This window comes from Vanacampus margaritifer, chromosome 7 (genome assembly GCF_051991255.1).
Source record: "Vanacampus margaritifer isolate UIUO_Vmar chromosome 7, RoL_Vmar_1.0, whole genome shotgun sequence".
NCBI classification, from domain to species: Eukaryota; Metazoa; Chordata; class Actinopteri; order Syngnathiformes; family Syngnathidae; genus Vanacampus; species Vanacampus margaritifer.
In genome coordinates, this window is record NC_135438.1 from 16336913 (window position 1) to 16457923 (window position 121011).

Consider the following 121011-nt stretch of genomic DNA (forward strand, 5'->3'; position numbering starts at 1 on the left):
GAATCCCACATATGAATCGCTCTCTGTTTGTAGTCGTGGTCACAAAAGACATATAGCTAATATTAGATTTGAAATCCTCAAAATTAACCTTTACTTTGTCTGAAACCAATGAATGAGCCAAGGCATCCAGATGATGCTTTCAGGTGCTTCTGACAAAGCGACTGCTCCATGTGAAAAGAAAAGATGATGCTTTTAGATATTTCACTATGGCCTGAAGAGCCATGAAGTTATGAAGAACAACTCAGAAAGTTGCTTCATCTTGAACATATCTTTATCATGATATAAGCTATACGTATTCCCCTATTTGATTTATTTATGCGTAGAAATGACATTATGGAGTTTTGGATGTGTTTGATGGGAATTTCCCAAGTAAAATGTTGAAAGTGGGCCATTTATAGAGAATTGCTTCCATGCACTGTATTCGCCATGTGGGGTTTGTTTATATGGGAGAGAAAACAAATGACGAATATTAAACATAACTCATGACATGCCTGCAGTCATGTTCATGCAAACCTCATGTGGGCCTTCAGTGTGATGAAATACAGAATAAAACAAGCGTGTAAGGATACAATTATCAAACAAAATAAGTATTTGAATCGCTTATGGCTTTTTCGAACATTCTGTTTCGACACTGGTTAATGGGACATTTTTTCCAAAAGGATTTCTTGAGAGCTACAGAACTCAGACCCACCCATTCGATGCCTGTGCAACTTCCTGTTATTGAAATTGTATTTGTGGAATGCAATCCACTGTCATGTCATTATAGCTGCTCTCTGCTTTGCTTCACGGTTACTGTAAGGATTCAAGCTAGGGAGTAGTAGACCTTAAATAATTTCATCGCACTTTTTCTTCGTTGAACATGCTTTATGACTTGAAAACCTTCCCTTCTTCTACAACAGTTTACGTGATGTGAAGTGATTGTAATTTATAGACATGAATCCTATTATGTCAGTTCAAAGAAAAGTTGAACAAGCTTTTCCTGTAACTGATGTTGGCCTGTATCTTTGTTTACGTTCACATTTTGTCATGTGACCACCTTTCACGAAGTCTATGACAACTTAACTGCTCTTAAATTCGATGTCTGGCTGCATTTTTTGTGACCACTTTTTATTCATGTATTGCTTTGTGTTTTCTGGCACCTGTTGAATGTAAGATTTTGGCGATTGACTATGATGTATATAAACTTATTTTTCTACTTTGTTGTTTTGGTACTGTTGTCTAAAAAAAAGAAAGAATACACACCAGATATTTTATTAAAATTTCTACTCCATCAAGATTGTACATTGTTGCAACTGGACTTTACTCTTCCACTTCAGACTAACTGCAGGATATTATATCTATATCTATCCTGGTCAAATATTTAATGACACTTCTGTAGACTTGATGAGATGATTTGAGGAAATATATATTAGACAACATACCACAGAAATACAAAACACAAGTTAGAGGATTGTTTTGAGTTGATCACCACTGCTTTTTAGGAGGTTCAATACCAGTAGGTGTACTCAACTTTTGAGAAATGGCCGATACCAAGTACCGATACCACTAGTACTTGTGATACATTCAATTTCTCCCCCAAAAACCAAAGTCATTACTTAAAGGAAACACCTATATATATTATATATATATATATTCTGAAGTGTTTGGTTTAGGTGAACGGTATGGGATTTTTAAATAGGTTTTAGGTACACTAATGAATACACGCACGCACACACGCACACACACACACACACACATACAAAAAAAAAAAAAAGGAGAGCAATGATGATGACATGTCAAATGACCAATACTGAGCTCTCCAGAAAAAAATTATAATAAAAAAGAAACACCTATATAGGCTACCTCAATATAGCATTTTGCCACCCTTAAAATAATTGCCTAAGTAATTTCTTTTGCAATTGTTTTAATGCCTAAATCATCTCCTAATGATGCAAATGGTTACATTTTTGGTGCTTCCTGAAAAATCTGAAAAAAATGACTTGGGTTATTATTTTAAGAAGGCGTCAATTTTCCTTCAAATCGCACAAAATGAATGGCAATTTTATATTATTCTAATTTGTAGTTCCTGACCGTAAAACGGTCATGAGGGCAGCTGTCGTGAGTATGATACCTTGAAATAAGGGTTGCATTGGCACCGATAGTTATTGGTTTAGCAATCCAATTACGTCCATTTTTTTTAAAACCAGAATTATTTATCAGTATTTTTAAAATCAAAATACACCAAAAAATCTGAATAATCTTTATCTCTGTTTGGACTACACTTTAATACTAAATATACATTATATACTTCAAGAACCAAGACAATTTGCCCACATTTTGGAATTCTTTTGCGAAAGTGTGTCAAATTGTAAAGCTTGTAAAACACATTCTGTTTGAGAGAATAAATTGAGAGGAGAGGAGCCAAAAGACATTCTTCTCCTTTTGCAAAATAAATGTTCTTAGTCAGTCTGTGCCTTTTCATTTGTCCTAAGAGCAGATTTTGCTTTAACCCTGACAGTAAGAAATGACAAATAGGAATGACTGACATGGTTGTGCCCTGAAGGCAATAAATCGCAGTCAGCCAGAGCTGCTGTGACGTCGGGCTCATTGCTCCAACCTGCTCTTCTGTCAGCGTGCTCATCAGACATTTTGCTTCACACAAGTGAGCTGCAAACATCGGACGGTAAAACTCCTTCAGAGTCGTTTTACTTGAACGGGTGGGCATCTTTTTCACCACGGAATTACAAGATACGTGCTGTGTAAGTGACTGACATCTGATTGTGTCTTAGCAGTTACCACCATGCATCCTCTAAGTGCTGTCATTGGCTGCCTCACTGTGTTGGGGGCTTTTGTGTTGCTCCCCTTGACATGTCTCAGCACAATGTTGGCTGCGTTCGGAATCTTCATAGCATGGAGGTTCCATTGGAAGTTCGTGCAAGTGGCTCTACACACCTTCAAAAGAGACGTCTTGTAATATACTCTTAACTCTCATCTGAACTATGCTTCTTGTATTCCAATGTTCTCACATTCCTCCATCATTTTCTGGTAGATGTCTGATTGTGATACTGCGAGTGAAGTTTGCGATGTACCGAAATGCCAGAGAAAGGAAAACGATACCTGCCTTGTTTGCCAAGACGGTTGCAAAGCACCCAGACAAACCAGCACTCATCTATGAGCCCACTGGAGAGGTGATTACATTTCAAATGATTTTTCTTTACTACATCAACAAAAGTGCATCTTCATCAGCAGCACATGAGCCATCAGGCCTAATTTGATGATAACTTGCTTTCGTATCATGAATTTCTGATTTTGTTGTTTCCAGGTCTGGACTTTCAGGGAACTGCAGGAACAGTGTCATGCTGTGGCTCACTGGGCGCTGGCACGAGGCTGGGCGGAGGGGGACGTGGTGGCATTGTACATGGAAAGCCGTCTTTTGTTGGTGGCCCTGTGGTTGGGCCTCGCCATGGTGGGAGTGGAAGCCGCTTTCATCAACTGCAACCTGCGCTTGAAATCACTGCAGCACTGTGTTAGTGTGTGCGGGGCTCGTGCTCTGGTGTTTGGGAGCGAACTAACTGAAGGTGGGAAAGTAGAGCATACACTCACAGGTCATTTCATTAGGTACATGCACGATCGAATGAGAACCAACACAAGAGGTGTATGAATAATTCTTAAATACTGACACTGCATTAGAGAAATTAATTTAAAAGGGCAGTTTTGCAGTTTAAAAATAAAAAATAAAAAATACATTTTGCCATATCAAGCATAAGCAACTTAAATGCTGGAGGGGGCCCACAATTTTTCCTCAGTGCTAATCAGGGGCCACATAGGACCGTGCTTTTCCCAACCACGTATAACAAAAATGCTATTTTAAATATCGACAAAATCTGTGTATATGTCCAACCCAACAACAAATGGTTTGAAGCAAACAGCTAAATAATCACATACAGTTTTTTTTTTTTGCTGTCCCCCCCCCCCTTTTTTTTACTGGGATTTTGTGTGTGTGTGTGTGTGTGTGTGTGTTTACACATTTACCTTCATTTCCCATGACAAAAAAATATTATGAATATAGACTATTTTAAATGTTAATCAGCATTTTCTGGATACTTGTTTTTAGGGTTTCTAAACAAAAAAATTGTAAAAAAAACAAAAAAACAAACACAAAAACCTTTTGTGTGTGTGTGTGTGTGTCTCTGTGTGTTTGTGTGTGTGTGGGGAGGGTTATATTACATCATGGGGACCATTTTCTGTGTTTGTACTATTATTGTGGGTACCACATGTCTTTGTGGGGACATTTTGGTGGTCCCCATGAGTCCAAACCTCTTTTTGAGGGTCAAAACGTTGTTTTAGAGTTTAGGTAGAAATTGGGTTATGTTTGAGGTTAGGGTAAGGAATGGGGGTAGGCAATCATTTTTGATGGTTATGGTTAGGGAAAGGGGTTATGCATTATGTCAATGAGATGGCCCCACTGGACATTTAAACCCACCATGTGCGTGTTTGTGTGTGCTTGTGTATTATTTATATTTGTACATACTACATTGTGAGGACCAAAATACATCTTTAACCAACAGATTGAGGACATTTTTGTGAAGTGAGGACATTCTGGCCAGTCCTCACAACTCAAGACCTCTTTTTGAGGGTCAAGACTTGGTTTTAGAGTTTAGGTTTGAATTGGGTTATGGTTGAGGTCAGGGTAAGGAATGGGGGTAGGCAATCATTTTTGATTGGAAGGGGCTAGGAAATGCATTATGTCTATGGATGTCCTCACAATTGTATAAGTACAAGTGTGTGTGTGTGTGTGTGAAAATGAATCAAGGGGCCAGTCAGAGTGTGGTCGGGGGCCACATGTGGCTCACAGGCTGCCAGTTGCCCATTCCTATCATACACTGGCTGCATGACTTGATAATATAATATCTTTTAAACGATCTTTTGAAAAGTTATCCTTCTACTGCCCCATGTTATGCTGCTATTTTTTATTTTAATTATTAATTCCATGCATTATCTGAACTGCATATATATATTTTTAAACCGACTCAGTCGAACCATCCTATGTAATGTATCCATTGATTGCAGCAGGATGCCTGTCAAAATGGCACTTAATGGGAAGATGGGTTGGGGGGGTTAAAATAATACAATATAAAACAATGCTTCCACAGGTTTGATGCCCACTGCTCACATATTTATAAATGAAATACATTAAGACATAAAGTCAATGACATTTCATAGCCTGAGAAGTCATACGGTTTAATTCGACTTCCTGCCGCCAAATTGTCAATCGGCTGGACACTCTCCTTGTGCCCGCCCAGTTTGCGCAGACCGGTTTGCCAAATTAGAAAACGTGTGAGGCATTTCCTATTGATACGAAAATTAGAATCCGCCGGCATTTGCGCCATGGCACAAACAACACAAACAAACTTTGTCATCCAGTTCTTGAACTGGATTTCATTAGTTTGCACATAAAGTGAGGATCATAATGAGTCAACAATAATGACTTTGTTTTTTGTTTTTTGCTTCAGCTGTGTTTGCAGTGGGAGGCTCCCTGCCCTGCGACATGGTTACATTTTGCAGTGGTGAACAGGCAGATGAGGAGAAGCTCCGTTGTCTCAAAGCTGCGAATCTGGATAACATGCTAGCACAGTCACAGAAGCATCCGCCAAATTACACACTAAACAAGTCATTCAACGGTGAGTCTTTAGCCATGTGCGTGAGTGTGAATCAAGTTGATGGTCTGATTGCGGTGCCATATCCTAATATTGTTACATATTATACATGTCACAATGTTGGGATTGCAAAATCTCTATTTTGTTAAGCAAGTTTTTGCAGGCAGAGCAAACATGCACACAGACATTCATGGATGCACGTACGCACACTCACTTTAAACTTTTTTTTTTTTTACTTTACAAAAGATCTTGAAGGTAGTTTTCTCGTTTCTTGTTTACGTTGAAATTCATTGACAAGTTGATTCCTGTTTGCTTTCTACATGTTCATATCGATAATGTTTGCCTTTAATTTTGACCTTTCACCCCCACACAACATTCCAAACGTAATGCTTGTCGAGTCTTTGCCTGCAAAGCCTGTCAGAAACATTGACAGAGAAACAATTCCTTCAAGGAATGATGGGGGAGGTCTGCTAGCAGTACCACACAAATGTCTTCTTGTGAGAATATCTGGAAGAAGCTAGAAAATGCCCGTGGCAATTTCTGCCCATAAAAATATCTAAAATGTTTCGGTGAGATAAAAAATTGGGTTTAGAACTCTGAACAAACTGATTGATTGATTTACGGATGAAAAGATTTGCATTTGAAACCCTTTTCATTTGAAAGGTTTATGATGGGTTCACTTATATTCCTCTATCTTCCCTTTCACTGCATGTAGACAGACTTTTCTACATTTACACCTCTGGTACAACAGGAATGCCAAAAGCAGCTGTGGTGGTGCACAGTCGGTGAGTTGGCGTGAGTGTTCACAGAAACGTGCCCTGGAGGGTTTTAGTGGAATGTTGAGGACCAAAATGGTAGAGGTTACCACGTTTTTACAGTATCACAGTGTTATATTTTCTATAAGATGCCTAATAAACCCAAATTACAATACCAAAAAAATACAGGCATTTGTGGTTTAATTATTTGATGCTAGGAAAAGTGAATGTGATGAAGGTTCTAATCAGATTTGTCAGTGATCTCAAACAACATTTTCCCTCTTACGTTAGGTATTACCGTATTGCTGCATCAGGTTTTTATTGTTTTGGTTTACAACGTGATGACATCATCTACAACTGCCTTCCTCTATATCACTCTGCAGGTAAGTCCATTTTGCACATTCATTTGTCAAACAATGAATCGTTGGATTTCAATTGAACCATGTTTTTTATTTTTATTTTTTTTTAAAAAGATAAAAAAAGAAAAGAAAACTATAGTAGTATGAAATAATTATCATTCACAACATGAAACTTTTATAGTCCAATGTGTGTACTTGCAGGGACTATCATGGGCGCAGGTCAATGTTTGCTCTTTGGTCTGACGGTTGTCATCAGAAGAAAGTTCTCAGCCAGCAGGTTCTGGGAGGATTGTGTTAAACACAGCTGCACTGTGAGTATATTATGTCATTTTTAATGATAATTGTTTGATAATTGCAAAAAATCTTTGATTTTTGATAGATTTGCTACTCTTGTACTTTATGCGCAGGTAATTCAATACATAGGAGAGATTTGCCGTTACCTTTTAGCCCAGCCGGTTCACCCATCTGAAGGACATCACCGGGTCCGTGTCGCCCTTGGTAACGGCCTCCGTGCATCCGTGTGGGAGGAGTTTGTTCGGAGATTCCGAATAAAACATGTCGGGGAATTTTATGGTGCCACAGAGTGCAACTGCGGCCTCATCAACATTGATGGAAAGGTGCATTTCTTTGCATTTCACTCTCACAGCAAAATGTGTTTTTTTGGGGAGAAAGTAAAAAACAACAACACTTGTTTCTGAAAAAAAAAATCAAAAATGTTTTTCCCCAAGAAAAATAATCTTGAAAAATAATTTTTGCATTAGAAAATTGCTCTCAAATTAAGGAAAAATACCTAACATTTCTTAATAGTACATGACAGCTAATATTAAGAAAACAATTACTCAGAACAAGCTCAAATGATGGTTTACATGAAATGACCAGCGGAAGAGCAATACTTTTTTTTTCTTATTTTAAGAGGAAATCAATTGCACAATTTCTGAATTGAGAAATTAAGGAATAACATGGCAATTAAAGTTTGAGCCGTTTTTGTTTTCAAGCACATTTTAAATACACTACTGCTACAGCCATGCACTACACGTTTCATGAAAATATGTCCTAATTTAAGCTTTATTTGCTATGTGAAATTTCCAAGTAAATTGTCAATTCTCAAATTAAGAGAAAAAAATCTGTACTCATGAAAAGATACCACTTATTTTAAGTAGACTTTTCTTACATAACAGAAATTCTTGCTTGCAATAATCAAATTCTACTCAATCTTTTGTCAAGATTTTCTAATTTTAAGACTTGTTACTGTTTTACAGGTGCTAGATTTATATACAAATTTTAAGAATTCTTGCCAAGCTAATTTTGCTTACCCCACTGGCAGATTTTTTTTTGCTTAAAATAAGAACATTTATAAATTTGAGGAAATCTTGCTTATTTTTAGCATGGCTTTTTTGCAGTGGCTTGGGCTTTATCTTCAGTCATATGCCACATTATTTATGTTGTTTCTTGTTCAGGTGGGCGCATGTGGTTTCAGCAGTCGCATCCTGCCGAGCTTTTATCCCATCAGACTGGTCAGGCTGCAGGAAGAGAGCAGAGAATTGCTCAGAGATGCACAGGGACTCTGCATAACCTGTCAGCCTGGTAGCCTTGAATACGTGTACTCACTATTTGCATGCACAACAAGCTTTGACGAGGTTTAAAATGGACTCCTTTCATTCGCAACAGTAAAAATACTGAAACATCAATTAACTTATCTCAACCTATGTTGACTCCCAGGTGAACCAGGGATGTTGGTGGGCTGCATCAATGACAAAGATCCACTCAGGAGATTCGATGGCTATGCTGATCAGGATTCCAGCAGTCAGAAAATTGCACACAATGTCTTCAAGATGGGGGACTCGGTCTATGTCTCAGGCATGATGCACTTTGTCATTTTTGTCCATCAACTATCCAATATGGCTCCAGCCAAGCCCTAATAGGTTATTGAATTAGTGAAGCGGTTTGTCACAGTGATTTAGATTTTATAGTGTGCATCAAGACATGGCCGCAAGGCTTGTCTGTGTTTATGAGTGCATGGCACCTGGAGGATTCAACCTGACATGACATGCTAACAACTAATTTAATTGGCACTTCAATATATTGTTTGGCGATGAATCCACACCCCCCAAAAAAGTCCATAGGCCTACTTGCTTTTATTTTTGTGTCTGAAAAAAAATATTTCCCTTTTGGAATAACAATTTGTAAAAAATAAATAAATAAATAAATAAATAAATAAATCTAATAAATAGTGTCCCCTTGTTTTCTCAGGTGACGTACTGGTGATGGATGATTACGGCTACATGTATTTCAAGGACCGCTGCGGTGACACCTTTCGCTGGCGAGGGGAGAATGTTTCCACCACAGAGGTGGAAGGAGTCCTCAGTGGCCTGCTGGGACACACCGATGTCGCCGTCTATGGAGTTTGTGTGCCAGGTGGAGTGGCGTGGCTTTATGTTCACAATGCAATGACAAAATGCGATGATATGTTGGAAGAAATCAACCAAATGATATGTCAAAAATATTTATGCAACTGAAGAAGGGATAACTGAACAATAACTGCTGACTCTGCTTGACTGTAAAACCATAAATTTCTACAGACTTTAAGTACGTTCTCACTCTTACAATGCTAGGTGGCTAAATGTTAATAATAGTATTATTATGTTAACATTAATAACCCTTTATTTATTTATTGTTTTGTTCAAAACAACTCAACAAGTTGGGTCAAGTAGTGGAATGCTCCCTACTAATTAATTAACAATTTTATTTTTAACCTAAATTAGGTTATTTTTGACCCAACTTATACAATAGCTACATGACTTTACCAATTTTATTTATAAAGGGGAAGTCAACCTCAATTTTTATTTTTATTTTTTACAATACTGTAATATACTCTATGCAGCCCCCACTAGTCTAAACACGCTATTGTGATTAATATTGCATTTGTGGAATATGAGTTAAGCAGCAAAATGCTTCTCTTGGGGCAGCCATTTTGCCACTTATTGTTGACTAATAATGGTGCACATTTGCTCAGGGCTCAGCTAACAACCAATCATGGTTGAGCTGTTTTCTAAAGCTTATTGTAAAGAACATTTTTGGGTTGACTTCCACTTTAAGATAATAAATTAAGCGCTTTTTGTCACAACCTGTGAATGTGTGTTTACAGGTGTGGAGGGAAGAGCATGTATGGCAGCAATAGCACATGCAGGAGGCCTCTTTGATTTTGATGCATTCTTGTCCTTTGTCCAAGAAGCCCTTGCCCCTTACGCTCGTCCGGTCTTCCTGCGGCTCATGCCAGCTGTTGACACGACAGGTGAGACACCAGTGGATACTTAAACAGTAAAACCACACTCATACACGGGGGGGAAAACACTCACAACATTGTTTTTCTGCTTCACTATTAGGCACTTTTAAGATTCAGAAGATGCAGCTCCAGAAGGAAGGTTACAAGTCACAAAACCCCAGAGAAAAGATCTATTTTCTTAACAGCGCTGCTGGATGTTATGAGGCTGTCACTGATGAACTATATGACTCCATCACGGAGGGACGTGCGCGACTATGAGAATGAAGAGACATACATTGTTAACCATGGCAAATGGGTTTTTGTATCCTCACATGAGAGCAATAAAAATGGAGGGGAAAAAAGGATTGTGCATGAGTGTAACTGCAGAGAGGCACCTACCAGAATTCAGTGATTATAAAAGAGATTTAACCACCCTTACACATTTTAAGGTGAAATTGGGAATAAAAGATAAACCATACAATAAACAACCGTTTTTGTTTTATTTGTAGCAATGTAGCTGAGCACTGTTTCACAGTTCTGTGGACGTCACTGTGCAGTGCCTGATTCATTGTTTTATCCTGCTTATTTAGCACCATCTAGCGGGCAAAAATGATGGCGAGGTATGACACAATATGGACAAAAGCATGGACAGTTCCAAACGTACGTTACATTTACGTCACAAGTCAAAATGGTGGTCTTTCTTGGTGAAAACAAGATCTCCACTCATTAAAAAGCATTGGACTTTGAATCGTTGCAATTTTATTTGTCGGGATTATTTTGATTTCAAAATGTGATGAAATGTCATTTGACTGCTATAATGATCTGCCTGCAGAGGCAAAGATGAATATAAATGCAAACAGCAACGGCACTGTTTTATGTTATAATATTATTCCCTAGGCGTTATTGTGACCATTTTTTGGCTTTTTGTTGATTCTGACCAAGCCATTTCAAAATAAAATACTACCCACGGGTTAAAAAATAAAAAATTAAAACGTATGTCATCTGAATATTGTACAGTACGAAATGCTATAAACTGTTTTCTGTTTGAAAATAAAATGTTCGCTGTGCGAGGTGTTAGATGTGGTTAAAGTAAGGTTTATTAGGTTTAGGGTTCCTTTCATCACCAAGCTCACCAAATCATGAGCTCAATCGATGGACTTTGCTTAGTACACCGGTCACACTTATCACGCTAAAACAAAAAAGAGCTTCCCCCAATCTGTTCCCAAAAAGCAGAAAGAATCCAGTCCAATAATGATTTACATTTGTGAGGAGGAGCACTCACACCATGTGTGTGTTGTGTGTGTTAGCCCCTCCTTAAGACTGTATGAATTGATTTATGCAAAGGCATCTGTTCGCAATAGTTATGCACAGGGTGAGAAAATGGCCACGCTGTGGTCATGTGGAGAGATTTCTGATGCAATGGCATGCAACAGCCATGAGAGGGCTCCTTCTGTGTGCTCCTCGGAGACGTTTGTTCTCACTTGATGACTTTGTACAACTGTATGGCTTCGTGACAATTTTGTAACCCGAAGAAACGGCTACAGTCAGGCTCATTGTGTACACTGGCTCTCATAGAGCGGCTTTGCACACTACTATTTATGGGACAATTGTTTTTCTTGGGAAATAATTCAGTTTTTATGTATGATGTGGACATGTTCGATGGTAGATTGTTTGTAAGTATTTGAAGAAAGAGCCAAAAAAGGGTCGTGATTGAGTGTAGTAAGTAGAGTAATTTTGTTTTGCAGTGAAAGACACATTTCCTGACAATATCCGCAAAAGTTGATTTGACGGAACATTGGTTCTCCTCGACGACCGTGAAGATTCCAGTTATCTCAATTCAACTTTTGCGGATATTGTCCGTTATGAAAACACAAACTCGCATTACCGTGACCTGGATGCCAGAGAATATACGAAGCTATAACAGGCCAAACATAACACAAGGATAACTGATTTCTTGTTGCATTCAGCTGCGGCCGCCGAAGTAAACTAAGTCCTGCGTGTCTACATATTGTTTACGTGAAGGCTTCTCACTTGACTTGGATGCTGAAGGGGACCAAGCAGGCTGTGATTCATCATCAGGAAATTGCACAGGGAGCATTGGAGGAGCAGGTGGTGGGTGATACACATATGGAGCCACTTTGGCTTGGTTCAGCTGGAATGTACTAAATGAAAGCAGGGAACAGTGGGGTGTGTAGTTGGCGGAACTGCTGTTACATTTAGGCTCTATTAGTCTTAATAGGAGGCCAACTGAAAGTGGTCGTCACTAATGGCAAGATGAAAAGTTCGATGTTCAGACAATTTGTGTGTGCACGGTGCAATTCACCCTGCAAAAGCGGGTTGACTTTTATGACCTAGGATTTATGAGGCTGTGCTGAGGATAATTTGATGTCCCTGTCAGTTTTACAGCCTTACTTGACTTTCAACATTGGCAAGCACGATTGCATTCATTTCTATAATCAGATCCAAATGAACTGTTAAACAAAGCAAACAAAAAATAAATGATCCTTCTTGATTTTGACCACATTGCGCTTGAAAAGCAATGCTGTCGAATAGTAGGTCAGTATTTATCTAATATCTAATAACTTGACAAAATATATTTAAAAAAAAAGATCAATTACATTATTCTTATGCACTACGGTATATGGAAAACCTACTAGTTTATTAACATAGGCTAAATGACAATTCCACAGTAAAAAAAAAAAAGACAGTAGAAAATTTAAGAAAAATGCAATGAAATAAGAAAATAATTACTTCAAATAAGAAAAAATATCTGCCAACAGAACCAGAAAACTTTACTTAAATTTTCCTGTAAGATTTTGAAAAATAAGAAAATAATACTGGGCCCATATCAACCACAGGCACATCAAATTCATGGGAGGGGATTTTTATTTTTTAGTTAACTCACTGCAAAAAGAGAGTTGCTTTGTTTTAAGTGTGCCTCAGGCAACATTAATTATTTGACTGACAGAAATAATCTCAAGGAATGTGAGGTTAAATGCCTAACTGCTGTACACACTTTTAATAGCTCATGCAATTTCTAAATTCAAATTAATTGATGCATTCTTCCCAGCTCTTGTGCTTATAACTATATGCATGAGAATGAAACAAGCTGAGTGGTCACAGTACATTAAATTCAAGGATGATTGAATGATTTCCAATGACAACTCACCCGATGACACCTCTCCCACCTCTGGGCCTACTTGGATTTGTTTTTTTTAATGTTCCTATCTGTCCATCATGTCTTCCCTCTCTGCTGTCAGTAGGCTGACATAAGCCGATTTGTTCTTCAGGCTGGTGTCAAGATTTGTGACTCTCTTTTGACACTCGGCAGATTGTGTATGGACAAGCATAAAGTGGATGAGGCTTGCATAAACTCAAATTGCAGTTCATTTTCTGTTATTATAATCACTGCCAGCATTTAGATACCGTATATTTGAGTGTATATGTATGCATGATTATCATTCATTTTGTTTTAAGAAGCTACTGTATTCTATCTGTTTCGATTTGACCATCCTGACTTAATCTTTAACTCTCAACAAGACTTTGACCTTTTTCACTGATACAGCAAGACCCATGCGAGGCAAAAAGCAGTGTCCATGAAGCCCTGAGTTGTTCATGGAAGAAATTGCACAGGTCTCAACCCCATTAACTCATAAACAATGAATAGAGCAGATCTTGTAAGCCATCAAGTCCTATTTCAGTTTCAAGTTGAACATCTGATGGAGTTCTGTCAGAAGACACTGCAGCATCTTGTAGACAGTCTTTTCTCATGCCAGCCTGTTAACTACCAGCTTCTCTATCATTTTTTTAAATGCACATACAAATAATGTGTATTTATTTGTTTTCAGTTGTCATCCTAAACTATAGGAACATGTTATTTTGATAGCATAAAAGTTGAGTGAGGCGGGCACGCGACTTAATAGGCAACTAACTTACCTCTTTCAACAACGTTGAATCAGAGTGCTGAAACGGCTAACAATAAAACATTTTCAACCAGTGGTACAATTGTTCATCTAAATGTGAAAAAAAGCTTCTTGAGAAAATTACTATGGGACGATGCCGTCCAAAGTCACAACAGTGTGGGTTGACTCGCTCGCTTCTGCCATCGCTTTTGGGTCCTGTCCTCGACCCGCTCAATTCTCAAACACTATGAAGTCGTGTTAAACTAAGACGGGTTTACCAGTTAGCTTTATGGATTGCAAGGCGTGCCTTTTGAGAATGTACATTATGTACTAATGCCAATAAAGACTCCAATCACGTCATTATATATGTAACAATACCGGTTTGAACCAGAATATCGAATCGTTCCACTTTTAAATTTATTGAGTTACATATTGAATAGTCTTTTATTTAAATATATGTTCCAAAGAAATGGCACATTTACAGTCCTGCCAAGTTCATTCCAATTTATGACAACCAAAAAGTAATTGCATCATCCTCTCTCTCACTAAGCATGTGGATTGAATCATGATTCCACCGAGTCTAATCGAATCATTCTACTTTTAAATCAGACCGTCCTTGAAATGTTTTGCACCCCATGTAGGCTATCAAAAACTGTATTGAATTGTCTTCTGTGGAGAGATGCGCACTCCAACCATTAAACTTCACAAAAACATCCGTGCCTGCTTTTTGAAGTATTTAAAACCAAATGTCATATCACCATTGATTCTTGAAATATTGATATCATTCAAACACCATTTCCTTCTTTTACTCAAGTTTTTTCCCCCCCGGATAAAATAATTATTAATTTATTTATCGATTTGGCTAAGCTGAAAAAGTTTATACTTCTTCCTACTCTTTTTCTGAACATGTATAAATGCTTTGTGTCGTTGATTTTTAAAAAAATAATAATTTATTTTATTTTTTTACTCTTGTATGTACATGTTCAAAATAAATAAATAAATAAATAAATAAACTAATTAATTAATTCAATGTAGTATTTTTTTATTCAAATTAAGGGCAATTTTCTATTAAATTTTCTAAGATGATGCAACAAGCAGCAGTCCCTGGGCTCCAGTAATGTAAAGTAAAGAAAACAGTTTTTTAAAGTAATGTAAAGAAAACGGTAACCGTGTGGATGAGCATCAGGGCACGCCCACAATAAGTTCTCTCTATTTCCTGCCAGACACCCGTTGGCTATGCTTAAAGGGAAAGGTACATATAGGCGTCTCAGCAAAGAATGAGCCATGGCCATCTACGGCACAGACAGAAATGTTTGCTAAAATATTGTTATCAATATAATAGTGAAAGTCTCATGTGGGTTCTGTTGTGTTACCAAAAGCAGAAAGACAACTTCTTCGGAAGGCGGAGCACTAGTGGGACAACTTGAATCGTCCCCTTTAACTCAGCCCACCCCTCCGCCATGTCGATACTATCGGCATAACACAACAGCAGGACGCACCTAACCTCTTTGCTCGAGCCATACGTGTCTCCTCATCTGTCGGCCGCACCACCAAAACGCGTCTTTCCCTGCCATGCCCCGCATCGCCTCGCTGCTATCCGCCCTGCTGTTCGTCCACTTTTCGGGCCTGAGCTGGGGCTACTTCCCCGAGGAGCGCTGGAGCCCCGAGTCCCCTCTCCTCGCCCCACGGGTGGTTGTCGCTCTTATCTGCCGCAACTCTGCGCACTCTTTGCCGCTCTTCCTTGGAGCCTTGGAGCGCTTCCGCTACCCGAAGGATCGCATAGCTTTGTGGTGAGTGTCGCTGCTGTAAAGTCACAATTATTATAACATTATAACAGACTTATCTTGATAGAAATTGAAAGTGAAATCTGATGAAGAGTTTATCAAATCGCCTGTGTTCTTAACCAGCGTTCTGTTAGTAGACATCCTTCTTTTAGTCTAAATCTTTCCAGTATATCACATCTGTTAATCTTTTGGGTGCATTATATTATGCATGTATTTTCTAAACCGAAGAGAGAATCATCTTGGAGAGATGCACGGGAAAGGAGTAGTCAGGGCCCGTTGCACTACTCGAGTTATGTCTGTGAAAAGTTCCATTCAGTTTGGGATCTTCTCTCATTCCCCCCCTTATGTCCCTGCCCCTCTTTTCCTGCCACATCTTTAGACTCGATTGGAAACACCGCCTTACTCTTCTGCACTCCACAGCCCTAGCACAAAAGCTTGACAAGATTTATTTCCTTGTATTCCAGTCACAGGTGGTAGAAGTTCTCACACTCTGTACTCAAGTAAAAGCCCAGATCCAGATACTTGTTTAATATGAACGTCCTTGGTAAAAGTTGTATTGATTGAACTCCTGTATGCAAGTAAAGAAATAATAAAAAAAACTGTAGAAAACTAAATTACAGTACAGTACTCTCAAAGGTACTTAAAAAAAAGTTTAAAAAATAAGCTTTTTACGGTCAATTATCTACAAAAACAAAAATTTTCTTTATTTTATTAACTTAAATAGTGCTCATGCTAAGAAGAAGAAAAAAAAATGTTGCGTAAGTCGCTTGTTGTTGAAAAGCTTGCTAACGTCGATAATATGAGTTCCTATTGACAATTTTGAACATCTGGCCATTTGGGGGGCGTATTTGTATTGCTTTTGCCTGCGACTAGCATACACAGCAGGCAGATTGCAATAGTAGTCAAACAAAATTTCACCGCATTATTTAAATAAAAGATAATGCTCACAAATCAAATTACAACCACCCAAATCCTATGCTTTTCAACAAATGGAGAGCTTCCTTTCATTGACTTGATGCTGCATTCGAGGAATGTGTGAAATCAGGTTGATCCCACTTGGATTGTCTCACTAACGACCTCAAAGCGTTCGAGGCAAACAACAAAGATGGCTGATTAAGATCAGTTGTTTGTTGTTCTGGTTAATGTAGTCAGTCCAAATCATGTTGGGTTACGTGAAGTTACTTACTTTGAAAAACTGAATTAATGTCATAATTTGTTATAATAATAATTATGTAAATTATGTTTTGCCATTTCCAGTCTGTGTCCCTATTGTCGAATGATGTCAGATTGAAGCTGGAGATCGGGCTACTTTTTTTTTTTTACTGACTTTGCAACTCGGCTCTTCAAGTTCAATGTGGCGTTCCCAATGATCTGATGCTGCCTTCATGTGGTATTGAAATTATGGTAAATACCACATGTCGAGTAGAAAATTGCACGTGACCGCCCCCTCATGTCGTAATTAGGAGTGTCCAAGTAGCACGTGAAGGCAGGGTGAATATATGACTTGATAGCCGACACGCCAAGACGCCATATTGCTCCTCCCAAAAAAACGTTTCTCGGCATACGATCCTATACATTTACAGTATCAAAATTGGAGAACATTTGAGACGGTACGTAATAGAAACAGCATGATTTATGATGTTTTAATTAGTTAAACATAAACAAGAGGACTTCAGACATTTTACAAATTGCCTTAAGTACATGTATAAATTAAATGCTTAATGATGTTTACAGGAGGAAACTTGTACATATATATATATATATATATATATATATATATATATATATATAAAGAATTATATTCAACAAAAGATGTCTCTGCCAAATCTAATATTGGGGTCTAAGGGACTGAGTGATAAGAAAAAAAAGGGGGTCTTCAAAGCAGCACATACCTGCCACTTGTTAATTTTTATTTTTTATTTTTACTTGTCAGTGGCCGTTCCTGTGCACACTTCCTGGTTTGAAGTCAGAAAAGTCCGAATTCCCATCTTCCTCTTGTCCTCGAATGCAGCATTAGACCTCCATTTTGACTTGTGGTGTAAGCTCGGAATTGCAATTAGCTTTGCTGACAATATAAACTGCTAACAAAGGATGCTAAACTAGCTAATAATGTCAATTGGAGAAAAAAAACATTACTTAAGTAGTTCAGTTTTTTTTTTCCGGGTTAGCTAGAGATTTTTTGAGAATGCCAGCTGGTGGTTTTTAGGCTGTCACATTGTTTCACAAGATACAATTCACATTCACCACAAAGTACGATTGTAGTTGACTACATTTACATTTACTCATTTCATATCTGGTAAGTTATGGTGGCCATTTGGTTCAACTTTATCCCTGAGTCTTGAAATGCTGAGTAAGCATTTATCTGCCGTTTCTGACATTATCATCACAACAATTTGATCCGATTCTTAGTTCCCTTTTATATGACAAGCAACAGAACAAACTAGCTGGCTAGCTGGCTACGTTACTTATCCTACGTTACATTCCTGTTTCGTGTCCTCCTTGTCTTGGCAAAACTTCCGCTCGTAAAATACATGAATCTAAATAACGATGCTGTATGGTCTCTACATGGCCAGTGACCACACACCATATATTTGTAAGCATCTAAACACATGTAGGCTTGCAGTTCCATCTTGAGTGTAAACACTAGGTTTCTACACTAAATAAAGATAAATATCGGGACACTTTGTAACATCTTCCTTCCACTCTGTAATGTTGTTGCTTTCCATCCAACAACGTTTTTTTTAAGTAATTTTCAGGATCGTTTATAGTCAGTTTGTGTACATGTTAACGAACCTTGCTGTCCTTTCTGCTCCAACAATGCACACACACACATCCTGATTATGTCATCTTTATTAATAAACAGGAAAAGGGTCTATAAACCCCCAATATCTCAATCAGATAAGATCCCAACCTTGTTAACTTTACCTCTCTATATTTACTTTTTGACCCATGTCGTTATCCTAAGATTTTGAAGTAATGAGCCTTTCTTGGCAACGTAAGGACTAGAAAGTACAGATATCTGTTTTCAAATGTAGGGAGTAAAATGAGTCTTATTGAGTCTTAAAGTTAACTCATTCATTGCCATTGACGGCTATAGACGTAAAAAATTTAATTTGAACTATATTAGTTTCAATTTTTTTTCTACTTTTCTTAACAAGAGTATGAAAACCTAGATTTTTTTTTAATTGTGCATTTATAACAAAAATAAAATTGGTGATTAATTACAATTAAAAAAATAAATCGTCTGACGCCCCTAATTTTTTTATAATAATTTATTTTTCTTTTTTTTATTAGGGGCATCAGGCGGTTACAATTATTAATTGTAATTAATCACATGACTTCACTAGTTAACTCCAAGATTAATCACAAATTTTATATCTGTTCTAAATGTACAATACATTTTTTTTCTAGGTTTTCATACTCTTGTTAACAAAAGTGGTGAAAAATGTGGAACTAATAGTTCAAATTCATTTTTGACGTCTATAGCTGTCAATGGCAGTGAATGAGTTAAGTAGCAGAGTAGGTTGGAATTTTGAATGGAAGATGGGGGTGGGATTAAATACATTTTCTTCTTCGCGCTCCCTTTCAGGCAGAATTGGACTTTATCTTTTTGTTGTTGTTGCTTCTCTCTCTCTCTCTCTCTCTCTCTCTCTCATCTTGTTGTTTTTTTCTTTCCTTGTGGAACCTGCAACTGACTGTGCTTGTTATTGCCTGAAACAAAAATAAAAAATTAAAATGAATGGAAAAAAAGTACTGAAGTTAAGTATAGATACTTCCTCCGTACTTGGTTACTTCTTACCACTGATCCCAGTATGCCCCCCCCCCCCCATTTTATCCAGTCCCAGCCTTCCAGACTTGTATTATCTTACTTCCTCTTGTTTTGATCATATGCCAGTAGACCTGCATTTTTGGAGATTAAACTAATCTTTTCTTCTGCATATATTTGACAGGTAAGATTATATTTTGGCACCCCAAGTGTTTTAGCAAAGCAATGGCGCATCAACAGTGTCAAGCAGACTTAAGTTTGGTGAGAATAATTGAGAACCTTCGAGCTAAATATAGACATAAGTAAACATATTGTTCAATCTCGTGGGAGGGCTGTCTCCTTTTGAATGTTGAATTTAGTATAAAAGCAGCATGTGTTCATTCTGTTTCCTTGGATTTTAGCCAAAAATTTCGGATTCGTTTATCCATGTGGCAGCTTGAGCACAGCTCTTTTTCTGCGTCCTCCGTTAGAATACCTAGAAAGTTTCAAAACATAAACTCAGTGGCCCCAGCCACCTGTCGATACCTGCAGCGCAAGCTGACAATGTAAGACGAAGCACCCTGGCACGCCGCTTCATATAAACACATGCATGTTGATTTTTATGGTGGAGGCGTGTGCTGCATGGACTTGCAGGATAGAGAATAACCTTCCTTAAGGTTTATGTTCTCCCCCACCTCAGATCTTTCCAATTATTTAGGTCTGTTTTTGTTGCTATTTAAACAGTTTATATATTAGCGACAAACTTCATTTTGACATGCAATAACATTATTCCTCTCTTTCCAAAGATTTTAATGTCCCTAAAGAAGTACAAATTCTGAATTCAGTCTACATTTTTGGGAAAAAAAAACTTCCTCTAAACAACTTTTGACTTTAGTTTTGCACTTTCTAGCGCTTTTTGTAGCTTTTTTGTTCACACTTTTTCCAAAAGGAAGACAGTCACATTCTACAGCATTTTTGTAACAATATAACTTATTCGCTACCAGTCCAGTTAAAATCTATCTTTGACGTCTATAGCCGTCGATGGCAGTGAATGAGTTAAGAATGTTAAATTGGGACACTTAAGGCACTGATGCTTCGTGACTCACATTTATTTTTTCTGGGGGAAACCCTGCAACAATGCAACATCTATAGATTCTTTGACAGACACTAGCTTACTAATATCTGAAATGAGCTCTCACGAGTTACCATGTTGCTCAGTGCACTAAAAACACAGTTTGTTTAAGGTGTTGTCGCATAACATTGTTGTGCTGGCTAGCTTCTGAGCATGAGCAGTGAGTACGAGTAGCACAAAACCAAAGCTCTAATTCAGTCTATCTTTGTTTTTCCTCCAAATAATGATGAATGATTTTTTTTTTGCCACTGAATCCGTTGAATTGTGTCCTGTACGCTTCTTAACTTTCTGCCTAAATTCCCTGTGTGTGTCTCACTACTTGCTCCCGCACTTGGCAGTTTGTCATTGGCTGGCTTTAGTTGACATACTACCAACATACAATCAGTATTGTGAATGTTTATATCGCTAGCGTAGAACTGAAACCTCAAAATTAGATAAATTTAGAATTATTTCACAAATCTATACTATTGGTCAGTCCATACGTGTGGGTGTTATTTTGACAATTTATTGACCAATATAGAGCGTTGCAGTGGCTTGCTTTGTTTGATGATGCAATGTTTTTGGTTGAACAAACATGCCGTTTTTGGGGTCCCCTAAAAAATTTGGATTTTTGGAGGTACAAGGATTCTGCCAAAAGATGATGCTACAATAACGTTAAATCGTTCAGCTCTACATAAAATATGACCGGCTATAACGGGTGCAGTGTGAGGGATGAACAGAGGGATTGCTAACTGGCAAGCATACAAGCATACTTCAAACTAAAGGTGGGAATCTTTGAATGTCTCACGATTCGATTCGATTCCGATTTTTGGTTGTGCAATTCGATTCGGAATCAATTTTTGATTAAGAAAGATTTTTGATTCAAAATTATTTGATTGACAATGATTTTTGCTTCAATTTATAGATGTTCAAGGAATTGTAATGATCTACTCCAGTCTGACTCGCTAATGCTAATTAGTGCGCTACTCGCGGCACTTTTATCACTCAAAGGAACGGCTCTACGCTGCAAAAAAACAATTTTTATTGGAATAACTTGATTGTGACTTTTTCCTTCTACTCTCTAATGTGGCTACAACTTAATAGTGTAACAGACTGCATGAAACCACACTGCCCCTAAGTGGCCAAATCGGGTACAACATGAACAGCGCTCCCAATAAGGGCACACACAAACAAAGGGAAGACAGTATAAAATAATTTAAATAAAATCGATTTTGGGACATTTAAAATGGATTCTGAGTCGTACTAAATGAGTATCGCGATTCTTATGAGAATCGATTTTTTTGGCACACCCCTACTTCAAACATACTTTGTGGCGTGATAGGTTGTGCAGATTAGATTCCCATCAATGGGGGAAAAAAATCAGGCCATAGTTTGTTTACATTTATCATGTCTGAGTGATAAACAACCCAACACTAGCATTTCTTAACACTATAATAATAGATAGGATGATAACATAAATTAAAATTTTTGATAAATAAATTAAAAAAAATTGTTAGTTTTTAGCAATCAAGTAACTTGATGGGTGGGTACTTATTGTGCTGCTGTTGTTTCATATATGTGGCGGCCATGTTGGCAGGGGCAACTTTCCCATCAAAGGTAATGGAAAACATGGACATTAGCTTAGCATCCAATAGACACGTAGGATAAGATTAAAAAAAAAAAAAGCATATTTATTTACAATAATTTAGTATTGCACTTGGTATTTTTAGGCCATGAAAAAACGGTTGACCCCCTATCCCCAATTAGTCGTTAAGTTGAGTTTTCACTGGACATTATAATTAAAGTAGTGCATCTAGAGTTTGTTTTTTTGTAAGTGGAAAATCAGGCTGACATTTGCATTTGCTCAATTGAATGCCAAATCTAGTGTAACAAAAAGAAAAATGTTTTTGCAGCCCTGGTTGGATCTCATTAGATTGTGCAGATGTGCTATACTTGATCTGTTCCATTGCTGTTTGGATGGTACAAGGAAAGGGATGTACACATTAGAGAGAGCATGAGAACACGAATGGCTGTGCTGTGATGTTCTCACATTCAAGCGCCGAAACGGCACTTGAATGTGAGAACATCGCACAGATGTTAAAATAAGCACCTGCGGCACGTCGTCCGTCAACGGCTACATGATGCCGGAGGGTGTGAAACCATTTTCCCCTCATACCTACACATTCCATGTGTCACCCCTTTGCCCCTGCCCATTAATCTGAAAAGATTTGTTTCGTAGCCGCGTGGACCCTCAGTCTTTGTCTGTGTGCTACAGCTCACATTGATGGTACAGAGCTATCCTGTAGAAAAAAAAAAGAAGAAGCTTCAGAGCCCGAAAAACTATCATCCTGTTATTATGATACAAATCAATAATTCCCTTTTAAATTGGTGCCATTGTTTTAGTATTGAGTCATTTTGTCTTTTTAAAAGCCTACATTCCACTATCAAACTAATATGTACAGATATACACTAGAATAGATGGAGCAGGACAGAAAACAATAGTGGCGCTCCGGGCTTTTGCTTGCCTGACTAATGAGGTGATTATATTACACTCCTGTGATTGATACGGTGCTCCAGATTCAGTCATTGAACCAGTGCAGCCAAATTATATCACCGTAGAATCCTTTTTATGAAGTCCATATTTTATAAGGAGACATTTTAATTAGGCATCAGCACCTCTGCTGTTCCAATATATTTAATCAGTGCATCCCTTTGGAGTGTTTTGTGTGCCCGTCACTGAAAAAGTGTGTCTATCCCTCCTCTCGCCACAGGGTGGCGACAGATCACAACATAGATAACACTACGGCCGTCCTGCGAGAGTGGCTCATCAAGGTGCAGAATGACTATCACTATGTGGAGTGGAGACCAGATGATGGATCCAGGTAATTTTGTGCGTGTGAATGAGGGTGAGTGAGGGGCCGACCCAAGCACTGTGTTTAAGGTTCTAACACCGCTGTCAACCGTGCCCACCTTAGTGCTTTTGAGGACGAGGTGGGGCCCAAACACTGGAATAATCTTCGTTATGAACACGTGATGAAGCTTCGCCAGGGGGCGTTGGACACAGCCCGTGAGGTCTGGGCTGACTACCTCCTGGTATGTTGTCAGTCAAACAACATCTTGATATAGCTGATTTTGTTATCTTGCATTGAGGATAAACAGATGGACTGATATGAAATTGTATGAAAAATAATTGAAGCAGTTCACATTTTAATGTAGAAATACTAAATGTGTTGCTTTCTGTTATTTGCAAAAATCGATCGAAATGGTCAGACACCCACGGCTTGTCCCTGTGAAACATGAGTCGCATTGTATTTAGACATGTTTTATTCACCCGCTTTGTTTTTGACATTTTAATGGAGATGTTTGGCAGAGGATGATAAAGCTTACATCCTGTTGCTATGGTTGCCTGTGTTGAAATGCACATTATTTTTCTGGAAGAGCTCCTTGCATATTGGACATGGTTCCCCGCCAGACGCGTTTGCTGCCAGTTCAATTGTTGTTTAAGGAGTCACAGAAGATCCAGTAGCAAGCAGAATAGCGTCTTTTCACCAAAGCTCTTTTCTTTGCTGACAGCTGGCCGACTGTGACAACCTCCTCACCAACCCAGATGTGTTGTGGAAACTGATGAGAGAAAATAAGACCATTGTTGCCCCAATGATGGAGTCCAGAGCTGCATATTCCAACTTCTGGTGCGGCATGACTTCGCAGGTATTGTTGATGGCCATTTGTCAGCCAGTACATTACATTACACCCACTTTACATGTCCTTCACATATGAACGACGTTAATATTCGCTGGGTACAGTGAAATAACATTCAAATTAGAGGTGTCAGGTGATATATATTTTTTTTAACTGTAATTAATCACATGAATTCAATAGTTAACTCACGATTAATTAAAATTTTGTATATCTGTTCTAAATGTACAATCAAATGTATAATAAAATATTTTTTTTGTTTTCACACTCTTGTTAACATGAAGTGAAAAAAATGCTAATAAAAATATAGCTGCATCTTTTAGTCATTGATACAGTAATTTCGTAATAATTCATAAAATTTAGTTAAAATTAAAAAAGATGTACTGTAAATAACAAACACAATTTTTCTGCCACTAGATGGCATAATTGCATTCGTAAGACGTTAGTGACAGCTCAGTGCATTTTTTCTTTTCATATTAAGATCTCTCTAATCTTTAACATGAAGTAACTTGAGAAATTTTGCACATATTTAAAATTGTAAAATACAACTTCACTCCATTCTCCACAAAACTATGCATTATTATTAAATTTATTACTGCTAAATTTTGACGTGGACGTGTCTGCTTCGTTGTGATTTGCATTCCCCCAGCAAGGCTTTCCAAGTAAGGGGCGGTCATTAATCGCGCGTTAAAACAATTAGTGGCGTTAAAGGAACTTTAAATTAACTCAAAATGAACGCACTAATTTTGACACACCTAATTTAAATACATTATTAAATTATGTATTAAAGAATCCAAGTATTGAAAGTTCCATACCACTTAGGTCGCTATTGGCAATCATTTTTCTTATTTGATAATCAACAAGCTAATAATGTAGCATATTTACAGTGGATTTAATTTTGTATGCCTTCTGTGTAATCTAGGTTTGCATCAGTTACTTAAAAATTGAATGAGCAAGTACTGATACCAGGTATCGCTGTTTCAAATTATCGATACTTGTGACGGTGTCCAACAACACCGGTATTGATTACCCTCTTGTGGCCATTTTACAATCAAGGTCTAAAAATGACAAATTAGGTGAATAGAAAATTGCCATTCATTTCATGCAGTTTAAAGTTAAAATGCTGTATTGGTATATATGTCTTCTTTTTCTTCTTCTTCTTTTTTTTAAAATTATCTATCTTTTTTGGGAGGGTGGAATAGGGGGGATTTTATTTATCAAAAGTACTAGTGTTATTTCAGTTTAAATTCAGCATTAATGACAGTATCTACAGTGGATATAACAAGTCTACACACCCCTATTCAAATGTCAAATTTGTGATATATAAAAATGATACATAAAAACACATTTTCCTACGTGTGTTTGAGAGATTTTCTGTGGCCCAGTGAAAGCAAGTTTAAAAGTTTTGGCCATAATTCCATAAGGTACCTTTGCAAAAACACAACACTGCTCATCACCAAAAAATAAATACATAAAGAAATAAAACACCATAACTATATACGTCAAGTGACGTAGTACCTATCGTCTCATGTAATGAGAGGACAAACAGCCAAATTGTGTTTATCTCAGTGTTTAACCTTAAGATGACACCAAACAGGTTTTTTTTCCCCAAATTCAAGCTTTAAACAAACATGCACTAAAATGTAAAAAATAATGACCAGGACGTGTAGACAGCATTTGTAGACACCAGTATGGGTTGACTCCATTTAACATGAATTTAAAGCTACTGAACGTAGAATATTCCATTTCGAATCGCTACTGCCACCTGCTGACAAAAAATGAAACTGCACATACCGTTCTTCACATACACGCCACGCAAATTACTTCACATGCGGAGACAGGGCGCGGGAAATTCTAACCCAATTCCAGTCTGAAAACTATTGGCCAGAGGCTTGCAGGACTCCCCATTGTGAACAGCCAAGGTGTGAATCTACTAATTAGAAGGCATTTCAGTCATAAATGGTCAAATAAAAAGCTTATTTAAAGTTATTTTTTGAAAAAAAGTTCCATATTGCAACTTTAAAAAAAAAAAAAAAAGCCACATGCCAGTTATAAGAGGATGTGTACACTTTTGCAACTGCATTATCTCAATTTATTTTTCCTTCTCTTTATAGGATTTAAAAAATTAATTGAGTTGATCCAGTTATGTTTTTTTAATGGTGGAAATTTTTTTAAATTATTTTTCTCATTCTCATTTTTTAACATTACCAAAACATGGCTTTTAATATTTTAACATTACAAAAACATAACTTTTGCACTCCACCGTAAGAACTGTTCCTCTTGGTTCAAGCAATACTTTGTGGGGGAAAGCGGAAATAAGATTTTTTGGGGGGATTTTCTATGTGTATCAAAATGTATCAGACACAGCATGCAAATGCTGTATGTGCAGTATATTGCCATTTCCTTTTGAGGTGATTTCACACACTACTAGCCAGCCTTTTTTTTTACAGTATAAATGTGACTTAAGACAGACACATCTGCACATAAATAAGTCATGCAGTCCGGAAGGAGAAATGCTTCGACACTGGCCGTGAGTCTGAATTCCAAACACAGGAATCTCCTCGGTAGTTCCGAAGCAGATGTTCAGCTGCAGCAGAGGAAATTATGTTGGCCATCGACAAAAATGTAGGAATTGTAATTCTGATCGTGCCTCTCAGCATTCAAACCAATAACAGAATCTTTAATATTTAAACTCATTCACTGCCATTGACAGCAATAGACGTCAAAATTTAATTTCCATAAAGTTTCTATACCATTTAAAAAAATTATTAAAAATGCAATTGATTAGATATTTTATTCAAATTTGTTCTATTGTATTCAGTGTTTATTAAAGTTTTTTATCACCCTCAAGAGAAGGCGCAATGTGTCTCATGGTTTATTGAAACAAAATCGGATAGGCAGACTCAGCAAAACTACAGAACTAAGTATGGAAGAAATGATTGATGTGCTTCGTGCAACTAATGGTGCCCATGTAGAAGTGTATTAAAATAGGTAAAAAAAACTTTAATAAACGCTAAATACAATAGAACAAATCTGAATAAAATATCTAATCAATTGGATTTTTAATAAATTTTTGAAATGGTAAAGAGACTTTATGGACACCCTGTATTTCTATTATTTTTTTCCCCATTTTTGTTAACAAGAGCATGAAAGCCTAAAATTGTTTTTTGTACATGTAAAACAGATATAAAATTTGTGATTAATCCTGAGTTAACTAGTGAAGTCATGCGATTAATTACGCTAACACATTTTAATCGCCTGATGCCCTTAATTTTTAATAAATTTTTTTTTAATAATCTTTTTTTTTTTTTTGAAAAGATTATTAAAAATAATAAATATTTTTTTAAATAGGTTTTCATACTCTTGTTAACAAAAGTGGGAAAAAATGTCAAGCTAATAGAAATAGTTCTAATGAATTTTTGACGTCTATAGCCGTCAATGGCAGAGAATGAGTTAATCCGTGTAATCAAATGTGCTTTTAGAAACCATTTCTTTGCATTGTTGGCAACCATCTTGGCAGGGCTACTACAAGCGCACGCCAGCCTACATACCAATCAGGAAGCAGGAGCGTCTTGGCTGTTTTGCCGTCCCGATGGTGCACTCCACGTACTTGGTGGACTTACGGAAGGAAGCCTCTCGGCAGTTGGCTTTTTACCCGCCACACCCGGAGTACAGCTGGCCCCTTGACGATGTCATCGCCTTTGCCTACTCTGCTCGCATGGCAGGTGTGTTGGATGAAATCGTTTTGAAATGTTACACGTGTGATTTTTTTGCATTGCCTGTCATCTTGTGACGTCAGATGTTCAGATGTACGTGTGCAACAAAGAAACCTACGGATACTTTCCGGTGCCCGTGCGTTCCCACGCTAGTTTGTTGGATGAAGCGGAGAGCTTCTTGCACACTCATCTTGAGATCATGGGTGAGTTTGGTTTCAAAGTGTAAAACAAGATTGCGCATAAATGAAGGCAACGCAATATATTGTATAGCGCAATAAAGCGGGTTTTATTTCACTGCTTTTACTACTACTAAAATAGTTCTATAGTCAGCCTTTTTCTCCACATTCAAACCTTGGCAGACAGTTATAGAAAATACTAAATTATGCATTATGCACAACAAAAAGCATGTCTGCTCTGTCGCTATGGAGGTCATCAGAGCACCCAGTGAGTGTTTTTGATTCAGTTGTTACTCCTACTGAAAAATATTTTGGTAACCAAAGTGGTCTGTAGTCATTATCTTTTGTATGCCACATGACATGTAATCATCCACAGAGGAAGGAACACAAACAAGCTGTGAAAAATGATAAAACATATCCTTGCATGAAGCCTTTGGCTCCATTTTTGGTAGCCTGTGATTCATTGCGCATTCTCTTTGTAACCGTATGCCATCTTCTTTCAAAGTGAAAAATCCTCCGCTGGAATATTCCCGCTTCCTCACGCTTCCTCCCAAACAGCCAAACAAGATTGGCTTTGATGAGGTGCAGTCTTGTCCTTCTCACTCGCTCATATAAACACACCCGGCACATTTTCTGAGCTTATGTGTTTGTGTGCACGCAGGTGTTCATGATCAATCTGGTGCGGAGAGCTGACCGGCGCGAGCGCATGCTGACAACCTTACACGAGATGGAGCTCAGCTGTAAAGTTATTGCTGCTGTGGATGGCAAGTACGTTTCGTCGCCTGTAGAATGCATATGGTATTGTGTCAAGGGGGCGGGGCTTAGCATGTGCCAGAATCAACCCCTTCAGACCAGCATTTTTATTGCTGGATATTCTTTCCCCCAACTCTTTTCCCACATAAGAACAACATAAAAAAAAATTTTTCCGGAGGTTATCTCATGTTTTTAATTTTAATCATGGACGTCAAGATAGTATGGCTGTAACGTGTAACCAAGCTAATATGTAACATTTTTAACATTAACATCATGCAAATCTAATTGTGATTATGATTGGTTAGCTAGGATCCAGTCATGAACCAGAAGTGTTGACATCCAAATGATGCGTTTGTATTGGTTTAGACACGCAAATATGTCATGTCCGCTGCAATCATCTGAAGGGGTTAAATTATGATTACATGAATTTGGAATGTAAGATCTTTATTTACAGTAAGTCCGGTTATTGTCAACAACCTCACGATACAATGAGTATCATAATACCGGGGTCATTATACGAAACATATCGCGATACATAACCATTATTTTACATACATTTTTATGAAAAAAAGTCATATGTAAATAATAGGGGTGTCAGGCGATTACAGTTTTTAATCATAGTTAATCGCATGACTTCAATAGTTAACTCACGATTGATGGCAAATTTCATATCGGTTCTAAATGTAAAATAAAATTCATAGTCTTGTTAACATGGAAGTTGGAAACAAATGTAAAACTACTAGAAATAAGGCTGCATCTTTTTAGTCATTGATAAAGTAATTTCATAATAATTCATAAAATTGAGTTTTAAAATTAAAAAGATGTACTGTACTGTAAAGAACAAGTGTGATATTGATTTGTGTTGAGTTCATTTTTGCTGCCACTAGATGGCATAATTACGTTTGTAAGACATTAGTGACATTTTTCTTTTTATAATAAAAGCTATCTAATCTTTAACTTGTGAAATTCTGCACATTTTTAAAATTGTAAAATACAACTTGACCCTAGTCTCCACAAATATATGCATTATTATTCAATTTATTACTGCAAAATATTGACATGGACGTGTCTGCTGCATTGCGACTGGAATTCCTCCAGTACAGGCTTTCCAAGAAAGTTGTGGTCATTAATTGCGCATTAAAAAAATTAGTGTCATTAAGGGAACTTTAAATTAACTCAATATTAACGCACTCATTTTGACACTCCTAGTAAATAATACTTTTACTATGATGGATGGCAAAAAAAAATTCTTCTTCTAACGTTAGCAGCGCTTCCAGTTTTCCGCTAGCGCCATGCCTGGTCGAAATGTGTTACTGCATAGCAAGGAGGAGCTTTCAGAGACACGCCGGGAAACGTTCAATGATATATTCCTGTATCAATAAAAAAAAAGAAAAGAAAAGTAGCACACCCCTAACGTACAATATTAGTCTGTGTATGAATGCAAGTTATGCAAAGATAATAATATAACAATATAAGATAGATATTATTTACCATATGGCTTATTATTGTCGTACTTAAGTCATACATATATATATATATATATATATATATATATATATATATATATATATATATATATAATTTTTTTTAAAGTAAATTGCTTCTATTTAGGGTACCTAATGTTTTTGCCAGTGAGGTCGTACAACAATGTCATCCATATGATGTATTATTCCTCTTGCTAATCTCGTTTATCTCTTCTGTGCTCATCAGGGCCCTGAACAAGAGTGACATAGAGTCCATGGGGATTAAAATGCTGCCGGGCTACAAAGACCCATATCACGGTCGACCTCTCACCAAGGGTGAACTTGGTTGTTTCCTCTCTCATTACAACATCTGGAAGGAGGTGAGGGTTTTGTCGTTACACACGATCGTGTAAGAGTTATTACAACACCTTGCATCAGCAGGTGTGAAAAATATGTGCTTTTGTTTTTATGAATGCCTTCAAATTTGGGTAAACATTGAATCCAATTTAGTGACAGTTTATGCAGGTTTCAGGTACACCGAATGGAAAAAAAAAAAAATAAATCATTGAATTTTGATACCTTGTTTGTAGCATACAGCGATCTCCCCAAGTTCAATTCATATAAACATAGCCATTCCTGTTGTGACTATAATAATAAAAATACAAGCAATGTGTCAAAATTGTGTGCGTGCAGATAGTGGATCGCGGCCTGCGCACGTCCTTGGTCATTGAGGACGACCTGCGCTTTGAGGTGTTCTTTAAACGTCGTCTGCAGGCGTTGCTGCAGGAGGTGACGACGCACAAGCTTGACTGGGATCTCATGTGAGTCAATGCAATGAAAAGTCAGTGTTAAAAATAGAGAGGATTATTTCTCCCTCATACAAAGAAATCCTTCCATCTGTCATCCGCCGTTTCCTCGACACCAGTGACCAGACATTAAAGTCACTGTGATCTCTTTTCACATTCATAGACAGCACAAAAATAATAAGAACATTATTTTACATCTAAACATTTTTTATGAAATTTGAAGAGCTACTATAATACCATTGTCTCCTTTCCCTTGCTCATGCAGTTATATTGGACGCAAGCGAATGCAGGTGGATCATCCAGAGAAGTCGGTACCCAATGTTCACAATCTGGTGGAGGCTGACTACTCATACTGGACTTTAGGCTACATGCTCTCCTTGCAGGGAGCCAAAAAGCTCCTCAAGGTTGAGCCTCTGAAAAAGATGCTTCCTGTTGACGAGTTCCTTCCTGTCATGTTTGACAAACATCCTGTGTGAGTACCGTCCTTCTTCATTTATTTTTATTTTTTTTAAACCTCCTCCAAAGACAGGGTCCCACATTAAGCGTTTTTTCAGTGGTGGCCCTCATTGTTTTATATTTAGCATCTTTTTTACTGTATTATTTTAGCATTTGAGAGAATTACTTCTTTGTAGTTATTTGATTGTTTTGCAATCGAGGAGGGTATGGCCGACGTTTTGCCGATTGAAAAATTGTATCGTGATTAAAGGAATTTCATTTCATCACATAGTATGGTGTAGTATAGTATAGTATTATGCACATATATATATATATATATATATATATATATATATATATATATATATATATATCAGCTTGTATTTTTCAGTATAGATTTACACTTTTTTTATAATGTAGTTAGTTTTCATTCGTTTTTACGGTGTTAATTGTTTTAATTATTTTTTATTATTTTTATTGTAAATGCTGCAGTTTACTTACAGTATAATATACAGTATATTGGGTGTTTTTGGTGAGTACAAGATTTAAAAAAAAATATATAAAAAATTACAATTAAATTTTTCTCAGCCCAATAAGCAAGTTTCCCTTTCGTCTTTCGCTTTGTGTTTTCTTCCCGTAATGCTTTCTCTTAAAAAACGTGACAACTCCACTTACCCTGTAAGGGAATTCTCTTAATTCATGCCAAACGACGTCAACCTGACCAAGATTAATGCAGTGCACTCTTTGTGTTGGCACAAATGGTCAGACTCAAGCCCTTATTTTTCTAGTGTCCCCTCATTTTCTTTGTAGGCGTGTCCCTTGGAAACATTCTAAATCTGCTTGTGATGTCATCTTTCCCCGCTTTAGTTTAGACTACATGGAACACTTTGAGGATCGGAACCTGCGCGCGTTCTCCGCAGAGCCGCTTCTGGTGTATCCGACTCACTACACAGGAGACTCGGGCTACATCAGTGACACGGAGACCTCAGTCGTCTGGAACAATGAGACAACCAGGACCGACTGGGACAGAGCCAAGTCCAGGAAAACCCAGGAACAGGTGGAACTAAGTCTCGAGGCACAGAACTCTGATGTACTACAGTCTGAGCTGGAAAACTGGAGTGCGCGGGATGAATTGTGATGACTTCAGAGAACACTTTGTTACACGCACACACTGAGCAGGTTGACATACTTACTGTACAGCAGAAGAAAGCTGTGATGGTGGGAGGAATGTAGAAGAGGTAAGATGGATGGACACAGGTCCAGTGAGACTTTCACCATCACTTGGTCTTTCTCTTACAGGAGGAGGTAAGATTGACATTTAAAACAACTCTTAAAGAGTCGCTTAGAATCAATGTATCAGTCGTTGTTTCCATTTTCAATTAGCAGTCAAATAATAAGAAAGGGACTGATTATTTTATTTGTTTTTTAATGTAAATTTAAGTTCAATTTAAAGGTCAGGAATAAATGTGTATCAATAGTTTTGTGGTTTTTGTGTGTTGTTTTTAGTATCAAAAATATTTTCTATAATGATACATGGATTACGTAGCAGTTTTATTTTATTTATTGGAATGTATTGGTCCAGATGTGACCAGAGGGAAAAATGTCATATAGATGTAATCACTTACATCAACCAGATCTTTCGAATACACAGGTAGGATTCATTCATTCCATCCATCCATCCATTTTCCGAACCACTTACCCTCCTCACTAGGGTCGCATTCAGTTCTCTGTAACGGAGTGAAGAGACCATTGCAATAGTAAAAGAAATAACTTCATACTCTTAATCTGTAGTATGCTTTGATTTTTAATTTGAGACCAGAGTTAGGGGGGGGGGATTTCACATGTTAATCAAATACAAATTGCCTACAGTGTCTTGTCCCATGCGTTTCCCCCATCACCACTCGTTGCCTTGTTTTCTTCTGCTGTGATGAGTTCAAAGACCAATGACTGTAAAATGATCCTGTAATGCACAATAACAAACTGTATTGATATATTGACACACCTGGTGGTCGTTTTGACAGTTTAGTTGGGAGCCACTAATTCTTCTGCTCTTGGCACCAACTATTCATTGTTTATTTATTATCCATTTATAACATTACTCTTGTCACTAATGAATGTATGTGTGTCATTTTCTATTAAATATGTAACACAACTGTGCTTTTGTTTTATTTCCCCTCACTATTGTTTTACTGAAGCTCAATTAAAGCTCCACTAAGAATTGTACAGCTTTCATTGATTGTGGCGGCCCCATGTGGATGAAAGTGGTAGTGTTTTGCCTGAAAGAAGAGCACATTTTACGTCGTTCACTCCAGCGGGTGAAAGTTGGGCTTTTATTTATTTTCCCATTTTTTTGTATTTTCATTTCTTTGTTTGTTTTGCAGCTTCTGCCATGACAGCAGTAATTGAACATAGAAGTTCAAATCAACTTCCATCTTTGTAACGAAAGGCGGTTCGTGGTGTATACTGTAAAGCGGTCATCACGTTAGTAAAATTTTGTGTGGAAGGGTTCCTGCCACCCTCCTCAAAGTTGCTTAGTGCCAGTAAAACCAATACAGATTCCATTAGGCCACTACAACTGTACCATTCAATTAGTTGTAAGTCAATGTTTCATCAGAAGAGTTATGAACATTTCCTCAGTGTTGTTTTAATGCACATTGTTAAAAAATAAATAAATCCTTACAATAATTTGTATTATGCAGCCCCACTAGTCTAAACAGTATTCTGATTAATAATGTGTTCACGTTGTTCATCTCAGGGGGGCGGCCATTTTGTCACTTGCTGTAGACTGAAAATGACATCAGATAACAACCAATCACGGCTCAGCTTGTGAACAGCATATGAAAAAAGTCAGAAAACAGGTGAGCCGTGATTGGTGGTTACCGGAGAAACTGTGATGTCATTTTCAGTCAACAACAAGTGACAAAATGGCTGCCCCTTAATATGGTTAAGACATGTGGATTTTGCTGCTTAATTTATATTGCATAAAAACACTATCAAAATGCTGTGTTTAGACTAGTGGGGTTTGCACGCAGCATATTCTAAAGGAGACGTGTGGGTTGATTTCCTTTTAAATGCGTGTCAATTTTTTGCAAATTTATGTGTGTGTGTTTTTGATCTGATCATATTTGATATACTATGTTGACATTTTCTTTGTTGCTTTGTAAGGCGGCCCTGCTTAGGTGGAGAAGCACTCCATCAAAGCGCCTCAGTTGTGATGATGTCAATATGATCTGCACCCGGTAGAGGAATGTCTTTTAATTAGTGGCTGCTGGTGCATGGCTGCCAGCACACAGGTGACTGCGTGCTGCAGTCGGCCTCCATTACTGCTCCTCTTTCACCCCGCTACCAGTGAGTCTCTTGTAGTCACTCTTCACTTGTGATGTATGACTGTGCAAGCTCCCGTACACTTTCACAATATTTGATTTTGCCAGTCAACAAAATGGCGGTAGTTGGGGGGCATTTGTGTTCACTGTGTGCGTATATACATCCACGTGCAGCTGCAGAGGTTTGTGTGAGCCAGACTAATCCTATTAGATCTCTCTCGCCTCACCTCTATATTTAACTTACCGCTTTCTCTGAGATTAACGCAGGTTATTTTTCAGCAAAAGGCCCCGCAGATCAATAGTTGCTTTTCAGAGGTGGCGCTCGCTGAGGTTTAATAGAACTGCGTCCCAATCAAACTATCGACTTACTCGGTTCATTTCCGCCACCGTCCGCATCGTGCCTGTCACATCATCTTGATAACAGGATGCAAAAAGAATCTTTGTTATGCTCGGAGGGATAAATGACTGACATAGGTAATTAGTGAAGCATCAGGTAGCACATGCAGCAATGAGAGATTGTATCTCATTTAATGTTAACTCATTTACTGCCATTGACGCCTATAGACGTCAAAAATTAATTTGAACTATTTCCATTAGTTAAATCTTTTTTCCACTTTTGTTAACAAGAGTATGAAAACCTAGAAGAAAAAATATATTGCACATCTAAAACAGATATCAAATTTATGATTAATCGGGAGTTTACTATTGAAGTCATGCGATTAATTACAATTAAAAAATGTAATCGCCTGATGCGATTAAAAAAAGAAAAGAAAAGATTATTGAAAATTAGGAGAATCAGGCGATTACATTTTTTAAGCGTAATTAATTGCATGACTTCACGAGTTAACTCACGATTAATCACAAATTTTATATGTTCTAAAAGTACAATAAAAAAATTGTGGGTTTTAATACTCTTAACAAAAGTGGAAAAAAATGTTAAACTAATAGAAATAGTTAAAATTAATATTTGACGTCTATAACCGTCAATGGCAGTGAATGAGTTTTAAAAATGTAAAAAAAAAATTGTCTGGCCTGTACTTTGTCCTCACCCTGCCATCCAGTTCACCCCCTTTCTCCATCCTTCCCGTCCTCCCTTCTTCTCTTGAGGTAATGAGATTGCCCCTCCTGAGCCGGAGTTTTCAGCGCCTACACAATGACCTCTGCTCTGCTAAATTACCGCATGGACACACCCACTGTAACACACTTGTAATCTCCATCTGTAAATCCTGCTGTCGCTTGGATTCAAAGCACAAAGTGAAGAGGCGAGGCAGTGAAGGTGTCACCGAAAGGGAAAAATGATAATGAAGTGGCGTGAAAGGGAACAAGGCCGAGGAGGAGAGTCAACAAATCAAAGATGAATACAAAGGCTTGGAGGAGAAAGTTGGGATACATTTGAGACAAGGAGTTTCAAGGTGAGGTAAATTACTTGGGCTGTATTCAGCAGCCACCACACGTACAAAGATTGATTGCCTATTAAATTAGCTATTAACTAAACAAGGCAGTGGCTCTAGTATATCAGGCCAGGATCAATGAGCTTCAAAAAGTGAACCGGATGATTGCAAAATTACTTTTCCAAATGTAGGATTTAAGCTTTGACCTCTCTGAGTCTTACAGTAAATCCCCTTTTCCAGGCGATGTCCAGCTTCCAACATACGTCTCCTCTATCAGTCTCGGATGTTTCAGTGTGGAGTTGTCGTCCCAAATAGATCAGCTGAAAGCCAGAGAGCCAAATCTAATTTGTGAGGTTATCACTGTCAATTCACAGCCTGCAGTGACTCCTGCGACACTCAAATACAGGCTGGCCCAGACAGATAAAGTACATTTCGGAGATTTCGGCACCAACTTTATTTCTACATCAGAGACGTATTTCTTGTCTGCTGTTTCAACCATCCACATCATAATCCCACTTCCAAAAGGCTCCCGGGCCGCAGCCCGTTATATTCCTGCAGACTTTTATGTATCATGCATCCAAAATACAGTATGTGCTGTATGCTGTAACACCAACATTAGTTAGCGTTGCACTAGATCAGTGGTGTCAAATATACGGCTAGGGGGCCATTTACGGCCCACCGTCCAACTTTTTACGGCCGTGCCAAATAATATTACAGACAAACCGCAATTCTATTGGATGTGGATGTTAAAATAGTAGGGGTGTTGCGACATCCGCATCGATGCACCCATACAATTAAATATTCTTGTGTAGACTATTTGGAATTAAAATAGAAAAAAATGCTCTTTATTTCAATTTCATGGGCAAAAGTGTTTACATCCACTTTCTGCTCTTTGTCTAAGTCAGATTTATGAAGTATTATTGATTAATTACTATAATTTCTTGAAACTAACATGCATTTGTATACAGTATTATACAATATTCAGTTACAAATAAATTCTATGCAATGTGACAAAATTGTCATCATTTTGCAGGTACTGATACAACCCCTTGATTAACTCATTCACTGCCATTGACGGCTATAGACGTCAAAAATTCATTTGAACTGTTTCTATTAGTTTAACATTTCCCCCCCACACTTTTATTAACAAGAGTATGAAAACCTAGAACAGTTTTTTTTTATTGTAAATTTAGAACAGGTATAAATTGTGTGATTAATCGTGAGTTAACTATTGAAGTCATGCGATTAATTACAATTAAAAATGTATGAAAAATTATGAAAAAGCCTAAACTACTTTACCTTATCACCTTTAATAGAATAGTGTAGTTTCTCAAAAATAATTAAAATACAAGATTGCTTGATTGGTTGGTTTTAGCATGTTTAAAGGGGAAGTCACCCCCCACTCCCCCAAAAATAAAAAATAAAAATTCTTGACAATAATATGTTCTATGCAGCCCCACTAGTCTAAATATGTTATAATATCAGAAGGCGGCAATTTTGCCTCTTGCTTTCGAGTAAAAATGACATCACAGTTTCTCAGGTCTCAGGTAACAACCAATCACAGCGCAGCTTCAGAAAACAGATGAGCTGTGATTGGTGGTTGTCTGAGCCCTGAGCAACTGTGATGTCATCTTCAGTCAACAGTAAGTGGCAAAATGGCCGCCCTCTGTGATGGAGAAAAACGGCTGGATTTTGGCTGCTTAACTCATATTCCACAAATGTGATATTAATCAGAATGTTAAGTAAGTGAGGTCACATATAACATATTGTAAAGAAATGTTTAAGGTTCACTCCCCCATTAATAAAGTCGAAGAATGTCATTGTGGCCTTTGCATCCTTCCATTTTTCTGTAGGTGGCCCTCGGAGTAATCATTTTTTTTTGGGTGGTTTGTGGGGGTGGGGATGGGTGGTTTCTATTCAAGTGGTCATGAAGCATATTTACTTTTAAGTTTTCTGAAAATACTGATACTGTATTATACAATACCATTTTAAAAGGGAAGGTAGTTTTTCTTTACATTATGTTCATATTTGCCACCACTTGTCTAAACTTGTCATTCTGATTAAGATTGTGTTTGTGGAATATGAATTAAACAGCAAAATCCACCCGTTTTTATCCATTCCAAGAGGCGGCCATTTGCCACTTGTTATCGACTGTAAATGACATCACAGTTGCCAAATGAGTCAGGTACCTGCTATCTCGGCTGACCTGTTTTCTGAGTTTAGTCATGTGACGTTTGCAAGCTGAGCTGTGATCGGTCTTTACCTGAGCCCTGACCAACTGTAATGTCATTTTCAGTCAACAGCAAGTAGCAAAATGGCCGCCTCTTGAGATGGACAAAAACGGCTGTTTTTTCTACTTAACTCAAATTCCACAAATGCAATGTTAATCAGAATAGCACGTTTATTGACTAATGTAGCGCTGAGAACATTTTGTTGTAAAGAACATTTTGGACTTCCTGGATTAGTAATAAGGAGTTAGAAAGTCATTTCTCACAATTTGGCAAGTTCAAACTTTGGCTCTTATTGACAACCACACTGAAGTACAAACTCAGTGGCTCACTCACTATGTGACACATTTAGTTAAGTTCATTTGTTGTTATTTGTGGCAGTTTATTGAGGCTTTGTAAATAGTTAACAAATTAAATAGTAACCAATATACTGTATAAATTATGGTTGGAGGCCTTTATAAGGGACCCATTTGTGTTTTTATCCACATTCGGTCAGCACTAGTGTCCAGTATGTGCATGTTGTTAAATTGATGGTGTCATGTGAATCTGTACCTGGACTCAAAGAAATAATAATATTATCGAACACGAGACATACCTGACATTAGATAAACAAGAAAATTTGCCCTCTCCACAGTGGGATCTTCTATCCTCCATTCCAACCGCTCCTATTCCATCATGGTGGACTTTTTCCTCAACCGAGTTCTGGTAGAAAACAACTGGGACCAGGATGAGCTCAACACTGAGCGGGAAATTGTTGGCATTCTGGAAAACCGTATCCTCATGCTGCTTTTTGCATCGGCAGAGTGCGACAAGTGCTGGGAGTTTGTCCCTGTCCTCAACGACTTTTTTAAACGACTGAAAGACCCAGCGTACATTGAATATCCCCGACTTCTGGCGCTCATTTACATCAGGTCTCTGCCAGCATCTTTGCTTGTTTTTACGCCACCGCCCGAGATGAGCTCATGTGTATTCATTTGATCATTTCCATCTCTCTGCAGCTTGGACAAATCAGAGGAGCAACACGGGAGATTTCTCAAAGAGATGCACAAAAAGGTTCTGTTTTTGGCCTTTGAGGACCCGTACAGGAAGTAAGTGGATGGGGGGGTGGGAGAGAGAATCATTTTATTGAGTACACTACACTTTGAATCTGAATCATTCGTTCATCCCGTCCTCCCTTATTACTATAGGGATTTTTATATAGTGGACTTTATAATTCACTCACCAGTCAAATGAAAAGAAGAGTTCCAACACGACTCGGGCACGTCAAAATGTCAAACTCACAAAAATAGGGCGCTGGACTGTGTATTGGATAGGGAGTGAAAGTTTTCTTATATTTAGGGAACTTCAGGCCAAGTTCAAGGTGAAAGATGTCCCTACTGTGGTGGTCCTTCGTCCAGATGGCTCCGTCCTGTCTCCGAATGCCGTACAGGACATTTATCGTTTCGGTTCCGAGTGTTTCCGCAACTGGCAAGAATCATCAGAGCTGATTGAAAGAAGCTTCATGCTCAACGAGGAATTCGACAACCTGAATATGCGCAGCGCCACCGACCCCGTGAGGAGACTCAAATACAAAACAGAGGACGACAAGAGGAAAAAAAGATGGTGGAGGTTGTGGGGTAGAGGGAAAGATGACAACGAAGACAGCGAAAGTGTGGGATACAACGAGAGAGGAGGGCTGTGAAGGAACATGGAGATGACAAAAGGAAGGACTGGAGAGGAGTATACATTCTCTCTAGAAAAGGCAAACCTTTGTCAGTTTTGTCCGTTTAGTTTGTAGTCTTTAACATTGAAAATTCTGCTCTTCAAGGGGCCACAGTTGCCATATTGAACAAATATTTATTGTGTCATATTTGTTGGGGATTACCTGGGGTGTTGTGTAAAAGATCCCCTTAGGCCCCACCACTTCAATGCCACATCTATCTATCTATCTATCTATCTATCTATCTATCTATCTATCTATCTATCTATCTATCTATCTATCTATCTATCTATCTATCTATCTATCTATCTATCTATCTATCTATCTATCTATCTATCTATCTATCTATCTATCTATCTATCTATCTTGCTTTCTAGCTAGTTAGCTAGCTATCAAGCTATCGAGCTATCGAGCTAACGAGCTATCAAGCTATCTACATATAGCTATGCCAGTGACATATCGAGAAGCAGAACAATGAAATGCTTTTGCACTATGGATAGCAGAAGGTACATAATTAGCCTGTGTATCTATATGTGTGGTGGTTGTTTTGAATGTTATTATATGTGCCTTGACCCAATAAAGGTTGAGAAACACGGCTTTAAAGGCACTAAAAATACTTTTTCACAGCATTACCTTATAATGAAGATCTTATCCACACTCTGTATCAGGAGTTACTGGAGGTTAACTGAAGCACACTTAAACCTGGGCCTGTGATGGAACCAGGAGTTCACCTGGCAATTACAATTGTTCAACCCAGTCATAATATTTAAATACCCTGTGATCCCCACTTTTGTGTACTGAGATGTATACTGCTTCCATTAAATGTACAGTACCTTACTGCTGAAGTGCTCCTATCATGACACTGAAAGTTGCTGTGTTTCCCCTGAGCCACTCTACTAATTGTTTCCTCCTCTATCATAAGTTTGATATTCTAGACCATTGACAATAAGCTGCTGGTATAAGGGTGTGTTTATTTCAGCTTGATCTGGCGTTCCCTCGCAAAGCCGGCTCAAGCCATATAGATTGGGCAAGGAAACACTGAAGTCAGAGGGTCCGATCAGAGGCATGACTCCATCACACACTAAAAAGTACTCACTGTTGTTATTGCTCGTAGAGAGCAGTTGTTACAATATGATTCAAATATACAAAGTGCGCCTTCCAGAATGTGTTGCAGGTGCTGGCACCCGCCATTAAGAATAGAAGGTTAAACTTGTGAATGTGAACAAAGCCCAAGCCTACAATTTGGGCACCCTAAGTGAAGTTTGATTTTCGGGCTCTATATTTCTGCCAAGAATATTCTTCATTCATTCATCATTCAGGCAAAGTTAGCTGTTCATGTTTGGTAGCAAACTTGTTAACCTGCTAGCTTACTAGCTACTGACTAGCAGACTGACAACGGGTTCATCCAATGTATCACTGCCTCGACCATGTTGGTGTGTGGGTTCACCGAACAGAGACAGGGGCAGCCACGTATTTAATTGACAGGTGAAGGTCGAGCAGGGCCTGTTTTCAGCGCGTTTAGCGGGCATGCACACAGCATTGGACAACTTGTAGGAGGGCTCACTTCTGGAGTCTCATTTTATATGTGGCAAACGTGTTTTTAAATTAATTCAAGTTTGATAAACCTGTAAACAAAATTCTTTCCTGTGTTGTGTGAAATCGAAAAAAAAGAAGAGAGAGACATTTTTCACTTTACAGGGAGTTCTCGAGCTATGTAGCACGCGACCTATGTCGATTTTTACGGCGCCCGTGCCTCGTCCACAGGACATTCTTCTTCGTTAATTTCCCACAGTAATTACGGCCATTTTAAAGTTATTTAAAGTTGTATTGTTGTTACCTCCAGCAACAGACGCCCATCAGCAGTTCGGCTCGCCATCAGGCGCATCACATTTCCGTGTTTAAGCTTGAATTAGCTCCGCTCCGCTCACCGTCAACAATGAATGTCTGTGCGGAAACACGAAATATTGGTTTCGGCGTTTTCCCGGTCGCGCAAATATATTTTTAAAATTACTGTACAAAGTATTTTGATGTAATTACCGACTTTATCGGGGAAATCCGACTTAAATCGAAATTCTGGTTGCATCGCCAGCTTAGGAACGGAACTCCGCCATAACTTCAGGACTCCCTGTATAAGGTCTTTTTTTTTTTAACTGTTAACGAGGCCTCCTTGTACCCCTAACTACTAGGTACTTACTTTAAAATCCTGTGAATAATATTTGAATAAAATTATCCCAAAACAAGATGGAGGGGTGGTATGATTCCGGGGGCTTAATAAGAAATGGAAACTGCAGCCCTAGGCAGTGCCTGGCGGTTAAAATAAATAAATAAATAATAGCAATAATAGATTTATAGCGCATTTCATACAAAACACAACTTAATATACTTCACATACTGTAATTAAAAGTACACTTAAAAGCAGTTACAGAGTTAAAGAGATTTGAAAGCACAGTTAGCTTACAAAAAAAGGAAAAGAGCATGTAGTACAAGAACAAGACATAAAAAAAAAGATTTTAAAAATACTCTGAAAGACCTTAATCATTTGTATAGGAAACGAGTATCGTTTTTAACCTGGATTGACAAACATTTGCACTTTACTGGTATTTCTTGAATCTTTTCTCATTCATGTTATTCACTCTGATAATAAAGGATACCAGCAAATCGTGGGGCCGTACTATACACAAGTACTGAGGGCAAAACAACACTTTTTAATGGTGATTTTGGGACGGTGTATTAAACACGGATGCATGTTATTCACAGAATTTTACGATACTTAGTTCGCTTATGCCTTAGGTCAGCTCTGAATATGGAAATACAGTATGTTCTTTATGGTCCGTCCAGAACCACTTTATTATTGTTAAACTAACGGCTCAGTAAAAGCTTACTTTTGTTATTTTTTTTGTACGACATAATAGTGAACCCGGATTATACAAAACAAAGAATAGTTGCTGTGGCTAAACGTTACTGATGTTGCGTTTGAAAAATTGTCCTTGCTCCTCCAGATATTCATTGCCTTCATACATCCTTTTTTGGGATGAGGGGAGTCACATTTATATTCACATATCTATCTGCCCCCGTCACCTTGTCTCACCCCACCCTCTCGGACACAAGAGAGGAGGTGCAGCGCAGACAGACACGCAAAAAAGGAAATAGAAGTGAACAGCAATCAAGGTGAGGAGACACAGTTGGTGAGAGAATGTGATTTGAAGAGACAGACTTGGGAATGATTCAAGTACAACTCGAAAGAGGAGATAAGAGGGAGGGAAAAAGGCTGTTCTCTTTTTGGATTTGCTAGTGTGAAATAGAGGTAAGCAAGAATGAGGATTATCAGATTTAACAGCCAGTGAGATGAGCTCATGTGATTAATGGGAGCTGTATGAGAATGACATGCGAGGAGACTCATTAGTTCATTTCAAAGACTGCCATTGAACTATACACAGCCATCCGTCTGCATTTCCCCTTTTTGCCCTGTTGCATTCTTCTCATGTTGCTAATAAAACAAACACGCATACATTTTTTTGTAGTTTCAACACACCGTCCCGAGACAGTTCATGATGGTGGACTTGTTCTTCGATCGGGTCCTGGTGAAGAACAACTGGGACCAAGATGAGCTGGACACTGTACGTGAGATCGACACCCGCCTGCAGAACCGCATCCTGATGCTCTTCTTTGCTTCTGCCGCAAGTGACGGATGTCGTCAGTTTGCACCCAAACTGGGTGACTTTTTCACTCGCTTGACGGATGAGTTCTATGTGGATCGCTCTGCTCAGCTGGTCCTCCTATACATCAGGTATAGCTGACGCAGATTGTATATTATGAACACTATTATCTATCAGTTCATTTATTTAGGGTGATCATATTTTCATTTCCAAAATAAAGGACACTCAGACATACTTAAATGATACTCAAAGTTTACTCCAAGATGCTAAACATTATTACTGTTTTAACATATGCCTCCTAAACGTAAGTCTCTTTTGAACTTTTACTTTACAAATGAATAAATAAGAATTTTTGTTCCTGTAATTGACCTTTTTTTTAATGGGCCGAGCTGGAATAGAACCCACACCCTCCAGTTTGGAAGCACAAAGTGGTACCAGTGAGCTAAAGTTCTGGGCCACCTACCGAGCTCAGGACCAATTAAATGCTCAGGAAGTATTTATTTTAAATAAAGTACTTTAAAAAAAATTATATATATATATATATAATAACATGCAAACACACACACACAAAAAAAAACCTCCCAGAAGTCTGGACAGGATGTAAAAGGGTAAAAACCAGGTAAAAGAGGACCTTTGGTCACCATGATTTATTCCGTTCAATGTATTATTATTTTTTGAGTATTTAATTAACAAAAGTGTTTTGTTAACATGTGAGTTTGGACCAATCGGAAGAACATCAATACAACTTCCTCAAACAGCTGCCCAAAAAGTGCCTGTTCCTCGCTTATGAGGACCCCTACAGGAGGTAAGCGGTACAGGCCAAAAGGCTGCATACACATGCTGTTGGTTCAGATGATAATGATGTAGACATACTCAGCTGGCGAATTCTATTTGGCATCCACAGGGAGCTGGAAGACAAATTCAACATCAAGCAGCTTCCCACAGTGGTGGTCCTGCGTCCCGACTGCTCGGTCCTCATCCCAAACGCAGTAGATGAGATCACCCGCCTGGGTCCGGAGTGCTACCGCAACTGGCAGGAAGCGGCGGAGCTCGTCGACAGGAACTTCATGATCAGTGAGGACTTTCAGGGGAAGTCCATGTGCAGCTTCACTCACCCGGTGAGAAAACTCAAGTACAAGGCGGAGGATGGGAAGAAAAGGAAGAAGAAAAGAGGTGGAGATCATACAGAGGTGGAGGGAAAAGAAGAAGGGTCGCCATGGTGATCAGGACAATACCAACAAAATATTGACCGAGATGGTTTCTGCAAAGTTGCCACTTTGACTTTAATAGGAATGGATTTGTCACATTGTTTAGACTGATCCGGTCTTTAATTAGCAGTACAACAAAAAACTTTGAGTGTATCATTCTGCAATTCATTATTGCTATCATCAAGTAATGACTTATGCGAGAAATGTGGGCCAAGGCCAATTTCACATTTTCGGCAATAACTTCCCTTTGATGCATCATTATAATTGTCTACAACACAAAACTGTGTCTCATGCAGTTTGAAACGGAATGTTTCCAATGTACTATAATGAAAAACAAAGACATTCCGGCTGTATTGTTTTGAAATGCGCCAGTATTTTGTGTCAATGTTTGTGTTCATGATTTGTTCATGCTGTGCTGCAATTCAAATCATCTCGCTGCTGTCAGCGGCCACATCTCATGCCATTGCCAGTCGAAGGCAAGCGCAGCTAACAAGGACTCTGGAAAGGCTTCTCAACCTTTGTTTACATTGGAAAAATCTAACGGCACACCACCAAAAAGAAATGAACCAAAAAATATGAATATTAAAATAATGATGATATTGTCTCAATTTACTCAAAAAGGAAAAACACATTTTCTGCCCGTATGTTGCTTGCATTTAGAGCCCCCAACTCAAGACCTTTTGATTGACGACACCCACTTTACAAGTGAGCAAAAGTATAGGAACAGATATTTTTAAATGGACTGAAAGTGAATAAAATTTCACATTTGGTGGCACAACCTTTACTTGCAATATTTGCATCAAGCCTGTGATCCATTGACTTCAACAGGCTGTTGCGTTCTTTATTTGAAATGCTTGTCCATGCCTTTACTGCAGCCTCTTTCAGTTCTTGCTTATTTTGGGGGATTTCTGCCTTCAGCCTCCCCTTCATGATGTAAATTGCATGCTCTAATGGGTTTAGGCCAGTCTAAGACTTTGAACTTTGCCCTCAGCTGAAATTCTTTCTTGTGTTGGCCGTGTGTTTTGGCAATTGTTCCATTTCGTGTCACAATCACGGCGCATGATGCTCGACCAGAATAAGTTTGGTAACAATGATTGTTGACTGCTTTCGGAGTTGACTGTGACGGGAGCTCACTCAGAACCAGGGTTATTATAGTTTTGGAATTTTTCATTTTTGTTAGTTTATATTCCATTTAGAGTATTCATCCATCCATCCATTTTCTTGGCCGCTTTTCCTCACTAGGGTCGCGGGGGTGCTGGAGCCTATCCCAGCTGGCTTCGGGCAGTAGGCGGGGTACACCCTGAACTGGTTGCCAGCCAATCGCAGGGCACACAGAGACGAACAACCACACTCACATTCACACCTAGGGACAATTTGGAGAGTTCAATTAACCTGCCATGCATGTTTTTGGAATGTGGGAGGAAACCGGAGTACCCGGTGAAAACCCACACAAGCACGGGGAGAACATGCAAACTCCACCCAGGAAGGCCGAAGCCCGGACTCGATCTCACGTCCTCTGCACTGGGAGGCGGACGTGCTAACCAGTCAGCCACCGTGCTGCCCCCATTTAGAGTATTGTTTTTTAAATTGAGTTAGTTTTAATTAGTTTTCAGGGTGGTTCTGTTAGTTTTTATTAGTTTTAGTTATTTCATAAATGCTTAGTTTTAGTTAGTTTCAGTATTAGTTTGAGTTTTTTTGTCAAAGTGTGTCTTACTTGTGCTCAATATTTAAAAAACACCATTGGAGCAACGTCATCTGAAGGTGCTTTTCTATTGGCTGTCACTCTTGTTCCGGTTAATATATAAATAAATCATCCCCAAAGGCTCATGCATTAAGTTGATTACTAAAGACTACAACGGAAGACATTTTTGCTATAATTATAGTTAGTTTTAGTTAGTTTTGTTAACATAAAAGGTAGTCTCAGTTAGTTTTTAAAAAGTTTTTTTTTTTTTTTCGTTAACAAAATAGTTTTTTTAATTTAATTTTTAGTTTTTTCGTTAGTTTTAGTTAACTAAAATAACCTTGCTCAGAACGCACCTCACACCACAAGATAAGCGCTCAGGATAATCTTTCAGACACATCCCAGAACCAGGCCTTTACAGACTTTGATCATGGGGGAAAATGCTCAAATTTGGCCCGATTGTTATTATGTGTGTGCATTTGACAGTTTCATACTCGGCCCCTCATTACGAAGGACTCCTACCACTCTATTTGGCATTCGTGTTTGGCCTCACTACTGGATGCTCGTGTCAGTGATTGAATGCTTTCTGTTAGAAGTAACAGCTGGCACCACCCACAACAATTTCCCTCCATACAAAACAAGCCCTTATTTGTCCAAAGATACAGACTTCTATTGATGTCGTTGGAATGCCAGTCAGATGAGTGTGATTACATTGCTTTCTTATTACACAAATGCCTTTGCCCTCTCTTCCAACAAGAGTGAATATTGATTTGCCACCAATTAAAAGTAACGTAAACAGCCCCAAACAATAACACCAACCATCGCTAATTTCAGTTTGGCTGCCTTGTTGCTTGCGAGCAAAGTCTCCCCATTTCAGCGTGTGTAGCCAGAAACGAAGTAGTAAGAAGAATCATGTTGAAGTACAAAGCGAGCCATTTGCATCATCCAATCAAAACATGTCATGTTTATTCTCAGATCTGAGACGCATGATGAATTATTCAGCGCCATTAGGATAATTTTGCCAGTGAATGTTGTGCTTGTGTGTTTATCCGATGAAGTCTGGCTCCTCTTTTTGGGTTGCACAAGAGGCAATCAGGGTTACGCTCACTCGCTTGTCTATAATTAGTGATTGCCTTTGACTCTGACACATCTTCCTTCATACTAAGGACCTCATGTTTCCACACTGATGATGACGATGATAACGATGATGATGCTGGTGATGCTTTTATGGGATCAGGCAGGCTCTTCAAATTACTTTGCAGCATTTTCTGATCTTGCAGTTCTGAAAAGCTTTTCACCTTCCTCTCACTTCTGAGGGTTGCTACGCTGCCATTTATGACTGTGTGTTGTAGTGGTAGTGATTGCAGGAAACTCAATGAATAAAATACGCGCGCAAAGGTGAGAGTCACATGGTGAATTGGCCTCATTTACATACTTGAAACCATCTGTGATTGTTGCCTTTGCAGCTTTGATTAGCGCTAACGCAATCCCTCTCACTTATTAGTGTATTCAAGGAGGCGATTTTGCCATCTGAGGGGGGCTGTTTATTGTTTTTATTATTGATTTATTGTTTGAAATGAGGGCAGCTCGGTGACGAGTGTTTAGCATGCGTGCCTAGCAAATGAGAGGTGCCGGGAACCTCGACGTACTGTCAAAAGTGTCACTCATAAACTCCAGCTAGCTAAAGGCACAATTCGATATGATAGAATAAAGGCCCATATGAAAAATATAAGTGACAAACACATCCTCATTATAAGGGACATTATACAAGACCATAACAATACAATGACTCCATGACTAAACCCAAAACAGAGTTCCATATGAGCCAATGGCCCAATCCAGAACAAAGTCATAAGACATTTTCCATATTTAATACCAAAAAAAAGCCACAGCATGACATTTTAAATGAATGTGAATACATTTACAGCTATGAATAGAGCCATTTCTTTATGCTTATAGATTTAAGCCAATCCATTCCGGGATGCTAGCCAACCTCTGATTTGTTTGGATTTCAAACAAGAAATACGATCTAGGCTAAAACTGTCATCTTCATAAAACATTTAGTAATACTTAAGGCAGTGTTTGACTGTTTTTTTCCTTCAGACTGGTACATTTGAATTTTGAGTTTCCACTTTGTGCCTGCCTAACTTCCTGTTTGTTTACCCTGCGGACACTTTCTGTCCAAGGGCACACACCGCCCGCAGCCTCTTGGTTGCATAGTGTGTGTGTGGGTGGCATGTGAAGATGCATTTGAGACTGGACTTACACTTTAGGCCCAAGTGCCCATTGCTGATTTAATGCCTTGCTTACATTCAAATGAATGATAACGAGTGTCATATTGCAATATATCCATATTTTGCCTTTAACGTAGAGCACGTCCTGTTTCTGCACATTTTTACCATAAGCTTCCTATTTCATTCACAGGTATATATGGAATTGTAAATATAGTTAAGTATTGTTGTAATTGTAAAACATAATATACTGTCTGTGTGTTGCCATGGACGGCGCAGCTGGATAGCAAAAACTGGAGAGCAAAAACTGGAGAGCAACAAAGGAACAGGAAGTCCACAGGCTTGCTTTATTAAAAGGAAACAAAAAAAGTGGGCTTCTCGGCATTACCACGCGTCATGATAAGCATACACGTCCACGGCGTCAAAATACATTGATGGCCAAAACAAAAAAGTGTTGCATAGGAACAACAAAAACAAGGGGGCGCCACCCTGTGGCGCGGTGCCACACTGCGGATAGGAAAATCCCACTGAGAACCGCAGCTCTCTTTTTCCAGGAAGTCCTGCACTACAACACAAGATCAACGCTTATAAAATACAGTAGTTAAGTATGTCACACAGGAAGTGATGACATTTTTAACTCACTAAGCAGAATTAAACTAACACTACAGGAGAAAACAATTACCTTGTCTCAGACACTCTAGAAAGTTGACTCCTAAAAGCTTTGGCCTGACCAGGATTTGAGTACCCTGTAACTAAAGGCGGTGACCCTAAACACAGAGCTATCCAGCCACAGGACATTATAATTGAATTAAACCTCATCAAAAGTACATCAGTTTTACTGGAATGTCATCTATTTCACTGTAAACAACAAGTCCATGTTTTTTTCGAGGCTATGCGTCATAAAGTACTCACCGAAAAAGACAGTTGATTATTCATCACTGATGGGCCGATGCAACGACGGTTTTGCCCACCTCTACAAATTTTTATTGAAGGGAGCATTTGAAGCATGTTACTGTTGACCACCGTCTCTTTTGTGAGTAGAAATGGCTTCGTGGTCCAAACTTCGTTTGTCTGTCAGTGTCTCCCAGTGATAAGGAAAGGAGGCGGAGGAGGAAAATGGCACTGGCTTGTCTCTCAAACTGGAGACGTGCAGGTGCAAGGCCGAGTTAATCTAACACTCTGTTGAGTTAATCTAACTCTACACAGTAAATTCTGTGTAGTCAATTTTACTCTACACAGAGTCTATTTGGTCCCAATCTAAACAGAGTAAAATCTACACTTCAAAGAGAGTAAAATAAAAATAAAATGAAAGAGTTGCTGAAATAAAAAGTCACTCAAGGGTTGAGGAACAAACCCACAACTTCAAGTTGAGGCATAGCCAATCAACTCCCAGAGTCATAAAGAATCCTATTGTATCTTGCTCGTTTCAGCTGAAATCTTTGTAACGTTTTTGGTCTCCTTTTGGATATATAAGCAAATAGTTGGATTGGCACAGCTCAGGTCTCCCAAGCTGAAGGTCGTGATTCATTCCTCAAATTGTGTAACTTTTTTTTATTTTGTTTATTAAACCGTTAAAATGTTGTCAAAATTTCTCCTTGCAAAGTTTACTTTGAATTTCTGAGTGAACAATCTTTAATGTTGTTTTCATGGAATAGGCAAATTTTCTCATACACACTACAATGACTTTGAGTAAAATTTACTCTGAATATTTTACTCTCTTCCAAGTGTAAATGTTACTCTGTTTAGAGTAAAATTTACTGTTTGGAGTAAAATTTACTCTACACCGTTTGACTCTGAAAATATTAAAATGACACTGGGAATTATAATGAACGCACAAGTTTAAGTTTGCAATTTTAACTTTCCGATTTTGCGGTGCATAGCCTATTGCTGCAAGGCAATAGGAAAATCTATTATTGTTCGAGGTGATATTTGGGGAAAGACGTTTTAGAACCACTAAGTCACCGGTATAGACAGATGAACAAAAATATAAAGAGGACTGTCAGTGATGAAGAAATAGGCTAATGTTGTTTTACCTCAGAAATAACAACACGTCTGTATACACCTCTTTGCATGACGATTGTCTACACAGCAGCTTGTTGTTGCACAGTCAGACAAACCTTATGGAACATGGTCGAAACATCCACTCTATACACACACGTACGCACACATACACAAAGCCAGGCGTTGCGCGCTCCCGAGCACAGAACGCGCAACAAGCGGACCAGCGGATGAAGCGAGAGCGCGCACTCGCAGAACAGAGGACAGACGCAAGGCGATGCCAGGAGCGGGAAACCATAGCCTCTGACGGTCCAGCTGTTTATATGTGTTTGTTTGAGAATATCGCTAGCTTTTAATTTGGCATTTGACTTGGCACATTAAAAAAAAAGAAAAAAAAAAGAAATCATACGGCAACCGCCCTTTCTGTTGCGACGGAGCACAATTCGTCGAGAGGATGCATTTTCACGTCGACGTTATTTGGCGCTAAGTGCAAAGGAGGATGTGTTGGAACAATGTCGGAGGAAGATGCGCAGTCGTGACAACAACAACTACGGGGCTCGGTGAGGTGTAGATAACGACAGAAGTCCACGCGTTTATCTCCGGTCGTGTATTTCCTTCCCCTAAACCCGATCGGAGCTATACGACAAGGCCGACAGCCCGTGGCGTCCGTGGGCATGAACGCCGTGGGAATGAGGGTACCAACGTGACGCACAGTGCAGCGGGGACGTCATCGAGTGGACGGAGGTCCAGCAGAGAGCCCTCATCGCTGGAGGAGGGGGGACGTGGAGGAGGAGAAGGAGGCGGAGGAGGCGGAGGGCGCCCAGTTGTTGTTGGACCCCTAATGACTGCTTCACTGTCTGCTGTATCACCCGCCATCACCACTGCCTAGAGAACATTGCATTGGTTTTCATGCAAAGGGGGCAGAGAAACGAGAGGATGGAAACGCAGTGAGCGAGGAGGAGGATTGACGGTAAGATATGGACATAAACTATCAGGATGCACCCCGCCCCTCTCCCTCTTTTTCTCTCAATGTACACATGCACATATACGGTGATCGATGCAATTGGATGACAGCAGAGGTTTACCTGCTCCTTCACTTCCCAAAAAATACATCATTGCTCTCTTGGGCTTGTCACTATTTGGTGCTTTCAATGGTATATGCATTTTATACCATTGGCCATCATGTACAGACGATTTTACGAACAACAGATTAAACGCCTCTATATCCACAAATGCAAAAAAAAAAAAGTTAAATTAGGCAGGTCAATACACAATTCTGGTGTTCTGAAAGGTACTATATTATCATACAGTCCAAAAATGATGTTTGCTATTTTTCAGCAAGGCAAGCCATTAGACGAGTGAGCGTCAGGGATGTGATGCCTGGCTTGGCTGCCATTAACCTCCATGGGTCAGTAGTGTGCAAGTGTGAGGTAGGCTGTGAAATATTCATGTGCACATGATAAGCGGATCGTGAGGTCTCAGAGTGTTCCACCAAAGAAGCACATGGATCCAAATGCAGCTTCTCAGAAATCGTCTGGCATCCTCGATCTGCGAGGACCGCTTCGGCCAATTCGCTGCAGATTTGAACACGCGCGAGAAAATGATTAGCATCGAGTGAGAGAGCGTTTGGACTGAATGAGACTTCATTGTCCTTTTCTGAGAGGTGTGGATCAGCAGAGGAGGCTGAGCAAGCCTGTGTGGTGCTGGATGGAGAGAGGCAGACGAGTAAAGGATGAAAGGATGGAAGGAGAGAGAGACAAGAGGGAGAGATGTTCAGTGGCTGACAGGACGTCTGCTCTGGTGTCAGCCTGAATTTTAGCTGCATGTGTAACCTTCACTGTGTGCATGTGAAGGTAATGAAGTATATCATTGCATATTTACCAGCTGGCCACAACATCACGAATTGCACAATCTAATTTAGGCTTACTTGTATCGGTGTGATTATAGTTTGCTGTTACCCAAAATTGATTAGACTGCATGTTTGAACCCTCACATCACCAGTTAATAAGTGTGTGTGTGTGTGTGTGTGCTGCTTGGTTCATGTGGAAGAGAAAACAAAATGTAATCAGGTCTGCCTTCAATTGCGGGTAATTTATATCGACACCCGAGGGGCAAAAGAAAGAGAATTGATTCATTTAAATCCACGCACACATACAACCACATTTGAGATGGATTTATTTTTGCTGTAGTGGACTTAAACAATGTAAAAAATAAATAAATAAATAATCCTTTTAAGACTGGCTAGCGACGCCTTCTTAAAATATTATTCTAAGTCATTTTTTTTCAGATTTTTCATCAAACACAAAAAAATGGAACCATTTGTATCATGCGGAGATGATTTAGGCAAAAATTCAATTCATCATCAATTCCTTCATCATAATTTAAATGTATTTTCACATACAGATTTATAATATGACTCTAATGCAGGACTTTTCCTAATGATTACTTGAGTTTATATTCAGTGGTTTGTCCAGAGATTAAAAAAGAGCATGCCAATGGCGACAATATCCATTCGAGAACTACATCACAGTATGAGTATTTGCACACAGGGTTTTTCCTGGCTCAAATTGAGGCAGAGGTGATAACATCCTGACTATGACGGGTGACTAACGATACCAGGTATCGGTACCAATGCCAGTCTTATTTTAAAGTATCGGCAGTGACCGATACCATTATCGGCCGCCCTCCTGTGGCCGTTTTACGACCAGGGACAAGAAATTATATGGATACAAAGTTGCTATTAACTTCATGCAATTTTAAGGAAAAAATATATATTGGTATAGATAGGTCTTTCTTTAAAATCATCTGTCATTTATGGGTAGGGAATTTTATTTACTAGTGGTATCGGTATTTGGTATTAGTAGTGGTGACTACTCAAGAATTGCGTATTGGTCGTGCATGTATTCTGTAAATTCAACTGACTCGCTTTCATTTTTTTTGCAGGCAACATATAATAATTTACATGTTTCAAAAATAAGAATAATAGTTCCAGTAAGAATATGACTATTATCATGTTAAAGCATTCATTCATTATCACTCAATCATCACATTATTTGAAGATTTTTTTTTTGCTATCCAGTAAATTTAAAAATATCATTTGGGTATGCGTATGACTGTTTTCATAAAAATGTATGTAAAGTAATGTTAAATATTGGGATATGTAGCCTATCACATTGAGGGCCAAGTATCGGGATACATGTGTATTATGTATTGTATCGTGACCCAGTATCGTGAGGTTGTTGGCGTTACCCAGCCCTACTTGAATGTGAGGACATATACAGTAAGCAGCTAGTTGGTAGCTTATGTTAGCAATAGCATATACTGATTCTTGTTAGTGCTTTATGATGTTTTTCACGCTTGTTTTGGAATATGTGTTGCAAAAAGCCCCAAAACAGAAATAAACTAAAAATAAAAGAAGAGTTCATAACATTTGTATAAACCAGAAATAATACAGAAAAACGTCATTTAACAGCTTGCACCTGTGCAACGCACATTATCAGGAGCAGTTCAGAATCCATATTTACCTCATATGTCACACACATGAACACATGAAAAATATGCAGTTTTGTAAATGCATTGACGATGCGTTTTGCTGCCCAAAGTTGGCTTTAACCAGTTTTGCTCGACCAACCAATCGGAGGGCGGGAAAATGCTGATGTCATTGAGGGGGCCTGTGAGGATGAATTTGAAATCTGATTGGTTCAATAAGCACATTGCAGTATTCGTGATACTGAAGGCTCGGGCAGATTAGATTGACATGTCAGCACATAGGGGGCTGAAATCTGATTGGATGAAAAAAAAAGTAGGCTTCATACATATTAGAAGCAGATAAATGCTACAAAATAAAAAGAACACTGTTGGGAATAAATTGAAACAGTTTCATGTAAGGAATACTGGAATTTTGGTTGTAATTGTAGATGGCTGCTTCTGACAAAATCAAAATTGCAAAGAGATGGCCTTTTATTGCAACGTTTGCGTTCCTCCTCCCACCGCCGCCATTCAGGGAATCTCGTACTGTTTCTTTAATTGTGAACATGTCAAACGAGCGTCCAGTGAATGCTCTGCTGAATGTGTGAAATCAAATGATCTCAAACCATTTCACAGTGTGACCGTTTTGGCTCCTACAGTTAAGAATAACACCGGCGAGCTTGTAATGCTGTTTATGAATGACAGTGTTAATTAGCAAGGCCGAGAGCATGATTTATGGCTTGATAAATAACGATGAGGCGTCTCCAGGGCTCAAACGCAGGTCTTGTGTCCGTCAGTTGAACTCTTGAAATGAAAAGATTTCATATATTAATACATGAAGGATTTTTTTTTTAATGATACGAATGAAGTAGACGGCATTTTAACATGTTAGTTATGTATTTTCATCCAGCAAAATGAGGTCAGCCAGGGATTATAGAGTATTTTTATATGCCATGGATGATGATCTTTAAGCAGTGGCAGTTTTCAAGACACTGCTTCCATTTGATGGGAGGCGTCGCCGCTTTCTTTTTTCTTCCTCACTGCGTGCGCTTTATATTTTCTAGCTGGAGCCTATTCCACCTGCCTGCAAACGAGAGCGTTACAGAACCGGCTCATCTCAGCTCTGCTCTGTCATGCAGCGGCGGCGATAACGGACACTTTTTATTGCAATGACATTTTGCTCTACTATTCGGTGACATTTTGAGGCGCTTCCCTGCAACAACATACGTTGATGCACAATAAAATCAACTGGACATGCATAGAATACACAGATAGTTTATTTTAGATCACCATGTGGTGGTCAGTAAAATGTTTTACTTATTAGTGCTAATTTTTATGTGTCCTGTGTTTCATAGGAAATTAATAATTAATTAACCCTGAGGTATTTGACTTCGTTTGGTGTCCTGTGTACTTTGCCATTTTGTATAAAGGGTCTGATCCAACACAATATTTTCCATCGATTTTATTTTGAATCCAGACAGGACACAGTAATTAGCATTTTTTAAATGGTATATTATTATCCCACATATCTATTGCAAATTCTTAAATTAAATGGATTCATTTAAAATAATTGTGAAACAGCCAAACCTCTCTCACTGAAATGAAATGAAACCAAAAGTCTAAAATGATTGTGCTTACATGAAAGCGGGAAAACTAGAAAATTAATTATTTCAATTAGCACTATACACATCACTGCATCTTCTCATTTGATGCTTACCAACTTCCGCAACCGTGCTTTATAAATAAACAAAGTTCAAATAAAAAGTGGATGAACTCAGGCGCAATATTGTAAATCCTGGAGATTTTCAGATACTGCGAAAGCGCTATGAGTCACTGGGACGCAGTGTGCTGTTATCTCAGAGGATGCGTGCCGCGGGTAGGATTACAAGCTTGATGAATATGTAAGGAACCTTATCAACATTTAATCAACTTTCTAGCTGCCTTGAGACGATGTGTTATTCTTCAGGTGAAAGAAAATCTACCTCAGTTTCACATGCACAACCTTTTCACAAAGCATCTGTCTGTTGACACATGTAGTACAAATAAACATTCTCATGACATCTGATTCTGGTTGTTAAGCAGGATACACGCAAAACGATAATCAAGCCTTATTTGAGCCAGATTCAAACGTTTTGATCATGATCGGGCAAAAGGCCCAATTATGGGATGTCTATCTGGAGCGATTATCCGGCGGTGTGGGGTGTTGTTAAGAATAATCTTTCTTCCTAAAAATGGTCCGCGTGCAACACAAAGTTAAGATGAGCCGCAACTTCCATGATTGTGACGTGTTCATTGAATTAGGAATGACTCCAATGGAAGAGCAACTTGTGTTGAGGGTTTGTGCAATGTGTCGTTCGCGTAAAAAAAAAAAGACAAGTTTCCAACTGCATTTTATTTTTATTTTTACCATCCACCAGATACTGTATACTAACAATTAGCCTAGCTTCTGTATTGGTCATTCTATTGCTCTTCTTCTTCTGTTCTTTCTTCTTCTACTGCTACTTTCCTTCCTCTTCCTCCTTCACTTTCATCTTCTACTGCAAATCTTTTTTTCATCTCCTATTGCTACTCTTTCTCCTTCTGTTACTCTGGCTGTGTCCGAATGTCCACCATTACCCCCGAACCCCTCATTCACCACAAAGCCCCGCACTATATAGTGGCCTAATATATAGTGCCCTCATTTTGTTTGGCGATTCGGGCACAGCTCACTCGTCGCATATCATGTGACCACCGTACACGCAACTGCGAACAAATCTTTGACTATATATTGTGAATAAAACGTTTTAAAACTGTATTTTATTTCCTATGTCGTACATATTTCCAACTTGCATCGCTTTTATTCTCACGCTTGCGCTGTCGCTCGTGCCATGTTTTTGTCATACTCGCAATGCATTGTGGTCTATAGCAACCCGGTTGAGTGAGCATCGATGTTCACTTGTAAACCACACTTTGATATTTCTTTTTCGATTTGTGTTTAATGCCAACATGTCCGTTAGATTTTGTTATTTCATTAATAAAACAAAAAGTGTGCATTGTGGGTAATTTTGAGTGCCCTACATTTTTGCTCCTTGGACCTTCGGACACGCCTACAAAATGACTTGACCCCTCCTCCTCCTCCTCTTCCTCCTTCCTCTTCTTCTTCTTCTTCTTCTTTATCTTCTTCTTCTTCTCATCTAATATAAATACTGCTGACTGCAGAAAAGTAAATTCCGAATCGCTACTGCCACCTGTGGCTGAAAAATTCAACTGCACACACGCTCCTTTACGGAGGCCTACACAATGCGCACATGACATCACATCCCAATTCCAACCCAAATCCAATCTGAAACCAATTAGCCAGAGGTTTGCAGGAGTTTTCTCCTGTATCCGCTTGTTCCTGGAAAAAAAATCCTGGTTGTTTGTGTTTTAATGAGAGTATATAGGAGTAAAATGTTATTTAGCAAAAAGAACAACTGGTGTCACATTTTCTATTTTTGCTGGTAGGTGTGCAAGGTTCAGTGGCAGGCGGTAATTTGTTCGTAGGTGTCCAATTCCGTCTAGCTCATTTCTGTCATGGTGTGTCTGCATCCTGTACTCTTTGTATTCCTTGTGCTCCTTGTGTTGTTGCCCGGAGCTGTGTCTTTGGACTTTTTACCTTTGGTGTTTCTTCTTAATTTGTTGTCATGAACCTTTGTCCATTTTCCTTGAACCCCTTTTTTTTTTCTTTTTCTGGAGAGCTCAGTATTGTTCATTCGGTAATTTTACCGATTTGACATGTCATCATCATTGCTCTCCTTTTTTTTTTTTTTAAATACATTTTTTTATTTTTATTTTTTATTTTTATTATTATTTCCTTGCACCCCTACCTGCCTGCCTCTGCGTCCACACTACATAATATAACAGTACTGTAACCTGAACAGAAACCATCACAATCAAATTCAAGTAAACAAGTTGAACATCTCAGAAGTCAAACAACTTGGAGCTGAAGTACAATGTGTTGCTTAAAAGTGTATTCAAGGATCTTTTATTGCTGCGTCTTCCGGGTGGATCATCTTAACAATTGGTTCTCGATCCCGTCAATCAATCTGCTGTAACAAGGTCGCACGTGCTCGTTCCTAGCTGCACTTTGAGTGTTTGTAGCATGTAGCCGGTGAGCTTCGGACGCAGCCATTCATCGTAAATCCACCGATCCCACCGCATACTTTGAAAATGGCTGAGAGCCGCAAGAAGACATCCGTCTATAAAGTGATCCGGCTGAAGAGACGGATGACGATGACGTTCCCGACATTTGATACTGTATATCAAATGTCGGGATTTACTTGAAAAAATCGAGTAAAGTAAGAAGGTCTTCTGCATGCGTATTTTTTAAAAAGTGACAAACGCACATTTGGCTTCTACTTTTTGAGAAGATCCTTGAATACACCTTTAAAATATTGCCTATAGTGTTAATATAGGTTGTGAAATATCAACAGTAAAATCGACTCTGCATTTCTTCTACTGCATTTAATTATATATATTTATAAATTGTATTGTTAGTGAATGTTTTTTTTAACAAGGGTAATTATTTGTATTTTTATTTATTTTCTTAATATTTGCAACTAATTACATGGAGAAGTATTATATAGTACAGTACTTGGTCCTCGAGGGCCGGAGCCCTGCAGGTTTTGGATGTTTCCCTTCTCCAACACAGCTCATCAGCAAGCTCTGCATAAGCCTGGTAACGATCCAGTTGATTGGAATCAGCTTTTTTTGGAATGGGGGAAACCTCCAAAACCCCGAGGACCGTGTTTGCCTACCCCCGATGTAGTGCATCATGACTATTCCAGCTGCAAAGTATAGAAGCATCTTATTTTGCTGCAGTTTTCCTCAGAATTTCACACATCTTGTGTCAAACTCAATCTTGTCTTCTGCATTTAGCTGCAGATTTTTGAGCATTAATAAACAAATCCATCACAATCTTGCACCATACAGCAGAGCAAATACAGACAGAAAGCCAACCTGTTCCCACGATTGAGGGATTCCCACCCAGCAGATGCCATTTTTGTATATATATTTTTCCTCTCAAAGTCAAAATAACTGGTATTTCTATTGTGCTTGTTAAGGACGGTGATCACTCTTTCATAGGGAAATGATTGAATGTTGATCTAAAGTTGAATTGCTTTTTTAATTTTTTTTTTACTTTTTAAGTTGCATGCGTTGAGCAGGTGGTGTTTGAGGACTTTCTTAAAGTGTGTACAAAAGCTGTTGTGATAGCAAATATCAATTGTGTTTGCCCTTCTGGCACAGAGCATAATGTGCAGGCTGGTAGCTGAGGTCATAAAAAGCAGTCAACTTTGAAAATATATCTGCAAGCAATTTGCTCTCATTTTTGTGTGTGTGTGTGCGCGCGCGCAATTGTGCTCGCTAACAAATGCTGACGGTCTCAACAGTGTCCCGCATTACGTGCCGTGATGGTCCTAATGCTTCCGACTTGGCCCTGGGCGTCGCCTTTGTATCCGGCCTGCAACAAACAAATGATTGACATGTGGCGACACCTCTATTCCCCGGAGTCACGCATCGACCAGACATATACGCGGACTGTAAAGCCCCCGTAAGTGTTGGGACTGCGGCGTGCAGGCAGGCCTCGGCCCCCGCGGGAGCCGTGGAGGTCAACCGTCTGAAACCACACTTCACTACCTCGCACACGCAGGGCGCAGTGGAGTGATTTCAAATCCACTTCTAATCTCTAAATATTATGGATGACACATTTCACGCCGCCATGGAAAGTGTTTTGGCCCGTTGTCAGACGTGTGACGTTGGAGTCCCTCCCTCATCCTTTGACTCCCCTTCACACACTCACGCATTCACTCGTCCATTAGCGGCACAGCACCACACGCCTGTTTTGTCACTTTGTGCTTTATAGCAAATTACCCTCGGGCATGCTGCACTCTGCAGCCAAATGAGGAGGCAGTTACTCTCTGTTGATTTTATGGTTGCTTTTATTATGGTGTGAATCTTTGTACCTGTGTGATTGACATCATTTCTTACTCATTTTCCAGCAGTCTGACTTTATTGGCTTTGACGTATCGCTTGCTTCGAGTAGAGCAGCTTTTGTGTTTACTGCCTCTGCCAAGTGCAACTTGTGTGCGCTAAGATGGGATAGCTGTTTGTCGGTCAGCTAATCGAGGACTTTATTTTCGTTGTTTGACTGCACTTGCGTCAGGACAAAATGGCGGTGAAAAAAGTTGTGAGGATGATACTCATTGTTTTAGCCACGCTTTGTTTGTTTTAGCTATGTCTTCGTGAGTCTATGCAAAAATACTGGGTACAATACACAGCAAAAAAAGACAGTCGAAAATTTAAGAACAAATATAGTAAAATAAAAAAAATTATTGCTTCAAATAAGAAAATGTATCTGACAACAGAACAATCATTTTTTTATAAATTTGCCTGTAAGATTTTTAAAATAAGAAAATAATACGAAGCCCATATCAACCACCACGATCTGTAAATAGTATTTTTAGACTTAAACAAGTAATATTAACTTTTTTCAAGCTGAAATATATAGAACTATTTTCTTAAAATACATAAGTATGCATTAGGGGTGTGAATTGCCTAGTACCTGGCGATTCGTATCACGATTCATAGGTCACGATTCAATTCGATACCGATTAATCCCAATACAAATCTATAAATTGATTATCGCGATTTTTTTAAAACTCAAATTTAGAAAATACTACTCAGTAAACTTGTACATGTACACTGTAAGATTTGTATGAAAATGTATTTATTTATCTGAAAATTCATTATAACTGAGCCACTGCATTTAAAAAACAGGTTGCAGTCTGTTTCATGTTTGAACAGCACTGAAATAAAATATTAAGGCTTAATGTTCCATTAATAGAACATTCTTCCATGCTTAATGTGTGAATCCTAACCCTAAGTAAGACGCTTTGTTGAATAGACACATAGAAAATTTATGTTTAAAAATCGTTTTGGCCGCATATCGCATCGATTCGAGAATTGCGCGCTGTAATATCGCGATTTTTTCTAACACCCCTAGTATGCATTAACATTTGGCCAACTTTGCCTGAATGTCAAGCAGGGAGGTAACAGGTGCCATTTTTATTGTCATTGGTGTGACCCAGCCAGGGATTGAACCCACCTCCCAGTCTGAGAGTAGACGCTCTAGACCACTGAGCTGGCAGTGGAAAAAGGAAAAATGAGCATAGTAAATATAACGAAACAAACCACATATAAGTTACATTGCACTTTTGTCTGATTGTTTTCATACTGGCATTTTTTCCTTTTATATGATCTTAAATCGTAAAATAATTTGTCTTATCTTAGTATTAAAACAAGAAAATTCAACTTATGAAACCCCAGTTCAGGACCTTTGATGTTGGTTAGTAGTCATCTTAAAATATGGAAAATGTTTGTTTTAAGCCTCACACTACCTAAAACTGGCTGTTAACACTCAATGCCAAGACTGCTTGATCAAATAAGATAATTATGTAAAAAGTATCTTAAAATAAGCATAATAATCTTGTCTGACAATTTCATTTTAAGTAAAAAAAATAACTTGTCAAAGCAAAATAATCAAATTGAGGTTAAATTTATGAAATGATGTCTTACTCAAGATTTTAGTTTTTGCAGTGTAGTTGTTGACTTTTCATTCTCATGCTGTTCTTTCTTTGAGGCCAAGGGCGACTGCGACCAATCAAATCCAGTAGATGGAAACACACTATGAGGGCCACTCCAGCCAACAGTATGGCATTACACGGCATATTTTTCAATCAGCATCGGCAGGAATCTGCGCTCTACCAAGTGCCATTTTAGTTGAACTATTTATCTATGTTTTCTAGAACATGTAAAATACTGAAAAGAGCACCTCAAGCGTGCAGACCTTCTCAAAGACTTAAACGCGTTTATGTGGTAAATAAAAGATTGAACAGCTATAGCTCTTAATAGGAGGTAAAATTTAGAATATGATCCTACAAGGCCATTTAACATCAACAATTCAACCTGTTACTTGAGCATTTCACCGTGTCAGTGTAATTTTCTTGAATACAAATTTTTGCTGTCCATTGGTGACCATTTGTTGAGTAAATCTAGCCTCACACTTCAAGGTTCAAATCTCGGCTTCACTCTTCCTGTGTGGAGTTTGTATGTTTTACCTGTGCTTGCGTGCGTGGGTAAATTAGACTCATATTACAGTGTGTGACCCTGAAATGACAGCTATCATTTATTTTCCTGGAGAAACAGGTTTATGTGGACATGCCCTGGACATGTATGCCCTCACCAATTCAGATGCCATGTACAAGGGGAATTCAGTTAATTTTGTCCATAGGTGGCCATAAGAAGCATTTAGTCCTTAGAGACTTCAAGCTTGTAATATCCAACAAACGTAGCAGACGTATAGCACTCAAAATGCTATCTTTTGTCATTATCCCAAAGCAGTTAATGTATTTGGATCTTTTAACGGACTCATAACATCAACACGCTAACCGTTTTTTCATTTGTCTCCAAGTAGGAACAGATGAAATTGTGAGTTTTCTGGTAGTTATTGTGATTTCGATTTAATCCGCAATTTTCTTCAAATCACGCTTCAGTGCAATATTCTCTATGTACAGCCATGTTAACAAACATGACAGAAAAATTCCATCATACCATCAAAGCTATTATAACTCTAATAATGTAAGATGACTACAGAGGCAATGTGAGGAAAGCAGTCGTCTTCAAAAGTTATTACATTGGTTCAATAAAGCACTGCTTGCTGTCATACAAATATAAATACTGAAGTAATACTAAATACTGAACTAAATAATAATACTAATTACTGAACTAACTACAAAGAAACACAATTAACATTGCTGATAATGTAAATATTTAATATACTGGTATCTTTTTGACCTTTTAAGCTTATTGTCATGGCTGACGTAAGTGGCTGTCGATTCATTTCCGATTGTGTGTTTACTGTGGAGCAGTTAGCGGATCTATTTCTCTCCAGACACTTATTAATTATAATGCTAATTTATTTCATAGCTGGTTGCTCTCTGCCCTGAAGCAGTTATAGCTAGACTTCCATGAAAAGTGCTCTGTAACCTTAAGCACTTGTTTTGTTTTTTCATATTATGTTAGCATTAGCTTCTTTAGCTTCTCCTATTCTCATTTCTTGCTCAGCGTGTCGGTTGCTTAGCTGGCCCTCGTCCACCTTTAGTGGTAACAACCATTGTCAGAAGTCTAGCTTACTTGCTGCCTGAGAGGCAAGGATTAGTTACTTAGGATCTGCACCACAGGAGGATAATGTTTAGCCGCACCAGCTAGCAAGTTAACTTAGAACCGAGCAATCCCCTGAGTTTGCGAGCAGCCGGGAAGCTTGGGGCTGATTGGTTTGCGTGACCTGTCTATTAGTATCATGCTGCTTTTGATTGGTGAGCTTGGGGGGGGGGGGGGGGGAAGTAACCTGGCAATATCCAGATTGACGTTGTGATTCACTCAAGGGAGTTCTCCACAATATCAGTCTGGGACTGTTCCACGCTGATTTGCTCTGAACAGTACTTCAAGCAGTACAATGTCGCTCTGTGATTGGTCCAAACCACGAGGGGTGTGGGGTGGTGTGGGGTGACTCAGCTTTGGCAATCACAATTTCAAGCTAAAAACAATAAATCCTTCAGCTATAATGTCTAGATCGATCCATCCATTTTATATAGCATTTGTCCATTTAGGGTCACAGGTGACCTGCGACCTAGACAGAATACAACCGGGACTGCTCAACAATCAATTCTCAGGACTCATCCAGTGTAGACTAAAAAAACAAAACATTCTCACTCACATACATATCTGTGGAAATTTTAGACTTTTCAATTAAACAAGCGTGAATGTTTTCGGAGTCTTGGAGGAAGCTGGAGTACGTGTAGAAAAATTATCCGAAGACGGGGAGAACACGCACATTTTCATTTTTAATTAAATGATTAGTATTGTGCCGTCTACTAATTACAGCGTGTCTCTTTTTGTGACACATTCTACAAAGTACTTAAAAAGAGGATCATCTTCAAAAGAGGATCGACCCAATCCAAATTCTTGCAGTTTTCAAAGAACACATTCTAATTAGACGTCGGTAGATCCACTTGATATGCAAGTTTGCAAGAACTGTGAAAAAGCCGGCGGTGGATTTGGACATATTTTGCCAACAGCTAAGATGTTTTACACTTGTGTAAGCAGAATGCCACATTGTGTTTGGGTGTGAGCACCTATGCACATGCATTCCTGTCTGCGTGTGTGATTCTTCCACTCCAGGCCCACTCACACACAGTTTCATGTAGATTGCTGCTCCTTCAAGTAGGCCGGCCGGTGGCCCGGGGCTGCATCGTGGTTGCAGGCAGGGAGCGCGGTGCTGTGAACAGGGGGACCGGGTGTGTGGCTTTGTCAAGGCCCATCAGTGTCCTTGCTCTACTTACTCTGCACCAACACTTAAGGATGTGTGTGTGTGTGTGTGTGTGGTCTTGTTTTTGTTACATAGTGGGGCCAACATTTCGGGATTTCACAGAGTTGTGGGGCCCGCCAGTCCACGTGGGGCCATTTTGGAAGTTTAGACCTCTTTTTGAGGGTCAAGACTTGGTTTTAGAGTTTAGGTTTGAATTGGGTTATGGTTGAGGTTAGGGTAAGGAATAAGGGTAGGTAATCATTTTTGATAGTTGGGGTTAGGGGAAGGGGCTAGGAAATGCATTATGTCAATGAGATGGCCCCACAAAGATAGTGTCTGTGTGTGTGTGTGTGTGTGTGTGTGTGCGTGTGTGTGTGCGTGTGTGCGTGTGTGTGTGTGTGTGTGTGAGAGAGAGAGAGAGAAATGGGGAATGCAAGCAAAAGAACATGCTGCCATAAGGCTTTTTGGCTGAGATGAGACATTTACGTGCACTCAAATTCTTAGTGTGTGTCCAGCATGTGCGCGTGTGTGATAACATTGGAGAGGGTCTCATTCGAGGGAGTCTTTTTTATCTACTGTTATTACTGTGTGGGGGTGAGTATGTTTGTGTGTCACTGTGCTCCTAGGGCTTTTTTTTTATTACAGTTGTGTTGCGTGCAAGTGCAAAGGCAAGTATCTCACTTTGTATTCTTTTGTGTACGTTCATGTTTTTCTCATAGTGTGGGGACATGTATACGTTAGCACATGATGCGGGCTAACAACATGGTCATCATGTAAATCAGTATCATGTAAATGGAATACATGGTTGAGCTTGGAAATCGCATGTAATCTGTCTAATATTCCCTCAAGGGCTTGAAATACTGTCTGTGTGTGTGTTAGTGTGTGTGAGTTAGGTGCACTCTCTTGCTCTAGTCTGTGCATGTTGGACGTTTGTTAAGGAATGACCTAAATCTGTCTCCTGTCATTATCAAAGAAGAGGTTGCAGAGAAGCACAAGTCACAAGTGAGCACACACAACGTGAGTACAGTATTAAGTCATGTAGCCTCATTCCCAATTGCACATATACAGTGGAACCTCAAGTTAGGAACGACCCTTTTTACGAACTTTAAGTTATGCACAAAATCTTTGTAAAAAAATCTGCTTCTAGTTTTGTTATGCGAGCCATAAATGCCCCAAAATCTCACATAAATCTCAATGTCTCCTACTAGTTCTGATTAACGGGTCAACATTTTTACTCTATGTATGATATGTGCAATATTTATTGTATTGTAGTGTCTCTAAATTGAACAAAAAACAAAAAAACAAAACAGAAACTCTTTAAGAAAAAACTAAATGGAAAAACCTCGATTGATAGCAACTGAATGGCAACTGACAACTGCATCATTATGGACATAGTAACTGTAAAATTGTAGACAAATTAAGAGTGGCGAATACATCATCATTAAATATGATCACCACAAGGGACATAGTAACTGCATAGTAACTGATACCATCAACATCATAACACAATGTCCCCATGACCCAACCCGAAACATAGTCATAACCAGGGTTGGGGAATCCAGGTCCAGAAAGTAAAAAATCCCTCAAACTCAACAGGTGGAGACGAGCTCGTTTACCTGCCAGTTGAGTAGAAGCACCTGTGGCTAAAGCCAATCTGTGGCAGGGTTTTTACTTTCTGGACCTGGATTCCCCCAACCCTGGTTATGACTGTGTTTTGGGTTGGGTCACGGGGTCATTGTGTTATGATGTTGATGTTATCATTTGCTATGCAGTTACTATATATTTTGTGATGATAATGTTTAATCCGGGATTAGTCACTCTTACTTCGTCTAGTCACTCCTATTTTATTCGATAGGCCTTTATTCTGTCATAATTGAGAATCTTTTTCAGTGAAGAAGCTTTTGTTCTCATCACTTAAAGTTAAAGCACAATAAGCACTTGTTTAATATGTTATTTCTACAAAGTATAATACGAAGTATATTTTCACTTGTTTTTGTGTTATTTAGTTATTTATTCTACACACAATTATATATCTAACAATTATAAAATCATGAAATGTAATTGTAATTATTAAACGTAATTTGGGGGCTGGAACGGATTAATTGTATTTCCATTCATTTCAGTAGGAAAAGTTACCTCGATTTACGAACTTTTTGAGCTAGAAACTGGGTCATCGAACAAATTAAATTCATAAATTGAGGTATCACTTTCTACGTGCTTTTAATGATTTTTTTCCCCCCACACTGTAAATATAAGCCCAAATATGCCCGAATTCACATTCATGGTCTTGTGTTCAGTTCCTATTGAGCAGCCATCTTCCTCGTGTTCCTCATGCTCTAGTGTGCGTGCATCCTGTGTGTTCTGCGCACTGTAAGAGTCCACTGTAGCGCATCGCACATTCGGCTGTGTAGGCCGCCACTCCTTTTTTGGGGGTGGGGAAGATCGTCTCTGCTGCATCATTTATTTAGGATTACTAAAAAGTGGCCGTGTGTGTGTGTGTATTTGTGAGTGATTTCAACAAGCTGCGTGTGGATAGAAAGATTATGATTGTTTTGTGGGTCAGTGGCCAGTGTTGCTCCGGGGCTAACTACGGATGTACAACACACATTCACACATATTTACTCCTAAAAATGCAGACGTACACAAACCCAGCATGCCTCTCTCTCTCTCTCTCTCTCTCTCTCTCTCTCTCTCTCTCGCTCTCTCGCCATCCCTCCCTCCTTCCCCAGGCTGCACTGGGCTGTCACCATGGTAACAGCAGATTGAGAGACTTTGCTGCTCGATTGCTCAATTGTTATCTCGGTTTCTCTTGCGCTCTCCTCTCTGTCTGTCTGTTATTCCTCCCTCCTCCCATCTGCTGCATTTCACATGTGTGTCCCACTGTGTGTCAGTCAACATCCATCCACGCACACATGATTATTATGCACAGAAGGAGCGAGTGTAGCTCTTCACCTCCACCTCTGCTTCTTCCTCAGGGTCTCCTAACGCGGCTGGTGGTGTGACGACCGAACTCTTGCTTCCCGGCATGGCGGTGTCATTGTGCTTCTTGGGTGTGTGCGTGCTCACTTTGGCTCATGTCACCCCTTCCAGCCAAGGTAAGCTTCAAGTACTGTCAAGATGTTGACACTTGGGAAAACTAATATTTTGAAGTGTAGAAAAAAAAAAGCCAAACCCCCCAGAACCAATAAAAAGCCATCGTTGCAAAGTTTTTGAAAGACCCTGCCCGACACAAACACAAGACTATGAACACATTTGAAGTGCGGCCAAAGGGAGTGTTTTAAAGCTGCCTGTAGCTGCTCCTTAATAAAGCATCAGTCATTCAGCACCATGGAGAGTTACGACACACCGGCAGCATACTGATCACGCCGCCGTCGTGCGCTCGCTTTAATCCTCGTTCGGCGACGACCTTTTCATGTGTACACGCCACTCCGCTTGATATGAACAGCAGATTTAGGTAATGCTAATGGGATTTTCTCCAAAAAGCCAGGTTTAGATGGGTTAATATGCCTCCTTGTATGTAATGAGGTCAGAAACGGAAAATCTTTTTCCTGGTGTTCATATTTTGTTTTCTGCATTATTTAAGATTCCAGTGAGTCTTGCATTAATTATAATTTAGAAACTTACTAGGGTACAAGGTTATTTAAATACTTACAGTATATATATTTTTCTAAATTATTTAATGTTTGTTCTTAGATGTATGGCTGAATGCGTCCATGTGAGTGGCCAGTCCCCACTGACTTTAACTCAATAAACATTCTGAAATCAATACATCAAGCAATTATTTACTGTTTATATTTTTTAGTTTTTTTGTTGTTGAAATGTTAATAGTTGATAGTGATTAGGCAGTAATTTCGGATTTTCAAGATTTTTGGTTGGCCTCGGCCCTGTATCCCACGACACTAGATTCACCCCTGCACTGAACGGCGACCAATTCCCATCTCCACTCTCAGAACCAAAACAAGAGGAAACTGGTATACGCTGACCGTTATCTTTCAGGGTATCAGCATTTGCGGCGGCGGGTGATACTAGTGTCAGCCGTCTTCATGTGGCCATTTAATGATCAGAAACTGGAAATTATGAATTAGAAGAACGCAAAATTGCCATTCATTTCATGTAATTTTAAGGAAAATGTGATATTGGATAAATAGGTCTTTCTTTAAAATTATGTCATTAATGTGGCATTTTATGTATCAAAAATACTCGTGGTATCGTATCAGTATCTATGCAAGAGTCGAGTACTCTCATGTCGGTCTGAAGAATAGTGGTAGTAATTTAAAGATTTTTTACAAGCTCCAAAATGTCAATTTTAAAGTTCAATGCAGCCAAGCCAAAACTGTTTAAAAATCTGCAATTTATCAATCTGCATTTACAAATGTAAAAATATGCATTTTATTTGTATTTTTTTTATTTAAAAAATTCAAACATTTAAAAATCAATTAATCAGTCTGCGTCTACATTTTTTTGTAGTTGCAGATTGAAGAAAAGTAATTTATCTTTTATTTATATATATTTTTTTAAAGCCCAAAGCTGTTTAAAAATTATTAATAAATCTGCATCTACAAATTTAAAAATAAAAAATTGAAAATTTAAAAAATATATATATATATTTGCATTATTTTTTATTTAAAAAAATCTAATATTTAAAAATCATTCTGCATCTACAATTTAAAAAAAAAAGAAAAGTCACTTATCTTTTGTTTATATATTTTCAAAAAGCCAACAGCTGTTTAAAGAGCGTGAAAAAATTAAATACATTTAAATGTATTTAAAATAAAATAAAAATTAAAAACTGTTTAAAATATTACATTCTACAAATTCAAAAAATATATATATATAAAAAAAGCAATGTAAAACCTTTATATCAAACTGCATTTACATTTTTTTTTAGGTTTTTGCTTTTGTCTAAACGTGAAGAAAAGTCTTTACTTATATATTTTTTAAAAGCCAAAACAGTTTAAAAATCTTATCCTTGCTTATCCTCAATCTGCAACAATGTAAATGTGATAGTAACCACTTTTAGATTGAATCAACAGGTACTTTTCCAATTAGCTCAAGTAAGTTGTTAAAACAAATATATTGTCTTCCCCTTTGCCACACTTTCCACCCTCCTTGTGACATCGCCAATCCTCCTCACATGGCCAGCCATGTCCCGGGCCGCCATGCCATTCGGACTGTTGCGCAGGGAACTGGCGTGCGAGGGCTACCCCATTGAACTGCGCTGCCCAGGAAGCGACGTGGTGATGGTGGAGACGGCCAACTATGGACGCACCGATGACAAGATTTGTGACGCGGAGCCCTTCCAGATGGAGAACACGCAGTGTTACCTTCCAGATGCACTGAAGATTATGGCTCAGAGGTGCGTGCGCCAGGCTCGGCCATCTTGTTCGTATCTTTCATAAAAGATGCAAATCGCTTTGTCGCTCTGATTGGATACAGATAAATCAATTCGCAGCATCTGCTGTTTGCAGCATGCTCCTGACCAAACCCGTGTTAGGCGAAACATTACACCCGGCAAATGCTTTTGTTGCGTGTTTGTGTGTGTGCAAGTGCAATAATCACTTCGGCTAAATCAGGCTGCACCATTAGCTGTGTACTCAGCAGCGTTTTCCTCGAAGAACAAATCAATATTTGGGGCGAGGAGACAAACGGACAGCCCTTTGCTTCCCCTTTCCTGTAAATTAATCACTCTCTTTCTTTCTCTTGCCACTCCATCCATCACTGTGTTGTGCAGGTGTAACAACAGGACGCAGTGCGTGGTGGTGGCGGGGGTGGACGTCTTCCCAGACCCTTGCCCTGGGACATACAAATACCTGGAGATCCAGTATGAGTGTGTCCCTTACAGTGAGTATGCATTTGCGAATATGGATACTGTATAGATGGATATACAGTATATGAATGTAATGTGAAAAAATATATCATACACACTGTTCATATAAACAGAGTAACATGACTACATGACCATGTATTTGATGATATGTTGCACACAAAGATTCACCATATGGGCAAAAGTATTGGAACAAATGAACTCGGACTGGAAGCATAGCAATATCCAAAATGTCTTGATGCGTTTGATTGATGAATTGATAAAGATACGTATGTGTCTCAATACTTTTTTAATCATGTGCTGTGAATCCTTTTTTTTTTTTTTTTTTATTGTCAAGACATGTTTCACAGATTTTTATAACCTCTTGTATCCCTGAGATGCTTTCTCTCCTCAGAGAGCGTGTGTGCGTGCGTGCTTGAAATACAAACAGAGAGTTGAAGGAACGAACTAGAGAAATGTATTTGCATACTGTATGTCTCCTGTGTGTGAGTGTGGGTGCGTGTGGGTGCTCACGGGAGGGGAGGGGGGGGGGCACATCTGCGTGTGCATGTGTGTGTGGGTGTGTGTGTTTTCTTTTCCAGAGTCACACCAAGCCCAGGAGTTGCTCTCTTTTCTCCACAGGAGTTCGACGAAGGGATTGAGAGAAGGGGGGAGGGGGAGGAGTGGAGGGGAAAATGGTGATGAAGGGATGTGGGGCTAAAGGGGCATTTACAAAAATGTTTGTGAGAATGGAACTCATAATCTGTGCAATTCTTTCTTTACTTTCTTTTTTCTTCTCTGTCTTTCTTTCTGGCTTGCATTCTTGCTTCTTTCATTTCTTCTTTTCTTTCCCCCTCTGATTTCTCTTTCTTTCTCTCCCTCTTTTTTTTCCCTATGCTTGAGTAGAAGTGGACCAAAAAGGTAAAGACAATACATTGTAGCATCTTGATCTCCACCCACGCCCCTGTTTCTCTCTTCCGCTCTCTCTCTCTCTCTCTCTCTCTTCCTCCTACCCTAGGTCGTTGTTTGTAGTCATGCTGGATGTTGCCCCCTTTTTTTTCCCATCTTCTCCTCTGTTCTTTCCCCCCCATCCCTTGTTGTATGGAAATCTGTGATTTTAACCAGTTTGATGCAGGTTCTGCACATGCGCTCTCCTTTTTCTCTCTTCTTCTACTCTTTGTGAGCTCTCTCAGAGGTGGGAATACATTTTGAGCGTCAACAGTCGGGGCTTCTTTCCGTCGTCGTCGATCCGTCGATATGGCAAGCTGAACCAAACTGTAATTGTCAGTCCGTCAACGTTATTTTAACTTCGCTTCTGTCAGGCTAAATTACATTTTGTCACCACTATTTTGTTTATCATGTTACTATTCTTTTCCTCGCGGCCCGCACACGGTTGTAACTACCGAAATTACTACCGCGCACAGCCAGCAAGCGCAATACTTCCCCTTTGTGAACCCATTAGCTGTTCAGTAACCTGCCTGATGTAAAATGGCGCACCAAAGGACCTCTTAGTTGTCTGACAACGTGCCTGATGTAAAATAAACTAACTGAGTACTAAACTAATGTTTGCTTAAATGTAGCAATAATGTGGAATGTAGGCGATAGAACAGAGAAGGCTTGGAGAATGGTGGGCAAGGAATTAGCATACCGTCTAAATGTATATTTTCTTGTTTAGGAGAATAAAAGTGGCTTGCCCGCCGTTCTAGGCAAGAAGTGGAAGTTCTCTGCGGTTTATCAGCAAAGTGGGCGTCTGTCTGTGTTTCCGTCATTCGTCAGCAAAATGGGACCGAGGAAGTCAATTGGTACTACTGACCCGGTTATTGAGGATTACACTGACTGACGAATACCCACTTCCGGCAATGTTTAGTCTGTCAATTTTTGGAAGTTTCCCGTCATTTGTTAATCGTCAACAAAGGGCGTCCTTCACTGATGGATTGATGGACCATCTGACAAATTGGACGTAATGCCCACCTCTGCTCTTTCTATCATTATTGAACTCATGGCACACATAGACATCGCAACACTTTCTTTCTTTCTTTCTTTCTTTCTTTCTTTCTTTCTTTCTTTCTTTCTTTCTTTCTTTCTTTCTATCCAACCTTATTTACTTCATTGCTTCATTCTTTCATCCTTCCTTCCCACCTTTCCTCCTTCCTTCATTCTTTCCTTTCTGCCTTTCTTTCTCCCTCTCATCCTTCCTACACAACAAATCGGTCAGTGTTAAATTTCCATTTTTCGGTCAAATATACAGCAAGCAGTGTTATTTTAACACTGTCAGGATAAAAAGTTACACTGTCAGAGTAAATTTCCATGAGTGTTGGGGTGGATGTTGGGTATAACCTGAATGGTACTACTTTGAGTGTTAAATTGACCACACCCTCATTTCTAGTGAAGGAGAAACTTTCCAAAATTGTGGCGCGCTTTTTCAATAGCCCCGAGAGCGTGGATTCGATCCCAGGCATGACTACAGTATGTCAAAGTATCCTTGAGCAAAATAATGAACTCTCAGTTGCTCCTGATGCGATGTCATCAGTAGTCAAAATGGAAAAAGCTTTGACGGCCTTGTAAAGAGAAAATACGCTATATAAATGAAGTACCAGAGTAAAGTGTAGTTTGAGTTAAATTTTTAACACTGACACTAGCGTAGAGTACTTTAAACGCTACTCAGTGTTTACCAGTGATTTTTAACACTATACAGTGTTGGAGCAACACTGCTTAAGTGTGAAAAAAGTAACACTTTGAAAAGTGTCAGATTTACACTAATTGGTGTGGACTCATATAAGCACTTTTCTAGTATTAAATTTAACACTCTCAGTGTTAATCTAACACTGGTGATTTTGCTGTGTGCCTTCTCTCTTTCCTTCCATGCTTCCTTCCATCAAACATTCCTTCCTTTCTTGATTCCTTCTTCTTTCCCTTCTTTCTTTCCTTCCTTCTATCCTTCTTTCTCACTTTCATTCCTTCCTTCCTTCCATCCTTCTTCCTCACTTTCCTTCCTTCCTTCCTTCTATCCTTCTTTCTCACTTTCCTTCCTTCCATCCTTCCTTATGCTTATTTTCCCTTTTCTTCCCCTATAGGCAGAGCCCCTTATTTATCTTCATAGGAAAAATAAGACCAAATGTGTGTGATTGGTCTGGATGTGTGCTTATCAAGCACTGCTAATATATGTGTGCGTGTGTATGAGTATGTGTGCGCGTTTGCGTGTGTGTGCGTGTGTATGCATGCCTTCTTGCATGCCAGCGTGAGATTGTACAGTAAACCTATGTGTCCATATATTTATTTTTTGACGTGTGGGTGGACCAATCTTTGTGCTGGATGTAAACTAACCTGCCCTCTCATTCACTTCAAGGCAAAATGTAGCCCCGCCCTCTGCGCCCCTGATTCTACCTCACACTGCACTAACCGACACGCCCATGTACCAATGCTCACACAACTTTCATTGCAGTGTCCCCTGTTATATTACTCACCACACAAACATGCACACACACACATACATGCACACACAAAGACACACAGACATACGCTCACGTTTACGTCTCGTCTCTTGCTTGCCTTTTGACATCAGCACAGGTATTTTAAAGCCCTCTGTGTCTCCTCTTCTTTGTCTTTCTTTAATCTCATTGCATCAACTGCATCTGGCGCAATCCAATTTTCATGCATTGATCCATTTCCACCTACAATTTTTCCTCTCTCTCTTTCTCTCTCTCTCTCGCTCCCTCTCTCTCTCTTCCTCTCTCTCATCCATCCGTTTCTTCTGTCCTCTCTCTCACATCGTTCTCTCTGGCAACTCCCATCTCCCAGTTTTCGTCTGTCCCGGATCACTGCTCAGCATCCAGCCGCCTTCGTCTCAGCTGGAGGCAGAACATCAGTCAGGGGCGTGGTGTAAAGACCCTTTGCAGGCTGGCGACAGACTATACGTCATGCCCTGGACGCCGTACAGGACCGAGGTGCTGTATGAATACGCTTCCTGGGACGACTACCGGCAGAACCGCGTAACCACTACCTATAAGTGAGTGTGTTTGTGCAAAAATTTTAAGTGACTATTCGCTTTTGGCAGCTTTAATGTTGCTTACTCAGATGCAGATTACAATCAGTCCATTTAAAGTTGTGGCTTGAGGCCCACTTTTATAATTCCGTTCAAGATGTCATTAATTATTAATATAATGTAATTGTATCTGTAGTCTATTTTAAAGTAGATAATGAATTTGAGGCTAAAATAATACCAAGCTAGTTTTGGGGGGCAAAGCTACATCAAATTAAATACAGGATCCATGTAGAAAATAATAAAGTAAAACTAGCTTTTGAGTGTTTTTTAACGCAAATATGCTTACAATTGCTATAAATTCATGTATTTTCTGTTTTCGCAACTTGGAAGCATTCCCCCTGTCCCACAATGCAAGAATCCTGTAATCCTAATTAGCCTGAATCACAGTTATTCTCACTCGTATTAAAGGAAGTTTAGTTTCTCTTCTATGTCAAGATGTAAATGGTACATTCTCCCCAGAAAAATCTGTGTTTTGCTATTTAACGTCAATGTTCGTGATCCAGGAAGTGGTCTGCTAACAGCTAACGTACATAAAAACTAAAATACATTTTATTTTGATATGTAACAAATTGTCTTATTGGAGAAATATATCTTTGTAAGAAATTCCACATTGACAGGAATCTACTGACAAGTTCATTCATATTTCAAAATGCCAACAAGAAACTTATTACATCGTACCCTCTCAAACTGATCGAATTTAATCGTAATCCCACTGAATCAAACCAAACCCAATCATTCCACTTTAAAATAAACCGCCCTTTAATTCTATCGCCCCCAGTGTTTTAAGTGGGCCGAAACACACCGGAAACTGATCTTTGGCACGTCTAAAAATCTCCCTTGAGCGTCCAAGTACTTCTCAACGTGCGAATAACGTACTGCCAGCATAGCGGTACGCTTGACAATGCATATTTTCTGATCCCAAAAAGCTGTTCTGGTGAGCGCCACTATTCCACGGATTTACCTATAGTATGGAAGTCCTGCGATCATTACATCACCATTAATCCAGTTAATAACGTGATGCTAGCGCCAATGCTAGCAGACCCTAACACCTGTATAAAAACATAGATCTTGAGTTAAGAAAGTAAAATAAAAACGCTACCATGTTGTCCTGGCTCAAAGCTTCAAAAAGACTACGGACTCTGGGGTGGATTTGCAGGCTGATCCAGCGATGTAAAAAAGTAATAATAATAACCTGTGCTACTTAAGCTGAAGCGAGAAATGAAGCCGGCGGCGGCCATCTTCTGTTGCCACTGTTCACATATTTTTTTTCCTCTCAAGCGAAAATACCATAATGTGTGGAGTACCGTTGTACCAATAAGTATAAAATAAGTGTGGGAGGAGCTCTAAATACAGATTCCATTAGTAAGAATGTGAATATAAATTTTCTCTCATAAGTTATTTTTTCTGAAAGCAAAGCACACAAGAAAATAACAATCGCTGTAAAATCACGATTCACGATACTGAGATAATACTCTGAATGGTTGATGCAAACAATGAAGTTCTTTGCTAGGCTCTCATTATCCCATACAGGGATCCTGGAGTAAAACACCCACTTATAAGTGTTTTCGGCGAAAAAATTAACATAATTTGTCAGAAATAGCCTAATTATGAATTAGGGGAGCACTGGCACATTTTTTTTTCCATTTAACTGATCGCACCTCATGTATTGAAATAGGCCCCCGTCGTTGACACATGGCCACCTTTTCGGCGAGTGCTCACATTTTCGGCGAGTGCTTTATGACATGTGGCCTGGAAAAAATACACAGACTGAGCACCAATGGAAGCACGTCCATCCATCCGGGTCAGTACAGACGGACCTTCTCAGTCCGTGTATTTTTCGAGGCTTCACGTCGTAAAGCATTCGCCGAAAATATGGGCATCCATCAACGACAGGGCCGACGGAGAGACGGAAGTGCCCACCTCTGGAAATGTGTATCAAATTGTCTTTTATTGGAGAGCTACATACCCCTAATTGTTATCTAATTTTTTTTTGCTTTTTATCCCTCATTCTAGACTGCCAAGTCGTGTCGACGGTACAGGTTTTGTGGTGTATGACGGTGCCGTGTTCTATAACAAGGAACGGACACGCAACCTGGTCAAATACGACCTGCGGACACGCATTAAGAGCGGCGAGGCGGTGGTAGTCAATGCCAACTACCACGATACGTCGCCTTACCGCTGGGGAGGGAAGTCAGACATCGATCTGGCAGTGGATGAGAACGGCCTCTGGGTGATCTACTCCACCGAAGCCAATAACGGACGCATTGTGGTCAGCCAGGTAACACAAATGACAAGCTACAGCAATATTACAGACTTTTTGCTCATCTTTCCGCCTCTTCCCTGTTCTCCAGGTGAACCCGTACACCCTACGCTTCGAGGGGACGTGGGCCACAGGTTTTGACAAACGCGGGGCGAGTAACGCCTTCATGGCCTGTGGCGTGCTCTATGCGGTGCGCTCAGTCTTCCAGGATGACGAGGGGCAGGCGGACGGCCGTGTGGGCAATGATATGGTGGTTTATGCCTATGACACCAGCCGGGGGCAGGAGCTGCCCATTCAGATACCCTTCCCCAATCCCTACCAGTACATCTCTTCCATAGACTACAACCCGAGAGACAACCAGCTGTATGTGTGGAATAACTATTATGTTCTAAGATACCCACTTCAGTTCACGCCGCCACCACCAACTAAAGGTCTGTTGATCCCGAACCTAGATTGTTGTCACTTTGCAGAGTATATAAATATAGTATATAAAGTTTTATTTCTCTCCAGGTCCCCTTTCGTCTCTGATGACAACCGTGCGCTCTTACACGGCTACAGTTGCACTGACCCCTGTGCGGCCATCAGCCTCCCACCCAGTCGGCGTCATCAACCGGGGACCCTTTGACCAGAGGCCAATAACAGCCATGGTCCCGCTAACACCCCGCCCCCCTTTGCGTGTCCCCTTGGCCCCGGGGGGCCCTGGTCAGGTGGGCGGATGTGAAGGAAGGGTGGCTAGAGGGGTGCAGTGGCCCCCCACTCTGAAAGGGGAGACAGTGGAGAGGCCCTGCCCTAAAGGCTCACTCGGTAAGTCAGATGTGTGTTTGTTCGGTCATGTCAACGTTTCGTTACACGTGTGCGTGTATCTTGTTTCCCGTTGAAATGTAGTCACATGCCCTCTCTTTGAACTCCCCTTCACATGACAGAGAAGAAACAGTAGTTATACTTTTTACAGTCACGGTCCGTCAACTCTTCCTCTCGGTGTGCAGCTGTCTTCCTCTGGTTCAGAGGAAGAGAGGGCATTTTGTCTGTTGCACATTGTGCCCCCTAATCCTGTTTAATGGCTAGATTTTGAAACCCAATTAAACTGGGAAATAATTTCCCATCATAAGTGACCTAGTTGCATCTAATTTGCAGACCTGTACACCAATAAAATTAGACATTTCTTCCTTTCATGGACTTTAAAGGGGAAGTCAACCCAAGCATTTTCTTTACAATATTATGTTGCATGCGCCCCCACTATAGTCTAAACGTGTCATTCTGATAAATACTGCGTTTATAGAATACAAATTATGCAGCAAAATCTAGCTGGTTTTATCCCTCTCAGGAGGAAGCCATTCTGCAACTGGCTGTTGACTGAAGATGACATCACAGTTGCTCAGGGCTCAATAAACTGTGACTGTTTTCTGAAGCTGAGCTGTGATTGGTTGACAGCTAGTGACAAAATGGCCGCTCCCAGAGATGGATAAAAATGGGTGGAGTTTGCTAATTTATTCATACTCCATAAATACAATATTAATCAAAATAGTGTGTTCAGACTTGTGAGGCTGCATAGAACATATTATTGTAAATCTTTTTTGGGGGTTGACCTTTAGCTCATTCACTCCCAGCCATTTTCACTGAAGCAACCCCTTTCACTCCCGGCTGTTTTACTGGATTTTTACTTATTTTGCAAGGCCCACAGAATATTGTGTTCTATTGCTATAAAAATGGAACCTACCAAAAAAAAAAGATTAGAGTCTCTTATTTCATCTGGAAAAAAAGTATATTTCTACAATTGGCATTAGAATATAGCTAAGTTTCCTCATTATTCACAAATCTTTTTAAAACTGTGGGTAAAAGAGCTTTTTGCGACATGGCCCTGGATGATCTCTTATACTCCACTGCCACCTGCTGGCCGTTTTTGTAATAACTACCATTGCTTTTGGACATTATTTCTTCTACCATGACTCTTCTACCATGGTTAAGTACATTTTGTGTTTATATAGTGTTATTTTGTCATGTTTAATTTATTCAGAGCTAATTTTTTGTCTTAAATGTCCGACTCATGTCATGCTATGTTTAGTTAGCTTCCCTCCTCCCAAAAATGAGTTTTATTTTGAAATATACTGGATCTACCTTGATGCAGAGGCTCAACTTCCTGTCTGGCTTGTGTCATTTCTTCAGCTTCATGAAAATCCACATGCGGCGTTTGGCAAAAATAGAACGCTTGCGGAAACATTCCGCACCACATACGCACCGCACTGCAGCTGGTGTGAATTGACACTCGAATGCTTTTTATTCCTTTGCGACGGCCGTACGGAAAACGCACCGCGTCCGTTCCTCAGTCAGTGTGAATTGGGCGTAACCCTTCTTGAATACCTGTGCCTGTATCTTGTTCTCCAGGTATAGCGTCCTACGAGTGCATGATGTCGCCAGTGAGCTGGAGCTCCAGAGGTCCTGATCTCTCTAACTGTACCTCTCCCTGGGTCAGCCAAATTGCACAAAAGGTCAGTTACATATGCACACACCTTACGCAAATGACCCGTTAACAAGCAACCTGCACTTTAAATGTCAACAATAAAAAGGGATTCAGAACACCGCTACCTTCCTCCAGATTAAAAGCGGAGAGAATGCAGCGAACATAGCTGGGGAGCTGGTCAACCTGACCCGGGGACGGATCTACGCTGGTGATGTCAGCATGTCTGTAAAATTGATTGAACAGCTACTGGACATCTTGGACTCGCAGCTTCAAGCCTTGAGACCAGCCAATAAAGAGTCTGCGGCACGCAATTACAATAAGGTGAATTGCTCCTCAAATTCATGCTGATGTGTACTTGACCTTTTACAGGAAATGTCAGTGCTGATATTTGTAACACAGATGTTGTTTGCTGTCTTTGTAGCTGCAGAAAAGGGAACGCACATGCAGGGCTTACGTGCAGGTAGGCGATGGATGGAGGGATGGATGGATGATTATTGAATAGATGAACTGATGAATCACTGGTGGATAGTTGGTTAAGGAATTATGGGAAAAGGGATCATGGATGGACAGATGTAAGATTGTCAGATGGACAGATGATAGATGGATGTATGATAGAAATGGATGGATGGCTGACATGTAACATGGACGAGAGACAAATGGAATGGCAGACAGATGTTTAATGCACAGGTGGACAAGGACAAATGGACGGATGATTGAAGGTAATGACGATTGATGTACAGTATAGATGGACGGAAGGGTGGCTTCAGGGATGGTTAATGGATGATGAATGGAGGAATGATAGCTAAGTGAATGGATGGATGAATGGATGAGGGACCATGGATAGATGGATGGATGATTGAAGGGCAAGAAGGATAGATGCTGGACAGAAATATGAATGGCTGAATGGTGGCTGTTTAAATGGGTCAATATATGGTGAATATATATATATATATGAATAACTGTAAGATCGACAATGAATTAATGGGTGAATAGAGGAGAAACTGATGTGAAGATGACAGTCAGGTGGATAATAGATTGATAGACAAATGGGCGGTTTATTGAGCTGTGGATGATGGACATATAAATGAATGGATGAATGATGGCTGTTAGCCTTTTTTAATGGATGAATTGATAATGAACTGGATGGATAGCAGAGGTGTCAAAATCCAGGTCCAGAAAGTAAAATCCATGCCACAGTTTGGCTTTAGTCACAGGTGCTCGTTTGCCTGCTGGTTGAGTCCAATCACCTGTGGCTAAGATTTTTTTACTTTCTGCACCTGGATTTACCACCTCTGATGGACGGAGCAACAAAAGAGGATGACCAGGTGAATGGACACACTACCATGATGTAATGTATCTTTCTGCTTGTCAGGCTGTGGTTCAAACAGTAGATAACTTGTTGGGTCCTGAGGCTCTGGTGTCCTGGGCTGACATGAGCGGTCCTGACCAGTCCCGCTCCGCATCGCTCCTGTTGGATGCGGTAGAGAAAGGAGCGTTCTTATTAGCTAACAACCTCTATGAAGGTCGATTCAGTGACAGAGCACCAAACGTCGGTATGTTGTCTCTCTTTTTCCGAGCACTCAACAGACCACAATTTCAAAACGAGCATCTCACTCAGACTTTTTTTTGTATGTGCGTGATTAGATCTGGAGGTGTATGTGCTAAACACAGAGGCGGACATACAGGACCTAACATTCCCGCACTCCTACGACAGCGACAGCATCCTGCAGATCTCAGCTGTGGCCCTGCAGCAGTACAGCAATAATGGTGCGAAGCACACTCATCTCACAATTAAAATAATAGATAAACGGCAATTACAGCTGTTAATGGATTGTGGAATTAATGTTATGATAACGCTAGTACACAATCAATGCCTCTAAATAGCTTTCTTCCTTCACTGTACAGGCCAAGTGAAGCTGGTCCTTTCCTTATATAAGAACTTGGGCACCTTCCTGACCACCCAGAACTCCACCCTGCGGCTCGGACTTGGACTTGGACAAGGGTCAGAAGTCAGGCGCAGGAGCCTGGTGGTCAACTCGCACGTCATATCTGCTTCCGTGCACAGAGGCTCCAACAGAGTCTTCCTCTCTGAGCCCGTGGTGTTCACCCTCAGGCACCTGCAGGTCTGCTGGAAAACGAAATTTTGACAAGAAAGATTCCTGATGATATTAATCAACACAACTGAATTGTTTTTGTGTTGTATCCACAGCTGGACAACCACTTTGGTCCCAACTGCTCTTTCTGGAACGCCTCAGGGGTGTCTGGGACCGGCAGGTGGTCCACACAGGGATGCCGCCTGTTGCACACCAACAATACGCATACAACTTGCGCCTGCAACCACCTGTCAAGCTATGCTGTACTCATGACGTACCAGCAACCTGCTGTAAGTAAACACAAACTTGGAATGATTGTGGTTTTGTGTGTGTGTGTGTTTTTTTTACGAAAAGCGTCTTCACACTTTTAGAATTGTGCACAAGACTTATGCATGGAGGACCAAAAATGCTCAAATAAAAGTGAAAATAAAAACAGACAAACAAAAATGTATACTAAAAAAATAAGTATAACAAATAAATATAAATGGAAATAAAAACAACAAAAAACATAAAGTAAAAATTTATACAAAAATAAAATGAGATTCAAAAAAATACAAATAAATATAATAATAAATGTGGAAATAAATACAAAAATAAATATAAAAAAATTCAAATTAAATGTCAATGAATGAATTAAAAACGCTCTGCTCTCATATTTATTTATCTTATGCTGAGACGCTGTCTGCATGAAATATGTCATGAAATGTTATTCAAATGAGGGGGTGGTCCTAAGTTTGTCTTGGGTTGAACTATTCGCCTAATGGTTGATTGACATGTCAGCCAGCCCGTTCCACAGCAATGGAGAATTCACACACACGAAAGAAACAATGGACCTTGCTGTTTACAGGAACTTGTGTGACGTTGTTGAGCAACTCTTAGTCGCAAGTTTCAGTGATAGTGGACAAGATTGTCCACTTGACAAGATTGTCCACGGTTCATTACTGGAGCTCTCCATACAAGCCGTTGAGACTTCTTTGTTTGTCAACCTGCTTGGTGTGGATCAGCGAACACTCCACCATTGAATGACAGTTTGCAAGGGCGGAGTCCAACCAAGACACGCTTAGGACCGCCCCCTCATTTGAATAACATTTCATGACGCATTTCATGCTGACAGCGTATGCAGCATTAAATAAATACATATAAGAGCAGTGTTTTGATAGAAATCTACTGTATTTATATATTTATTTCCGTATTTAGTTCCACATTTATTTTTATATCTGTTTATTTTTGTATTCATTTCCACTTTTATTTATTTATTTATACTTTTGTCGTTTTTATTTCCATTTATATTTGTTTTTTGCATTTAATTATTGAATTATATGTTTTAGATCCGCCCGTTTTATTTTCACTTACATTTATTTATTGTTGATTTCTTTTCTCCATACTTATGATGTGCACCGTCTTTGTTCAGCACCGATGATAATCTTGCCTCAAGATGAATAGCTGATAAATGTTGTTATGTTTACTGCCTGTATGACACGTACTGTATTTTTTCTTTAATATTTGCAAGTTTCAGTCAACAGCAACCAACCGAAATTGTAAAAGAATCATCAGTCATTTCTGGAAAGCTTGTATGTCATTCTCTTGATTAATTATGGCAAGATTGCTGCTTCTCAAACTCCAAGATAGGGTTCAGTTCCCAAATTAGAAAGGCTGATAAATGCTGTTATTCCTACTAGTCCTCAGCCATCAGATCCCATTTTTGCACTAATTTGTAAGATAGGAAGACGTTTATTAATTAACCATTCAATTATCTTGAATTGAAGCTGTGAGAGAGATATTTCTAAACGCCGTCGGCTGTTGTGGTCTCTAATAAAAGGCAATTGACATACTTTCTTTGTTCTTTTTGGTCTTGGCAGTCTGGTGTGGGAGTAGAGGAGCTTTTGGTCTATATCGTCACCTGGGTGGGCATCTCTGTTGCTCTGGTGTGTTTGGCCACCTGTCTTACAACCTTATGCTGCCAGGCGGCACCCTGGCACACTGACCACAGCACCATCCACTGCAACCTGTGGGCAAACCTGCTCATAACAGAGCTGCTCTTCCTTGTGGAATCCAATAAGACACAATATACCGTGAGTTCTTATTTACCTAAAACATGCTTGCAAAATGTAGTTTTCTCTCTCTTGTGTCATTTTGGTTTTCTCACATTATATTTAAAGGTTGTGTGCTCCATCATTGCCGGCCTGCTGCACTTCTCATTGCTCTCAGTGTTCTGCTGGCTGTGTCTGGAAGCAGTGGAACTGTACATTTTGCAACGGGAAGTCTTTGAGGGTCGTAACTCCAGACGCAAGTATTTGTACTTGAGTGGCTACTCTGTACCCGGGCTGGTGGTGGCTGTGTCTGCAGCCATTGACTTCAGAGGCTACGGCTCAAAAGCTTTGTAAGTTCATCACAACACAACTGTGCAGTGTGTACAGTATGTATATATATATATATATATATACAGTATATATACTGTATATATAAAACAATATTTTTTTAAAATCAGATTAATCACATCTTAGAATTTTGATTAATCGCTTAATTAAAAAGGCTTTTTATCAACATTATTTTGCCTGCCAAATTTAAAGAGCACCTGTTATGTGTTAATTCTTTTGACATTTAATGTTATGAGGACGCCTTCAAAAAAAATTTGATCCACTGCACACGCTCATCCTCCTCTTTTTCTAATCAATTAATTACTTGAGTAATTTGAAAATAAAAATATATTTTGACTAGAACAAATATGCTGAATGTCTTACGCAAACATTTATTAAATATTTTGCATTAATACGTGTGTAACGGAACCATTCGCTGTCAAGCTAAGGGATCATATGCGGTCAAAATTAATAGTATGATTAATATGCATTATACATGACTAATGCGATGATTTGTTGTGATTAATCAGTGAGTTAACGCTTTAACTGTGACAGCACTAATATATATGTATAATATAAAATTATGACCCGGGAGAACTTTTTTTGTTTTGCCATACTGGAGTAAAGAGTAATTGCACATCCACTACAGTAGGTGGCAGTGGCGCTTTCATTTATTTATTTATTCATTTTTAATTTCAGGCAAATCGATGAATTCCAAATCTTTTCTGTGACAAACTAAAAATAAGCATTTTAACAATTTTGTAAACAAATGATACTATTTATAGTTACGGCGGAGAGTTGCAGAGGAACGAAATGTGTTCTTATTCCTAATATATACATATCAAATGTCAATCAAAACTGACCATTATTGTATTTGTAAAGGCACATTTTCTGTTTTCACTTCAAATTGTCTAACATTAAGGACTGTGATTGTATAGACGGATTGTTGTTGTTTTTGTTCCACAGCTGCTGGCTCCGAACTGATAATTACTTCATTTGGAGTTTCCTTGGACCAGTGGCTGTTATTATCACTGTGAGATTTTTGTTCCTGCCCTCATACAGAGTTAACCATTTACTGTATGTAGTGTACAAATGTATGTGTGAAGGTAAAGCATTGACAGTTTGTGTTATTGTCTACAGCTCAACCTTGTAATCTTAGTGATGACCTTACATAAGATGCACAGCACTGCCGCCCTGAAGCCAGACTCCAGTCGCCATGACAACCTGAGGTTTGTAATTGTCACTAGAGCTGTGGGCAAAACATTAACAATTGAAGTGATCCATGTTACTTTTGTTTCATTATGTTTAGTTTATTTTACAAATTTAGTTTGACATAATACTTTGCATGTTTTGTGTGACAAGCGGGCAATCTTTCAAAAATGATTATAGAAACTGTTGTGGTATTACTTCTACATGCTATAACTATTGGGTTTAAAAGAGCACTTAATACCTGTGCTAAACACAATTCTCATACTGAATAAACACAATTGAGCTTGTCACGGTAATCATAGGAATGAAAATCCTGACTGCCAATTTCTCTGAATGTATTATGCTCAACAGGAAGTGGCAGGTAGATTTGAAGGCCATAAAATGGTACAATTTATTCTGGTTATGTAACCAGGTCAATACATGTTGCCTACACTTCTTAACGACAGGAAAAGTTTTGTTTAAAAGCCTATTTTTAAAAGATGATTTGAAAGAGTGTAACAACATAACATAACAATACTTATTGTAGGTCCACTCTCCTATGAACATGCACTTTCATACAGGGGCGTGACATTTGAGTAGAATCATTATCATCCTAATTGACCATGGAGAAACTGGGTGAAATAAGGTGTCAGAAATATTCTCCAGAAATCTATTTAAATGCCTTTTCTCATTATGGTTGCTGTAGTAGTTGGCAATGATAGGCCACTAATTACGGCACGTCAAAATTTAATGATATCGCTTATTAAGGAGAAACAGGGGACAATTAAGTGACAAAAATATTCACCCAAAATCAATGAAAACACCTCTCATTCTGATTGCTGTAGTAGTTGGCAATGGTAGACCAATTCTTAACACAGAATGAGGGGGGAAAAAGTACTCAGAATGAGAATAAGTGTTTACATTGATTTCTGGCGAATAATTCTAACTGAATGCATTTCATCCATCTTCTCTATAATGAGAGATATCAGCAAAGTTTGATGCGTAGTATGCAAAGGTCTGCCAGTTCCAGCTATTACTGTTCAGCTCTCAGAATGAAAAAAATAATATTTCAATTGATTTATGGTGATTTATTCCACATATTTCATGCAGGATTATAAAACTTGTGGATGGTCCGTAAGCGAATATTGAACATCTGGCCAACTTTTACTCGCTGTCTGTGCGCAGTGTCAGCTCGCCGTCCATCTAAAAAAGCTTGAGCATGGCTAAATGTCTGAAGACTACGTCCAATCGTCACCAAAATTCTGATCCACATCCCTTGTCATGTGCACCTCAACCTGTAAAAAGATCGGCACAATATTTTTGATTTTGTGGAGGTGATAATGGCTTCTACTCATAGGAGCTCACATTTAATGTCAATAAAATCCCAAATATTGTGCCGATTGCTTTTATATTTTCACAGGTTGGCTTGGACTAAGCCAGGAAACAACAGTAATGCTGCCATCCTCCCTTCAATTACGAGGAGAAACAACCCATAAATAATGGCTGTTACATCTTGTGCTGAAAGTTGCCATAAATAAATAAATACTGGGCTTTTCAGGGGGATAATTTTATTGTTGGCATCATTTTTACATACAGACCTATTACTTAAGTGCCAATGCTCAGCCCATTCAAAGGTCTCTTTAATCTCCATTAATTGAAAACTTAACATTTTAAGATTTTTTTCCTGCTGCTATGAAAAGGCCTTTGCAGCTTCCATTTCGTCAGAGTGTCATGAATGTTCACTGAAAGTGGCTTTTGTTATAATGAATGCCAACCTTGTAGGAGAATTCCGCAAAGCAAAAAGGAGATATGACACACTGCACTTGCGGTAGTGTTACAGTGGTGTTAGATAGCTTGTGTTTGCAGTTTGGTGCACATTTGGGGTCTTATGTTATGTTATGTTATGTTATGTTATATTTTATCTTCTAATTGTATCTTGTCCTCACATCGAGCATGTGATGTAATTTAAATTCAGACTTTCATCCCCTTCTATAATTCGATCATGTATGCCAAAATATTGATTCTATTGTGCACATATTTGTACAAATTTAGGGTCAAAAGCAGCCCTGATTTTGTTTTGAAGTTCACCATGTGATGTTAGGATGCTGAATTTTAACAGCAGCCTACCAACTTGATAAATTACAGTAAAGATGGTTAATGGTTAAGTAACACCAACCATTGAACAGGTATTAATTAATATCATCCATGAAGGCAAGAGTGTATTGAATTGGTCCAGTGGAAGCAGTACTTAATTACTCCAGCCAGGAGGAGGACGTATCAGGACCGCTTCTATTGGTATACTGTGGTGTTGTAGCCTGTTGCTTACTTAAAGCTCTTGTCTCTGCTTTAAGCTTTGTGTCATTATGTCATGAGGAATGAGGGCTTGGTAGCCATCCAGCTCCTACTCGTGCCCTCAAAAACATGACGTGTTATGTTCGTCCCAGAAAATGATGTAATGTTCCTGGTCGAGGGGAACCCAAACAATAATTTTAAATAATGTGAGATAACAGTATGAACGAAAAAGGCTTCTCCCTCCTACCAGGCTATATTCAGATACAATGACAATCATTTTACTATACACACAGTATAGCTCCCTTAGTTAAACTTAATAGCCACAGACTCAAGTAGTTTTCTTTTTACTGCTGAATTTATTGCTTCTTGCCAACAATAATGCCACCGTGAAAACTGGTGCAAAACACACATACAAACAAACCAATTAGCATAAAGAAAATAAAGACAACTTAGATTTACCTTAGACAAAAGTATTGACAAACACAAAATAAACCTCATTGGCTGTGTGTAATGTCCAAAAAGGAAACTAGGCTTGTTTTCTTCTGTCTTTGTTTTTTCTGTTTCTCTCTGATGAACCTAACATTGTGTATGTGGTATGTCTATACTTTCTCTCCTCCCTAAGCTCTTCCTCTACTCACTTACTCACTGACATACACACATACACCCCCACTACAGCGCCCTCTCTGGTGTGGATGGCCAAACGCCCAAAAGCAAAGAAAACAAAATGCACAAAAATGACAATGTGGCAGTTACACACAGGGTTGAGTTGATATCTGAGTATCATACAGACAATGCTCACAACAAGACTTCTGGTACTCAAACAACATCTGGCCAGGTTGCAAGGTGAAGGGTTGAGAAAAAGGGCAACTGCCAACTTTCAGCGGTTTAAAAAAACTTCTATCCCTCCTCTGGCCAATCCCACGGAGGCAATCATTTTGAAACAGCCAACCAGCAGCTCCTAATCCAGACACTCAACTGCTCAATCACCACCAAACAAAACAAAAAATCACAAAATCAACAAGGTCACAGCACATGCATGCGTTCTTCTTCTGTAAAAACGTTGAAAGTATTTCCACATGACACTGACGTGTGGTCTTGTGTCCAGGGCGTGGGCGGTGGGCTCGTTGACGCTGCTCTTCCTGCAGTGCGTCAACTGGTCCTCTGGCCTGATGTTCTTGTCTGCGCCTTCCCTCCTCCTGGCTTACCTCTTCGCCTCCCTGAATACAGCGCAGGGCTTCCTCATCACCATCCTGCACTGCACCCTCGCCAGGAAGGTCAGCCTCAGAGCTGAGCATCGTTATCTTGGCGCTCGTGTGCTCGTACGCCGCCGACGGTTCGTGATGTGCTTTGTGTTCAGGGTCAGAAAGACTACGGCCGATGTCTCCGTCTCTCACAGTGCTGCGCAACCTCTTCATCCAGTTCTCCGGACTCGGTCAAGGGTGCAGCTCTGCGCTCCAACAGCCGCTACAGCAGTAGCCAGGGGCGGAGAGCCACGGCGAACAGACAGGTCCGTGCTCCATTTCACACTTCTCTTATGGGCTTTTTCTTGACACGAACCTGTTTTGACTCTCTGCCAATATTCTGTGCTCCAGAGTCGAATTAGGAGGATGTGGAATGACACGGTGCGCAGACAGACTGAGTCATCTTTCATCGCCGCTGATGTTAACAGCACTCCAACTCTGAACAGAGGTTAACATCCGCTTTATTGTTTTCGCACGCTTTCTTTGTTGCTTCGCGGTGCAACATTGATTCGGATTCATCTTTTTTCTGCACATAGCTGCATTGGGGAATCATTTCCTGACCAATCCAGTGCTGCAGACTCACGCAGGAGCCTCTCCTTATGACACCATGTTGGCACAGGGATACAACCAACCCTTCACCTCCACAGGTATACTTTATCACAACCTCAGTGGTCTTTCTTCTGTACACTAATGGCTTAATTGGTAGGTTCCCTTAACTGCATTTCTATTTATGAGAGTCCTCAACAAGTCTGCCTGGACGATAATGTTTATTTGTCCAATCATTAAGTTAGAATAGTCGACAGTACTGTGCAAGAGCCAACACTAGTTTGCGGTTTTAATGACTTTTCACCACCGCAATCATTTTTGCATCATGAACAGCTAATTGTACTGATACAACAGATACAGGCGTTACAATGGTGTTAATTAGAGATCCAATAAATTAAGGTTTCAGTTTGCTTTAATTTGTCATTCTTGTGCGCTGTGCTGTTCAGTGTTTAAACCAAATTGAGAGTACTTTAAAAAATATTATTAGAGGTGGGGGCGTCAATGAATTTTGAACGTCCGTCAATCATCAAGTCGGGACACCCTTCCATCATCATCAATCCGCCAATATTTCAAGCCGAACGGTCAATCCGCCATTCACCGATTGCTCAACAAAATTAGCATCCGTCAATGTTTCCGTCAATCGTCAATACCTCAACAAAATGCCAAATTTATTGTCGGATTGAGGATTTCATTGATGGATGAAAACCCACTTTCGTAAATGCTAAATTTGTCAATTTCTCAAAGTTTCCCGTCAGTCGTCAACAAAATGAGCATCAGTCGTTGATGGAATGCCGACCTCTTATTGAATATTGTACAGTAGTTGCCTTTGGTATGACATCTGCAATGCTTTGTTATCCTACATACCATGCAAGTACAGTTCTGGATGTGAATGATAGTCTAGAATTGTGTGAGGGTCCCTTATGTAGGTAAAGACACTAGGAAATAATTATATACTCAGCATGCAACAACAGATATAGTGGGATTCCGACTGAAAAACCATAAACATTTAAATTCAAATAATCCTTCCAAAGCAATTTGCATATTTGCCCTGTGAGTGTGTGGGTTTTCTGTTGATACTCTGGCCTTCCCACATTCCAAAGACTCTAAATCAGTGGTGGGCAAACTCGGTCCTCGAGGACCGGAGTCCTGCAGGTTTTGGATGTTTCCCTGCTCCAACGCAGCTGATTCCAATCAACAGAATCATTATCAGGCTTGTTTGGAGCTGTGTTGGAGAAGGGAAACGTCCAAAACCTGAAGGACTCCGGCCCTCGAGGTCAGAGTGTGCTCACCCCTGCTCTAAATTGTCCATGAGTGTGAATGTGAGTGTGAATGGCTTTTTGTCTATATGTGGCTTGTCATTGGCTGGCGACCAGTCCAGGGTATACCACTGATGACAAGTGTTATAGACAGTGTTTCTCAACCTTGGTCCTGTTTTCCATGTCTCCCTATTCCAACGCAGCTGATTCCAATGACAGCTCATTAGCAAGCTCTGGAGAAGCCTGATAATGATCCTCAGCTGCAATGGAATGGGGAGACACTTAAAAAAGGCTGCCTTGAGGACCAGGGTTGAGAAACACTGTTATAGAAAATGGATGGATGGATGGATGGATTGATGTTTATTTAAGTTTGTGTCATCCGTTTTTAAGAGAAAGTGATTTTCATAATACTTTGGGCCCTATTTTCATGTCCAGCGCAAAATGCAGTCTACCTGCGTGCATGGATGGAGTTTTCTTTCTTTTTGAATTTTTACAGATGGGCGGAGCTAGAAAGTGGCGTTTGTGGCAATGTACGCCATTGTGGGATGGAATGTGTGTGGTAAAATCAAGGTGGTCCGTAATGCACGCCGGGCAGAAGTGGCGGAAGTAAATTGACTCGCTGAACATGTGACGTGGGCAGTTGGAGAACGTTGTGCACTTCTCAATCGTGGCTCCATATGTGCGCCCCTCCATGCCATATATAAAAATGAAATACAATGACATGCACGTCCGCAGCACGCCAATCTGTCTGCTTGCGCCTCAAAATTCATAGCATACGATTTAGTCTACTTTACGTCACCAAAAGTGCCGATGATGTCAAGAAGGAGCATGCGCAGAACATAACAACGTCTTGTTTGTCTTGTGACATGGAGGACCTGTCGTGGAATACGCTCCGTCTGGTCGTATTTTCGTGCATGGTAAAATGACCAATATGGTCGTATTAATTGGACGTCTTGTTCGTCTAGAGGGACCTGTTGTGGAATACGCTTCATTTGGTCGTATTTTCATGCATGGTAAAACGACCAACATGGTCGTATTGTGTTGGATGACTTGTCCCAAACACTAACTGGACTTATGCCTGCACCAAAATTGATATGTGGCCATTTTAAGCTGAGCGCACGTGTGCTTGTCTATGAAAATAGAGCCCTTTGTGTGTTATAATGGATTACCCTTAATATATATACTACTTTTAATCCATTATTTTTGTTGTTGACACACACAAAAACAAAGATCTTGGCCGTGGTTGATACGTGTGTGTTACTTTTTGTTTCAACGGATAATTGGTGTCTACTTTAGGGCTGCTTTGATTTTGTTTTTATATTTCTGTTGTTATGTTTTTGACTCTTTTCCTCTCTGTCTCTCTCTTCCGTGGACCAGTTGGAACCTTCCGAAACAAGAGTATGAGCTCTTCTTTATTGTGCTCACCCAAATCATTTGGCACCGTGGTTGTCTTCATAGACCACCCTTTCATATTTGCACACTCATACTTAGTAGATCATAATGACATGAAATACTTGTCAAGCAACCACATCAAATGTTTCCGATAAAACAAAAAAAAGTCTCAGTCTTTAGGAAGAAGCTCTACTCATTTGTTCATAATGTACATCGACTCATGCAACTCTTTTCACAACACGATTTTGTTATTCTGTCTTACCTTTTAAAACTGGTCATTTCCTGTTTCTTCCTGTAGAAGTTGGTGTTTCGCAGAGTCAGGAATCCTGTGGATTGGACAGTGTGTGTCTCAACGGAGGTTACACTCCCAATACCTTCACCCTACATGGACTGGGGGCCATGCCTGGATCCCGAGCCGGAGTGGTGGGCAGCACTGACCTTCTGAAAGAGGGAGGCGTTGGCATGGGAGGCGATGACATCTCCCCTTCCCTGCTGACTCCACACAGCGCTGCGGATTTGAGCAGCGGTGCCGGAATGCGTCGTAACCTTTCTGACGCGGCTGCCCTGGAAAAGATGATCATTTCTGAGCTGGTGCAGAGCAACCTGAGGCCTTCTGGCGACATGCCCGTCCCTCCCGAGCGCTACGGAAGCCTGGCGAGGCCTCATCATCTGGACAGGGCGGCCCTCACTCACACTGCCACCTTGACTCGGCACACGCAGCAACCCCAGGAGGGCTGGGCGGCCACCATGCAGCCCGCCACTCGACACAACGCACAAGAGGGTTGGCCACATTTGAGGCACCATCTACAAGGTGCTGAGACACATTCCACATCACATGAACAAGATCATAGCACAACACCACGCTCACAAGATGGCTGGTCACACGCACGCACTCCAGCAGATGCCGAGTCCCGCGAGTTACTTAAAGACAGCGAGAGACTGCAGCTGCAAGGCACTCTGGGTCGTCGCGGGCTCCAAGAAAGGCAACAAGCACGCCCCCCCGATGTTCAGGCTCGGCCGTACGCCACCCTCAGCCGCACCCCTGGCACCCTGTCCCGCCACCGCAGCACGGCCGAGTCAAGCGCAGGGACGGACAAAGAAAGGGAGCGAGATCGGGATCGTTACAGAGACAGACCCTTGCCACCGCCTCCTCCACCGCCTCCACAGGAGTCTGAGCCCTTGTACAAAGCTCTGGAGGAGCCGCTTCTGATGAAACAAAGGGAGGCCAGTGTAGACGCCTGGCGAGGAGGGCAGGACAGGGAAAAGGATGAAGCCTTTCTCCTAAAAAGAGATGGCCTTATGGACGAGTGGCGGGGAGGTAACAGAGCAAGGGAGGAATCTTTCAGCTCTCAAAAGAGAAATGGAGACATGGCTGAGTGGAGAAGTGGAATGGAGAGAGGAAGGGAGGAACCTCATCTCCTGGAGAAGAGAGACGGAAGGATGGATGCATGGCGAGGAGCAGCAGAGACGGACCGGGAAGAAACTTTCATCACTCAGCGAAAAGATTTTGGGATTGATGGCTGGAGAGCTGGGATGGAGAGAGAAAAGGACAGAGATGGTTGGAGAGCAGGATTTGAACGAGAGAATGACAAGCAGAAAGACAGAGCGCTAGATGTGTGGCGTGGAGGGGTCGATGTAGACAGAGAGGAATCTTTCTTGTTTGAGAGCAGTGACGGCGGTCTTGATGGGAGGAAAAGAGGAAAAGATAGAGGTTCTCTTCGGTATCATGGCGACCGAGAGGATTCCGATGGCTTTACTCTGCCTTTGACCCCTGATCTTGACCTTGACCCCGACACCTCACCTGTCTACGCCCAGGACTCCAACCCGTCGCCACTGTACCCCGGAGACCATCGGTCACCACCTCTCGGTCTCTTCTCGCGAAGCTCACCTCCGACTAACATATTTGCTCCCCGAGACACTAATTCTCCTCCCAACAATCTCTACTCCCGCCACTCGCCCCAAGTGTACAGCCGAAGCGGTTCTCCTCCTCGCTTCTACAGTCGTACCTCCCCCCCAACCCTCTCCTACCCTGACAGTAGCCCCGAAGGTCCAGAAGAGCTCAGCCCCGCCAGCCCGCCCCAGCAGCCTGCCCTGGAGCTGCCCTACAGCCTCGGGAGAGCCCCTCTTGGCCCACGGCCCAATCACCTGCAGACCTTTTATCAGCCGCCACCACCGACGACTAACGGAGAGGCAATGTACACATCCGAGCCCTCTTCGGAAGGAGACGACGGTCAGATGCAGCGTGTGACGAGCCTGTGACTAGGGCGGTGGTGATCGGGGCGTAGAAACCAGGGAGGTGGAGAAAAGCACAACCAACAAGTGTTAACTAGCAGTTATCGATGATAATGATCAGAGCTGGGCAAGACCGTCATTACATTGGCCCATCATTGACGCGTGTCCACCTTTTTGCAAGCGCTTTATGACGCGAAGGACGGACATGAACCTACTTCAGTCGGTGCTCAGTCTGCGTATTTTTTCAAGGTTTTGGCTCTTGTCGAAAGGTAGGCATCCGTCAATGGCGGGCCCGCCTTAACGACGGTTTTGCCCAGCTCTAACAATGATCTCAATTGGCCAATGAAGGCAGCGATGATGTCAAAGATGGCTCCTCCCTGCTTCTATCTCCCGATCACCACGAGACTTCCCCCGCCCCCTTCTCATTTTTCGTTACTTTTCTAGAAGTGTGGCTCATTGGTCGAAACTCTTCCTCTGCTCTCTTTCCCGGAACCCCTGCCGTGTCTTCCTGCTTCATCAGTGCTTTAATTCTTACTGGCCCATTATCTGACTTTGCGTTGGTCCATTGCCTGGGTTTGGCCCCTCCTCGTAGCAAGAGAACAGTGTTGTGACGGATCAAAGCACTTGTGTGTTGCCAAAAAAATCCTTTCAAAGAACACATGCATGACTTTCTAGCGGTTCTTACAAGGCCATGCGTTCTGTAAGAAGGACGTGTTCCAAGTGCAAGTGAACGAATGTGTGTAGCTTGATGAGCATGCGTGTGTGCAAGGTGTGTATGTGTGCGTGTGTGAGTGAGAGAGTGTGTAAATATATACAAATCTTTTATGATTATGATTTATGATTAATGTATCACAGATTAATGTATCACAGAGGAGCATTTTAGTAATGTCGATGGAGGTGGGCCTTACGACGTGCGCCCTCCTTACGATTTCAACTCACATCAAGACCAAAACGTGTCCTCCAGTCGCCATTAACTGTTGGCAGTGGAACAGTTTTCAGCGCAGTTGTCATAGAAACAGAACTATTGTCTCCAAAGCAGATCATGTGAAACCTCAGAACTTTTTCTGCAACCCCTGATATCCTTGTACAAATTACCCTCAAGTGTTCTAATTGTCTTGTATTGCTATTGAAGTTCGAGTAAACGTGAAATTAATCTTTCTTGTCCTGTCTTTGACTATAGAAGGTAAGGCTTAGACCAGGGGTGCCCAAGTCCGGTCCTTGAGAGCCCCTATCCCCTATCCTTTCCATGTTTCTCTTCAAGATCGTTATCAGGCTTCTGCAAGGCTTGCTGATGAGCTGATCATTTGATTCAGCTGCGTTGAAGGAGGGAGACATGGAAAACAGGCTGGGTAGGGGCTCTCGAGGACCGGACTTGGGCACCTCTGGTTTAGACAGAAGCCTTAGTAGCCCATATAGCCAACCAATACAACTTTTTATACTTCAGCATTCATTTACACAGATATCTGTGGACTAGCCACCCATCTATTTTCTTCCTCTTATCCAGGGTCAGGTTACAGGGGCAGCAGATTTAACAGGACAGCCCAGACTTCCTTCTCCCCAGCCACTTCATGCAGTTCTTTCTGGGGGGATTCCGATTCCAGGTCAGCTGGACGTAGTGTCTGCAGCATGTCCTGGGTCGTCCCTGGGGCCTCCTCCTGGTGCCCACAATTCCTTGCCAGAGAGGCGTCCATGAGGCATGACCAAGCTTCTAATCCAATCTCTCCAGAAGAGCCCAGACACCCTATGGAAGAAACTCATTTTGGCCGCTTGGATCTTGTTCTTTTGGTCACGACCCTCAGCTCATGACCATAGGTGAGGGTGGGACTGTGGATTGACTGTTAAATTGATAGCTTCTTCACCACAGCAGGCTGATAAGAGTCTTCATGTCTACAGATGCTGCTCCGATCCGCTTGTCGACACCATCCTCCCCTCACTTGTTAATAAGATCCCAAGATACTTGAACTCCTCTAATTAGGGCACAATCTCATTGCCAATTTAGAGAGGGCACCCTTTTCCAATTGACAACGATGATCTCAGATTTGGAGGTGCTGATTTTCGTCCTAGCCACCTTGACCGGAGGCTTTAAGTGGATATATTATCCTGGCTCAAACACGATATTGTGATTAAAATATTGTGACTATGATGCCATTTTCAGTCGACAAGTGTCAGTTCAGGGCAAAATGGATTTGACTTGTGATGAAGCCAGCAGAACCACATCATCTGCAAAAAGCCGAGAGGCAGTATTGAGGCCACCAACTCGGACCCTCTCGGCACCTCGACTGCATCTAGAAAATCTTTCCATGAAGATTGTGAACAGAATCGGTGGCAGAGGGCAGCCTTGGCAGAATAGAACCTTCACTGGAAATGAATCCGACCTATTGCTGGAAATAGACATAACTCTGACACCAGTTGTAGAGACCAAACTGCCCCCATCAGCGGGTTCAGTGCCCCATACTCCTGCAGCAACCCCACCATAATATAATCTGGATGTTATTGGCCTCTTATAAAAATATTCAATATTTTACAGATTTTATATATTTTTTTTTTAGCACATAGCAAAAAAGAAACCAAAGAGCATTCAAACTGACCTGTTACCTTGTTACTAGTGTTGCTCCGATACCAGTATCGGGAAAGGCCTTGATACTGCATTAAAACAGTGGTATCGGCATCAGCATCAGCAAGTACTAACAAGTTACATGCCGATACTATTATTTCTGACGCTGATATAGAACTTTAGATGCAGCATCTTGTGCCTTGCTCGGCACGACATTCACTGATGTGTGACGTGTTCACTGCATGCCGAGTCAAGATATCCTATTGGCCCTTGAATGTTCTGAACCAATGGAAGGACAGCTTTTTCATGTTGAAAGAAAAAAAAACAATCTATGTATCAGCCGATACTGCAAAACTGGGTGTCGGAATCGGTATCAGGGGCCAAAAAAAAACGGTATCGGAATAACACTTACATATACAATACTTGTTACCCCAGAAAAACCTTTTATTAATCGTGTTAGTGTAACATGAAACATTGCTGCTTTGAAGTTTTGTTTGTTGAAAGGCTGCAGGAGTGTGCCCACGATGAGTGTATCCACAAGGGACAAATGATTGGCATCTAGTAAGCTAAGCCTTCTGCTGGATTGGTTGTTTTTCGTCGGCCATGGTTGTTTTTATACAGTATACAGTCGACGGCTGATTTTTACAGATCATATTGGTCATGTACCACTGACAAGTCATAATGCGCATTTAAAACAAATGTGAGTTATTTAAATAGCAAATTCCGCCTTTAACAATACATTTGTTCTAAAAAGAAAAAAGAATGGAGTGCATTTAAAAGATGACAAGCATAAATAAACACCTTTAATGATTTGTGAACTCTCGATCTTTTATATATTCTAGGAGCATACATACATATTATGAAACAGAGAAAAAAACTCATTCATACATCAGTTGTGCCACTGTTGTGAATTCAGCTTTGAACAAAAAGACCAGCAGAATGTTGATGACACATTTGAAATATTTTTAGTAGCAAATATTTTCATGGCGGTCTCGCTACTAAATGAAGTGCTTTTTCAGACCAAGAACGCGCACGTGTTACATGTAGCAGTTGATGACTGACCCGATCATCTCAATTGCGTCACAAGGTCGCATGCACTGTACTTCAAGTGACGATAAGAAAACGTTTTTGCTTCTAATACAGCAGTGAACTGTACTTTATTTTTAATCCAATGTGATCAATAAGAGCTGACATGAACAAACTCCAGAAGCTAAAGTCGGCAACAAAACATGACTGTTATAACATGTCTTCAAATGAACATTGTCTTGATCATTTTAATGAACAGCAACATTTGTGTGAGCATGACAGCAGACAGCTCTGAATTGGGGCTAATGCTAACAGCCCGCGCGGGTGAATTGGGGCTAATGCTAACAGCCCGCGTGGGGCGTCCTGGCTCGTCCACCATTACAAAAACAACACTGTAGGAGATGTGTTGTTGCCAGGACAACAACAGACACTATTCTTCTTGATGCACCATAACACTGATTTTCTAACTGCTATTATAGGGCACGTTACTCACTATTGCTGTGTACTCTTTTCTGTCACATTCAGTATGTCACATCCTCCCCCCCCCCCATCCCTCACTGACACACCGATCCAAAGTGCCAACGTATATAGTATGGATTCACAGGAAACAGTTTCACATTCTTCAGATTCACACAGGCTCCTTGCGGGCGGATGCTGCAGCACGCTGGTAGGGATGACGGAGGTGAGCTTTAGCAGATGCTGAGTTGCGCTGACGGATAGTCATTCCGGGTCTCAACTTGAGCCTGATTCAAGATGGGTTTCTTAAACATGGATGAGATGTAGAAGGCCTGACAAGACACAGTAGAGTTGTATTAACATGGGAACAAGCTCAAGAGCGGCCAAGCAAATTTGGGACAACTCACCACCCAGTATGCGGTGAGGGCTCCAAGTATGAAGCCGGCAAGGACGTCCGATGGGTGGTGTCTGTTGTCAGTGACGCGGGTCAGACCTGTGTAGATGGCCAGCAGAAACAGAAAGAACTGTAGCAGGGGTCTCAGCAGGCGGGCTTTGCGCCACGTCAAACGCGCTTGAAGATAAAACTGCAACAAAAGCAAACAGGTTGCTGGCTCATTAACAGCAACCACCACAATGCAATGTGAGCAGGAAAACAAGCGCAAGCAATGTGAAGTAGTGGTCATGCACAGCAGCCATCTTACATTGCCAATAGCTAAACCAGCCTACTAACATGCGGCATTTTCCCATTTTTTGTGTGCCACACATATATACACATGTGTCTGTATACTGTATGTCCCTGCGTCTGGCCCCCAACCCAAAGGAAATACACAAGCAGAGGTGAACAAACATCACAACACAGCACAGAACTAAACTTTAATAGCGAGGAGGAAACAGACTCCTTTTATTGGCCATAGAAAGTTAAAAGATGAAATTAAGTTTATACGCTTAATGATGATGTCTGTGGGTCGCGGTTTAGATGAGGATATGTATACGGAAGTCATTCGAATTTTGATCTAACCCGAATATTGTCAGTCACTACCGTTTATGATTACTTTTACCATTAGAATACTTACAGCAGGGATGTCCAAACTTTGGCCTGGGGGCCTTTTGTGGCCCGACATTAATGTTTAAGTGCTGCTAATAATTTTGTTTTACTGTAGAGCTTTCTAAATATGCAAACTGTTTACAATTAAATGTAATTTAATTAATTAATTAATTTAATTTAATTTAATTAATTTAATTAATTAATTAACACTTTGGTGAATAAAGCTAAAGCCAATTGTTACAAGCAAAAATTTGTTCGAAGTCTAGGTCCAAATTGTGAAAATATCACATAAATGATTCCCAAGTAACTCCTTTAAAAATTGTCATTTTATGACAGATTTGTCCTGTTTTTGTTCTGTAAGTAGAGATGAGATTTGGTTGCTGTTTAGTGCAGGGGCTGTTGTGAAAAACTTTCAAAGTAGCCCTTGCGTCCTTCAATTTTTCTGGATGTGATCCTTTGAAGGAGAAAATTTGGACACCCTGGGCCCTGCCTTAAAGTATTTATAAATGCTTTTGAAGTGACATATAACTGATATAACAGTACAGTAACCCCACTACATGCATATCAAACATTAACCCAGACTTTCAAAAATATAAGTAAGTAAGGAAGCAAGCTATATTTTATTATTTTATTATTATTTTATTTTATTTTTTCTATTTTATTTATTTATTTATTTTTAAAAAGAGGACAGCCTCGTACAAAGCAATATAAAATACAATACCATAAAACAAAAACATACTGTATATATAGACAAACGTGTAAAATATATGTATATACAGCATAAATGTAAGCGCAGTGAGGCAAACCTCCCCCTCCCCAACAGAATAAAATACAATAAAATTTAGTAAAATGCAATAAAAATCTAATAGTTCTAGAAAGCCTGATTAAAAAAATAAAAGTTTTTCAATGTTTTTTTATAAGTCGCTACACAATCCAGGGAACGCAGATGGAGAGGGAGTTCATTCCAGAGACGAGGAGCTACTGCTTTAAAACGTGAGGGGACAGAAATGCAGGTAAACAACTCAACAGCGTGCAACGACAACATGGAAGTATATGCCAATTGTAAAAAAAACAAAAACAACAACCTTTATTTAAATTTGTGGTTCTACATCATTTGTGGTAATACCGTACTTCTATTATCATTCGTTTAGTTTCGTTGTCTGTTTGTGGATTATCTTGGATTTTTGTGAGCTATATAAAGGTGAAAAGACGTTCCCTTTCTGCACTTTTTACAATTTATTACATACCCTTCTATTCCCGGCCCAAAGTTGGCAGCCCTAGACAGCCTCTACATCAAGCAACAATTAAATCACATTTGCCCCCCCCCCCCCCACCCCCAAAAAAGAAATTGTGTTCTCCATGAATTGTCAGTTGGCATTTGTGTTGATATGCAGCCCACAATCTTTTTGCGTTGACAAAGGAATGTGTGTTACATTATGTTAATGTGAAAATTAGCTTATGAGGAAACAATTATAAAACAAACTAAACAGTCAACATGTGACTAGTTCAACCAATTCCTTTGTTGTCATTCACAAGCCACTTCGTAGTAAGTATGAATATGTAATTGTATGAGTATGAATTCTGAGACAGCACCCTCCATCGACACATAAAAATGCAGCGCATCTCACACAAACACAGCCAGACAATAGAGGGGAGCAGTGAGGCAGGGAGCCGAGGTCATACCCCTCCCACAGCAAAACAAAGCCACCTCTGTGCTTCTCATTTCTCCTTGCAGTATTTCCCATCCTCTATTTTCTCATTTGTTCAGTGCTGCTCACTGAACTTGTGATGGCTGTGTGTCTCATTCATATTCAACATAAAACTCAGGTAATTGGAAAATACACAGTATATATAGTATAGTTAGTAATGCTTACAGTATATACTTACAGCTAAATACAGCATTGTGTACATCGCAAAGGAGGCATGACCGGAGAAGAAGGACTTCCTAAATGAGAGGGGAAAATAGCAAAAAAAAATCATGAATTTAATCTAAAAAATATTCAAATTTCAAATCGCCTGAAAAATTATGCTAAAGAAAACAGTGAACCAAGATAAAATGGGGAAATACTGTAGATCAGGGGTGTCCAAACTTTTTCATTTGAGGGCAAGTAATGTTTATATTTATTGTAGTTGTTATGAAAAACTGCAACAAAAGTTTTCTATTAAAGGTGATAAAGCAAATAGTTTAGGATTTTTCAAGGGTGGTCATTGGCCTTGTATCCGATTAAACTAGATCCACCCCTGTACTGAACAGCATCTCCACATTTAAAACCAAACCAAGAGCAAACTGTAGTGAGCTGATTCTTATTTCTTGAGGATCATTAACTCATTCACTGCCACTGACGGCTATAGACGTCAAAAATTCATTTTAACTATTTCTATTAGTTTTACATTTTTTCCCACTTTTGTTAACAAAAAACCCCCTAGATTTTCTTTGCATTAGAACAGATATAAAATTTGTGATTAATTGTATTTATTTATTATACAATAAATTTTTGATTAATTTTAATATTTAAAAAAACATTTAAAAAATATGTTTTAAATTTAAATTGTGAGTTAACTTGTGCAGTTTTTTCTTTAAAAAAACATTAAAGATTAAAATTGAAAAAAAATTACAAAGAAAAGATTAATAAAAATAAGGGGCATCAGGCAATTAAAATTTGTAATCGTAATTAATCACATGACTTCACTAGTTAACTCACAAATTTTATATCTGTTCTGAATGTACAAAAAAAAATCTAGGTTTTCATACTTTGTTAACAAAAATGGGGGGAAAAAAGTTAACTAAAAATAGTTCAAATTAATTTTTGACGTCTATAGCTGTCAATGGCAGTGAATGAGTTAATGTTCAAAAATCAGACCTTGACGTGAAGCAGAAAGTGGAAGTGGATTTTGCTTCTAAAATTGAATTATCTTTACTCACCAGTGTTTTGAAGACACATTTTCTTATTATTTTAGTCATAAATGTCAGTAAGGTGGGACTTTAGGACCCAGATGCGGGAAGGCAGAGCAAGGAGGCAGAGGTGCAGTCCAAAAGAGGTTTTAATATAAAATCAAAAAAAGGCTAACTTCAAAGTACAAAACAAATGGAACTAACAAAACCTGAAGCAAAACATGAAAAAACAACTAAGGCGAGACTAACAACATGACATGGATCCGTATAAGGCAAAGAGGTCAGCGTGACGTGACAAAAGACTTACGAACGTGGCAACAGCAAAAATGAACCGACACAGACAGGGGGGAGACAACCGACTAAATACACCAACACTAATGACATGACAAGACACACCTGGCTGAGGGCACTGATTGGATGACACATGAGGGTAATGGGGAAAGGTGGACACAATCAGGGTTGACACAGACACCACATGAGGAAGGGCAAGTGACCAGAAACGAGAGGAGTCAGACTTTTCACAATAAAACAGGAAATGACAAGACAAGGGGAAAACACAAGGAAAACATGACAGGGAGTAAACAAGACTGAAAATAAACATGACAATAAAGAGTTTATTTGCATCTTTGCATGTCATGTGTTATTTTAAGTATATGCCGCAGACCGCTGAAAAATAGATGGCCAGCCGCAATTAGCCCCCTGGCCGTAGTTTTGACACCACTGTTGTAGATGGAAGAAAGAAGGGCTGGGCAAGCAGATAAAGCAGAAAGTAGCAGATGGATACACACCTGGCCTCCTCTATAGAACGGAGGGTACTGTTGTTGTGGCACGTGACAGACTTCACGTAAGTTCCTCGCGTGCAGTTGAGTGACTCGTAGGTGACGCCACACACCGACAAGAAGTGCGGCCGCAGACGGCCAACGCTCATCTTAGCCACGTTTGTTAGGGATTGGCCGACGCAGCAGCCAAACAGGAAGGAACCCAACTCCTTGTAGAGGCTGGACACATACTTGTTCCTGATGAAGGCCTTGGAGGTGACGCCTAGGAAGCGCACGCAGAAACATTCCCCGAAAGCGATCTGCAGGCGGACATGTGGTCGCAACCCCTGTGGTCACAGTCCAAATGGATGGAATTGTCACAATTCAGCGCAGTACTCACTCCGAGGCCCGTGATGAGGATGCCGCCAGAGATGAGCACTTTGTCTGGTATGATCTCCGGCAGGTTTGGGTAATTGATGCTGGGGTCTTCACAAATGAAACCTCTTTGCTTTGGGCTGATCACTTTGAGCTCACTTAAAAAGAAAGGGATGGCAACTGGGGTGGGCGGGGAGAGTGGGATTATGATTAAAGATGAGATACTTGAAGAATGACACGTTCACAATTTCATTCTGCAACAAATTCTTTCGCACTTTGGCAGCAAAGGATTCACAGATGTAGCGCTTGAGACCTGATTGCTCTGATGCAAAATAAATGCTTTTTTATTTATTTTTTTTTTAACAGAACATATGTAATATGTAATGTCTATATTGTGGTGAAATATTTATTATAATTATTGTGTTTTCCTGTTTCCATTCATATTTTGTCTTGAATCTTATTAGATAGTGTATGGGAGAGTCCCTGCATGTATATGAAAATTGAAATTGAAATGACCGCTTCTAAATAGACATTTTACAGTTAAATATAAACTTACAAATACAAATGTTGGTTGAAGCATTTTCTTTCTCCAGAAAACTAGCAGGCAGTGCTATAATTGCCACTATGACTGCTTAACAAAAAATGAGGATAAACAATGAAAGAAAATACGTTTTACAAAAAATCTAGCCAGTGTTTGTGTTGCATATTCAGTGGAAAGATTTCAATTAAAAACTTAAGATCAAAAGGATTCTTGCTTCTTGCTTAGCTGTAGACGTGCTCTGGTAAGTTTGAAGCCCAACTGAAATGGTTACAGGGAGGCGAGAGCCTGGATCTTCTGACAAAAAAACACTACAGACAAATTATTGCACCTCAAGGGACAGTCGTATTGGACTATTGTACTTAGTGCAAAGGACACAACAAACGTACGGCCCGCAAAGGGGTTTAATACGACCTGTGATGAATTAAAAAAACAAAACAAAACGTAATATTGGTCCAATTAATCAGACGGCCAGAATAAAAAAATATAAATTTGTAATTTCACAAGCAATCCTCAAATGAACCATGCAACTTGTACATGGAATTGACCTTGATGTCTTTTTTTTTTTCTCACACAACCTAAAGTTATGGTTTGTTGAAAAAAAAAAAAAGCATAGACCAACATAAATCAAACATTAACGTGCTGAAAACGACACACATTCAGCTACTGCTAACACAAACATGGATTAACATGGATTAACATGCTATAACTTCATTAACTGCGCCACACAATGCATTCTGGGACCAATATATATGCACAACACTTAGCTATAACACGCCCGGAACTCATACAGGTAAAGTGTTGCCGCATTCGGTTTGCATTTGTGTTATTTTTTGTAACAATATATTGACAGTTGAGCCCCGCTACTTAGCTGGCCTGCAAATGGCACAAATCTGTGTATAACTGACGCTCACTGTTTTGAAGTTATAACGTGAATTTTCCAGTCCGGCCTACTTGGTAATGTGTTTTTCTCCATGTGGCTCCTGAGCTAATATGAGTTTGACACACCTGCCCTTATAAGCCCTTTTCACACTGCATTTAGCAGGGCGCAGCACACTGTCGTCAAACCCATTCATTGTGTATGTGGTAAGGGGCGGGGACTCCAGAATGGAGTGTTGCTGCATGGCACGGAGCGGCGCGCCAAGAGGAATTCTGCTGCAGCGTGGCAGCAGCAAGGCACCTCAAATTGAAACATTTTCTATTTGAGCGCGTCAGAAATCCTCCAATTACAAGCAATGGCATGAATAAACCATTCAAGTTCCTGCGTCCTCTTCCTTCTTAAAATGAAGAATTTATTTTACAATAATGAAAGATACATCTTTTCAAGGTGTGGTCTAACCAGTGGCAAAATTTCCTTTTTGCACTTCCTTTTTTTTTTTTTTGCACTTCCTAGTAGACTGCTACGTTAGTACTTCCAAATATGGGCATGATGAAAACCCATCATTTGCGCAACACTTTCATCTTTTCAATTTGTAAATCTTCAAACACAACTGATACAGGAACGTGTCTCCTGTATAAAAAAAAAAAAGGAACGTGACAAAGCAATGCCCCAAGTCATCATGTATGATGGTCAGAAAATAGACATCATTCGGGTTATGTTGAATACGCTATGCTAATTCCATCAGCTGGCAAAAGGTACAATATATCTGTGTATCCACCTTTTGCTATTTATACAACAGGCCCACTCAAAGTACATTTGCGAGTAAATTGAGACAAGATCATCATTATTACAGTATGAATTACTTTTTGTGACATTTATGTTTGATGGTGTGCCATGAGATTTTTCTCATTTAAAATGGATGCCTTGGCGCAGAAAAGGTTGGGAAACACTGTCTCCAGAGAACCTCAGTCATTGGACCATTAAGAGGAATTTGAAGGTCACTACATAGCTCCGCAGGGATTGAAGGAACTTGCCCAATGTTTCCTGTGTTTCCTGAACAACTATGCACATTTTAAAAAGGTTTATCTTAAATGGGATTACAGTGCGAGAACAGGATAGAAGAGAAAGAAAAGCGGCTTGTTTGTGACTTCAGCTCAACTCTTCCCTACAAAACAAAAGAGTGAATGCTGAAACAAACCAGAGCCAGAAGCAGCCTGACACTGCCCACTCAACCCCCCCCCCCCCCCCCAACACCCCATTTCCCCTCCAATACTCTTCTCTGCCTCACAGCTCATACTCCTCCTGCATACACGCATTAGAGAAGGCAACTGGACATACAAAAATGCAAACTGCACTTTTAAGTCAGGGGTTAAAGGCACGACCTCTCCGGCCAGCAAGTGTGTGCTAATTAATCATCATTACATAACCTCTTCCTTTCACTGTGAGGGACAGTGACACACACACACAAATGTGCACGCGGGTATCATACATATTTATTTATAGCGAATACAATTCCCCGATTCCCCACCGACTCCGCTCTACCCTGAGAACAAGTGGTTGCTATAGAAACAGTAGAATTCCCTGGGCAATGCACGAAGCAGCTGGCACAGAGAGCCTGAGAGTGTGCATGGGTGGGAAACAAGAGCCATACATGCGCAGAGAGAGAGTGAAAAAAGTTTTTGTGTGATTATTTTACTTTGGATTATGGTGTGTTCAAGTGCAAACAAAAAGTGGATGAGGGGGAAAAAGTGACGCTCCAGACACGGAAACCTAAAGAGAACTTTTCTGTAGGTTGACACACCGCTGCATTAATCGTATTGCTGGTCTACATTGAAACTTGGAAAAAATAATCTCAATAAGTCAAACCCTTGCCAAAAATATTGAAACGTTATATTTTGGACTTTCACCTTTACAAACCTCATGTTTGGCTGTTTAAGAGCACAAAATATATTTTTTTGTACATACAAACACAGGAAAACATTGTATTTCTGACATTTTGGGTCATTGCATCTTCATTAGAGGAGTGGCTAATTTAAACCAAATTAGCTATCTCTTCTACTTGGCTGAGAATTTACTATATATGCTTTAAAAAATAAATAAATAAATAAAAGGATAAAAATAGACTAGATGTCATTGTGTCTTTCAGTTGTCTATTTCTCCATCCCGCCAACCCCAAACAGGAATTCAGAAACAAAATCACCCCGGACACGCTGACAGTTATGAATAAGCTATTTTGACATGTGATCATCTTAAGAGACCATGAGGACAATTGAGCCATCATTTTATCACTCGGGTTACCAGCATCAGTCTTGAGGATTCTTCCAAGAGTGTGTGGCCTTGCGGAGTAGAATGTTTTAAGGGCCATAGTTGTGCAGCAAATTCAAATGAGATTACGGTAGAATTGAATCTCAAACAGTGCAGCCTGTGCCATTTAGTTATTAGGAAACTAGTTGGGAAAATTATACACCCATATATATTATATTGCACATGTTTACCATATTTACCAATATAAACTCAGAAAGTGACATAAACTATTTGGGAAATTAATTATTTCAGCATATTCACAATGTAATATTAAATTGTTATATTTATCCATTTTGGACAGTGGATGAAGACGCATACAATTGAAACACAGTGACTTACTGGATTTTTTTTTTTTTAGCATAATATATTTCAGTCAAGAGATGGCTCAATCAGCTTCAGTTAAGTTAGGCACGCTTCTCATTTAGCCAAAATGTACAAAACCACATGGCTAAGCGTGCAGTTAAAGTGATCAATTGACAACAATAGCAGTTGTGCTCATTTTGTTCTTGTAGTTTAGATGGGAAGTGTGCATATATTATGTCATTCCCAACAAGTATGCTGTTAGCAGTAGAAATCATGTGTGTAGTGTAAAGGCTTCCTTTTACAACGTTCATCTGTTATGATATCCACTGTCAAACGTCACTAACCATTATGCTAATTAGTAATTAATTCTTACTCCAGTTCTGCACTATACACCCAAGAAGAGTTCCTTTTGGGAAGATCAGCAATTATGTAAAGAATTGATTAAACCGCTTGTTATTTCAGATCTCATATCATAGATGACACAATTTGATTCGATTTTTCAGAAAACTCAAAAATGCATACCTCTGTTGTGATAGCCAAACAATTTCATGTTTTTTCAATAGGTGTGTTAAAGAAAATATTTAAAAAATAAAATAAAAATAGTGTGCACTTTAGTGCTTTAAAATTCACACTTTCAAACTGACCTTCATTGTTTTGCCTCCCCCCCCCCCCCTGCCGACAACATTGATTTAATATTAAACAAGTTTTAATTCACTCCAATTGTTTTTCAGAAAAACTAACCATGAGAAAGTCTTTTTTAAAAAAAAGTATAAAATGAGTATTATATTCACCTAGGAAAAGGCACACGACGTCTGAAACCACCAGAAGCTTCCTTATGAGTAAAGCGTGTCCATATAGCGTGGGTTTATTCGCGGCGCTGTTCTCCATCCCCGCTGCTGCTGCCGGTTGCGAGTCTCTCTTGGCGTGCAACCCTTTGAGTCGGATGGGTCGAATCTCTGCTCTCACACGGGCGCGCTGTGGCCCCAACTGGTCCAGCATGACAAAACACGAGACGAACAACTTTTCATCAGAAAGTTTCGAAAGTCTTCAAACACAAACGCGAGCAAATAACTGCCACTTAACGACGTTGCCTGTTGACGCGTTTAAGATGTGATGACGTCACATCGCCTGCAAGACTCGTTCAAACGGGCAACGAGGGCTTGATGGGCGTACGTCACGTTCAAACTATGCGTTGCGTATTGCGACATCTCTCCCGCTCCTTCATGTCATCTACGGCTCTTATCCTGTTGAGGATCGCAAGCTGCTGGCACCAACCTGTTAGGATGCAGCTGACCCGGCGAAAGGCGGACGACGCCCGGCTTGGACTGGTCACCACAATTGTTCCGAGGCATAGCGTCACAGTCAGACGAATATACCACGACATCAGCAGTGAGGAGAACTATCCAGGGACGTGCGAGTCCTTTTTTAAAAGAGCTCCTCCAAGTTAAAAGGAGGTAAATTGGAAGAAGAGTAACTATGAGCAAAGAGTACATTGTTTTATTTTACTTTAGAGAACAACACTGAACACCACTAAAAAGTCACAAAAAGTATGAATGATCTCGTCTCAATTTTCCAACGAATTGACTTTTTCAGTATGACATTTGGGCCTGTTTAATTGAGCACCGATCTAATATAGCCTACTCACAGGAAGTTTTGCCAACTTATTCTGTTATATGAAAGAGTTGTCATTCAGCAATGTCAGACATTTTAGGAAAGCTCCTGCTGGGAGTTGACGAGTTATCACAAATGCCGTATTGTCATTTGTTTGATGGAATATGTTATTTTTTGCTCCCCAAAGTCAGTGGTGTCCAAACTATGGCCCGAGGTCGTTTGTGGCCCACCATCCATTTTTAAGCGGCCCGCAGCATATACCAAAAATGACATCCACTCATTAGTTTTATATACTGTACAGCTTTTCTAAATATGCCACAATTCAACTAGCAACTACATAACTCTTCATAACGCTGGTGAAAAAAGATAAAAGTTATGCTAGCAAAAATCTTTTCCTGCACACTTCCTGCTCTGTATCAATCTCCAAATTGTAAAAAAAAATATCACACCAATGATTCCCTAGCAACTGCTTTAAAAATGGACATCTTACGACAAATTGCTCCTCTTTTGCTTCTGAATGTCGAGATGGAGTTCAGCTGCTGTCCAATGCAGGGGCTTCCTGGTTGAGTTAGGGTCTCAGGGTCTCAACCACAACAAAATGTTGTTAAATCCTAAACTACTAGTCTTATAGAAAGCTGTTCAGGTCATATTAAAATGCAATTCACCTTTCGCAAAAGCACGTCCCCTCCTAATTTTACCACTGCTCATTACTGATCCACGGATGACACCCAAGTACTTCCAAATGGACCAACAGCATCTAAGGAACACACTTAAGACATGAAAACATGAAAGTAAGTCTTTATATAAAAAGTACAAAGTAACAACAAAGAGCATGGCTGAACGCAGAACAAACAGGAAAGTAAGTTTTTATATAAAAAAGTACAAAGTAACAACAAAGAGCAGGGCTGAACGCAGAACAAACAGAAGACAGCTTGACATAATTACATTGTGTGTCCGGTCAGTTTGACCTTGAAATAATATAACAATAGTTAATGATGAAAAAAAGTTGTTTAGCTCATCAGTGTTGTGATTTTGTGACATCTGTTGTTTTGGGGTACAAACCCTCACCCATAGACTCATTATGTATGTGTTAGCACACACACACATGTGCATATATTATCTACATGGAAATTTAAGATAATTTAGTTTAATTTTGATTAATTTGAAAACAGCTGTTAAACACAAAGAAGAAAAACATGTCAAACTTGTTTGCGGAGTAAAGATTTTGTTTTACTTTGCTGTTTCCTGCCGGTCGCCATTGCAAATGATTTGAATTGTTGTCATTTGCCTTAACTGGACAAGGAAATGATTAAAAAATAATATGGTAGTGACCACTGTTACTTAAAACATTGATTGTGCAGTTAATTAAGTATTTTGTGTTTAGAACCAATAACATATTTCCCTTTTCTTTTTGTTCTTAATTTCAATTCTTTTTGTTCTTAATTTCAACATCCCAGAAGAGATGGTCTTCAAGTGGATTCCACTGGCTTTGTCCTATAGTATTAGTAGTGTAACACATGTTTTAGTTGCCAATTTGCATTTTACTTATGTATTAGCAAATAGGTCATATTTATTTTTTTTACCGCTAGGTGGCAGTAGAGCCATGTTTTTTCTTCGCATGGTTTGGTCATACTGTAAAACAGTCATCACTTTTGTCATGGTGAAAAGTGACAGAAAAGAGACTGAATAACCCAAAACTTGTAAGACATTATTTTTGTTCAGAATAATAAATAATTATCTTAGATAAATATTTGTCCTTTAGTATTTTAACTTTACAAAAAAAAGAGAGCAAAAAATGGCCGATTTTCTGCCTAGTTTGGGGGATATTTGAAATTGAACGTCATCATCTTTGTCTTATGTTGTATTGTGTTAATGTGTAAAAAAATATTACATAAAAATACATTTTCAGTTTTTTTCCTGGGGGTGGGGGGTGGTCATTATTCATTAATGACTTGTTTGATATCTGCCTAAATAGCAATGCCCAGCTGTATGCAGATGCTGTTATCTTCACCCATGCAAAAAAACACAACATACGCTGCTCAGACTCTTACAATTGCGTGAACACAGGTTCGCGACTGGCTCACCAACTCTTGTCTATCTCTAAATGTTAAAAACAAAACAAAAAAAACAGTATGTTCTTTGCCAAACAGCCACTAAGGACTGACCACTCTGGTGTTTAGCTGAGGAGGAGCTGGCTTTGGTGAGTGAGTTCAGATACCTGAGAGCCATAGTGGACTCTATTCTATCCTTCGGGAAACACAAAAAAAAGGAGAAGTGAACTACAACCTGACAAACTTCAGACAGATAAATTATATATATATATATATATAATTTTTTTTCATGGTCCTGTGATAAATTCTATCTTGTCAAATTCGTCCGTCAAACTAAGTGGGCGGGGCTAAAGCCTGATTCACTCAAATCTTGTCTAATCGACTGCTTCTGCCTGAAGTGGTTAGAAACATGGCGGCTACGGGATTGGATTTTTTTGCTGATATAGAGTGATCGAGGCATGTTGTTGTGCAAAACCAACATCAAAATAAAACCGATAGTTCTAATATTTCGCCAAAGTAAAATTTTGACTTGTAGGTGTTTCCATTGAAAAGTGATTTGATTCTGAGGCGTAGTTCTCATAATGTCCTGCCTCTCACGAGATCTTGCAGTTCTTGAAGGCGGTCACGTCAGACTAACGACTCCTAATGCAACGTCACGAGAATACATAGTTTGCGTGTATGGAGCCGCGGCAGCCTTGGCTAAACTGCTTTGTGCTTAATAAGACTTGTTGTTCCGTCGGGAAGCAATTCCGACACAAACGCTAGTGGCCCTGTACTTCTTATTTCCTTTGACCGGGCGGGGTCTCATGACTACAGAAAATGTGAATAAATAATATTTCCATTACTTTTTTTGTGAAATACTTCCATTTCAACACATCTCAAAAAGCACCTCATGAGAGCGTAAATCTGAGTCTAATGGTAACGTACTTATTGAGGCAAATAGCGCCACCCAAGCTACCAAATTGTGTTTACTGTTTATGTTTACTCGCTAGTACTCACTCTTCATCAATTCATTATTCTGAAATTGATTTGCCTTGACTTTGTGAGCAGGGTGACCAATCAGGTGTTAGGACCTGCCCACCAAACTTTGATGGGTGAGTTTGACAGATAAAATAAATTCATGAAACACCGCAACACAGTGACCATGAAATAATTAATTAGAGAAATTATTATATGTATGTATTCACAAATAATCATTGATCATTTAATTGATTATGACACATTTAATAACACATTGATTGATTTATTTCCATGTTTAATAAATAAATGAAACATTTAATTAATTAATGACACATTTATTTAATTATTTAATGGGTTATTAATTTATTTAATTTTGGCACTTTTGGTCCTCCATAGTATAGAATGACGATCATGTTTTTTTTCCCACTGACCAAGACAAAAAAAAAGCACATTTATTGCTCTCTAAAAAATAACTGAAAACATAAAGAACATATACAGTATAGGCTATAAGTTTGGACACACTTTTTTATTCAATGCATTTACTTTATTCTCATGACTGGTTGCTTTGTACTTTCTCACTGAAGGCATCAAAACTATGCATGAACTGATGTTGAATTATGTATTTAACAAAAATAAAAGGTGTAATAACTAAACATGTTTTATATGATAGATTCTCCATAAGAGCCATCTTTTGCTCTGGTTACTTTTTTGCATACTATTGACATTCTTACCTCTGGGAACTCTTTAAAAACTGTTGGAATCCTTTTCAGGTGACTACCTTTTGAAGCTCACCGAGAGAATGCCAAGAATGTGAAAAAAAGTAATCAGCGAAGACGGTGGCTATTTATTTATGTATTTATTTGAATATTTTCACCTTTTTTTGTTAAGTACATAGCTCCAAATGTGTTTGTTAATTGTCATAGTTGTCCTCATAGTTTTGATGCCTTCAGTGAGAATTTACAATGTACATAGTCATGAAAATAAAGCATAGTATTGAATGTGTCATGTTTAGTTTCTGGTCTGTCATGTTTAGTTTCTGTTCTCCTTGTGTGTCTTCCTTGTCTTGTTAATTGTGATCCTGCCCTTCCTCGTGTTATCCAATCAGTGCCCTCAGCCACTTGTGTCTTGCCCAAGCGTGTCTTGTTGTGTCATTAGTGTTTGTGTATTTAGTCTGCTGTCTCCCCTCTGTCTCTGTGGGTTCATTGTTTTTCCCCCCCTACTTCATGTTGCTTGTTTTTTTCCCCCCTACTTCATGTTGCTTGTTTTTTTCCCTACGTCATGTTGCTTGTTTTTTCCCTACGTCATGTTGCTTGTTTTTCATTTTATCCATCCATCCATCCATCCATCCATATTCTTAACCGCTTGTCCTCACAAGGGTCGCATGCGCAGGAGCCTATCCCAGCTGGCTTCAGTGATGCCCACCCATGAATATAATCATCAATGACCGCGTCAGAACGGATCTGGCCATTCTATCAATGACGAAATTCCAGGTCATTTCGCTGACAAATGAGGGAAGCACTGACGGACGCCACTTCGCTCACGCGCCACTCTTTTTCTCCTTCAGTAAACAAAAATTATACGCTTGCCAGGCATGCTAACTTCCTCACACACCACCTTCCAAGCCTTGACTCTTTTGGCTCTGTCCCAATACTGATAGCTGGCCGACTGGCCGTGTTGTAGACCTCGGGTGCCTACAGACTGTGCTAATAATGTTTTCATCCCTTTGTCATTTTTTAATTATTGCTACGTTTATGGAAGTATTCGTTTAGTGCCTTAGTTTGACATCAGGCACATTGTCATTTTAAGTCAGGCAAGTTTTTGAACAGCTAAGGGTCCTGAAAAGCAAGTAGTGAGTCTTTTGGCCATGCGTGGCGGTATTCGCAGCAGTTACGACTGTGTGCATGTACGATAAGTGGCGACAGTAAGGAAACAAATAGTAACATAATAATGTCAAGTGAGAATTGATGCTTTGTTAGTTGATGCAATTTAGCGATAGTGGAAGCCCAGTTAAAATAATGTTGATGGATTGCCAGATTGACGATTACATTGTGGTTCAGTTTGAAACAACTGACGATGATGGGAGGGTGTCCCGGCTGTTGACGATTGAAGAATGGCTAACACTACGGACATTCAAAATTCACTGACGCTCCCACCTCTGACAATATTAAAGGTAGCTAAGTTGTAGGTCCATCTTTTTTGTCCAGCCCAATTTTATTGGATTGCTAATTGCATCAGAGTGGACGAGTAGTTAGCACATCCAATTCAAGACTCTTAATTCTTAAATTGTCCGTAGGTGCAAAACTGGGCATGTCTTTGTGGTTGGACTAGGAACAAAAGCTTGGGTTTTCGTCTCGCAGGGATCACATGACTTTTGCTGACTGGCTGTCATACTTGTAACTTGTAACTGCAATCAGGCGTGGGTGTAAACCGTGAAAAACCCAAACCCGTCCATGGAGATGGTGGTTCCTCCCCCCACCCCAAAGGCATATAGGCCAATAGGAAAATTGAAATAGCAATGTGTACTGTAGGTGTTTTTATAAATTGAGTTTTGCAGACATACTGTAAGTAATAAAAACGAATTGTTGTTTCTGTTCTCAGGCGCATTTCTTTAAGACTCCCTGTGTTATCCATTCCAGAAAAATACAACCATTTTTTTTTTATCACACATGTAGGTACATGTATTCACATTTCTTGAAGAAACTCTGGGTGTGTTTTGTGAGGGTATTTCCGTTTCATATAGTTAATTTCATGAAGGAACAAAAGCTCGAAGGAGCACATGACTTTTCCTGAATGAGCGTGATATGCTGACTTCCACATTTTTATGTTACTCCCGCACACACTCGCTACAGTACTTCCCACATGCCTCCAGTTTATTCACAGTTGTCGTTTCTCATGATACTTGAATTGCCCAAGCATTTCATGTGTGATTACATCATCTGGGGAGACAATGACATTTACATTGTTTCAGTGCAAAAGATCTCAGTGGACTCCACACGTCTGAAAGAGAAAAAAGTAGCCCAAGCACATCAAGAAATAGAAAACATCTGTTTTACTCTTTCTTTTCTGAGGACCCCGCAAATGTCTGAGTGCAACAAATCATATTTAAAAATTTTAAAACTACTATGTTGAAAGAAACCGTATAATCTCTGGTTATCTCAATTTCTTCTATTTATCTTGTTTATGCTTTACAATTAGAAGTTGCATTGCAGTGTATTACATTTGCCTCACTGTCAAAGGTTCAAATGCAATCTCAGGCCTTTCTGTTTGACGTATCTCTGGGTACATAGATGTTGAAAGGTAAAAATTGGTAGAGATTTATAGAAACAAAATGTCAAATTGAGATTTATGTTTTCCTAGTATTGTGAGAAATCATTAACATGATCACCGTCTACTCTTCACATAAAGAAATATAAATTGTTATCAATATTAGCATAACATTCTAAAAAGTAATTTGAGCAAATTTCTTACCTCAGAAATGCGTAGTCCTTCACGTTAATCACAGCGTTTCCGTTCTAATTAGTCAGCGGCGGCACCCCACCATTCCTAAATCATAGCCGCCGCTCCTTCAAATGTCCAACTAAAGCAGTTGGAGGCGGGGGGGGGGGGGGGGGGGGAGTGCAGTCAAGCATCATTACACCATCTGGATGATAAAAAAAAACGGCCAGACAGCAGGGCTTAACACTGCGACCAATTTACCACAAATGTGGCCAACCTTACAGTGTTTGCTGGTAAAAAAAAAATAATCATCCACGTAGCACGACGCAAGTGCATGTTTTAAATAGTAGTAAAACAGATCTTTGAGTCGTAACGCATTTGGATCAAGTGCGAGGACTAGTCAAGCTGGCCTCTAAGCGCTGCCAACTCCAAAATAAAAGGCTACCAATTACATGGATGTCAATACAATAGCCTTGGTAAGCTTTTATTTTGAAATTGACCCTTGAAGCGCGTGGTGGCGTGGCGTCTAACTTGACTTGTTGCTATGGTCCACGGTATTTGGTGGCCCTTAGTTTTTTTCATGTGGTGGCGGGGTCCCTCTCGACGACCAAGATCAACACAATGCCATCCCGAAATCATATTCAATTTCTAATTAAGGACGCTAAGAAACCGCTAGTTAATTAAGCCGTCATTGTATGATACGGCGCAAGTCTCCGGTGTTAGCAGTTAGCTGCTAATGGGAATGTAACTAGTTGTTTCCATCCACCCATTTTTTTTCAAATTTTGAAGAAATACGAAGATAAAACTGAATGGAAACGCTAGAAATTCGAAAAAGGGCCCAAAATTCGCAAAAAAAAAGAAGTTTTTACGCTTAGAGGGGCTGGATTTTGAAGTCTATCGAAAAAAGGAAAATGCAAATTTTGGCTATGGAAAAAGGTTTTGCGAATAACCGCTGGCAAGTCCGGATACACGTTGCACGTTTTGACCGGATATTACGTCACACATACGTTTGTAGTCCCAAAGCAATGTCGGATGATAAAGTAAGGTATGTTTGGGGCGACGAAACAGAAATCTTTTTGGAAGGCACTATCCAACATTTTGACTGAAATGAACACTTCTTAAATACAGGATGTTTAAACATGAACTCCTTCTCAATCTACACCTCTGGGCTTCTGTTAATGTGTGGTGGTGATTTTGTCCTGAGCGGTTTGATTACAAACAGAAATGGTCAAAACTCCGGACAGTGCTTTTAAAGAAGCAAATATTAATGCTATTTTAGATGGAAAACAGCAATGAAACGCTACGGTTGATTAAGAATTTAAAAAGAAAACTCATCGCACGGCGCAGTCGCTTCCTAGTCTTCTGCTTCTTCTTTTAAATTACTGGTGGATCACATCTCTATCAGTTTTATTTTCATCAGCCAATGGCGTGCTCACGTACTCCTGCTTGGGAAACACTGATTTGACTGGTTATTATGTTAGGCAGGCTATGAAGCTTTGGTTTTTCAACGGGGAAGACGGTTTGGAGGCCTCACTATAAGAGCTGGGATCCTCTATGTTGAACAAAATAATGTTCACATAAAAGAAAAGTATTTTTTCATCCAACGTCTTCTTTTTAAGTTATATAAAATAATTGACTTGTTTTGCCAGCTGCTGCTTATTGCAGACAGCTCTTGTTACAGTAAAAATAATTTGCAAATATATCTTGAGTCACTGTCAATCTTTATGACATATGAACCTCCATCCATTTTCTTAACCGCTTAGTCCTCACAAGGGTCGCAGGGGGCGCTGGAGCCTATCCCAGCTGGCTTTGGGCAGTAGGCGGGGTACACCCTGAACTGGTTGCCAGCCAATCCAGGGCACAGAGAGACAAACAACCATCCACATTCACAATCACACCTACGGACAATTTGGAGTGTTCAATTAACCTGACATGCATGTCTTTGGAATGTGGGAGGAAACTGGAGTTCCCAGAGAAAACCCACGCAAGCACGGGGAGAACATGCAAACTCCACCCAGGAAGGCCGAAGCCCAGACTCGATCTCACGTCCTCTGCACTGGGAGGCGGACGTGCTAACCAGTCACCCACCGTGCCGCCCACATATGAACCTACAGTATGCAAATTAAGACGACTATATATCAGCAAATAAGGTAATGCAGCACTCCCTAAAAAAGGGTGCGACCAAATCGTGTGTGGCCCCAACCCGTGCTGATGTGAAAAAAATCTACATAATTTTCACAACCCAAAAAATCCTAGAGGAAACACTTAATCAGTTACCAAGAATTCGCTCTTAGCTTGCAGAAGTTTGGTGTAAGTTCAGCAGGTCATTTGCCAGATGCAGTTAAAATTCTAGGAATAGGAATAGTCTTTTTTGTGGATTCGTGTTTGGTGTCAGAACTTTAGTAGATGCTGGAATATGTGATTCCAACGTTTAAAAAAAAGTCATTATAACAGTGTGGGACAATCCTTCTGAATCGTCGTAGAAATCAATTCATTGAATGATTATGATTTTCATTTTAAAACAATCCTTCTCAAATAAGAGGGTGGGCTCCCCTGTGTGTGTGTGTGTGTGTGTGGGCGGGGGGGGGGGGGGGGTTGTCACACATGACCCCAGGGAAGATCTTTTGTTTCCCTTTTTTTGTGTGCTATACTACAATAAAGTGTATTTGCACATCCACTACAGTAGGTGGCATTGGCGCTCTCATAGTCAAGAATATTTTCCTCCTCCTGGGCAGGGCGTAACAAAAAATGATTGAGAAGCATCGTCTTCTAAAGACTATTTTAATCACACAGCCCTGATCGCACATCACAACGTAGGGTGGGGTGTATGTGACGTGGGCAATTGGAGACCATCTTGCACCGCTGATCGTGCAAGCAGCCATCTGTGTTGTTAATATTTCTTGAAAGAAAGAAAGAAAGAAAGAAAGTGGGTCTGGATAAGCTTGCATTGATGCTCAAAATGAACCGTCCAATGCCTTGCATGGCAGCTGCCAACCACTGGACTTTGAATTTGTGCGCCGTATTTGTTATTAATAATAAATGATATTTATTTATCTGATCATGTTAATGATTTCTAACAAATAATTCAGAAACGGATAACTATCAATACATAAAACGTTATTTCTATAGATACATCTGCCAGTGTTTACATTTTAAAATGTTCATGTGTACAATATTCCTAGAAAATCTTAATGTCCAAACACTGATGAGCTTCTTTTCTTTTCTTTTTTTAAGAACAGTCCGACAGGCTACTCATGTGGTCCGTGGACCAGTTGGGGGCTACCTGGTGCACAGACACCACGTTGGTGACCCCTGAAATGGACTGTACTCCGGGTTTGTCAACGTCGCAGCCATGTTGGATGTGGCAAAGTGATCTGTGAAGATGTCTTTTTTGCTTACTATTTGGAGATGTTTCATCAAACCAGAACTCATTCCATTACTGAACCATTGCTTTTTACTATATTATGTAATTCTAACACAATTTTGTGAATATAATTTGACGATTTTATGGCTAATTTGAAGGTCACATCCAATATGGAAGATGTAAAGAGAAGCAAAAAGGGTTGTGGCTCCTTGAGGCTCTTTTATGAACGGGTTCAAACGGCTTTTTGGTTGAAGAGTCCATTGCAGTGTCCCTTCTCGCTTGCCGTATTGTGATTGTGCCAGGGACAGTCCTAAACGTGTAATGTAGAAAAGCTTAACATCACCTCATGTCCAAAAACTGCAATCAATCATCACCAAAAAATTATGTTGACTTCTCTATGCATGCACACTCCAAAAATAGCTGCTATGATAAAAACAAAAAAATGGGATCATGTACATCCTGGACTGGAAGGCATACAGTATACTGTAGACATGACAGTAAAATGTCCCATCATGACCTTGTCATGGCTATTTTTATGAACTGTTTTGCAGAAAACTTTCCACTCGGTATGAATATACTTCCTTTTAATATTTCTCTTTTGCTAACTGTGCAGATTTGAGCAGACAATCATATCTTGATCATGTATAGCCTCCTCAATGAATGACTACCTTTATTGCTCATGGAATTAATGGTGCAGAATGACTCAGAAGAGCGGCCTCCCTGTTTAAACTAATGTAATGGTGTCTTCTTCTTGGACTTCAGCACTAACCAGTTTGTGTCCATTAAAAAAAAATGTAAGCTACAACTTAGTTGTCCCAAAGTGCATTAGGGCAGAAAGGTGTGGGGAGACTATAATCTCTTTATATATATATATTCTTAACCACTTTTCCTCACAAGGGTCACAGGGGGCCTATCCCAGCTTCAGGCAGTAGGCGGGGTACACCCTGAACTGGTTGCCAGCCAATCACAGGGCACACAGAGATGAACAACCATACTCACAATCACACCTATGGACAATTTGGAGTGTTCAATAAACCTGTCATGCATGTTTTTCAAATGTGGGAGGAAACCAGAGTTCCCAGAGAAAACCTACGCAAGCACGGGGAGAACATGCAAACTCCAGCCAGGAAGGCCGAAGCCCGGACTCGATCTCACGTCCTCTGCACTGGGAGGCGGACGTGCTAACCAGACAGCCACCGTGCCGCACGAAGAGCAGCGCGCTCCCCCTGGTCCCCTGGAGGCCCGCCGAAAGGCCAGCAACAAGCCCCGAAGAGAGGCGCGCTCCGCCTGGTCCGCTGGAGCTCTGCCAAAGGCCAGCATATATACAGTATATATATATATATATATATATATATATATATATATACTGTATATATATATATATATATATATACTGTATATATATATATATATATATATATATATATATACATATATATATATATAATTTACAGAAGGAACACATTCCTTAGGTTCCCCGATTATGTATATTCCCAAGTAGCCTCCTGAATAGGAGATTCTGACTGTCAAAACTTGGATGCAGGATAGCATGTTAGCCGAAGAGAGGCGCGCTCCGCCTGGTCCGCTGGAGCTCTGCCAAAGGCCAGCATATATATATATATATATATATATATGTATATATATATATATATATATATATATATATATATATATGTATATATATATATATATATATATATATATATATATGTATATATATATATATATATATATATATATAAAATTTACAGAAGGAACACATTCCTTAGGTTCCCCGATTATGTATATTCCCAAGTAGCCTCCTGAATAGGAGATTCTGACTGTCAAAACTTGGATGCAGGATAGCATGTTAGCTAGGTAGCTTGAGCTATCATCATGATTTAGATAACATGTAGGCCTACTGTTGTTTGTGTTCTGTTCTGATGAAGCAACACTTACATGATAACAAACGCAATGCAAATGACGTCAGGAAAGTGATTGTCTCTCTCGCATCGCTCTCACTTCTGACTCGCCCACATGACGGGGAATTCCTGACGTCACATCAATGCTTGAATGTGATTGGCTTGCATGAGAGGTGAAACCTGTTTGTCGTGGTTGAACCAAAATTGCACCAGAAAACAATTTTCTTTTTCGAGGTCGATGATGTAGCTCTAGCACTGTCCATACTTCCTCCACAAAACTTGCATTTGCGTGTATGTTTTTCCCCCGAGAAGAGATTTTACTTGTACATGTTGTCATTTGTTTTATTCATTTATTTGTAGCATTTTTTTTGTTTACAGAATAAAGAGTGTTTCTGTTATTTTGTTTATCCATAGGCCTAAGATTTGCCTGGTTGAAAGTGTTATCGTTTTTGCTTTATTAATGATTTATTTGGTTTATGGCCATTTTTTAAATGTTATTTATTTAAATTTGGATTTAAAAAAAAAAGAAGT

At 39.7% G+C, this 121011-nt stretch overlaps 7 protein-coding genes and 1 long non-coding RNA gene across 18 annotated transcripts in view; 7 read left to right on the forward strand and 1 right to left on the reverse strand.

Moving 5' to 3' along the window:
* Nucleotides 1–1281, forward strand: part of LOC144055702 (adhesion G protein-coupled receptor E5-like) — a 16059-nt gene extending 14778 nt beyond the window's left edge. Inside the window, exon 17 of the mRNA XM_077571924.1 lies at nt 1–1281. This exon is cut by the window's left edge and continues 27 nt beyond it. Coding sequence (XP_077428050.1) covers nt 1–15 — 15 coding nt within the window. The 3' untranslated portion in view covers nt 16–1281.
* A 1495-nt stretch (nt 1282–2776) lies between these two features.
* On the forward strand, nt 2777–10494 carry LOC144055142 (long-chain fatty acid transport protein 1-like). The gene is made up of 13 exons (XM_077570869.1): nt 2777–2949; nt 3029–3167; nt 3302–3557; nt 5493–5660; nt 6352–6421; nt 6683–6774; nt 6952–7061; nt 7158–7367; nt 8208–8334; nt 8470–8607; nt 9001–9165; nt 9896–10042; nt 10134–10494. The coding sequence occupies exons 1-13, from the start codon at nt 2780–2782 to the stop codon at nt 10289–10291; spliced, it is 1950 nt and encodes a 649-aa protein (XP_077426995.1). The 5' UTR covers nt 2777–2779; the 3' UTR covers nt 10292–10494.
* Nucleotides 10495–15208: 4714 nt separating this feature from the next.
* LOC144055691 (procollagen galactosyltransferase 1-like) lies at nt 15209–33751 on the forward strand. The gene is made up of 12 exons (XM_077571910.1): nt 15209–15704; nt 23326–23436; nt 23530–23647; nt 24128–24262; nt 27771–27975; nt 28050–28169; nt 28648–28724; nt 28804–28910; nt 30606–30738; nt 31052–31179; nt 31430–31636; nt 32467–33751. Exons 1-12 carry the CDS (start codon nt 15487–15489, stop codon nt 32735–32737), a joined length of 1830 nt encoding a protein of 609 aa, XP_077428036.1. The 5' UTR covers nt 15209–15486; the 3' UTR covers nt 32738–33751.
* Nucleotides 33752–34820: 1069 nt separating this feature from the next.
* Nucleotides 34821–41077, forward strand: LOC144054626 (nucleoredoxin-like protein 1). The gene is made up of 5 exons (XM_077569781.1): nt 34821–34947; nt 36030–36334; nt 39176–39452; nt 39540–39629; nt 39880–41077. The coding sequence occupies exons 3-5, from the start codon at nt 39217–39219 to the stop codon at nt 40220–40222; spliced, it is 669 nt and encodes a 222-aa protein (XP_077425907.1). The 5' UTR covers nt 34821–34947; nt 36030–36334; nt 39176–39216; the 3' UTR covers nt 40223–41077.
* A 2023-nt stretch (nt 41078–43100) lies between these two features.
* LOC144054809 (nucleoredoxin-like protein 1) lies at nt 43101–45712 on the forward strand. 3 transcript variants are annotated; one of them, XM_077570124.1, is made up of 4 exons: nt 43101–43408; nt 43762–44027; nt 44612–44701; nt 44801–45712. In XM_077570124.1, exons 2-4 carry the CDS (start codon nt 43789–43791, stop codon nt 45117–45119), a joined length of 648 nt encoding a protein of 215 aa, XP_077426250.1. In that variant the 5' UTR covers nt 43101–43408; nt 43762–43788; the 3' UTR covers nt 45120–45712. The 3 variants fall into 3 exon arrangements, with proteins under 3 accessions (XP_077426250.1, XP_077426251.1, XP_077426249.1); XM_077570125.1 differs by lacking the exon at nt 43101–43408 and adding an exon at nt 43474–43544; XM_077570123.1 differs by lacking the exon at nt 43101–43408 and having other exon boundaries at nt 43561–44027.
* A 5525-nt stretch (nt 45713–51237) lies between these two features.
* On the forward strand, nt 51238–95179 carry adgrl1b (adhesion G protein-coupled receptor L1b). Of its 3 annotated transcripts, XM_077570120.1 has the most exons (26): nt 51238–51984; nt 67842–67961; nt 70009–70222; nt 70598–70707; nt 71576–71590; nt 74468–74675; nt 76725–76989; nt 77063–77402; nt 77482–77775; nt 79354–79457; nt 79565–79750; nt 79851–79889; nt 80802–80982; nt 81074–81196; nt 81335–81552; nt 81639–81812; nt 83382–83594; nt 83682–83902; nt 84846–84912; nt 85020–85108; nt 88465–88633; nt 88717–88866; nt 88952–89048; nt 89137–89247; nt 91780–91800; nt 92093–95179. In XM_077570120.1, exons 2-26 carry the CDS (start codon nt 67892–67894, stop codon nt 94051–94053), a joined length of 5640 nt encoding a protein of 1879 aa, XP_077426246.1. In that variant the 5' UTR covers nt 51238–51984; nt 67842–67891; the 3' UTR covers nt 94054–95179. The 3 variants fall into 3 exon arrangements, with proteins under 3 accessions (XP_077426246.1, XP_077426247.1, XP_077426248.1); XM_077570121.1 differs by lacking the exon at nt 71576–71590; XM_077570122.1 differs by lacking the exons at nt 71576–71590; nt 91780–91800.
* A 220-nt stretch (nt 95180–95399) lies between these two features.
* Nucleotides 95400–97392, forward strand: LOC144055253 (uncharacterized). Its single transcript, XR_013294799.1, has 2 exons — nt 95400–95838; nt 95920–97392. It is a non-coding gene; the product is annotated as an uncharacterized LOC144055253 (long non-coding RNA).
* Nucleotides 97353–109549, reverse strand: LOC144055252 (phospholipid phosphatase 3-like). Of its 7 annotated transcripts, none has more exons than XM_077571078.1 (7): nt 109435–109528; nt 107950–108145; nt 103159–103313; nt 102789–103078; nt 100995–101052; nt 98470–98646; nt 97353–98394 (listed from the first exon to the last, which is right to left on the reverse strand). In XM_077571078.1, the coding sequence occupies exons 2-7, from the start codon at nt 108044–108046 to the stop codon at nt 98296–98298; spliced, it is 876 nt and encodes a 291-aa protein (XP_077427204.1). In that variant the 5' UTR covers nt 108047–108145; nt 109435–109528; the 3' UTR covers nt 97353–98295. The 7 variants fall into 7 exon arrangements, with proteins under 7 accessions (XP_077427204.1, XP_077427199.1, XP_077427203.1 ...); XM_077571073.1 differs by having other exon boundaries at nt 107950–108595; nt 109260–109523; XM_077571077.1 differs by having other exon boundaries at nt 109260–109522.
* Nucleotides 109550–121011: the final 11462 nt, after the last annotated feature.

Excerpts from the sequence above, each read along its gene's own strand:
- LOC144055142 (XM_077570869.1), top strand. The coding sequence starts at position 2,780 with ATGCATCCTCTAAGTGCTGTCATTGGCTGCCTCACTGTGTTGGGGGCT. Across the intron at positions 3,168-3,301 it reads TCTATGAGCCCACTGGAGAG|GTCTGGACTTTCAGGGAACT; the intron begins GTGATTACATTT and ends TGTTGTTTCCAG. Across the intron at positions 9,166-9,895 it reads CTATGGAGTTTGTGTGCCAG|GTGTGGAGGGAAGAGCATGT; the intron begins GTGGAGTGGCGT and ends GTGTGTTTACAG.
- adgrl1b (XM_077570120.1), top strand. The coding sequence starts at position 67,892 with ATGGCGGTGTCATTGTGCTTCTTGGGTGTGTGCGTGCTCACTTTGGCT. Across the intron at positions 79,458-79,564 it reads TCAGCCAAATTGCACAAAAG|ATTAAAAGCGGAGAGAATGC; the intron begins GTCAGTTACATA and ends ACCTTCCTCCAG. Across the intron at positions 79,751-79,850 it reads CGGCACGCAATTACAATAAG|CTGCAGAAAAGGGAACGCAC; the intron begins GTGAATTGCTCC and ends CTGTCTTTGTAG.
- LOC144055252 (XM_077571073.1), bottom strand. The coding sequence starts at position 108,157 with ATGCTGGACCAGTTGGGGCCACAGCGCGCCCGTGTGAGAGCAGAGATT. Across the intron at positions 103,314-107,949 it reads CGTCGTGTGCCTTTTCCTAG|TTGCCATCCCTTTCTTTTTA; the intron begins GTGAATATAATA and ends CGCCCACCCCAG. Across the intron at positions 101,053-102,788 it reads CGTTCTATAGAGGAGGCCAG|GAAGTCCTTCTTCTCCGGTC; the intron begins GTGTGTATCCAT and ends CCTCTCATTTAG.
- LOC144054626 (XM_077569781.1), top strand. The coding sequence starts at position 39,217 with ATGGTGGACTTTTTCCTCAACCGAGTTCTGGTAGAAAACAACTGGGAC. Across the intron at positions 39,453-39,539 it reads CTGGCGCTCATTTACATCAG|CTTGGACAAATCAGAGGAGC; the intron begins GTCTCTGCCAGC and ends ATCTCTCTGCAG. Across the intron at positions 39,630-39,879 it reads TTTGAGGACCCGTACAGGAA|GGAACTTCAGGCCAAGTTCA; the intron begins GTAAGTGGATGG and ends TCTTATATTTAG.
- LOC144054809 (XM_077570124.1), top strand. The coding sequence starts at position 43,789 with ATGATGGTGGACTTGTTCTTCGATCGGGTCCTGGTGAAGAACAACTGG. Across the intron at positions 44,028-44,611 it reads CTGGTCCTCCTATACATCAG|TTTGGACCAATCGGAAGAAC; the intron begins GTATAGCTGACG and ends TTAACATGTGAG. Across the intron at positions 44,702-44,800 it reads TATGAGGACCCCTACAGGAG|GGAGCTGGAAGACAAATTCA; the intron begins GTAAGCGGTACA and ends TGGCATCCACAG.
- LOC144055691 (XM_077571910.1), top strand. The coding sequence starts at position 15,487 with ATGCCCCGCATCGCCTCGCTGCTATCCGCCCTGCTGTTCGTCCACTTT. Across the intron at positions 28,725-28,803 it reads ACAAGATTGGCTTTGATGAG|GTGTTCATGATCAATCTGGT; the intron begins GTGCAGTCTTGT and ends GTGTGCACGCAG. Across the intron at positions 28,911-30,605 it reads ATTGCTGCTGTGGATGGCAA|GGCCCTGAACAAGAGTGACA; the intron begins GTACGTTTCGTC and ends TGTGCTCATCAG.